At 37.7% G+C, this 138,661-nt stretch overlaps 19 protein-coding genes across 35 annotated transcripts in view; 8 read left to right on the top strand and 11 right to left on the bottom strand.

Moving 5' to 3' along the window:
- Positions 1-12,574: 12,574 nt before the first annotated feature.
- LOC110853612 (RNA polymerase-associated protein CTR9 homolog) lies at positions 12,575-17,725 on the bottom strand. The gene is made up of 10 exons (XM_022101903.2): positions 17,585-17,725; positions 17,292-17,445; positions 17,172-17,214; positions 16,681-17,089; positions 16,160-16,593; positions 15,711-16,092; positions 15,354-15,626; positions 15,118-15,261; positions 13,564-14,968; positions 12,575-13,448 (listed from the first exon to the last, which is right to left on the bottom strand). Exons 3-10 carry the CDS (start codon positions 17,193-17,195, stop codon positions 12,872-12,874), a joined length of 3,648 nt encoding a protein of 1,215 aa, XP_021957595.1. The 5' UTR covers positions 17,196-17,214; positions 17,292-17,445; positions 17,585-17,725; the 3' UTR covers positions 12,575-12,871.
- A 62-nt stretch (positions 17,726-17,787) lies between these two features.
- On the top strand, positions 17,788-24,293 carry LOC110843572 (probable ATP-dependent RNA helicase DHX34). Its single transcript, XM_035855243.1, has 24 exons — positions 17,788-17,943; positions 18,068-18,632; positions 18,756-18,912; positions 19,007-19,053; positions 19,177-19,248; positions 19,327-19,493; positions 19,577-19,627; positions 19,706-19,858; positions 20,044-20,176; positions 20,259-20,407; positions 20,495-20,590; positions 20,698-20,815; positions 20,982-21,187; positions 21,316-21,502; positions 21,638-21,837; positions 21,919-21,974; positions 22,196-22,394; positions 22,460-22,576; positions 22,699-22,874; positions 22,971-23,119; positions 23,229-23,315; positions 23,381-23,624; positions 23,708-23,829; positions 23,960-24,293. The coding sequence occupies exons 2-24, from the start codon at positions 18,077-18,079 to the stop codon at positions 24,097-24,099; spliced, it is 3,582 nt and encodes a 1,193-aa protein (XP_035711136.1). The 5' UTR covers positions 17,788-17,943; positions 18,068-18,076; the 3' UTR covers positions 24,100-24,293.
- On the bottom strand, positions 24,100-27,194 carry LOC110851307 (inactive serine/threonine-protein kinase TEX14). Of its 4 annotated transcripts, none has more exons than XM_035855274.1 (6): positions 26,964-27,194; positions 26,730-26,790; positions 26,540-26,608; positions 25,467-26,403; positions 25,191-25,303; positions 24,100-25,104 (listed from the first exon to the last, which is right to left on the bottom strand). In XM_035855274.1, exons 3-6 carry the CDS (start codon positions 26,543-26,545, stop codon positions 24,313-24,315), a joined length of 1,848 nt encoding a protein of 615 aa, XP_035711167.1. In that variant the 5' UTR covers positions 26,546-26,608; positions 26,730-26,790; positions 26,964-27,194; the 3' UTR covers positions 24,100-24,312. The 4 variants fall into 4 exon arrangements, with proteins under 4 accessions (XP_035711167.1, XP_021954726.1, XP_035711160.1 ...); XM_022099034.2 differs by having other exon boundaries at positions 26,540-26,613; positions 26,964-27,193; XM_035855267.1 differs by having other exon boundaries at positions 26,730-27,194.
- Positions 27,195-28,772: 1,578 nt separating this feature from the next.
- On the top strand, positions 28,773-31,535 carry LOC110863592 (polyubiquitin-C). Of its 7 annotated transcripts, XM_022112937.2 has the most exons (9): positions 28,775-29,026; positions 29,110-29,337; positions 29,422-29,649; positions 29,734-29,961; positions 30,047-30,274; positions 30,352-30,579; positions 30,662-30,889; positions 30,974-31,201; positions 31,279-31,535. In XM_022112937.2, the coding sequence occupies exons 1-9, from the start codon at positions 28,874-28,876 to the stop codon at positions 31,357-31,359; spliced, it is 1,830 nt and encodes a 609-aa protein (XP_021968629.1). In that variant the 5' UTR covers positions 28,775-28,873; the 3' UTR covers positions 31,360-31,535. The 7 variants fall into 7 exon arrangements, with proteins under 7 accessions (XP_035711199.1, XP_035711194.1, XP_035711190.1 ...); XM_035855306.1 differs by lacking the exon at positions 30,974-31,201 and having other exon boundaries at positions 28,773-29,026; XM_035855301.1 differs by lacking the exon at positions 30,662-30,889 and having other exon boundaries at positions 28,773-29,026.
- A 626-nt stretch (positions 31,536-32,161) lies between these two features.
- On the top strand, positions 32,162-80,015 carry LOC110843582 (uncharacterized protein DDB_G0283357). The gene is made up of 4 exons (XM_022089553.2): positions 32,162-35,185; positions 58,448-59,063; positions 73,639-74,032; positions 76,461-80,015. The coding sequence occupies exons 2-4, from the start codon at positions 58,608-58,610 to the stop codon at positions 78,782-78,784; spliced, it is 3,174 nt and encodes a 1,057-aa protein (XP_021945245.1). The 5' UTR covers positions 32,162-35,185; positions 58,448-58,607; the 3' UTR covers positions 78,785-80,015.
- LOC110859863 (glutamate-gated chloride channel alpha) lies at positions 62,393-63,823 on the bottom strand. Its single transcript, XM_035855315.1, has 5 exons — positions 63,359-63,823; positions 63,088-63,289; positions 62,895-62,999; positions 62,725-62,785; positions 62,393-62,657 (listed from the first exon to the last, which is right to left on the bottom strand). Exons 1-5 carry the CDS (start codon positions 63,714-63,716, stop codon positions 62,439-62,441), a joined length of 945 nt encoding a protein of 314 aa, XP_035711208.1. The 5' UTR covers positions 63,717-63,823; the 3' UTR covers positions 62,393-62,438.
- LOC118436740 lies at positions 64,246-65,635 on the bottom strand. The gene is made up of 3 exons (XM_035855326.1): positions 65,511-65,635; positions 64,901-65,441; positions 64,246-64,837 (listed from the first exon to the last, which is right to left on the bottom strand). The coding sequence occupies exons 1-3, from the start codon at positions 65,549-65,551 to the stop codon at positions 64,772-64,774; spliced, it is 648 nt and encodes a 215-aa protein (XP_035711219.1). The 5' UTR covers positions 65,552-65,635; the 3' UTR covers positions 64,246-64,771.
- LOC110859872 (endocuticle structural glycoprotein SgAbd-8) lies at positions 65,920-66,560 on the bottom strand. Its single transcript, XM_022108895.2, has 2 exons — positions 66,169-66,560; positions 65,920-66,103 (listed from the first exon to the last, which is right to left on the bottom strand). The coding sequence occupies exons 1-2, from the start codon at positions 66,500-66,502 to the stop codon at positions 66,066-66,068; spliced, it is 372 nt and encodes a 123-aa protein (XP_021964587.1). The 5' UTR covers positions 66,503-66,560; the 3' UTR covers positions 65,920-66,065.
- On the bottom strand, positions 74,089-76,327 carry LOC110859855. The gene is made up of 4 exons (XM_022108870.2): positions 75,428-76,327; positions 75,127-75,283; positions 74,621-75,031; positions 74,089-74,545 (listed from the first exon to the last, which is right to left on the bottom strand). Exons 3-4 carry the CDS (start codon positions 74,971-74,973, stop codon positions 74,212-74,214), a joined length of 687 nt encoding a protein of 228 aa, XP_021964562.1. The 5' UTR covers positions 74,974-75,031; positions 75,127-75,283; positions 75,428-76,327; the 3' UTR covers positions 74,089-74,211.
- Positions 79,692-81,124, bottom strand: LOC118436746 (UPF0691 protein C9orf116 homolog). Its single transcript, XM_035855332.1, has 2 exons — positions 80,698-81,124; positions 79,692-80,561 (listed from the first exon to the last, which is right to left on the bottom strand). The coding sequence occupies exons 1-2, from the start codon at positions 80,751-80,753 to the stop codon at positions 80,102-80,104; spliced, it is 516 nt and encodes a 171-aa protein (XP_035711225.1). The 5' UTR covers positions 80,754-81,124; the 3' UTR covers positions 79,692-80,101.
- A 5,087-nt stretch (positions 81,125-86,211) lies between these two features.
- Positions 86,212-91,231, bottom strand: LOC110860552. The gene is made up of 12 exons (XM_022109617.2): positions 91,054-91,231; positions 90,906-90,959; positions 90,773-90,841; positions 90,686-90,696; positions 90,421-90,604; positions 90,240-90,325; positions 89,951-90,175; positions 89,780-89,859; positions 89,388-89,483; positions 89,254-89,289; positions 89,156-89,181; positions 86,212-86,511 (listed from the first exon to the last, which is right to left on the bottom strand). The coding sequence occupies exons 1-12, from the start codon at positions 91,124-91,126 to the stop codon at positions 86,447-86,449; spliced, it is 1,005 nt and encodes a 334-aa protein (XP_021965309.1). The 5' UTR covers positions 91,127-91,231; the 3' UTR covers positions 86,212-86,446.
- Positions 91,232-95,210: 3,979 nt separating this feature from the next.
- LOC110861144 (G kinase-anchoring protein 1) lies at positions 95,211-97,511 on the bottom strand. The gene is made up of 8 exons (XM_022110255.2): positions 97,320-97,511; positions 97,038-97,216; positions 96,804-96,950; positions 96,525-96,698; positions 96,266-96,439; positions 96,011-96,191; positions 95,770-95,921; positions 95,211-95,674 (listed from the first exon to the last, which is right to left on the bottom strand). The coding sequence occupies exons 2-8, from the start codon at positions 97,209-97,211 to the stop codon at positions 95,636-95,638; spliced, it is 1,041 nt and encodes a 346-aa protein (XP_021965947.1). The 5' UTR covers positions 97,212-97,216; positions 97,320-97,511; the 3' UTR covers positions 95,211-95,635.
- A 303-nt stretch (positions 97,512-97,814) lies between these two features.
- Positions 97,815-99,799, top strand: LOC110862993 (probable transcriptional regulatory protein DICTH_1505). Its single transcript, XM_022112199.2, has 8 exons — positions 97,815-98,059; positions 98,145-98,171; positions 98,460-98,545; positions 98,619-98,637; positions 98,727-98,791; positions 98,853-98,903; positions 98,997-99,261; positions 99,454-99,799. Exons 1-8 carry the CDS (start codon positions 97,930-97,932, stop codon positions 99,705-99,707), a joined length of 897 nt encoding a protein of 298 aa, XP_021967891.1. The 5' UTR covers positions 97,815-97,929; the 3' UTR covers positions 99,708-99,799.
- A 2,344-nt stretch (positions 99,800-102,143) lies between these two features.
- Positions 102,144-103,404, top strand: LOC110842144 (superoxide dismutase [Cu-Zn]). Its single transcript, XM_022087856.2, has 4 exons — positions 102,144-102,469; positions 102,628-102,869; positions 102,935-103,102; positions 103,180-103,404. Exons 1-4 carry the CDS (start codon positions 102,275-102,277, stop codon positions 103,235-103,237), a joined length of 663 nt encoding a protein of 220 aa, XP_021943548.1. The 5' UTR covers positions 102,144-102,274; the 3' UTR covers positions 103,238-103,404.
- A 60-nt stretch (positions 103,405-103,464) lies between these two features.
- LOC110842142 (histone-lysine N-methyltransferase, H3 lysine-79 specific) lies at positions 103,465-118,779 on the bottom strand. 6 transcript variants are annotated; one of them, XM_035846681.1, is made up of 18 exons: positions 118,435-118,779; positions 117,383-117,775; positions 114,421-114,450; positions 112,574-113,088; positions 112,035-112,174; positions 111,818-111,922; positions 110,802-111,033; positions 110,648-110,716; positions 110,302-110,519; positions 110,062-110,221; positions 109,825-109,982; positions 109,562-109,717; positions 107,283-107,490; positions 107,038-107,151; positions 106,100-106,746; positions 105,549-106,004; positions 104,807-105,055; positions 103,465-104,736 (listed from the first exon to the last, which is right to left on the bottom strand). In XM_035846681.1, the coding sequence occupies exons 2-18, from the start codon at positions 117,397-117,399 to the stop codon at positions 104,596-104,598; spliced, it is 3,615 nt and encodes a 1,204-aa protein (XP_035702574.1). In that variant the 5' UTR covers positions 117,400-117,775; positions 118,435-118,779; the 3' UTR covers positions 103,465-104,595. The 6 variants fall into 6 exon arrangements, with proteins under 6 accessions (XP_035702574.1, XP_035702575.1, XP_035702578.1 ...); XM_035846682.1 differs by lacking the exon at positions 114,421-114,450 and having other exon boundaries at positions 118,435-118,778; XM_035846685.1 differs by lacking the exons at positions 117,383-117,775; positions 118,435-118,779 and adding an exon at positions 115,456-115,511 and having other exon boundaries at positions 105,870-106,004.
- Positions 118,780-122,748: 3,969 nt separating this feature from the next.
- Positions 122,749-128,767, top strand: LOC110847916 (MAU2 chromatid cohesion factor homolog). Its single transcript, XM_022094964.2, has 21 exons — positions 122,749-122,787; positions 122,880-123,065; positions 123,142-123,268; positions 123,537-123,593; positions 123,701-123,737; positions 123,835-123,860; positions 124,198-124,253; positions 124,330-124,458; positions 124,531-124,639; positions 124,727-124,891; positions 124,971-125,020; positions 125,156-125,191; positions 125,308-125,325; positions 125,400-125,448; positions 125,527-125,598; positions 125,675-125,700; positions 125,816-126,021; positions 126,084-126,215; positions 126,304-126,320; positions 126,399-126,452; positions 127,856-128,767. Exons 1-21 carry the CDS (start codon positions 122,749-122,751, stop codon positions 128,059-128,061), a joined length of 1,797 nt encoding a protein of 598 aa, XP_021950656.1. The 3' UTR covers positions 128,062-128,767.
- LOC110847935 (protein FAM177B) lies at positions 128,620-129,728 on the bottom strand. The gene is made up of 3 exons (XM_022094986.2): positions 129,573-129,728; positions 129,288-129,452; positions 128,620-129,217 (listed from the first exon to the last, which is right to left on the bottom strand). The coding sequence occupies exons 1-3, from the start codon at positions 129,594-129,596 to the stop codon at positions 128,900-128,902; spliced, it is 507 nt and encodes a 168-aa protein (XP_021950678.1). The 5' UTR covers positions 129,597-129,728; the 3' UTR covers positions 128,620-128,899.
- Positions 129,729-129,773: 45 nt separating this feature from the next.
- LOC110847924 (zinc finger and BTB domain-containing protein 17) lies at positions 129,774-133,913 on the top strand. The gene is made up of 9 exons (XM_022094976.2): positions 129,774-129,915; positions 130,507-130,936; positions 131,247-131,398; positions 131,491-131,875; positions 132,007-132,349; positions 132,437-132,558; positions 132,685-132,732; positions 132,821-133,066; positions 133,154-133,913. Exons 2-9 carry the CDS (start codon positions 130,582-130,584, stop codon positions 133,246-133,248), a joined length of 1,746 nt encoding a protein of 581 aa, XP_021950668.1. The 5' UTR covers positions 129,774-129,915; positions 130,507-130,581; the 3' UTR covers positions 133,249-133,913.
- Positions 133,914-134,740: 827 nt separating this feature from the next.
- Positions 134,741-138,661, top strand: part of LOC110853302 (troponin T) — a 5,732-nt gene continuing 1,811 nt past the window's right edge. Inside the window, exons 1-14 of one of the 3 annotated variants that reach the window (XM_022101557.2) lie at positions 134,741-134,884; positions 134,968-135,021; positions 135,893-135,922; positions 136,200-136,211; positions 136,304-136,306; positions 136,798-136,815; positions 137,184-137,211; positions 137,296-137,421; positions 137,494-137,589; positions 137,694-137,762; positions 137,880-137,969; positions 138,083-138,122; positions 138,186-138,271; positions 138,632-138,661. The exon at positions 138,632-138,661 is cut by the window's right edge and continues 16 nt beyond it. In XM_022101557.2, coding sequence (XP_021957249.1) covers positions 134,987-135,021; positions 135,893-135,922; positions 136,200-136,211; positions 136,304-136,306; positions 136,798-136,815; positions 137,184-137,211; positions 137,296-137,421; positions 137,494-137,589; positions 137,694-137,762; positions 137,880-137,969; positions 138,083-138,122; positions 138,186-138,271; positions 138,632-138,661 — 663 coding nt within the window. In that variant the 5' untranslated portion in view covers positions 134,741-134,884; positions 134,968-134,986. The remainder of the gene's footprint in view (positions 134,885-134,967; positions 135,022-135,892; positions 135,923-136,199; positions 136,212-136,303; positions 136,307-136,797; positions 136,816-137,183; positions 137,212-137,295; positions 137,422-137,493; positions 137,590-137,693; positions 137,763-137,879; positions 137,970-138,082; positions 138,123-138,185; positions 138,272-138,631) is intronic. The other 2 variants (XM_035856565.1, XM_022101564.2) reach the window with 2 other exon arrangements.

Here is a 138,661-nt window from a genome sequence, read left to right on the forward strand (position 1 = left end):
TTGTCACAGTGGACAATGAGATATGAAGCAAAACATTATTATTTTACTCAACTAGCTTCGCAAATTAAAAATTTTAAAAACATCTGTCTTTCTCTAGCTATGCGGCATCAACAATTCATGTCACATTGTTTACATTCCCGTGATAAAAGTCCCGATTTAAAAACAGATAATATTATTTCTGCTAAACTTTCGCAATTTCACGATTCATTTGACTTAATTGAGAATTTAAGACTTTACGAGGCTTATAAAAATTGTGATGCTAATACAATTTTATTTACTACAAATCAGATTTGGTTCCGCGAGTACAATTATAAACAGGGATATTTTGTTTGTTATGAAATAGGAAATGTCTTCCCAAAGTTTGGAATGATTTCAGAATTTATCATATCCAATGAAAATACTTGTCTTCTGCTCCTTAAAATATATGATGTAAAATATTTTGAGAGACATTACTTTGCATATAAATTAGAACCTAAAATTGATGTATATATTTTAGTTAACGTTAACGATTTAGTTATACACGAGTGTTTTGAAATACAAAGAAATTGTAAATCGGATTCTTTATATTTAGTGCTGAGACATCATTTGTAATTATTACATATATATTGTTGGTTTGTTTTATATTTTATTGTATATTTAACGTAAAACTGTAAAATTCAGTAAAAATGGTAATCTTTGTTAACATAACCTTGTGTAGAAATCAATTGAATTCAGAGTTAAATTCATTAAATTGTAGTGTTAATTCAGCACAATTTGGTAGCATGTTTATTCCGGGCCGGAATAAAATCTACACAACTTGGTGTTCATATTTTTCTAAAATAACAGTAGCTTTACTCCAAATAGAATTATTTCATCACTGTGCAGAGTTAAATACTTATATCCTTGCCGGTATACGTATTACACTGCATTGTGACAAATCAACACTGTCTGGGGAGCCTCTTGATTTTTACACAATATCGTGTTAAATCAATTCCAAATCCGGTTAAGTCATATATGCATTCCGGATTGTGTTGATTTGGTTTAAATTTTGCTAAGAGTGTAGATACATGACATGTATGTATGTACGTACATATTTTCATTAGCTTCTCAAGTGAACGGTTGGGTCTGTAAAACTAAGCTAGCTTGGTACCTGCCAGCTCACTCAATAATAAATATCTACAAAACATAAATCATGGTTGGTACAAAGAGAACTGCTCTACAAATTAAAAGCCCAGCAATTCCAAACCTCACAATAAAAAAACAAACTAAAACCAGAGCCACATCTGCAAAAAAGATAAAACTGGGAGAAATTACAAACTGTGGTTATAATATCGATATAATGAGCCAAACCCAAAATAATCAACCAGGAGGAAGTGGCAATAGGGGAAATACGCCCATTACATTCAATATTTTATCCAGTTTGCTGAAAGAGAGTACGGCCACCTTAGCTCAACAACTGAATCAGAGATTTGATTCTTTGGATCGATCTATCACTAACCAAAATATAAAAATAAATGAGTTGGAAAATGAAGTGCAAATCATGAAAAGTTCCTTTTCAAAAGTGAGCAATGAAAATGAAGCTCTGTGGCGTGAATTGAACAAAATCAATCTAGTTTTTAGTGGTATACCAGAAGGAGAAAATGAAACGCAGCAGGATTTATTCTTTAAAATTTCCAAAATTATACAACAAACAACGGGAAAAAACATCAGCTTTGACACCGGATACAGAGTTGGCAAGCCCCTAAGCCGTTCCTCAAGGCCAGTAAAAATTCGTTTCCGGTCAATAGCTGAGAGAAATGAAGTATATTCAAATAAATTGAAAGTTTTAAAACCTATCTACATCAACGAAGACTTACCCCACTCAACAAGAAAAGAACATGCCATTATGAGACAGAAAAGAAGCCAACTAATTGCAAATGGACAATCACCTAACGACATCAGAATGGATTGGAAGAAAAGACAAGTTATTACAAGAAACTCATCACAAACCCATCATATTCGTCCAACGCATCATAGTCAAAATTTGACCCGTGGTTCACAACTGTCGAGCACTCTTCACCAGAGGCCAAAAGCTCGAGGTGATAGAGTGCGAGATGACCACGAAAGTCAAACAACATCGGAATGGCAAAATGTTGACGACGAAGACAATATGAACTGGACCCCAACTTTTGTAAACCAACAATCCCATTCTGATGCATGGCAAGATGTAAGTGATTTTAGTGACAATCAAAATCAAAACCCACCTTTTTTAGAGAAGATAAATCTTTAAAGGTCGCACATCTCAACCTAAACTCAATCAACAAAAAATTCCACCATCTCTCTGCATTTCTGTCCCTAAAAGACATTGACCTACTTTGTATAAGCGAATCGAGATTAAAATCACAATATTTTAAGAAGCATTCCAGGATATCATATTTTTCGACAAGATTCAAATAATACCAGTGAACGTGGAGTGGCAATAATATCGAAATCTTACTTAAAAGTTAAACCCTTTAAAATCCCAAGTGATCTCACAACTCCACCTAATATTCAATTGCTATGCATAAATGTGCAAATAAACTTTAACAAATCATTCATTGTTGGATGTGTGTATCGACATCCCAACTACTTATTTGAAACACTCGAAAACAATAATATATTCTTTCATGAATTTTTTACGTATTTATCTATGAGTAACAAAAATGTATATATCTTGGGGGATTTCAACCTCCGGAATCAAAAATCAATCTCACCACTCATGAATATCTTAAATAACCTATCTATGTCCCAGTTGATTAATGAACCAACCTGTGGTGAGAATATGCTCGATTTAATAATTGTTAATAATACTGACACAGTCATAAGCATAAATGTATATAATCCACATTTATCAGACCACGCTTACACCGAGTGTGTTTTAAAACTATCCCGACCTATCCCAAAGAAAAGGAATTTCCAATTTAGAAATTATAAGAACATAGTCCCTGACGACGTTCACAGATTAATGAGTGATCTCAAAATTGAGAATAATGCATCACCTGAAGGAGCAACAACCATCGCTACATCCACCATTCTTAAAACATTTGACAAGCTGGCCCCAATTAAAAATAAAACGGTATACATCTATTCCTCGAAGAAATTTGTATCACAGGCTACAAAAAAGTTGATAAGAGAGAGAGATCAAACGTATAAATTACTCAAATTTAATCCAAGTACAATCAACCGTAGCAAACTTCTGGAGTTAAAAAAGAAGATGGATGCAGCCATTTACCGTGACACAAAAATGGAATTCTCTGAAAAAGTTGAAGCATTACATATGTGGGGTGCCCTTCACAAACTCTACCCACTACTTGACCCTGCCCCGGACATTGAGATGAGCCCTGATGACATCAATACATTTTTTGCAGCCGTATCCACCCGACCCGATACAACTCAAGTCCCACCTCTCCCAATACAACCGTTGTTTCCTTGGATCAACTCTGGGAAAACTTTCCAATTCCAAGAACTAACAACACAAGAAGTCACCTCATGTTGGAAGAAAATTAAAAACAAAACCTCCATTTCATGTGATACATTAGGTATGTGTAATAACATGATTAATTTGTGTATGGGTTCTTTAAAATTCAGAGAAGAGATAACGAACCTTTTCAACTGTTTTATCAAATCAAACAAAATCCCAAGTTCTCTGAAACTGTCAAAGGTTGTACCTATCCCGAAAACTAAGCAAGTTTTATCACCTAATGAACTACGTCCTATTTCTATTCAACCTATCTTAAGTAAAATTCTTGGTAAATATATGTTTGACAAATTGTATACATATTTAGATACAAACAATATGCTCTCTAAATTTCAATTTGGATGCAGGAAATTCCATTCAACAACACATGCACTAATAGCAATGACTGATTATATTTATGAAGCACTTGATAATAATTATGTATGTATACTAGTCAGCCTAGATGTAAGGCGTGCCTACGATCGAGCATGTAAAGAAGTGTTAATGCATAAATTATCATGGTATGGTATTGACTCAAAATTAATTGAATCTTTTGTAAGTGACAGGTCACAATACGTATGCACTAAATGTAAAAATGGGGTAAGAAACTCCCAAACATTATCCACAAACCTAGGTGTACCACAAGGTTTATGCCTAAGTTGCTTATTATTTTTAACCATGATGAATGACTTACCTTACCATATTAAATACAGTCTAAGTATATACTTTGCCGATGATACTGGACTGGTTATAGCTAGCAAACTTGAAGATATTCATACAGTGATACAAGAACTTGAATATGATTTAATCAAAGTTAGTGAATGGATGAGATCAAGTCGACAGGAGTTGAACGTTGATAAATGTCGAGTAATGATAATTAGTAATAAAAAGTCAAAAGCTTTGTTAGCTGATGCGATTGTAAAAATTGAAGGAGTGCCACTAGAAAAGGTGAGCGAAATCAAAATTCTTGGTATTATTATCGACGAAAACCTAAGTTTTATTGGACATAGTAAAATGGTAGCAAAAAAATGTTACTCATCTTTATGGACACTTCGTCCTCTCAAATATGTTTTAACCATAAAACAAAAATGTATGATTATGCAAGCTTTGGTGCACTCAATTTTCTCTTATGGATGTACTAGCGTATAGCCCGGCCAAGGCCGGGTTCTAGGGTTCCAGTGGGGGGTGTGCCCAAAGCGAAAAATTCGTCATACTATACTTTAAATAATTCCCACTGGAGACTTTGTCATACCACATGCATACATCAGAGTGAGGGTTTGCCCAAGTCATGCTGCATTTTAATTAATCTGGTCACAATACAATTTGATTTCCCCCTGTGGGAGTAGTTGAATAGCTAATTACTTAAATTCCCGTCGCGTGGGAGTAACTGCATAGCTAACTATTTAAATTCCCACGCTTCACGCTCCCGTTAAGTTCCATAAACCCCGTTAGCTTCTACAATTAACGCCAAGCTATTGACGGATTCGGATTCAGCGTCAAAAATACATTCGAATTGATATGCGACATCACGAATAAGCCATATTTACCCCCTACGGTCACAGGAAGGTCACGCGGGCCTCGGAGGTCAAAACCATTAACGGCGTTGGATTTAGCGTCAAAAATACATTCGAATTGATATGCCACTCGTTGCAGGTGGAGTGTCTCAAACTAAAATAATTAATTAATAGTGTTTATCAAGATCACTTATCGTGATAACCACTATTGATGAGTGATGTGATGTATGTATGTATACTGCACACTCAATTTACTTGCACACTGTGTTTATATATTAAAACATTTAATTTGAGTTTGATGGCAAGTGTACGTACGCGAAAGTCACGTGCAGGCGAAGTGAGACTCATGCAGAAAATTCATGCATGCAGTTTTTGCTCCGCTTTCCTCTTTGTCTCCTCTACGGGGCAACTTGCATTGAGAGCCACAGGGACTCAGTCAGCGACTTAACACTAACGCTTTATTAGAGTGGATTATTTGGTTGGTTGGAAAAGAAAGCAAAAATACAGTCAACAAAATTATTCGTGCATGTGCACGATTTGTTACATGTAAATCAAAATATGATACTATTAGTGACGATGTAAACGAATTTGGTTGGATGGTAGCAAAAAATATTGTTAGCTTTGAATTGGCCAAATTTACATACAAAATTATAAATGAATGTGCTCCAACATTTTTTATAAATTACCTAAACCTTGAAGGTCTTAACTTTAATACTAGAAATAATACTTATTGCAAGCCTTTGTCATGTCCAAAAACAACAATTGGAAAGAAATCTTTTCGATATCGTGCTATGCAAGCTTGGCTTAATTTACCAGAGAAAGTGCGATCTTCAGCGAAACATGTTAGCTTTGATGTATTTAAACTACAAACAAAACGTATACTTATTGAGAAACAATTATGTGAAAGAATGATTGAAATTTTTGATTTGATTGATGATTATGAATTTGAAAATATACTATTATAAATATTTAAATACTTATTTTATACTTTGTAATGTGAATGTATCCTTGAGGTGTAATGTCCTACATAGTAGGGTGCCTTATTGTATGAATAAATTAAATTAAATTAAATTACACATTGGCGTTCCTGCTGTTGGTTGGCTGAACATGTACCAGCATTGTATACTTATGCTTTCAACACCAATACGACGAGAATCTGGAAATGCTGAAGATTCTGCTAGTTTGAAAAATGTCAAGTCTTGAATGAAACAGTAAAGTTTAGTTTTGTTGGACACACACACATTTGAAAGTACTACAGGCGGCTATCAAAAATTCTCTCTTGGGTAGCGTAGAGCTGTACTCAAGTTCCTGATGGCCGTATCAGGAAAGAATTGTGACTAAAATCACTACATTTACTACCATCCCCACAGTCATATTATTATCCGCATCCTTCCTTTGTCCTCCTCTCCGTATTTATGTATGGAATGGAGTGGAGAAAGGGACCGAAAAGAAAAGTCGCAGATCTTGCTGGTGATGTGCTATAGTCACCGTCGTAGTAAAGAGACTGAAGGAAGAGATGTGTCCAATAAGAGTAGGAAGTAAAAAAAAAAGTAAAAAACGGTCCCATAAGGATGACACAGCACCTTCCTATGAAATCTGGAGTCTCCAAGTTTGGATTCTTTGTTGAGTGAGATCCTTATGTATTCCCATATCCACCCCAATATAAACCCAACCAAACGAAAAAGGAGACAAATGGATGCTCGTGAAATGGCTATGGAACCCATTTCATCTTAACACCGTAAAAAGTCGGAGATAGATAAATCACCTTTTTCCTTTAGATATTCTTGTCCCTTGTCTTTGAACACAAATGTCATACATCATATTCTGCCCCTGAAGAAAAATCTTCCATTTTATGCAGTCGCCACCTTCTTACCTTTGCTACCCAAGCGACACGAAAATAATTATCATCTCACCATGAGATCTGTAGAACTAACAACACATATGTACAGAAATATATGTCCAGGCACTGGACAAATCTCCCAGTCCAAATGCAGTAACCTAACATTAGACTAGCATACAAAAAATTGAATCCGCTGTTTCACTCTTAGGAACAGTACTGCATAAAATATAATACACATACATACATAGGAGACCCAAATTCATCCTTAATTGCATGATCTGATTCATTCTGTTTTAAAATGGGATGTTAAAACGTCCATAATACCCCCGAGACTCGCATGCTCCTGTTGAATCCTTGATTGAATCAAAGACTTGCAGTGAAGTTTCCCAAACACTGACTGACATGCAGGAGGATGTCCATTAGTAAACAGTCAACAGTAACTTGTCCTTGCATTATTTATCTCATACATGAACATTACATTCATGCAGCTTCAAACAGTCCATATGTGGATTTATGATGCCAATGTTTCCATTAATATGTTGATTTCGTTTCACTGCTGACTGCCAGGATCTCAAGCGAGGCTGTCTGATAAAACTGAAATGATGGAACAGACAACATGAGAGAAAAGTAAACGACTGCTAACAAAGGGAAAACAGTACTTATGAATCTCTGCCCTGTGCCACATGCATACCTAACCAACCATAACATATTCATTTCATAAATCTCAAAGTGAAATTCCTAAAAGCCAAAATGAGTATAGCAAGCACACAAATGCATGCACACATATGATTGAACCTGTATTCTTATCTCCGCTATGCATGTACCTGGTTCTCGCCATTTTCGATAGAAAGGCATCGGACCAACCAGAAATCCCTTTCAAGACCAATGAATATTTGATAAACCTCTGGCAACGGGTTTTCCTCTGCCAAAATGTAATGACGCATCTCTCGAATGAATTTCAATGTGTGCACTTTCTACAATTTTTCTGTATTTGATTTTCATAAAACTCAGCTAAACTGTGCAGGAGGAAATCACAAGAAATATCTATCTGCACATACATACATGTATACATCAAGTTACATACATTTAGTGAGAAAGGTGAAACTTTCAACATGCTCCGTACGTTTCTCAAACTGCCTCCACAAACTATTTAACACCTTTTCACCTTTCCAGAAAAAACTTGTTTCCTACTCAAGAGTTCAGATACAAATTGAATTTCACTTAAAATAGCGACATAAACTTTTCCTTGGGTGAGGTAGGAAATGCGTGTAAATTTATATACAAGACCAAAATATGTCGAGCTCTAAAAGTAACGTAATTCGATTTATTTGAGATTTGAAAGAGACCGTGTACTTGAGTGTTTCATTCAAGTGTAAGAATTCAGTGGCAAGAGTTGTCTTGCACCCGTAAAAGTTGTCCGTCTAATGTTTTACTCTTCTGACTATATTTATTTGTTTAAAAAAGTAGTCTCTCTCTTGTAGACATGTGACTTGGATTTACGATGGTCTAAAATCTATTAAAAGCATTCCTGATCTACCTCACGGAAATATTGTGTGATGAGGGTCCATCCAAATGCCTGGTGTGGCACCTCAATCTTAAAAGCATCTTAAACACCAATACTTTTTGTAATAAAAGCACTTGTTAATTAAAAGCACACTTGTTATTACTACGTCACTACAGATATCTACAAAAAAAGAGCATTAAGTAATTGGTAATCTGCGTTCATTTAATGCTGACCAAAAGGGGTCGGGGTGTTAGAGGGCGGATTTCATAACCATTCACAGATGTTAATGGATTAAGTTGGTTGACGTAAAGTTGTGAAAAGGTTTAATAAAAGGGGTGTTACAATGTATATCTCAATGCTGACGTATACACAAATTTCAACTTATTTCATCCATACATCTATTTACATGTATACATATGTACTTACTTATTTAACGTTATATTTCTGTATGAATTTAATGAAATAAATAAGTGCTTAATTACAAATGGACCGAGTTCAACTTATTACGCAAAGATTCGAATATGAATAAATATGGAAACTCAACTGCAAGCACATTCAACCTCCCACACATGGCAGTCCAAAAATATATTCAACGGATTATTAAAATTCATATCCATTCGGATTCTAATGGATACTTCCTGAAATACATGCATATTTTCCCATTTAAGTATTTACATGAGAATTGTGTCATTATTCAGCCCCGCGTCCCCTTTGCGCATCGTTCAAAGTCTTTTGTGCACACTTACATACAAAAGGCGTTAGGACATGGTTTTGACGAATTCATACCTTAATTGCGGGATGGTTTTTAGTCGTAGAGATTTCTAACTTTTTTTATTTGAAAGCCCATGTCTCAAACTATAGGTAAGCATATCTGGCTTCCGATTTTGTGTACTCTGCGAAATGAGGCAAGGTCAAATTTGGAGAGGTGTCCTTTTTTAGTTTTCCAAACCAGTGTTCTTATAAAATGGCGTTGAGCGATATATTTTTTTCTGAGGTCCTGATGCAAAAATCGTCTTTGCGACTATTATCAATGGACTTAGCATGCTTTTCACTATATAAAACCACTTTTGCCTTATGCTTATCTTTTAAGTCCGTTTTGCAGTCTAATTTCATACTTGTCCTAATGGAATGCGCTCTTTAACGCAACTCTTCCACTTTTAAGGCCCCCACATTTTACGACTTTGATGCTAAAAATCCCTAACGTGGTTTTTATCCAAGGTACATATAGTATATTGCACTGTAAGTACTTTTGACAAAATTTTGATAAGTGGTTATACCCCACGGACTGAGTTTTCATCAGACCTTATAAAATTTTTGGAAAAGTTCCCGTCGTTTTCGATGTCGAACTTCAGAAATAATTTAACTAACCAAAACGCAATAATTTTATTATTTTGGCACTTGTACCTTGTAGATAAAATAGTTTTGCAGTAGGGGACACAAAAAGATTATTAAAATTTATTTTCGAAAAAATTTTACCATTAATTTTCCAAATAAGTTCACGAGTTTTTTAGGATTCCGCGACAGCTGATTAACTCGGGTCCTTCTCTAAAACTGTTTATACAAAATCTTGACTGTTTGTTTTAATATTACTTAGGACACTTCCAGCTTTACCCTCAATCTTCATTTGACCCAGTCTGTCCGTTTTCAAGGTCAGCAGGTCAATTTCCCGGTGCACGGTCCGATTTATCACTTTTCATGGAAAAGTATCAGCGACGATGGAGGCACAACGTTATGTAATTCATTGTGGATTCTTTTATTATTTCATGCAATGATTATCTAGGGTTGTAATATTAACAATCATCCACCTCTGACCTCTTGGGTTATCATGCTATATGAGTAATTCAGTTTGGAAAGTGTTTTTTGGCTCCTTCCAACTCTGGGGGCACTGGAGGGGGCATTTTTGAAGCTATCGCCCTAAAATTTTAAACATATCTTTCTGAGACTATGATCTTACAGCCTACAAAAAATCAGTTCAAAATTCAACTCCCCGCCAGAGATATTCATCCGCGAATTCGTCAAAACCATGTCCTAACGCCTTTTGTATGTGTATATGAACCATACCTAAGCATTTTGGACTCCACCACAATAACAAAGAAAACTATCCATTTTTGTATCAACAATTCACTGATGAATCAGCTACGAATGAAATCAACAAACATTTTACCATTTCCTTCCTGAATGAAAGTATTCATAATAATATGGACGCATATGCACAACGCGAACCAACCACAACTTATTTTATTACTGAAGGCGATGAATGCCGCCTTATTATGAGAATTGCGATCATCCGCTTGGACGTCGTCCACAAGAGTAATAAACGCAGTAGAAATGACACGGGGGTGGCGATGTTTTTCCCTGTATATCGCTCCAACTCGATTAACTCTAATCCAGAGAAGAGCAATCGAAAGTAAGACTGAGCTTTGAATTCGTGGAATTCAACAAATGGGATGATTGTGCAATTGGGAGGACGGGCGACGGTCGTTCGGTGTCGCCGCAGCTTTACTGCAACCGAGTGGTGGTTAAAAAATTGAAGGGTTGTGTATGATGCTCGTGTCATGTCACGCACATGCAAGTTGAGCTATTCTAGTCGGTTTTAGGACTCAGGATTAGAGGAGCACGATGATACGAGTCGTGAAAGCACAAGTGGACGTCATATGTGGAACAATGAATGCGCCACGTCGACGCGTGCCTGCGCGGTCGAAAGTGTTAACCACTCTATCATTCCGTACAAAATATCAACTGATTCTGATACTGACGACGATTGTTTTGTGTTTATGCAGGGCTTGCAAAGATTGCAGACTTTTAAAGATATTGTGGTTAACGCATTAATTTTATACTGGTTTCAAACATAAGCAAAGATAGTATAGCCAAAAATCATGCAGTTTCAACTATGTGGGTATGTTGAGAGCATTATAAACTGTTTCTTGACGTAACAATATGACATTGATTGCAATGTATGATTGCATTCTGAACCGTCTGCCAAACAGACATTATGAGACAATGCAGGCCAAAATCGCAGGATGAGAAAATCTCAAACTAGCCCCTCACTAAACTTACCGATCCTCTTACTATTCTCTCATGAATTAATATCCCGCAAAACAACTCACATTCAATTGAACATTAAATATATTCAAAGTCTTATTTACACAAAAGATTTTATCCTTATGACCTGAATCATGATTTCACGCTCGGATTAACTTTTGACCCTTGTTGGCAGCAACTTTCAGCATATCAGAATTGCTACATCATATGGGATTAGAATCACAAATCGCATCGCATCAAGCCAATCTGCTGCTCTTCCACATAATAAGAATGAATAAGATATAAAAAGCCTAATATTCTATGGGGTATGAATTTATTTATAAAACAAAAGCATGTCATACCACTTTTACAATCCTTATGAAAATGGCGCATGTTCAGCAAATGCGAAAACCTAGAGTGCCCATTTAAGGTAAATGTATGGAGGACAAAGTGTATTCGTAAGATCCATCCTCAGCTAAAAATTAGAGAAACAGCTACCTATTTACATGAAGGTATACGCAGTACTTGTTCCTGCGAAGTCTTTGCTGTCATCACGATGTCAGTTAAGTGCTGATGGTGAGCACTTTATGTAGGAACATTTGTTGATTGCACACAATGATAATTAGTGTATGGTCTGGTGGTTGCAAAAAACGGATTATTTTAAAGTACCATAACATTTGCTGGCTGTTTGTCGACAACAGAGAGAGAGATGCAGCGTTAATCACGGGCAAGCAAATAATGGATTTGCCTGCCTCGTCGTTCCTTCAAGGAATCCATGGGCAAGTAAAACACTTTTGGATATTATGTAGTGAAGCATGATGATTTTAATGTTAATACTGATGCTGCTGAATGCAAATGGCCATTAAGAGCATTAGGATTGCCCTTTTCTGCCACAAATGTGGTCAATAATGGTCAATACAGGAGATGGGAGAAAGGAAAACATTGCTGGTCCTACTTTTGTTGTTTCGCTTTGAATGAGCGATAATCCCATCAGCCAACTAAACCGAAAAGTATTATTGCAAAGGGCAGCAAAAGCGCATATGTATGTACATCAGTACATCTCTTATTGCTTTGCTTGCGATGGAGTGTAATGTAATACAGGATGAAATGAGTCGTCTATAGAGCAATGTACGCACGCTATTGAAATTGTCTTCCAGAAGAAAATACGCTCAGAACCACTTATTAAGAGAGAGGTATATACATATACGTATTTATATAAAAAAAAACCATACGAAACAGTCTTTTCTAACACTAATAAAACTGTGATTTATTTTTCAAAAAAGTTAATAGATATTAAGGATTTTATGAAATTGACTAAAGCACTAAATTATCAAAGAATCAAATAAGGAGTACGCCACATTTACATACATATATATACAGTAGATAGTTAATAAAATATGGTTTCCACTTAAATAACATTAGTTTATGGTAAATATAATTATAGTTATGGTACAGAAATTTAGGAACCTATGTATGTACTATAATACAACTACACTCGGTAGAAATATACATTTTTACAGATTGATAAAAAAAATTATTTAGTCAGAAGCACTACCAGATGCAGCAGGGCTATGGCTTCGTGATCTTGATCCAGACTTTACAGATCCAGGGCGAGGACTCGCACTTTTTGATCTTGTTGGACTTGCGCTTCGCGAACGAGAACCTGACCTGCTACGCGACCGTGATTTAGAGTGAGCACGACTACCACTTCTGGATCTAGAACGGGATTTCGATTTGGCAGACCGAGTAGGGCTACCACTTTGACTTCTAGACCCGGACCTTGATCTTCTGGCAGGGCTTCCCGATCGAGACCGAGAACCAGAATGCTTGGATGTACGAGAGCCACTTCTTGACCGAGAACCAGAATGTTTGGATGTACGAGAGCCACTTCTTGACCGAGAACCAGAGTGCTTAGACGCACGAGAACCGCTTCTACTCCTTGAGCCAGATTTTCGCGAAGCAGGGGAACCACTTCGAGACCTGGATCCAGATCTGGAAGATCGCGATTGTGAACGAGATCTTGAACGGCCTTTACTTTTACCACCAGCATCTCCATCAGACTCTGACGACGAAGCAATACGTTTTCTTCCACCCTTCTGGTGCTTCCCACCATCCCTAAAATATATATGAATATATTAATACCATTAGTCACTAAAACTATTTCACACTGAAAACACCTAAAAGTGAAACATAAGAGCTATAAAAGGCTGTAAAAAAGGCTAAGGCTTACGATTCGCTTCCGCTGCGTTTTCCTTGATCTGATCCACTGCCACTACGGCTTCGGCTGCGACTATTTTTTCGGTTCTTTCGCTCGTTTTCAGAGTCGCTGTCATCAGACGAAGAGATTGTGGCTTTGGATTTAATTTTTCTTCTCTGTTTAGCGCTAAGACCATCATCTCTGTCAATTTTCTTGGGCTTACGACCTTTCCTTTCTCCAGTACCACCCTTACGACTTCGTCCACGTTCACGATCTCCCTCACGTTTTACTCTCTTCTTTTTGGGTCGAGACTCGCCATTGTTATCTCCACCAGATCCGGAACCATCCGAAATAATGTCACCATCGCCTTCTCGACGCCGTCCTCGTTTGGATCCTTTCGTTTCCGGTGGAGGTTCCATAAACATCATGGCATTCTTGGACTTTTCCTTAAACTCTTCTCGTTTACGAAGCATCTCTTCTTTCTGTTGGACCTTTTGCTCCTCATTACGCTTTAGCTCTTCCATTTGCTTAAATCTGAAAGCATCCCGCTCATCCTCTTGCTTTCTTCGGAGCATTTTTTCCTCTTCGTCCAACTTTCTTGCTCTTGCAACATGATATTGAGCTTGCGACAAAATATCTTGACATTGTTGAGCTTCAGCTGCGGCTTGTCCTAAATCATACTTGGTCCTGTCACCATTCATTGAAAGGTATTGAAAGTATTTGTGAGCCAGGCCTAGCTCATTAACTGCTGACAACACCATTTGTAAAACAGATTTTTCGTCACGGAGAATTTGAGTAGCCAATTTTTGAAGAACGAGGGCCAAATTATATAACAAAATCGTGTCATTTGGAGACACTCGTCTGGACCTCAATAAAGCTAGCTTTGCTTCTTTCAGTTTTCCGTTCTTGTAATAAGCTCGAGCAAGGTACTGGAGAATTTCGGTGTGATGATACTTGTAAAACTTTTTCATACAGTTTTCATACATTTGAACAGCGCTGACGTACAACTTTTGCTCAACATAGACATGGGCAATATTCAGCCAAACATCGCTGAATTCTGCTGTAGCTTCTCTCACTTGCGCAAAAATGTCTCGAGCTTCGTTAATACATCCCTTATGGGCTAGGATACTTCCAATTCCATTGGCTGCCCAAATATTTTTAGGATCACTACGTAACGCTTGTTTGTAGATTGCAAGTGCTCGTTCCTGGTGTCGAGCCTCTTTGTTCTTGTCCCGACTTGGAGTGTACAGGGTTTGTAACCACACATTTCCCAGCGCGATGCAAGAATATGCATCATTCTGAGTTGACGAGTTTTTCAAGATCCTCTCAAACTTCTTCTGACCAGGCCCCCACTCCATCTTGCTTAGATGCAAATTTCCAATCAAGGTCCATGCATCCGGGTGCTCATTACTCAGTTGAAGGGCTTCTTTGAACCAATCTGAAGCATACAACATAAACATAGTATGCGACGTGAATTTTAAATCGTGTTTACAAACAGACATTATTCCTAAACTTATTTCTTATTTCATAAACCTTTGTTACTCTTTAAATTAGAGAGAGGTACTTTCTTTTCCTTGCATTATTTACCTGAGGCATCGTAGATTTGCCCCTTGTCTCTGGACATACATCCCAGTCTCAGATAACAATCCACGTAATTCGGATGTTCCTTTAAAATGTCCTTGTATAATTTTTCGGCCTCGCCAAAGTTGCACATTGCTTCGTGAACACGAGCTGAAATTTAAGCAAAATACCTATACATATCCTTTAATTGATTACTTTAGAAAATATATGCATATTTAAATGTAGAAAAACTTGGAACTTACCCAAGTTGTATGAAATAGTAACGGAAATAGAATTGTAATAATGACTATCTCCTTTCTCTCCTTCAGCTTGTGATCGTTGTAAGGCTTTCTCAAAGCATTTTAGAGCTTCTTGGTAATTACCCAGCCTATAGTTGAGTGATCCCAAATTGCTATATATTTCCGGAGGTACAGAAACCTTAACTTTCTCCTGAAACAGTTTGATTGCAGTGTTGTAGCTTTTTTGACTTTCAAGTAAATCAGTTTGTTCGAGAATTTGAGCCAATTCAATCCATGCTACAAATAAATATGAACATTCTTATCGTTATATATATAAGTATTATATACATATTATATGCCTCTAATTATCTTGATCCTTACCTTCGACGTCATCAGGTTCCCTAGTTGTGACTTTCTTCAGGTAATCTTTAGCAATATCTCTTTTGGACTGACTGCTCGAGTTAGCGTAGAGAGAGCCTAAAATCTTCATTGTCTCGTAGTTCTCTGGTTCCACTTTCAAAACTTTTTCAAAACATTGGGCCGCATTCTCGCTATCACCCCTAGAAATGTACATCTGTCCCAATCCAAAGTTTGGTAAAACAAAGTTTGATCCTGCAAACTGGGTTGATTGGTAGTAGTACTGGAAGGCTTGGTCATAATCCCCCTGAATATGGAATGACCTCGCTAGTTGGTAGCAACTTTCAGCTCGCATCGCTTCATTCTCGGTATTGTGAAATGCATGTAGAGCCAAATGTTGAACTTTCTGAAATCATCAAACAGTAATATATGTATGTAAATCTTGATACATTACATTTAATGTTTCAATGTACCTGAAAGTCCCGCTTGAAGAAAAAATGATCGGCGAGATGATTAAGAACCATCGGATTTGTGGGGTCTACGCTGTAGGCTCTTGATAAAAGCTGAACTCCAAGCCGGATCGAGTCTTTTTCCCGAATGTTCATGTTGTGAATTGCCATCCCTACCAAGGCTCCTATACACTTTGGATTCAGTTCAATTGCTCGTTCATATGCTAATTCAGCCTTGTCCTTGTTGCCCAACTTCATAAAACAGTGACCAATTCCAACGCGCACGTCTGCAGGACACTGGGGATTGGTTCGAAGGGCTTTCTTGTAGAAAGCAAGAGATCCTCTAAAGTCCTTCTTGTTGAAGGCGATGCATGCTTTTCCAAGAAGGGCTGGAATGCTGGATGGAGACTGGCCAAGTACGAAATTAAATTGGGCATCAGCTTGCTCCATTTTGTCACCTATTCAAAAATGGCATGATTCAATGAACTTCTTAATAAGTGATAAAATCTAACAATAATTTTCCATATCAAGTTGAAGTTAGTCACCTTCAAGAAGACAAAAGAAAGCACGACCCAACAAGTGATTTTGATCATACATGATGATCTTATCGGCGGTAGTGTAGAGAACTGTAGCCTTGCTAAAGTAATCTTTTCGTTTGTCCTTGGTCCGTTCTTTGTTTGCCTTCTTAACATAATATGCTGCAAGACTATCAAGAATCTTCATTAAAGACTTGTCGCTGTCTTTGTAGTTGGTGTTGGCCTCTTTTCTCCCGATTTCAATAATTTTCAAGAATTCTTCATCTCGTCCTTCTCTGTAATATTCTAGCGCAAAACTGGACCACGTATTCAGAGGAGCATTTTCTTGACGCAAAATGTCAATTATTTCGCTAGCGTCTGGCAACTGAGTTACATCAATTTCTATCACCTCGTCCGAATCTCGGAGAGGGATTTCCAGCTAGAAAGCAAATACATTATTCATCAAAGGTAAAATATATTATTATTTCATTGCATTGTTTATTTCACAATCTCATTCTTACCAGTGTTCCACCAGCAGGACGCATTGTGCTTTTTCTATAAAAACTGAATATCGCATATTACAATATACATATTATTCCAAAGAATATTACAAGTTATCAGCTATTGAATTTTGAACTAACCTGTTTGGAAATTAAGAACTATCCAAAAATGTTTAATTCTTGTATTTTTTCTAAATTGTGAATCTGTGTGACATATTTACATATTTAGAAAATATGTCACAACGGTTTCCTCTTTCGTACGTCTGAGTCGTTTTGAGGGATATTCTGGAAAAACCTGAAATAATATAAATTATGAATTAGAATTACACCAATTAATCGTACGTTTGAAGTTTGGACAAATTTTATTGCACATGAAATGAAACTACTTTTATTTAATTCTACTTTTATTTTTGAATTAAAATAAAACCACTTACGCTATGTTCTGTTCACGTAGTTCAACTGTCACAGCACTAATTTCAATGCAATTTTCCAGATTTACAAAGCTTCCAGTTAAATTGTAGTTGAAAAGGCAACACGAAATGTTTTGCGGCTTTCGATTTCTTGTCGTCTCCTCGAGCTCGCTGGACCAGCGGGAGTAAACTCAATGCCATCGTATTCCTGTTCTGTAAATAAATGCATTCTTCACAGTTCACGGCACACACACAGCTGATATGAATTGACGATCGGTTTGTCGGTGCTTATCATGTCACTTGCAAGACATTTTTGTATACTACGTGTTTACATTTAACACTCTTTGTCACTCAATTGGCAATTGTTGGAGGGAGGAGTACATGTAAGAAAAGACTATGTTTCGCATTACTTGAACTTAACTCCAGTTGAGTACCTCAACTGAACTTCATATTATCGCGTATTGTATAAATACAAATTATAGTTCTTTCATATTTATAATCTCATAGAGTGTGGAAATGGAAAGGCGGAGTACACCACCAGATTACAGGGATGGATCCAATCATTGGCCACGTGCCTCCAAAAAACACAACAAGAAATCGCATAAGAAGAAGCGGTCAAGAGATGCAAGATCCAAATCTAGGTCGCGGTCCAAAGAGAGGAAAGGGGAGAAGGAGAAGCAGAGTGGGGGCAGTAGTGACAGACGAAGAGAACGCTCGCCAATGTCAAATTCACCACGTAGACGAAAGAAGGAAGAGAAACATCCTCCAGAAGACGCAACATTTGACTTGAAGAAATTCAAATATCTTTTGGATCGTATGTTTTTTCGAGACTCGGACATTATTCGAAAAGGTTCTGTGCAGTATGACGACTTTTGGAAGTTTCATGAAAAAATTCAAGCGATTCGAGGGAAAGGTTCGTCCACGTTGGGTGGTGATCTGGACGATTGCATAAAAAGTATACCCGTTGGTCACAAAAACATTGAAATTCCAAAAATATATTCCAAGAAACATACGGTCCCATTTTCCTTGCAGTACACGAACCTTAGCGATTACATTTATAAGCTAAATCCTGGTAAGTTTCATTAATATTACCCTGATATGGAAATTATATTATGGAGCAGTATTTAATTAAACTACACATAATTAATACACACCACACATACCAATTACACATAACGTTTTGTTCGTGTTTTAGAGGAACAAGATTTCGTCCGAGCAAGTATTCCAGAATCTATTCTAAAAGAGTTTTTGCAAACGGTACTATACTTTCTCGACTTTCTGCAAAAAGAAAGATTTTCTAAACTTCGCAAATTAAGAGAAGCACAAGCGGCCTTGCCAATTGCCAGTTTTCGGTAAACCAAGATAATCCATCTATACCGGTCATATTATGATGATTATTCGATTTGCGTGGAAGAAAGAAAATATTTTGTTTCACTTTCTTTACAGGGAAGAAATTGTAAACACCTTAGAGAAACACAATGTGTTGATCATTGGTAAGTTATTTTTTTAAATTATTATGACAAGTACAAAAATAAAATTATGTGAAAATTGAATGAATATGCAATAGATATCATCCTAAATAGATATTTAAATGCTGAATATTCAAATGTTTTTAGCTGGGGACACCGGGTGTGGAAAAAGTACACAAGTTCCACAGTTTTTGTTAAAAGCTGGATACACCAACATTGGTAATATGTTATTCCTGTATTATGTATTTTACTTTCAACTTTAGCATAATTATCAAATTTCTGTCCTACATTGTATAGCTTGTACACAACCAAGACGAATTGCTTGCATTTCCCTGTGTAAACGGGTTGCGTACGAAACATTAAATGAGTATGGAACAGAAGTGGGGTACCAAATTCGATTCGAGAAAAGTAAAACTCAACACACAAAGATTATTTTTGTGACCGAAGGGTTATTGCTACGTCAGGTAGGAAAGCTTTTAACATAATTTATCGCCTTCTTGATTTATTTACATGTAGGGTGCTATTACTTATCATTTATTTCATTTAGGTGAGCACTGACAGTATGCTGACTAACTATAATGTTATAGTACTTGATGAGGTAAGTAATATATTTTGAAAACTGCGACGGCTTTTGTTAACATCCGTAACACCTCAATTCTGAACTCATCGGTTCTAGGTCCACGAAAGACATCTTCATGGCGATTTTCTGCTTGGGATTGTAAAATGTCTGGTTTACCAGAGAGAAGATGTTAAAGTGATTCTAATGAGCGCGACAATAAATATCGAGCTATTTCAAGAGTACTTTCAAGGATTGGCACCTATTCTTCAGGTATTCTTATCACTATTTATTACTTTCCAGTAACAAATTTGTTTATCAAGTAAAATGTCCTCAAACACCAAAGTACATGATTATTATACTATTGATTATTAAATGTGTAATTACTCATCTCCACTTTGAATATTGTGTGCATCATGACAAATATATATAATCTGACATTACTTGTTTGTTTGTAGGTACCTGGTAGACTATATCCCATCAAAATGCAATATCGTCCAGTATCAGTTGAGGAAATAAACACGAGGAATGGGAAAATAAATCCTACGCCGTACGTTCGCATTTTACAATTGATTGACGACAAAGTACCACGTACGAAAACAACTCATTTTTTAAACCATTTTATTTTCTTATTGATATTTGTTAATATTGTATTTTTTGCAATTATCAATAGAGGATGAACGTGGAGATGTTTTGATATTTTTAAGTGGAATGAATGAAATATCGCTGGTTGTTGAAGCAGCTAAAACATATGCTGAAGTTACAAAGCGCTGGATAATTTTACCACTTCATAGCATGTTATCCATAGAAGATCAAGACAAGGTTTGAGTTTCATTAAATATAAAAATCAAGCTGTTCGTTATATGTATATGAGTCATTCCATGATCCTTCATGTCTATTATTGTCTAGGTTTTTGATTATCCTCCCGAAGGCGTACGTAAATGCATCATATGCACAAATATTGCAGAAACATCAATTACGATTGATGGTATCCGTTTCGTTGTGGTAAGGTTCCGTTGCGACCAAATATTTGAAACGTTTCGAGCTCAAACTCCTCCTGCCTCACTTATATACATTATAAACTAAACTGTTGCTACAATTTATATTTTTAGGATTCTGGGAAAGTGAAAGAAATGGCTTATGATGCAGCATGTAAAATGCAAAGACTGAAAGAGTTTTGGATCAGCAAGGCTAGTGCTGAACAACGGAAAGGTCGAGCTGGTCGGACTGGTAATAAATAAATGTAGAGTAGTATTCCCACAATCAAGTATAAGACATCGTATATTTGAAATTTTAAAATTACAAATAACACCAAAACTTGGAGCGCTTATTTTAGGGTTAATACGTAAAAAAGTTAATTTATAGATAATCTACTTGTTTTTTTCTGGTCGGACAGGGCCTGGTGTTTGCTACAGATTGTACTCAGAGTCAGAATACAATGAATTCCAGCCATTTTCCACTCCTGAAATCCAGCGTGTGCCCCTCGACTCCTTACTTTTGCAGATGATTTCGATTGGGATTACAGATTGTAGAAAATTTCCATTTATTGAGCCTCCTAGTTTGGACAGCATGGAATGTTCAATTACACGTCTGAAAGAACAGGTATGCACATTGTATAATTAAATGAGATTATAAACAGTTAAGTTAGACACGTTGTTTATCTAATACTTTACCAAGCCTTTTTACTAACAACTCATTATTGATTATTATTGTTCACTTTAATAATGAAGGAAGCTTTGACTGAAGACGAGCAGCTAACGCCAATAGGGAAAACTCTATCGCAGCTCCCTGTCGATATCTCAATTGGGAAGATGCTGATAAATGCAACAATATTTGAACAAGTTGATGCCGTCCTATCACTTGCAGCTGCGTTAAGTGTTCAGAGTCCATATACCAATTGGGCTCATCGAGATCAAGGTTTCTAAAATAATTATATTATGGACATACTATTATCCTATTATCCATGCCTGTACCAATAACGGTCAGCTTTGTTAATCCTCTATTCTCCTTGCATAATTTCTTGCTTACACAATTTCCTCATCGATGCTGCAGATGCTGTTGCGGCGAGGAAATCTTTGGAATCGGATCATGGAGATCCTCTAACTTTACTGAATGCGTATCGGGCCTGGTTAGAAGAGAAGACTTGTGGTAGCAGTCGAAACACAAAAACGTGGTGCAAAAAGAGAGGATTGGAGGAACAAAGATTTTATGAAATGACTAAATTACGGCAGCAGTTCAGGTCATTGCTAAAGGTATGAAAATATGAATGCAGCTTAACTTACATAGTTTGGAGTAATTTCCTATATTAAACGAAACATTACATAATTTTGTAGGATGCCAACTTAATTAAAGATCAGGATACGTCTCTTCCCTTAAGCAGTTCTGACAGGCAAGTTGTAAGAGGTTGATTACTTTCCCTTTGGATAAATATTTGTGAAACTATGTATGTTATAGAATGATGCATACAATTGTTATTCGCTGATAAATGATTAGATAATTAAAATATCCTTGTCATTACTAGAATTATCCATCGGCACCCTTAAATTGAATTGGTACTTTAATATGCACAGACTGACTTATATAATAATATACTTATTTATAAATAAACAGGGCCATGCGACATGGCGAAGTAAAGCAACTTCGATCGATCAAAAGAGATTTCCACATGAGTGCTCCAAGGAAAAAGAAATTTCTGAAGCTAGAACATAGTGATTATGCAATTGATGATGATGATGCTGAGGCTGATGATGGTCCTCTGGATATTCGAGATGTCGAATTTCGTCTTCGCCACGATGCACATCAAGTTAAGGTAATTTGATTTATCATTCAATTATCTTATAGTTTTTTTCATGTGTTAAATTTGTTTCCAAACAGGACCTTTTGCATAAAAGCACTCCATTCGGATATGAAGATATTTCAATGCTAAAGCTAATTCTTTGTAGTGGATTGTATCCACAAATAGCCATTGCCGACGACTTCAACAAATACAAGGTTCTTATAGTTTATTATTACAAATATAATGTACATACATATATGTACATTACAATGTATACATACTTAAAGCTTTTATACATAAAGAAACAAGACTATAACGGTTGATGCATTTTTTTCAGAACGATGCTGATCAAGTGTTTCACACGAGAGGCAAAGGGTTTACTTTGATCCATCCTACTGGAGTTTTCTCTAATCAAAGCGATGTTCTAAAATTAACTGATAGTGACATTATCGTCGTCCCAAATTTTATTTCTAAACTAAGTGTCAGCAATAAACATCAGCTCTTGGTGTACTTGTAAGTTTCCTCACATCTTCTATTAATAGCCATAGAGCATCTTGTAATCCAACGGTCAACACTTTTACCCAAAAATTAACCTTTATTCCATTGTAGAACATTGCTGGAAACAAACAAGCCTTACTTGATGAATTGTGTTCGGATGCCAGCAATACAAACATTGCTATTATTTGCTCATACAATCGATGTGGATTCTACTTTCAATAGATTTGTTATAGACTCGTGGTTAGAAGTTATTTGTTGTGGTAAGTTACAAGTTATTAAATGAATTAATCTAGATTTACAATTTTTATTATTTGTTTTCTTTGCTGACTGTACAACTAAACAACGATTACTTGAACTTACTGTTCGTAGATCCAGGCGTTGCAAGGCTCATGATCATTACTTCAACCCGTTTACGAGATTCTTGGACACAACTCATTGCTCAACGATTATCCGAAAGTATGAAAATTACTGCTATTAAAAACATGATTTTATATAATGTTGAATATTGTCTTTTAATTCAGAGGATGTAATATCACGTTCCGATTTGAAAAAGTCAAGAGAACTGGCAAGTAAACTTGTTTCATTTCTAAGAACTGAAACTTTTTATACGTTGAGACGGTTATTGGCTGCTGATCAAAAGGATATGTACGACCAAATGTTTACTTGTGAATTTCCTCACGATGTAACATTTGAGACAAATTGGAAAATACAACCTAATGCAAAGAAAGGAGGACTTTCACTAACTTCTTATTTGACTTATGGATGGTAATCGAGCTAAAATTATTGCCAACTTCTCTTTTAAGCTAAGCTGCTAATTTATAACTATCTTGATATTCTCGTTATTGTAGTCTACACAGTGAAATCCCTGATCCTCAGGAATGGACGTGCCCAATTTGCCAATCTAATTTGATGTCACTTCCCTTTGAGCTCTTGATTCATCAATTGGAATGCTCCCGTAAACACCAACTTGGTACATACACATATAAATACATGGCCATATTAAATCATTACATACATTTGTTAGTAAAAAAATCCCATAGATCCAATTATTGTTTGTTAATAAAAGGTTGATGATTGAATGATATGATGAATTATTACAGATGTGGATGCCGAATTAGCAGCAGAAGAAGAAGATGTAAAAGCAAGACCATTTGCACGTGGATATTATTGTTCTGAATGTAAACTTCAATTGAACTTGACCTCCTTAGAAATTCTTCGTCATAACAAAATGCATGCTTAATATAGTTGAATCAATATTTATATTTAAATTATTTTAGTTATAATTTTTCTTACAATGTCTGTGATATTTCAATTCCTCATCTAGAGATATTTGTACTCTATACTACTATATAGTTAGTTATGTATGTACTCGTCTAAAATTGCATGTAACTAAGTAAAATGCATTATTCAATATAATATACCGGTAAAATTTGACATTTAAGTGTATGTATACTCAAACTTGCAAAAATGCTTCAGTTTTAAATGATCTGCAAATGGAAGTATTAGAACGTTCTCCCTTGTTGCTGCTTCCGAAATGTACAATAGAGTCAATTTGATCGTCGTCATCTTCATCCACATTAATAGTTTCAACCAAAATTGGTCTACTACTTATTCGATCTCCTTGTCCATCGGGTGATACAATATTTGGATTCATAGACCTCAAGGAAACTCTACTCACACTCTTCTTCTCCCCTGTTCCACTAGTTCCTGCTGCTGACCCTTCACAAGAAGCTCGTTCCTTGGCTAAGGTCATCATGAACCTGACTTCTTTAAAGTCCAAATCTCTTTCTTCTCGCTTTCGCTTCAAACCAACTTGTAACACGCTCAGCCATAGTGGGGGAATGACATCTTTTCGCAGCTGAAGTTGTAAACCCGGACTTTCTTTTAAAAGTATTCGCAATTTTGCCAAGTCATGATCTTTCCATGGCACATCTCCAACAACCAGCTCCCACATGACGGAACAAAGTGAGTAGACGTCACTGGCCTGCGAATGAGGATGAGTTCCAATCAAGACTTCGGGTGCTAGCCAATGTCGGAGAACAGACAAGTGAGAGTCTGTTTCCAACCATGGGTGTCGAGATGATAGGAACGATTCCGCTGCGTTTTTCTCTTCCGGCATGGCATACTCTAAGCATCCCAGTTTGGCATGATTGTCACCAACAAGCATTACGGCATGCGAAGAAATTCCACAATGAAGAAAACCACTTCCGTGAATATAATCCAGTGCTTCAGAGATTTGAATTATCTAAACAAAATTCCATACTATATACATGATTTCAAATTTATATGGCATTATACAATATGCACATGCATCGATGATAACCAACTTACGATATCTGTTGCAAATGTGGATTTCATACGAAGATTTTGTTGATGTAGGAAGAAATACAAAGACCCGAGTGCAATTTTTTCAAAAATCAGGGATAAAGAATCAAAGTTTTCTTCTTCATAAATAAATAAAAACAAACAAATAAGAATCCAATAATTCATGACAGGATAGCATGGTTTGAGTTGATTGAATTGCATCAATTACATAATTTTTTCCGACGATTAAAAAATATCAATCACTCAAAAAAACTTAATACCAACATTAATATTGTATCATACCTTGACAAATTGCTAAAATCATCAGAATTTGAGGGTGTTGCAGTCTCACCAACAGGGCTAGCTCACTAATGAGAATGTCAGGAACCGCTTCTTGTACGCTTTTTCGACGTAAAACTTTGCTTGTAACAGCCGTCTTTCGTTGATTCCAAAACATGGGGATGAATGTACTGAATTTTCCGCAGATCCATGATGGTGCTTTTGGATTACTGTCCAATTTAAAATCCAAAGCTTCTGTGACACAAGGTATTCCAATGACTTGGGCACATTTTGTTCCGGTTCCAAAATACACCTTCCCAAAACCTGTGGAGACAGGGTTGCTGTGACGTAGCTCTGTTGTAATTTTGCTGCTCCTACCACTCCCAAAATCTAGCATCTTGCCAATCCTTCTCATCATCTTCCATATTGTACTTCTGACCGGGACTCGAAGATTTTCGACTTTGTCATGTAGCTCAGTCTTCATTTCATTCAAATCTTTCTTCATAATGCAAAACCGTATTCGTTCAATAAAGTCCCTGGTCGTTTTTCGTGTAAATACACACTGTTGAAACTCAATCCAGTCCTCTGGTCGCCGTCGATTCGAATCAGATAATCGCAGATCTCCTCCCTCGATCAAAAGCCTTCTTAAAATATATAAACTTCCAATGAAACAAGCTCCATGAAGAGCGGTGAAACCTTCTGGTCGACAACGGGCATTTGGATTCGCTCCAAGACGTAAGAGTGTGTTAACCACATCCTTCTTCCCTAACGTTGCTGCTACAAATAGGGCTGTTAGTCCATCCTGGTTACGACTGTCCACTGGAACATTGGCAGAAGACACCAATTTCCGAATTTTTCTTGGCCGACCCATCAAAACAGCCAAGTGGAGCTTGTCAGTTCCAGATTTTGAGGGTACTGAAGGCCATCGAATCTGGGTTGGAAGGCCAGACAAATGTTTCATCTGTAAGTAATGCATTGAGGTGATTAAGATTGAGGTGAGATGATTAAGGTGATAAAGTTATAATACAATTTTGGTTAGTCAAAACGTGGAAATTCCAGTTTGAAATATATCGTAATCAATCTTGGATTTTACTTACATCCATTTCGAACTATTTTGTGTTGGTAGTATTGTCACTGGCATATAGTGTTGGGAGATGTCAGTCAGTCTGCACTGCAATTAAAAATGCAAGAGTCCAACACAATAATTACTAATTAAATTACACAACACGAACGAAAGTATATTCAGTTCAATTCAGTAGTAAGGCATGAATGCATGGCATAAATTACCTGTTACAGATCTCTTCAACTTGGTATTATCCAAAAACAATCGAATAAGGATGACCTAAATCTGCAATTGTTAAATTTGAAATTGAAGTCAATTACTCCCACTTACTGTCCGTCCATCTTAACAAATATGAAATAATTTAAATAACAACTGGGTTTTAACTATAACGAAAGTTATCGCCAAGTGGGTTGGATTAAATCAGGAGCAAAGGTTTCATAAAATTATCGGTTTCTTACTTTCACAAGATTTTGCGGTGAATGGGAGAATTTGAGACGAACTCTGCAGAATCTCACATACTCTCAAATGCACTAGCATGAGAAGGCAAGGACTTGATAAATGACTGAGGAGATGTATTTAATATAATGTCAATAGTGTTATTATAAGTATTCCAAAAGCTAGTGTTACATTGACAATAAATATCATGCATGTCCTCAGAATTCACATATTCTTCTTCAAATTAAACTAACATGTCAGTTCATTTGCATGAAAACCCGACTTAGGGATTGTGATATTTATGCAAATGAGCTGCAGGCTACACTATTCATAAAGCTATTCATTTTTATGCAAAATCAAATTGAATCGGTTTGATGCTATTTGATTTGGTTTTCATATGCTGGAAACTTCCCGAGTAATCCCCACGTAATGGCATTGGCTTGATGACATCATCAGTGTCATGTGTGGATGAATGTGTCCGATAGCAAGAAGAGTACAGTTTGGCTTGCAATCGTCAATAGTGCTATGCCATGCCAAGTTTATCTTCGTTGAACTGACTTTTCTACGAACAACGTATACACGTTGTGTATACGTTGCAGAATGAATTTTTGGCGTACATAATGCGTGTCATGTTATCAACCTACTGCGTACATGTTGTTCGTAGAAAAGTCAGTTCAACGAAGATAAACTTGGCATGGCATAGCACTATTGACGATTGCAAGCCAAACTGTACTCTTCTTGCTATCGGACACATTCATCCACACATGACACTGATGATGTGTTTTATGCTTGCTTCCGTTCGATAAGCCTATAATTCGTCTTGTTCGTCGCTGCAATTTTGCTTAGGATTTTTAGATTAACTAGAATTTACTAGATATCAAAATCAAAAGTCTGAAAGCGAGATATGTTAAACAGCATAAGTCTGCCAATGTCACCATTGGTATTTGGCTTTCCTTGTCACCAAGCTATGCAAATCGTTACAAATAAATAAGGGCTCATCTATTTTGTTCAACAGCACAAAGGGAAAAATAAGCCAGAGAAACTCAAATCTACAAAACATGAAAGGTTATTATGCTCTCATCGCCGAAAATGTAAATTGTATTGTTATTAAACTTATTCCATTCGTACTCGTAAATAATCAACTCGATGATAAAGTTCAAAACTGTTAGAGACTGAACCGATCCAAAAATTAGTCTAATTTTATTATGCACTTTTCCATTTATCCATATATGCAAACGAATGCGAATGTCTTCCTGAGCACGAAATGAGTTTGTATGAGAATAGAACGACAAGCTCACATAAGAAATATAAATACAAAATTTGCCATCGTTTTCATGAACAAACAGTCTACGTCGAATTTGCCAAATCATCATGCAATCCACCCAGTCGTTTTATGCAACGAAAAACTGTGCAATAAACTGACTCAACCAGAAGTCCAATCGCAAAACGTTGTTCGATTTTGCATCAGCATTCTGCACATTGTCCTCATGCATTACGTCGTCAGATAGAAAATTGATTGCGGAGCACAGTATCGAAAAAGTACGTGTTTAATTTCTTGTCCAATTATTTGAACTTTTATAATGCTGGTTGCATAGTAATTAATGTAGGCGTGAAAATTTTCAAAGTTGGTGGACGACCCACCGTCACTTTGTTCTGGCAAGTTCTTTGTTCGTCAGTTTGTAGACGTCAGCAGGTCGGTCCAAAATTCCCTTCGCATATTCTCAGTGGGAGAAGGGAGCTAGAGGGAAGAGACTTGTGGGCCAGCCGCACCTGCGCAGTGCGGGACGAGGAGAAGAAGACGAGAGAGAGTCACCACAGCAGCCATTGACTCAAAGTTCAGCTCAGTCGTTCGTTCTACTTGCTATTGTTCGCACACAATTAAAAAGGATCTCTCAATAATTTCCAAAAAAACGAGTAATTTCTCAAATTCAGTATGCAGATTTTCGTTAAGACACTCACTGGGAAGACCATTACCCTCGAGGTCGAGCCTTCTGACACGATTGAAAATGTCAAGGCGAAAATCCAGGACAAGGAGGGGATTCCACCAGACCAGCAGAGACTGATTTTTGCTGGAAAACAACTTGAGGTGAGTTTTTTTTGTATTAATAATTATAATTGCCACTTGAAAATTTTCGAGGGAGTTTAATATTCAAATATTCATTATTTTAGGATGGACGGACATTGTCCGACTACAACATCCAAAAGGAATCCACCCTTCATCTCGTCCTTCGTCTCCGTGGTGGTATGCAGATCTTCGTAAAGACACTCACGGGAAAGACCATCACGCTCGAAGTTGAGCCTTCTGACACAATTGAAAACGTCAAGGCCAAAATCCAGGACAAGGAGGGGATTCCACCAGACCAGCAGCGATTAATTTTTGCTGGAAAACAACTTGAGGTGAGTTTTTTTACTCAAAATTATGAATTGCGATTTGAAAATTTAAGGAGAGATGTTTAATGTTTCAAATGCTTATTATCCTAGGACGGACGAACATTGTCCGACTACAACATCCAAAAGGAATCCACACTCCATTTGGTCCTTCGTCTCCGTGGTGGTATGCAGATCTTCGTAAAGACACTCACGGGGAAAACCATCACGCTCGAGGTTGAGCCCTCCGACACTATCGAAAATGTCAAGGCTAAAATTCAGGACAAGGAGGGGATCCCACCAGACCAGCAGCGATTAATTTTTGCTGGAAAACAACTTGAGGTGAGTTTTTTTTAAATAAAAATTACCATTGCCACTTGATAATTTTCAAGTCCAAATTTAATGTTCAAATGTTATTTTTTTCAGGACGGGCGAACATTGTCCGACTACAATATCCAAAAGGAATCTACCCTTCATCTAGTCCTTCGACTCCGTGGTGGTATGCAGATCTTCGTCAAGACACTCACGGGGAAGACCATCACGCTCGAGGTTGAGCCTTCCGACACAATCGAAAATGTCAAGGCGAAAATCCAGGACAAGGAGGGGATCCCACCAGACCAGCAACGGCTGATTTTTGCAGGAAAACAACTCGAGGTAAGTTGGTGGTGCTCAAAGTTATGAATTACGATTTGAAAATTTAAGGAGAGATGTTTAATGTTTCAAATGCTTATTATGTTAGGACGGACGAACCTTGTCCGATTATAACATCCAAAAAGAGTCGACACTCCATTTGGTCCTTCGTCTGCGTGGAGGAATGCAGATTTTTGTTAAGACACTCACGGGGAAGACCATTACTCTCGAAGTCGAGCCTTCTGACACCATTGAAAATGTCAAGGCGAAAATCCAGGACAAGGAGGGGATCCCACCAGACCAGCAGCGACTGATTTTTGCTGGAAAACAACTCGAGGTGAGGTTCTTGTGTAATAATTGCCACTCGAAAATTTTTTTAAGGCAAAATTTAATATTTAAATATTCGGTTTTTAGGATGGACGAACATTGTCCGACTACAACATCCAAAAAGAATCCACACTCCATCTCGTCCTTCGTCTTCGTGGTGGTATGCAGATCTTCGTAAAAACACTCACGGGGAAGACCATTACGCTTGAGGTTGAGCCCTCCGACACAATCGAAAATGTCAAGGCAAAAATCCAGGACAAGGAGGGGATCCCCCCAGACCAGCAGCGACTGATTTTTGCTGGAAAGCAACTCGAGGTGAGTTTTTTTGTATTAAAAGTTATAATTACCAATTGAAAATTTTTAAGGAGAAATTTAATATTTAAATGTTCTTTTTTAGGATGGACGAACATTGTCCGACTACAACATCCAAAAGGAATCCACCCTCCATCTCGTCCTTCGTCTCCGTGGTGGTATGCAAATCTTCGTAAAGACACTCACGGGTAAGACTATTACCCTCGAAGTCGAGCCCTCTGATACAATCGAAAACGTCAAGGCCAAAATTCAGGACAAGGAGGGGATCCCACCAGACCAGCAGCGACTGATTTTTGCTGGAAAGCAACTCGAGGTGAGTTTTTTTGTATTAAAAGTTATAATTGCCAATTGAAAATTTTTAAGGCCAAATTTAACATTCTAATGTTCTTTATTTTAGGACGGGCGAACCTTGTCCGATTATAATATCCAAAAAGAGTCAACACTCCATCTGGTCCTTCGTCTCCGTGGTGGCATGCAGATTTTTGTAAAGACTTTGACGGGGAAGACCATCACGCTCGAAGTTGAGCCTTCTGACACGATTGAAAATGTCAAGGCGAAAATCCAGGACAAGGAGGGGATTCCACCAGACCAGCAGCGACTGATTTTTGCTGGGAAACAACTTGAGGTGAGTTTGCTTTTGTGATAATCTTATAATTGTCATTTTAAAATTTTGGATGTCAATTGTAATGTTCATTTTTTTAGGACGGACGAACCTTGTCCGACTACAACATTCAAAAAGAATCTACACTCCATCTGGTCCTTCGTCTCCGCGGTGGTCAATAATCCTCCTTTATAACTGTCAATTTTATAGTTTTCATATGTTGTTGAACGAATCAAAATTTTGATGAAATTTCGTATATCTCATTCCGTGATTTAACATCATTCTTTCTAAATTCCGTGTAAAATTTTATGCAAACAATTGGTCTAACAATCTGAAGTAAAGTACTCAATTGCAATAATTTTGTGTATGTATGTATTTATTACGATGCATGATTTGCACAGGTTGGTAGCGCAAATGGTTTGCTAAGTGACTCCTGCTTCTGCTGGAAAGAGTAGTCTTTGGGGCTTTGGCTTCCCAGCAGGGTTAGGGCACGAAAGATATATCTTCATACCCTCAGCACCCCCTCATCATCATCATCATCCTCTCCCACCAATGCAATGTGCTCTTGTGGTTGGAGAAGAAAGCGGGCATTACCAGAACCACCACCAACCAACCAACCAACCGAGTCGAGTAGAGTTCATATTAGGTGATGTGATGGTTGGTGATAGGATGAGACCTTTCCGGGAACATTTACCAATGGTGTTATTTCTGCTCTCACTTTCTCCCACTCCTTTCCTTCCTCGAGTAGTTTGGACAGTCATCAATGTTGACACATATCACAAATATCAAAGAATATTCATCCTCGTCGTGCATTGCTAATTAAGGTGACGTCGGCCTCTGCTTTCTGATACAATGAATTTCTTAGAACAAAGTAATGTTGACATAATCCTAATTACATCCGTCTCTTTGCATGGATTATGCAAAAAGCTAAAGAATCTGAGAGAGATTCAAATCATCGTCGGCTACAAGAGCGTTGAGGTGAGCCCTGAATGAAGGGCATTGCCATACTTCCCGACATAATACAATGTGCAAACCCAAAGCCCTTAAAGGTTCCCTTGGTACACGGGGCTCACCACACCACCGTCACGACGCACCCTCTCTTCGCCCCCAGCCCGGGTTGTCTCTCCTGGTTGAGAGAGAGAGAGAGAGAGAGAAGTTCTCAAAAATCGATATGATTAACGCTAGTTTAGCATGATATCGTTCTGCAGGAAGAGTAAAATGCGTCAGTTGTGAGCTGAAGTGAGACTCGTTGACGTCCCTCGTAACTGCTCTCTCGCTCTCCGAATTTCAACATTGGATTCTCCAACAACCCCGTGTGTCCTGTTTACTAATACAACCACCACCACCACCGCCGGTCTCCCGTGCTCCCTTCTCTCTCACTCACTCACTTTCTCCGGGCATCTACTACTCCGCTCTCGGTGAGCACACTGCACCACTTCCCCAAAGAAGTTACTTACTCGTCTTGAGGAGGAAGGAATTGAGGAAATACCAACACGCCGTCCCCAGTCGCAATCTCAATCTCATCTCAATACTCGTCTCTCTCCTCTTTAAGACCCATTACTCCGCTCCAGACGCTGCAGCCGAGATAGAGAGAGAGCATTAGTGTGAAGGAGTCAACACGACCCTCAACCACGTACATCAGTTAGTATTGGCATGTATATTCAGCCCAAATCCAAGCGAGGATCCCGTTTGGGTGAAAGTTGGAATTGATTTGATTTGATATTCTTCCTCCTCCACGAATACTACGAAGCCGACCAAACTCACCACACCACCACCGCCACCACTAACTGCTAATACACTTTGGAAGGAACTGCATAGATCCAACTTTTACCCACCCTCCAACAAATTCGGCAAGCATTGCATTCCCTTCGCACCCAGAGAGTACAAGTCACAAGAGCTCTGTCGTGCGACAAGTTTTCTCCTTCATTCCGCCTCGAGAACCTCTTCTCCCGTTTGTGTGCATACCAGGTCCTGCTGGCTGGCTCACTTTCACCAGACGACGACCATAAGATGGTCACATTTGTTTGCACTCGAAAGTTTGAATTAGTTGAAAATCTTCTCTAAAGAACAAAACTCAAAACTTGCACCCTCCGCGCACAGTTACTTTCCCACTGAAATATAGCTTTAAGTATGCTGTAGAGACTTCGTTTCGTGGCTGAAGTCTCATTCTCAAGAAAAGGTTTATTGATTGCTCCTGCTTCGAATCCAAGTATAAACCATACATTTATATTATTCATTGCAATCAATCATCGAGACGAGGCAGTTGACAGGACATAAGTACATGTAGTGAAATGTTGGTTCTGAATGAGGGAATAAAAATAAATCTACAATTAATACGAGATTTTGCGAGACTCTGCCTCTCTTTGCAGTTTAAATTAAACTAAGACTGTGATAAATCAAGGGGAAAGTGGATAAGAAGATGGAGTAAACCAACTGAAGGAATCTCATCTCTGTCTCATCGATAGGAGATGGATAATAGATCGTTTTCTTTGTGAGAGGGAAAGGAACAAGAAAAAATCCCTGGTGGAGGAGACGGCTCAGTCAGTATCAGCTCATAAGAAGGAAAGGAAGGGAAAGAAAGTGGTCCGGAGGATTGGATCTGCCGTCTTGTCCGTGTAAAAACATCTTGGTTTGAGACGATCCAAAGGAAGCAAAGTCGTGGAAAGTTGACTTGTGCGGTTTCCTTTGGTTGGTTGGTTAGACTTCCCACTTAAGGCTTGAACTCAGCCCTCTCATCTCATCCTTCTAACCGACACTAACACAACGACTTATACTTTCTCCGTCTCCTTCTGCCTCTAACTGGGCATAATAGTTGCTACTTGATACCCAACTCACCCACACACTCATACCTCGTCGACTACTTCTTCTTCTCCTCTGCGAGACTCCTCCATCGGAAGGTTGCCAGCAGAGCGGACTGAATTTGACCAAGAATTGAGCGACTTTCACTTCACTCTCTCTCTCTTTTACCCGAATACATACCATCACCACCACCACCACCACTACCAGTACGGACCCGTTCTGTAGAAACTTGGTTATTGTGGGTATAATCTCATCCTCCTTTCTTCACACAAGTCCTTCTCTCCCTTCCACTGAATTTGAAGACGATCTAATCCGCAGATCCATCTATATCCATCTCCCTGTGCTTAGAGGGGCATAGGAGGAGAGCAGCTATCTCTATGGTCTTCACGGCCCTGGCCTGATCTCGTCCAGCTTTCCCAGAACCTCTCAACTCACAAAAACTTGTCATCCTTGCCACTTAAAGTGAAACTAAAACGAGGAGAGCTGTCTTCAACGTCAACTCTGAATCTGAGAAGGAAGGGATGATGTACCCATTCTTTCTCTTTTTCTAAATTTAGCTCTCTCTTTTTCCACTACAAGAACCACACTACTAAATAATCTCGAGCCAATAGAGCCGAGCCAATAGAACCTTTATTATTTTGTGTGGTTTGGCAGAGGAGTCAAATCTTGTGAAGGAGAAAGTCAAAAGTCCGAGAGTTGAGGAAATTGAGGACCATTGGTTTCTAGTCGACATTGACACGATAGGAAATTGTGGTGGAAAGTGAATGTGGCTGTCAAATTGCCAAAAACTACAAAAATATTTTGAGAGACAAGGGAAGGAGAGGTTGCAAAGAGTGTTTTGCTTTTCTAGTGTGCATGCCCCAGTGTTTCCTCTCCTTTCTTTTGAGCAGTGACCTGGAAAATAACAAAAAGTTTGCTGAATCATTCAATTTCATTGTGAAGAATGAAATAAATCATGTCTCAAACATTTGCACATGGTGATGATAACCTTTTAACATGCGGGTGGGTGGATGAAGAGCAAAAAATGGAATACATCGGCTACTGCTTTGTGGATTAATAAACCTGAACCGACGACGGCAGAGTAATAATAATACAGGTTGCATAGCCATACTTTGGTCAGTATCGACTTTCTCCCTCCCTCTCATCCCGTCCTGCAGTAATTGACGTACACAATCGTTCAGCGGTCCCTGCCAGCCGGACAACATAAAGGTAAGAGAAAGTACCTAGTGTAGCACGTAAGTAGGATGGGTTATTTTATACACAGGTTTGTCTTATCTTTGTTCAGCCGGTGAGTTTTTTGACGGGAAAATAGCTGTTAACGTCAAGTCATTCATATAATGATGGAGTGAGCCCTCCTGCAAAAATAAATGTAGTCTTACAAAGTTACATTGACTCGGACAGTTTGAATTTGTATATTTCCATCCATCCTATTAATGAGTTGGCAGGTCTTGTCGCATGTGCTTGATTAAATAAAGCATAAAGAATGAAACATCAATACTACTTTGAAAATGAACCAAGAATGAATATTTTATTTTTATCGCTACTGAAACTTGTATGACATCGATATTAGTTGAGATCCAACATATAAATATAAATAAATTAGTTATTACGCTGGTAAAGTACGCCAGCTAATTTGTGGACATGTTTCGATAAACATGGCCAGACCTCCTCGAATATCTTCGATTTATTCATTTTCAACAAAGCAATTGTACGGTGTTGTTTTCCTTTCGTTGTTTGTGAGGTGTTGTCTGAAATTGCATTAACAAGACAGACACTGTGCATGATGGATTTGGTTATCATACATGAAATGTAATTTCGTCATATTTGTTATCACATCACGCAACCCATGAATATTGAGACAGGTGGAAAATAAGGTAGGGACCGTGAGAATGCGATATGTATGTCCTTAAATAGACCCACTGTCTGGAGTGACAAATATAATAATATAATTTTTCTTGGTACAAAGGGTCCCTTCCAGCGCATTACCCTAAATTTCATTATTAAGGTGGTAAGAGTAGAAAGTAACCAGCCAGATGATAAGGTAAAGTTTACTCGGGCATTTATTTTTGTGAAGGTGTGGCGTAATGGGTTGGTTGGAAATGGAATTGCACTCATTCACTTTCTTTCTTTCTTTGGTTTAACTGTCATCGTCGCCTTCGCCTTTAAGATATTATCTTTTATGCACATAATGGAAGCTGGCTATTGTTATGTTACAGTCTTTATGTTCTTGACTGCCTGTAGTTAAATATGCATTTGGGTAATTGAATTTGTTTTCTTTTTCTCCACTCACGCGCTCCACTTTTGTTCAAGACAACTTCTCGTGCCTCCCAACGTTCCTCCTCGACTTGAATACACTTCTCCAAAGAAAAGGTGGTGGTGCCAAGAGTGGGGAGGGGATGAGTGTGTGTGTGGCGTTGTTGAGACTTTTTTTTCACTTGCCACCATGTATGTATACCCTTTAGAGAACGGAATGGACGCGAGTTGTGCGACGAGTGAGGATGCAGTGGGCTTTCCTTTACGTTGAGACTCTTGTTCATCATATGTATTTAGTTCTCGTTTTGTTCTGTTCTTGTGGTTCGATCAGTTTTCAACAGAGTAGTCACTTGAAACTACTCGAAAGTGAAAATGTATTTTATTACCAAATTATGCATACTGTTTGAGGGTTTGACTGGTTGTTCTTATTGTTTGATTATAATTCTTCAAAGAACTGAAAGGGAATGAAGGATCAAAGTACAATAAGCCTCGTTTTCTTAAATATTTCTGTTCAATTATTTTCATACATATTCGCTAAAACTTGCAAGAATTTAAGGAAGACCAGCCAAGGCCAAAGTTATAGGATGTCGAGGTATAAATTAATGCTTACTTATTATTTTGTTAGACGTTTCCGCACGCCTGATTGGTGCCCTTTCTCCATATCATCAAAGAAATTGGATTGGTCTACTGACAGCACGACGCCGCCATTCATTCCATCCATTTATAAATTTATTGATTATGGATGCCATTGAATTGTCATTTGTGATTTAGCATGTAGTTAGCGGCATACGACACAAATTCTAAATATAAGTAGCACCGTGTTTAAAACTGTGTCATGCCATATATCATTTCATTAGTTACACAGGCGAAAGATTTCTGTCCTCCTGTCAAAAAAACCTGCAAAGTTCTAAATCTATGTATACCCAACCTCTATACAATGTAGAAAGACGATACAATGTAGTGTAAATTGCGTGCTCTCAACGACTGGAAGTGTAATTCCGCTAGAAACTACAGATTGCAAAAAAGTGGTGTGCCATTGATGGTGCAATGTTAGTAAAAGTCGTTATTTTGCACCAACAAGCAACCCTCCTCCTGTGAGTGCGATAAACCGTTGAATTGGCCATCCATAATTGGTAATGGCTTATTCATGAAGTTTGTGCTTCATGAAGGCTGGTTGGGAGCAGGGCACACCGGCGGCAGTCCATTCTGAGCGAGAGAAAGTTGTCGATCGCGACATGGCCTGGACAAACACGACAGGTATTGTTGTGTAACGAACGATTGTGAACAATCCCATTTACTTATTTTCCTACACTCCAGCTCAAGCAATTACTCACTTAGCAAATAACACGGAAAGGAGCCGACGAAGGAGGACGACGACGACGACATGTGTTCTTAAGCCACCGAAGCAAATGACGGGTGAACTTTAGAGTTGCGAGAGTGAGCAAACTTTAAAGCCACTCCTTTCTGATTGCTTAATCTACTTTGCTTCCAAGTAAAATGGACGAAATATTTCACTTGGAACTTTCTCCGAGAAAGTTCCTCCGTCTCCAAATGAGTAAATTACACAGAACTTTTTGTACCAATCATAACAACTCTTTCTCTCTTTAATTGATGTCTGCATCAACTTGAAACTTTTATATATTTGAAAATACATTGGGTCATAAAGAGAAACATTAGTTTTCGTAGTTTTCCTCTTAAAAATATAATTTTTGCATTATTATATGGCATTGGAACAAGCTCGTAGTTAAATATGCACACGTCTATATAATGTATCGTACGAATAACAAGTCTAATGCACGTATTTATGTACATATGTACAAGTACATGGACGATACTAACATGGTCAGCATGAGTTGGCTGACGGCACCCATTTCACGTAAATATTTAAACGGCTTACTCTGCAACTTTCGAGCAAATCCATACATGAAGCCTCCCATCCGTCCATTTCAGCGGTTGCAATAAAAAACACATGTGTGCGTTTTATCCTACATCCTCAAGCGATAAATGATAACCTGCCAGCGCCATATAATCAGCCCCATTTGTTTTAGCACTGGTAATAATGGCCGTTGTGAAATGCAAGGGGAATTTCCGCTTTGTGTGTATGAACTCCCTCCTTGGGCTAGCTTTTCACTTTCCCAGTGCACCACCGCCACCCAAGTTCCACCTAATTTGCTCTTTCCTCCTCAAAAACTTGCGTCTTTCTCCTCTATTTTCTCCCACCGCACAACATGTCCACTCTCATAACCATAACAAACAACGCGTCCTCCTTCATGTTCTTTCGCAATGAAACAAATTAGCCATGTGCACAAACTGTATAAATAAACACATCAAACCACCGCTGCAACACACAACAGGACGAAATTTTACACTATCAGAGATATCATGCGGGTAATTCCTTAATAAATCTTAATGATTTATTATTAAGAATCGTGCATTAATTGCCTGGTAATCATAGGTCTGGATAATTGGTTCTAGTGAACTTTTAAATTTCAGTCTATTTGTTTCAGTCTATTCTATATGTTGATTGTTAATCTGTATTTTTATCAAAAGTATCACCTGTTTGATTGCCATACTTGAATTAAATATAAAATGCTACATATTTAGTAGAAAATTATGATGAAAATCATATATATGGATATGTACGTACGTGGGTGATGGTGGAAATTGAAATTAATGAACAATGCATGTTTGACGAAGTGAAAATTATAAAGCAATTCTCGTGCAGCATTCAGTCCGCAAAAGCAGGCGAAATCTGACATCCGTCCGTTCTCTCTCACATCGACAGCTTTCACCAACCAAGCCGAAGTTATTATCTCCCTCTTCTCCCCCTGAATGTACACGTTGCCCGACTTGATCGCAAACACACATTGCAAACATACCAAAGACTGAACTCGAGCAAATCCTAAGTGAATTAAACGTTAACGAGATCCGGGAAAGGATACAGAGAATTTCAGACTGATTTCCCACAGGTTTCTTACTCCTTCCATATCCCAAGTTCCGTGGTGGCAGGGAGAACCGAACCAACGTAGGCATACCATGATGTTCATAGCATTTCCCATCGCATTATAAACATGTTTTACATTTTTACAAGTACAAAGCAAATCTAGTTGTAATGTGCGTACACATGTTTAGAGATTTGGAAAACTGCTATGTATAATTAGTAAATATCTGTATAATTTAACATCTGCAACCGCAACTGGAACAAATAAGTTGAGCAGACTCTGCAGCTCCTCTTCCGTTGTGATTTGAGTTTCATTAGCTCCATTGAATTGAATTCAACCACAAAACATGAGCTCATGTAAGGGATCCCATCGGACCCAAGTTTTCCCCTACAGCGAAGGCAGTCCAAAACGGCAAGGTCATAATGTCATTGTGATGTTATACTCATTACAGCAGTTCTACCAATGATCTTCACAACGCGTGGTCTGCTCTGTTGTGCCATGAGGACATATTACATACAAACTCGGTTACTTATTATTATTCGGTTCAGATGCGTATTATGGCCTAATGTCATTTTGTTTGTCGTCATTAATAAAGCAGAAGCAACCAAAACCTCTGTCGACTTTCCAATCATAACACTAACGTTTTGTAATAGGATCTAGGATCTATTTAATGATATGTATAATACAACACACAGCAGCACGTTTCGCAGTGAAATGGATATTAAAAACCGTGAAATGAGAGTTAATTCCCTTGCGGCTAAGACCAACTTGCTCCGTTTTTAACCATCCACTCTGTTCATTTTCATTTGTTGTATTGGGTATAATTCGACAGAGTTTTTACATTTGACATAATGTTTGGACATTTATTGAAACAAAACAGAAACGCAGCCCAACACACATTGATGAAATTTGTTTTAGCTGAACTGCTGGTTTACTGGAAGCGTTGCTATTAGTTGACCCTACATCAGCACCCACAAACTCACTTATTGATTAGTTACACTGCATATCTATTTATACCACTCTGCTTTATAAATAAAGTCAATCAGGAAATGACGAAGAATTGCATTTCTTATATAACTTTAAATATTATATGTAATTACATTTCTATTAAATAATTCTATATTTATTTTCCGCAACTTTCACTATAACAGGGCTGGGACTTATAAGACAGACTCCATAATGTTCAAAATAAGGGTTTAGCTCATCTGCTCAACGAGTACATTTAGCGACTACTTTATTTAAGATCAAGTCATGTCGTATATAAGCAAGTACAATTAATGCATTCATAATGCATGCATAACCTAGCAGGTTAATAAACTGATGCAAATCCACCCATAATAGTTGGTGGTCTAATATTTGATGCTATGCACATAATTGACATACATCATTGGCAGATCATATCATGATTATTTTTAACACTCCCTTTAAACATATATGATCTAATTAAATATTATTCTCCGGGTCGTTCCATCACCAAGCTCCATAGTAGGGTAGGCTGCTCCTTGAACTGCTGCTGCTCCTCAACATATTCATTGCTGCTGAGAACGAGCACCAAAATAATAAAACTCCACAAAAGGTTTTCCCTTTTTAGTTCACATTTTTGGACAAAACTTTTCAGTTTTATCAGTTTGAATAGGCCAATCCCATAAATAATGCTCACAGATTTTCTCCTTTTTAAATATTGGGAAATTATTAGGGATTTTTTAGTATCATCTCGTCGTGTGACAGGTATAACTGTTTGTTCAGGTGGGGCTTCCTCAGTACTTTTCGTACGATGAGGTCTGTGCAGAATATCAGTGTTTATTGCATATTTCAAAGCTCGATGACTCGTATGCAATTCATTCAGCCAAAACATATTTTCTTTCTCCGGGGCAAATGAGATTAACCTTTGACTCTGATAATCTTTTCCATTCTTATATCTCGGTATTTTAACATTGTTTTCTGTAATGTTGGTGGCAATAATTTCATCTTTCACATTCATTACTGGTTTACAGAATGAGGGCGTTTCATTAGTCACAACAAAACAATTCAAATCCTCAATTTCTGAGATTTTTGTTAATTCTCCGGTTCCGAATATCACAGTTTTTTCAACTACGATCTCAGAATTGAATTTCATGCATTCATCAACCTTGAACTTGGTACTTTTCATTGCTTCTGGTCCATATACATCTTTCGTATCTGCAGTTTTGTTTAAAAACTCAGAGTTATGGTGAGCCATCATGCAAATCATTTCCCTGTTGATTATCGGCTTAAATTTCATAACTTGAAGCCCATCTCTTCTTTCAGCTTCAATGTCTCGCTTACCATTTCGGTAATAAACGATTGTATCATTTCCTTTCTTTTTGACTTCAAATCCTTTGTCAAGTAAAACATTTTCAGAGAGCAGGTTGGCACCTCCAGGCACATATTTAACATTGTGAATTTCAATTTCTTTCCACTTCTTGTTAACGAGTGCATTCACTCTCACCTTTCCCGTGCCTTTTACAGACATATAGGAATTATCTGCCAGACTGACAGATATTGGTTGCGAATATTTTTCATACTCATAAAACCAATCTAGTCGACCACAGTAATGTCGATCAGCACCAGAGTCATTAATCCAAACATTTTGGGTAGATCCAATTGCACAATTACTGAACGGTTTCTTGACACTAAAAGCTCTCTCACTTTCATCTTCAAAATACGACTGATTAGCTTTGCTTTTATCTGACTCTTCGTCTTCAAGCTCCAAAGTTTTTAGTCGTGATAAAAGTAGACCAGTACTTTGTTTACTTATGTCCACCGATCTCCAGGCTTCCCTGAATTGTCTATATTTATCTCCCGCTAAGCTTGAGATTACTCTGGCCACTTCAGCTACGTCATCAATTACTATTCCTAAGCTTCTGAGCTGTGAAGCAATATTCTGTATCTGAATCATGGTTTTAACTGGCGATTTTTCATCAGCCATAATCAAGTAAAACTTTTGCCACAAGGCTTGTTTATTTTCTCCGCTTGTGCTTTGATATATGGAACTCAATTTATCCCACATTTCTGGTGCAGTTTTGCAACCAAATACCCCTTCTACTTGTTCATCTGTCATAGTAAATAACATGACCGTTAAGGCTTCGTTGTTGCCTTCGTCCCAATTTTCTTGGTCAGGTCCTGATGCGGCTGGGCGTATTTGTGTCCCGTCAACAATTTCCATTAATTGATGAGTTTTAAAGAAACACACTAACCTTATCCTCCAAACCGTGTAATTTTCTCCGTTTAACTTGGAGATGGATGAAGTATCAAATCTCCTCATGGAAATTTTTGTAGTCGAAGTCATTTTCTGACTTACTATTAGAACAACTTAACAATGTTGAATTAGTCACAAGTCTTTTTCAGATCTTGGTCTCAGTTTCACTTTTTTATATAGTAGAACTTTTCACATTTTAATCTTTTCAGATTAAGTTGAGCAGTAACTAGAGCCGTGCTGATAACGTGTTCAAAATAAGGGTTTAGCTCATCTGCTCAACGAGTACATTTAGCGACTACTTTATTTAAGATCAAGTCATGTCGTATATAAGCAAGTACAATTAATGCATTCATAATGCATGCATAACCTAGCAGGTTAATAAACTGATGCAAATCCACCCATAATAGTTGGTGGTCTAATATTTGATGCTATGCACATAATTGACATACATCATTGGCAGATCATATCATGATTATTTTTAACACATAATTGCTACCATCCCAATCTCAATGAGATTGACGGAGATCAAGAGAAGAGAATAATAAATTGTGAATCAAACTAATGTATGGTTGGGAGCAAATAGATTTATTTAGATTGGTGCCTTAGTATTTTAATCCTTGGCATGTCACAACTAAATAAAATTGAGAATCACCAACACAGTTTTCGTTTGTGGTTTCAATTTTCTGGCAATTTTGTGACCCTATAAAATTGTACATAGATTTACGTTGTAAATTTTAAATAAGTACTTAGGTTTCTTATTTAAATTTTTCGTGACAACAAAAGTTTTTGGCTTAAGCAATTCCTAATAATATAATTAAGAGTATGAACGTGGACACATATTTGCGCACCGTGTGCGGATGGGTAACAATGGGATTGAGGGGAGGAAGACGTGTGTGGCGGAGCTTTGCGGCGGCCCCATCTTGGAGATGGAATTAGAATTTGAACTCATAATCCATCTATTATCCTTAATGCCTTTGTCTTCCAACTTAACTCGCGTCCCCATTCTGTTTGTCTTTGTTTCAGAAATTAGAATTAGTAGCGGGGAGACAGGCAGTCATAGGCAGCCAGCCACTCCTTCCTTCTCCTTCCACTTCCAGGCATTGTCAGTGGGAGAAAGTCTGAAGGACAATCTGGGTCCTCGAACATATGTCAGGCTGTAATTAATGCTTGTGAAAGACAGGGAGCCCCTCCAGACCACATGGGCTTCACTGCCACCACGAACGAACCTCCACTCCCGACGACGCCGATGTGCCCACACGTGCAAAGAGTCTCAGCCTACGAGCCCATTGTGGGCTCCTTTGTCTGAGGTTGTTTTATGCAACCAAGCCGTGTAATTCTCCTATCCTTCCTTTCGTGTCACACTTTCAAGAGTGAGAAGGGATGAAGACGAGAGAGCGCTTATTAATCGATTTTTTGAGAACACCAAACTCACCACAATCAGGTTGCTCATCGTGCATACATAAGTTGTACCCATATACATGCATGCAATTAATTTCGTAAATATGAAAAATTAAACAAATTCAAAAATGTTTCATGGTATAAATTAAGTAGGAATGATGAGGGCATCGTGTGTGCGATTTTCTTAAATCGTTTCACATTTTTCTCTAAAAAGAGCATTTAATATTGTACAAATTGACATTAGTTCACGATACAAGTGTTATGCATGAAGAAAACCTATTTGCTTATATTTCTACTTGCAGTTTGATCAATGTTTTCTCGGGCAATTCGACGCTCATTTAATCGTGTCAAATAAATACGTGTACATGTAACCCTTCCTTCAAACCTAAAAAGTATGTAGTGAAGAAAGTGGTCATAAATCATTCAGGGGAGCACTACTGCATAACCACAGATATTTTTATTTGATACCACATGAGCACGGAGCAACCAATTGTTATTTTATGAAGAATGCACCACTGCCATATGCGCATAGACACCAAATGTGATTACTTTTGTGCCATTCCGTGTTCATTTTATTTGTTCCAAGCTATTTTACTCGTCTTCTTTGCTTTCCAATGTGTTTTCCCTGTCGGCAAGAATATTAGGTACTTGGATTATGTATAGAAAACAGCTCGTGGTTCCTCCCCAACTCGTGTTTGTTGCAACATGTAAAACTATGGTTCTATATATTTAGGAGCTGATCGACTGATGGCTGACGACTTTCACCACACTGCGTAATCCAATTTCGTATATATACATGTAATCGATTGCGTCAACTGTAGTAAACTTGCAACTTTCCCTGTCAAAGTTGGATTTTATTGCAGCTAAAATTACACAAACTGGTAAATTAGCTTAATAAAATGCAACATGGACACACGTCTATCATATCGAATGGAAAAGCGTAATTTCCAAAGGGGTTGACACGCAAATTAACGTCAAGATCAGATCATGTCAAAATTTGGATGGCATCAATATTGAACTAATTTGTTTTAGGGCTACAAATACCATTTAACTTTCGTCGACTAACTAGTCATAAATCATGCATCAGATGTATCAATAGGCTATCATATAAATATACACTTATGTATAATTTTATAGAGCTGATTTATAGAGCTGATTTATATAGCTTGTTAGGCCTAAATTCCATGCCCATACCCTGTCTATACTTATCTCTTGTAAGTATATGTATTAGCTCAATATACTAGAGTACTGAGGACTATTCGTTGAGGAAATAAAAGTGAGCTTAGAAAATAAAGCCAAACTAATCGACCAAATTTTAATTCAGCCAATTAATTAAGCATGTAAAATATAGGAAATATAGGAAAATTATACAACCCATTTTAGGCAGCAAACCAACGCCGAGGGATTTAGGAAAGTGAGGGTAAAAATAAATCAATGCAAATTTAATTCTTGCCAACATTACGTGCTTCTAGTTCTAACGGATACATGAATTGATTCAATTGGAATTTGGTGATCCTGCATAACGTGCGTGAGAATACGCCCGTAACAGACTTGACGTATTTCTGATCTTGTGACGAGAATTGGATTATCATCTTCGCCTTGTTTTACTTATTATGTTGCTCAAATTACAAATTAACCAAGTTTGAACATAACAAGCAATTACAAAGCTATTAAGCAATATTTATTTATTGTATGCAAAATGTTGCAAGCAGCGAGAGCGTTTGCCCCCTCGAAAAAAAAAAACCCAAAAACGATTGCCATATTGTGTAAGGGTTTGGCAAGGTTGTTGGTTTGCTGGGTGGTTTTGCGTTCTGGTTCCCGAATTCAATTTGGCTAACAAAGCAGTGATCAAGTGATCAAGGCGGAGAGGGAGAGAGTAAAGTGATCGTGGAAGGAGTCGACATGCAGGCAGGCGGAGGACAAAAAAGGCAATCTGTCTTCCACAGTGTCACCGACGGTCGTGGCTTTCTTTTGTCTGACGACTCCACTCTGCTGCTGCTCAACAACTTTCTCTCCCGACTCCACCACGAAACATGGTGCAAACCAGATCGAGCCAAATGGCCTGGTCAAAGAACAACACTGTCTCTTCGTGGACAACACTTGGACACACTTTTTATGTCGTCTTTGGAGAAAGTATGCATGTACGAATGTTCAAATTGTAAGGCTTGCAGGATAGTTGCATTTTTGATGTCACAATTATTTCCTTGAACTTTGGCGTGAATAAATTGACTACATATTACATCTTACCGTTCTGCAACAATTAGGAATTGGCAATAAGCTACACACATTTTATTTTACTGTGCTACATATCATAGCAAATAGAGTTCAACGATATTAATCTCTACTTGTTAATAAGTACTTGGATCATTTTTTTTTCGCTTGACTGGAAAGTTGAATTAGTTGTACAGATAGTTTTTTGGTAGATAACCTGATTACTGTTCGCAGGGAAGAAGGGGAAGGAAATGATAATGAAATGGAGCTGATGTATTTTTCAGTCAATTTATTCCCTCCTTGTTTGTGCTTTGGTGAAAGCAGTCGTTACTTTAATAATCGCTGACAGCCACTTACTTTCTTTAGTGGAGCACTTCATCTTCGCTTTCGTCTTGAAATTAAACCCCGCAGAGCAGCGTTGTACATAGTGTCGGTGGTGATGGTGTAATGAAGGTTGTGAGTATATGGTTGTAGATGCATATGCGAAGGGGATTGCTTATACTTTCACTGCTGGGTCGGCTGTTTGGGTGGCTGGTGGTGCGAGCTGGTTGCTGTAAAAAAGACACGTATCAACTTTTCTAAGTACACATTATGTATTCTGGAGGAGGAGGATGGAGGAAGAGAGCCATTATTAATTCTGGCTGAACTATGCCATGAATGCAAATAAAACATGGGCCTTGTCACAGCACAGCAGCAGCAATCGCTGAATGTCGTGTCAGTAGTATGCAGCTGGTAGTTGGTTGGTTGGTATGTGCGTATGCATGTAAAGCAAACTAAGCTCAAACTGGCTGTAAACCAAAGAATGAAGAAGTGAAGACGAGGAAGTTAAAGTTGAGAGGAAATGAAAAAGGAAAAATATTATGGAGAGAGTGGGAAAAGTTTGCTCTATTCTATAAAATGCTGCTTCTCCACATAAAGGGAATTCTTTCAGGGATTCTGGAACGAATATGGCTTTCTTCTCGACAAAGATCAGTAAAAGTTTACAGCCCTTCTGTGGTTTCGTTTTGTGAGGACAAAAAGTGGGACGTAAGACATACATAAGTATGTGAAGTAAGAGTTGAGTTGCTGCTTTTCCATCGTATGCACGTATATATTTGTATGCATGTTGTATATGATACATTAGTTCTGGGTGTACTATCCCCTGCACAGTTGTGTCATCTTCTTCTGTGTTTTCTTATGCCTAACTTGCATAACTTTTTCTTTTCCTTGGTCTTCTTCCAAACGTAAATTTTGGATAAATTGTGTGGTGAAAGCTGGGCCAAGCCAAGGTCTCTGAACGTGTTTTCATACTTGATTAGTTTGTTCAAACTCAAAAGTATGTACATTTATTTGGAATTTTTATTAACATATTAGCCAACAAGGAGATTTCTAAATATAAATCGAAAGCAGTCACAATCTTAATTATAAATACGGCACTGAAGAAAGTCGTAATAGGAAAGTCCAACGATAGTTCTTTGCACTCGCACATTTTGGAAGGAGTATTTTCAGTTATTATGATTGTGATTTTCTATTTTGGAGCAACTGATCAATTTCTGGTTGAAGTGGAGAACTGAATTCCACCAAGTGAGTTTTTAAGGTAATGGAGTCTTGGAAAGAGAAAAGTTGTTGTGTTGTTGCCTGGCTGGCTTGCTTTCACTTTAGAATTGGTTTTCGTCTTGGTTCGTTGAGTTAGATGAAGATGAAGAAGAAGGAGCTGATTCTTGGAGAGAGAACAAAGGACTTGGTTCTTCTTGTCCTCGAGCTCAGTCCCGTTGTTGTGTGTGCACTGACTAAGCCTCACCCTCCCTCTTGCTGACTTACTTGCATACCACTCATTGCATAAAGATTTATGGTCCGTGTATGTATGTACGTACTTTGAGCCACATAGTTTCATGCATTTACACGACTGCCTGGTTGCAAAGTAGTGATACAATTTTACTAGCGAGTTGGTGGGAGGCGCATCATCATGAAATACTATTTGTCTGAATCCAATTTCAACCAGACTTTTTGCATTCCCAAGTTAAAATAGCTAAATAGATGGGTATGAGCTAAAAAGAGTGCATGTTAGACATGATGGGATCTGCTTAATATTGGATAAGAGGAAAATACGAAAGAATTCATCCAAGTCTGCATTGAACTTGCTGTCTAACCTAAATTTCACAAAAATCAAAAGAACGCGATGCACAAAAACAACAAGTAAATATGTAGTCATATAAAAAAATAGTCTGTTGTAGCGAGTATCCAATTAAGCTTCCAGCAGACTTGACTTGTTTTCTCTTTTGACCTTCCTTCCATTGAGCAGAGGATGAGGGATGCCATTGTGTGTTCCTCGTTGTGTTGCTTACACAATGACAATAGTTACGAAAGTAAGGAACGAGCTGCTTTTGTTTAGAAAGAGATTTTGAAGATGCGAGGAAAGGCGGATGGACGAATCGTTCCAAAGAAGATATTTTGGTCAACAATGTTTCGCGGAGGAGGAATGGCGAGCAGAGGAAATAATGCTCGGCTACTCACAACATGAGACAAAGTTGGAAGATAGGGGCAAAACTTTGACTTTTGTGTACGAAAGAAGCACACAGAACGTGTTTAAACTGCAACTTGGTTTCTCGAGATGGAAAAGAATGATTTCCGGGTTAGAGGGTGATGGCATATCATCTTGACGGCGACAGATAACTCGAGATATTTATGTATACGAACGTACATACATGCACACAGGCGGCGTTCTCATATGTAAAGTAATGCCACATGAATACATACGCATATTTTCAATATTTCGTGAATAACGCCACTCACTATGCTAACTACACATGTATTCATTACAATATTGGTCGGATGGGAAGAGATAGGAGCAACGTGTGGAAGCTCCATTCCGTATGGATGCAAGTTGGGTTTGGCGAATACTAATATTGGAGCGAGTAGTCGGATCCGCCCAATTGTGCTGATGGTCTCCTTTTGTCCTCTCCATTCCACTTCTTTCCTACTTAAGTAAGGAGAGATTACCCTTTTGTTTTTCTTCGTCTTGCTCTCTCCTTCTTCTTTCCCCGCACTTCTTACATAGTTTGTTGTACTTTGGCCCGTGCCATACGCCTTCCTGCTCTCTCTCTCTCTCGCTACCCGTATCGACGACTCTGGGCAGGTCACCCGGGTCAAATTCCCAACTCCCTCCTCATCTCTCTCTCCCTCACCACCACCACCGCTTTCTCCGCTTTCTCTCCCCTCCTGGAAACAATATGTGAGGAAAAGGAGCGTGGAATATTGTTTGCGAGACATGATGACTCTCTTTCTCTTTCTCTCCGAGTGATGGAAATGAAGACATGACACTTTCCCACCAACTCGCTTCCGGGTCTTTATTCTACTCTGTAAATGTATCAAATTCAACAGCGACGCTAATTTATTTACAATAACGTGATCCGCTAAATATTGAAAACCAACCTTCTAACCACGTATTAAAAATCACTTTGTGTTCAAAATGTTATTTAACAATCCTGTTTTATTTATCTAGAAAAAAATAATTCAGGGACTAGTAATTGCATGTGCAGAGACACTTGTCAACAAAGATACAGGTTGTTCAGTGATGCCAATATATTATTTACGTGTCAGTATGTACGTACCATTTTCGTCCTATCTTAGAACCAATTTAATTAACCTCACATACATCACGGGGACCAGATAGTCCCGACTGACTGTAATATGCGGTATGATAAATCAAGAATTACGACAGATGAGACTCGCCATGACACACACGCAATACTTAATCCAGGATTTTGTCCTGTATTGCACACGCAGCGTAAGGCCCTCCTGACTAGACTACTTCATCACTGGAAGATTATCGGCTTTGCGGCTCACTCTCGGTGGTTTGGTGATGCCATGTTTATATATAACATGCAGTCCCCAACAAACTACTTATTAGAACCTCTGCACCCTAGAACCTGATACAGGCTGCTTTCCCAACCAAAACTCTGAAAGGTAGACGGCCGACTCTGTGAGCATACCAAGTTCAGACTGCTCTTTCAGATGGCTCTTATCTGAAACCGTACGGAAGGAATGGAGTGTTGAGCTGGAGAAAGTAGATCGAGATACACGGAGAGAGAGAGAGAAACTGGCTTAACCTTGGTTGGCAGCATCATATTAACCGTCCGCGGTGGTTTTGGTGGTGATGTAGAAACAACGAACAGCCCATCACAAGCTAGCAACGATTTCTATTCCGCTCACACCAAAGACCTGAAAAAGCTGTCACGGAAGTATTAAAGGGAAGAGAGATAAAGAAGACCGTCAACAAAATTACGTGATCTTCATTTCTCTGCGTTCTCCCAGTAGGCTAAACGGGTAATTCTGACATATTGTACCGTGAAGAGGTGCCCATGCATTCATAGATGCGTCGTCTATACAAGCTGACCCGTAAGAAAAAAAATTAATTTGGAAAATCCAATGAAAGAAAGTGGAACCAAATTTTTTCATCTCCGCACACTCTGCACCATCGCGCTTACTTATTTGGAAACGAGTAAACCCATGCGGGCAGTTTCCCATTACTACAGCATAAGGGAGAAAGTAAATAAAATCACAAATGCTCAAGTGGAGATGAAACGAGTGTGTGGTGTGAAGTAATATTCAGCTCATTTCATTACATTGATTCGCTACTGGGTGTCCAGATTTGCTTTTGGATTGCAATTTGTTTTCCACTAGCGCACTCGTTATACCGCATAACCAGATTGGTACAAGAAAAATCACAGTTCATCAATTTACAAGTTTGATTTTATTTTAGTTCTCTGATCCCTGATGTAATTCGCCGTTGAAATATCTTGATGGCTCTCTGTGAGAGCATTTGAATGGAAAGTAGCTGTTCCACTTTGATATCAAAGATTATACTCGTCAAGTAAGGAAAGTTGAGTTGTTGGTCACACTGCAATGTCCAGCAACCTAGATAATCCTAGCGCTTGGACTACCTTACCACTGCCACAAAGCCCGACTCCGTTCAATTGGCCCATAATAAAGTATAAGTTAGTTTGGATAGTTCAATTGAGTTTAGTTGGAGAGGATTCAGCCGACCGTGTGGAGTATAATCGCATCAAACACTCCCTCAACATGGTCCACTGAACTAAACACGCAGTTTTCGGTGAATTTCCAATTGTTCTCTCAGCCAACCGACCAATCTTCCACTGTTCATGGCATCATGCTTCCCCACATATATTTATTTATCCTCCTCTTATTTGCGGCCTAAAAGGACTGTGCAACACTTCATCGAATTTTCCAATTCACTTTTCCATATCTCTGTCTCACCACCCAAACAAGTTTATGGCTCGTTTGCCCAATAATAATTCAAACAGCCAGATCGCAGTGGACCGGACCATCATCGTCGTCATTTCGATATGCCTCCGCGATTCCTCACACTCGAATTGTTCTGTTGATACAACCAACAACCCGTTTATTCCCACCACTTGCACAACTACTCTATTTTTATTCCATTCCGTCGGCCAATTTGCTGTTCCGACGAGTTTTATTAGTTCATGCAATTTTTATATGTCGTACTTTGACGACGGCGAAATTATTGTATACATAAATAAGTACTTGATAAACTATTATTGCGCTTTCTCTTTTACTCCCTTCTCTCGTTGCATAATGAAAGGACGTAAATTGCAATTAAGTAAATTTCACTTCTGCCTCCAAATCCGTCAAGCGTCCTGCCTTTCTCCAAATTCAGATTTATTGCTTCCATTTTCTAATTCAATTAGTTCCTCCTTTCTCATACCAACTCATTTGGTCGGACCACACGCCATGAGCATGACCCACAGCCAAACTGTGTAACGAGCAAGCAGCTCATAATTTCATTCCAAGCCCGTGAATGATGTCATCACATCACAAGTATCGCGCAACTATCAGAAATCGCATGAGAGTTCACCCTCCTTGATGATACAGAATATTGCAACAGCCGTAGACGTGGATGGTTTAGGTTGCCTGGTGTGAGAGATTCGGATGAAGGGAACCCCAGAGAGATGGACGAGGTTTTAACAGTGTCATGTAATGAGCCAAATTTACATATTATTAGGTTTAGGTTAGGCTGAGCTCGAAATCGGATGAGGACTTGTGTGTATCACATTCAATGGATGAATAGTTGACTGACTGCTTTGCAGTATTATTTGTTTCCTCCTCTCCCTCCTCTCCTCGCTGCGTGACGTAATACCCGACCAACAACCCTTATGCATGATTTCTTTACTTATCATCATCTCCACAATGGACAAAGTTTTGTCCTTTGCTTTATACTTGAACACACCCGTTCCTCTGTTCTCGCATTTTGTACAATGAAATTGTATGCTGCTTTGGGTTTCTTTCTCTTTTGATACCAAATAACTATGCCCAGGTTTTACTCGGGTTGAAAGCAATATGAATGGGAAATGCTACTTTTGTTGTTGTTGTAGTTTTATTGTTTGGCCCTGTGTTTGTCTGTCCATAAAATTAATAATGATATACCTTCATAGTGAATGGTCGGTTAAGGGGCGAACAGAGCAGTATCGTCCTCGGTTTGCTTGGGTGAAAGCGAGAAAGTGCACTAGTGACAACGTAATTGCTAAGCAGTGGATTTAATAATGAGTTCACTCACTCCAGCCAAAATAGGCCCTGTTGCCTCCCATAATAATGGATTATGATTCACGAGAAGATCAGCAAGCGTTGTTGCTGTGCGAGTATAACTAAGTATGCAGCAGTTGTACATCCGTAGTGATGGCTGTCGTGTGAGCTTGTTTGTTATTTATAAGCAACATCAGCCAACCAGTCAAGCTCATTGATTTGCAGGGGGATATTACAATGCATCCTGCACAATGGGAGCAAAAGAAGGTTGCAGAGAGGACTTGGGGTTGATAATGAAGGCCTCCATTCAGTCGATGTTAATGTGGCATTAATGAAGAAAGGTTGTAGAACTTTTCTCGGGGAGGCAAAGGTCACTCGTGCTAGAAAGACAATGGTGGTGCCAAAGGCTCCCATCTAATTTTTTCGGGGATGTAATACAGTGGGAGAACATGAAACTCTCGACACTCGTCGGGAAAGCATGGGATTGTGACATTTTATTTTTATGTGGATTTGAAATTCTAGTCATCGCTAAATATCTACGTATAGTTTGCATTGTATTCAAAAACATTAAAATGTCACTTGGTGTTTCAATATTATCTGCTGCTCCCTGTTTGCTTTGTCATTATTTGCTACAAAACCATTATTATTTTGCTGAAAAACAAAGTGATTTTCATTTATTGGGCACTAGACGTGCACACTCTAGATTTATTAATAAAGGGTTGAACGAACGAACTGGTGTGATGTTCACACCAGTTTCGTCCGACGCCGACGACCATCATCAAGCCTCCCTTCCTGTTAATCCTAGTTCAACATTAACCTGATTGGTCCGAGCCTACTTGGCCCAATTAAGGAAATCAAGGGGTGAGAATTCACCCAACCATTCATTCATTTGAATACAAATCCTTATCCCAATTTGCCAGATGTGTCCTCTCATAACACAAATTTAGGCAACCCGTTAGGTTGGTAAATAACGCAATATTCAGTGATCGAGACTTTGGGATAAATGAAAATGCTTCACTTGGCACGTTAGTTATTATTCAGTAATATTCTTATCATCATCACGTCATCCAACTCCCACCAACCAAACCTCCCTGCCTGCATAAGCCAAGCTTAACTGTAAATGTGTGTGTGATTGCGAACACCGGTGTCATTGATAAAGAAATGAGTGGCAAACATGGCTATCGTAGCGTAACAATGAATCAGGTTAGACCCGTGAGCCACTGTTGCGTAAAAGCAAAGTGTGCATGGTGAACTTGTCACAAAGATCTGGCATAACTACGGTTCATGCACATACTCTCAATAATTTGCGTCTACTTCTTTTTCATACGCATTTTGAGTACCCCTTGTACTTGGAATAATTTAATAAAAAGGAGCATTTGTCTATTAATCACCGTAAGATGCAAAACTATTTGCATAAGTAAAGCGTCTACTTTTTTAAACTTTCATCGTATGTATACCGTGCTCAAATTGATACAACTCTTTTTTTAGCCATCTACTTACTTCAAAGATTGGATGTGATGCTTTTCCCGAAAAATTCTCCCTCGTTATTAAACTGCATGAGATGAGTGGGGAGCGAGAGTGTCGGTGGTAGTGCTCGTTGACGATTGTCGTGTTGCTTGTTATCTGATGGATGATGATGATTAGGTGGGTGGTAAGGATGCCGTGTGCAACGGGCTGCCTAATCCTCCTTCTCCCTCTTCGTCTTGTGTAGATTTTAAGTGAAAGTTGCTCATAAAGAACTTTTGACATTCTCAACTTTACTTTACTCACTCGAGTTGGTTAATAAGTCTCAAGTTCTTTTTAATGTTGCGTTGAGTGAGGACGTGTACAAAATAGCTCCGTCGAGAAGGAGAGAGAGAAAATAGATTGTGGTCGTCTTTGAGAACTTTGCTTTGTCCTATAGCGACGTATAAATTGGGAAAATTTGATACGAAAGCCATGAAGCACCTCTTTTGCTTCCTCCTGCGGAAGCGGATTAGTAGGTTTACAACGTGGGTATTTTTATACTCGACGAGGAAGAGAGGGATAAAAAATTGGTCCCTGGGTTGAATTATGGGAGAGAGATCCTCCTGCAGAGCAACTCCATTGTCGTTGTCGTCTGCTGCTGAGTGAAAGTAATTCGGCTGCCCCTTGTCTTTGTCTGCGTTCATTGGAATGAGATAATAAAAGTTGGTTCATTAAGCAGCCCTCTTGGAGTGTCGTGGAAATTTTTTTAATTGAAATTTACAACTCGCGCTCCAATGACTTTTGTTACCAGATTTCCAGGAAAGTTGTGTATATTTATTAGTACATGCTCCTCAAGAGAGTTGTGATCTGAGACGAATTTATGCTCGTCAATTACCAAATTCTAGATTTTTGTTTATCGTCCTATTAACTATTACATGATTGGGCCTGACTTTAACTGTAGCAAACAATAAAGCATAAAATTAAGCTTGATAATTTCCTGCAGTCTTTTCTGTACACATGAATAGTGCATTTTCTTGGAGCGTTAAGATTACCAGAATTGAATTAAAGCTAAACCCTAGATACTTTTTAAAATCTACTTCATTCAGCCCATCGTCTTTTGTCATTTATCATCCACATCAAATAACTTTTCTATTTGACAAAGATTATGTGCATGCATATTCATGGGAAATAAATGTATGATGGATGCAAATACTGCATAACGTAAGGAAAAAAAACTATTTTTAATTAAACCTTTTACTTCAAAAAGTCAAAAGAGTATTTTTGAAAGAAACCTAAATCCTTACTAAATTTGCATAATTGTATGAATAGTTATTATTCTAATATTTCCAGAATCGTATAAATCATAAAACTCAGATAAGACGCAGATGTTTTAGAAAGACTGATCTTGCAGGAACATTAGACAAAAGGGTGGGGGAGACATTAACATATTTAAAACGTTTTATCTGTCTGAAGAATAAAAATTTATGTGGTTATGATTTTTCATCCGTCTTAAGTCAACGGAAGGAATTTGAATTAAAACGTAAGACAAAGTAAAAAGGGAAATCTTGTGGCAGCAATAATTCTGGGTTACTTGAAAATAATGCTTTACTATTTTACGAGACGTTTATTTTCCCTTGGAGAATATTTCGTCAAAGCGAATGGTACAATTTATTTTCTGGTCTTGAACATGACTCGCCATGCGATTCTGTACTTGGTCAATTAAAGTCTTGGTCTGGCGTGATATTGGTTACAACACTTTGATAAGAGTGAAGTTAGTGGTTGGAGCAAACTTCAAGTGTCAAAATTCATTACCCGGCTGGGTGTGGAAACGGAGGGATACACGGCTGCTGGAAAAGAGAAAGTCATCCGGGAAAGCACACATTTCAGGAAATTTATATCGAGTGACTCAAAGTGGAGGAAGCGTGATCATATAAATTTTAGTTAGTCCACAAAAACCAGCTGTGACCAATTCTTTTTTCTCACGATTAAAATCCTACCTCCCACCGCCGAAATTATGTTAAAGCCTGGCTCTAAGGGTATTTTCTCCCTGATATATCCGCTAAATATCCCGTGATGCTATATCACTCAAACTATCACTTTGAATGGTTTTATACGTTGAGACGTATAATTTTTGGATTCTCCTCTCCTCGTTCTCAAATGGGAAAACTGTCTGTGACCATCCTTGCTCTGACTCATGCTCAAGATTATTATTCTACTCGCATCTCACGACCAAGCAAGTCAAGACATTTTTTTACACAGGTCCGATTTCTGTGGAAAGAGGAGCCATTCTAAAAAAACCTAATTACTCTGCGGAAATGAATTTCTTGTTCAATATCCTTCCTATGAAATGGAAAGATTTCATTTTTTGATAATACGTAATAAAAATAAAGGCGAACAATCAATATCAATGCTAACTCATGTATGTACTTTTTTACATGCATGCGAATTTCGTTATTATATTGATTCTGGGATATGTGTATATTTAATGTGTAATAATAATGATGTACGTTGTTTATTGATTACATACGCCTATTTTCTGTTGTAATGAATAGTCTGCATTTCACAATAGTGACAGTGTGTGTAGTACATGCATTATTACATGTGTACATTATTACAATGCCTCAGAGTGAGTTTAGGAGAGATAAAAGTACTGCAGACTCCCACCACCCCCTACTCGGTGGGTTGGTGGTTATCGATTTGATCTCTTTTTACCAAAGTGAAGGCTCCATTTAAAAGCCATCAATGGATAAAAAATGTAAAATACATGTTCTGCTGCTTGCAAAATGAAAGACATGAATTGATGGTATCGACGACTCTGGAGAGGAGAGAGAGGGAGGGAAGGGGTAACAAATGCAATATTCGACTACATGTACGCCTGCCTCTCTTTTCTCTCTTTTCTCCCTCACTTTTCATATTGCAGCATCAAATTGGATGAGCACAGCGGGTGTCATGTTATACACGTCTAGCCACGGATCCACATCCCATCAGAAATCAGAGCTGGTGGGGTGGTTGGTGGGGAGTCATTCATATGAAAAAAAGAATCAAGGACATAACGGGAGTTAAGATGAATTGAACTGTACTCACTCCTGCCTGCGTACACATGCACACACCAGAAAGTAAAAGTGGTGTGCAGCTTTCTACCACCATTTCATCACACACAATAAAATGTATCCTTTTGCAACGGGCTATCGCGGACAACAATTGGTATTCATGTAAATCGTGAAGCTAGCTTGTGGAGTTCTACTCACTTTTTGGGGAAAGTACGAGGAGGGCAAAGACTCTGCATTATGCATTACTTCATATGCATGTAGAATACCTTTGCTAGTGGAAATGCTGTTTAGATACTTTGAAATCATCAAAAATAAAAAGTACAAGATATGTTCCTCATCTTAATTCTTTGGTGTATAGACTCTAATTTGACAATCACAAAGTCTGTGCGGTTGACATTAACAAAAATGTGAGCATTGAGCAATATTAATTTGTATAAACTGTTATGAAGAATGAGGAGCAAGCTGGAAAACTCATGGCTTCTTACTTTGAATTTAAGTCATAGCTTGACTGCTTCAATTTGGGATTGAAATGTTGGGAGGAATTCTACGGATTTGTCCTTCGACTTCCTCCTCGTCCTCGGAGCCACTCAATTCTCGGTGGAATGAAGTTTAGGACGAGAAGTAGAAAGGAGTTCACTCGTGAAGACACTGAGCTCGAGCTGTCATCATAATAACGGAAAATTCTGGCTGGGCTCCTTTTTTACCCATCCCATCACCCCATCAACCATACTTTACTTATCCGGCACTGCCTCCTTAGAAGGATAGCATTACCCCAGCAGACATTATTGTGTCTGACAGCTCTGTTGTCATTGTCACCCAACCCAATCATACAAATCCTATTTTCAATTCTCTCCGTTCCCACACCCGCGTCTGATTTCTAGCAATATGACGAACTATGTATATGCATGTATCCAACCCTCTTTCTGCAATAAAGGATATACGACGACAAAAAGTATAGAGAAGGAAATGTTAAACGATGAATTTTATTCAGCGACGTTGATCGAGACAGTCCTGGTCCTGACTTGTTCTTATCCTTAGTTGATTTTTACTCGTAGTCGCATCGTACACATTTGGTGAATTCGATACTACTTGTAACAGTACTGAGGGCTCATTTTGCAATTAACTTAAAATTGAGACTTAAAGAAGGATGGACCAGAACACACTATTCACCACGTTTCATATTTGAAGCCATAAATAAGCCATCTCGTTTTATACGCAAGATACGTTCTTATGTATGTACATGTATTGCGTAAATTGTCTGCGCAATATACATATGCAGCCAGGGCGCAAAAATATTTTGGCAAGATATGAATAAAAATTATTGAGATTGTGGATCGAGACATTTCTTGATTTTGCTCAGTCAGAGTGAAGAAAGATGACTCTGACAGTTTGATGATTCGTTTTCCTTTTTTAGTTTCCAGGAACTGGTGACGAGCAGCAACGGAAGTGAGTGGGCGTGTACACATACACAAACACAACATCAACTGCAACAACCGAATGCTAAAGAGTAAATCCCAATAGAACCACTGAGACACGGAACTTTGAAGTAGAATTACTACAATCAAGGCCACACGATGAGGGGGATGAACGGTTCTTCTGGAGCATCGCCCGAGAGGGGGTATTCTGGGATTCCAGCCCAAGTGGGTCCTCCGATGGGGGGAGGACCTGGTGGAAACGCAGCTGCTCCCAGCCTTCACAGTCAGGCAGCCGCTGCTGCTGCCGGTCTCGGTGGTCCCGAATTAAAGCACCACGCCGACTTCTTGTCCCGACTCTTGGCAGCCACACCCTCCTATTTGAGCGAGATGGGGAACCCACCTCCAGGATTTTTCTCCGACTGGCTCCGCAGACTGGTTTCCAAACCTGGCGGAACTTCACAAAGTTCTCTGTTGACCTTTCCTGGACAGCCCCCGGAAGCAGAGAACAGCGGCAGATCCGCCGCGCCTTCGAATCCTCCTGACACTCAGCAGGTCTCATCCAAACGCAGGAAACGCTCTCGTCTGAATGATCGCCACGCAGAACATCCGAACTTGGTAACTAACTATCTATCTTCTCAATCCTTCCTTTCCGAGTGTCGACCAGGCTCAGTCTTTTTCTACATACAACTGTGTCATACAGATTTAGTTTGCAGTTGGTTAGGAAAAAATGAGTACGAAGGATTTGTATGTTCTTTGTTAGTATTTCAAAGATATCAATAATATTTGCAATATTTTCATGTTTTCTTTTGCAAATGACTCACTCGTCGGAAACTGACGGAAATGATAATAACCAACCAATTTGAGCTGAGACCGAGTAATTGTTGAGTCATGAGGGAAAAATTGAGTGGGCTTGTGAGTCTCATCCTTATAACTTTGGCACTCTGTGACAGGGTTTCAAGATTAAGCGGAGAAAGTTTGCTCCCAAAAATGTGACCCGGTTATTGATCACTCTGCAATATCTTTTCCCTCTCGACTTTATATGACGCACTTATTATTTACTACGACACAGTAGGGAGAATATCAGGAGGAGATAAAAAATACATACCCATTTATTCACCCTCCGCCAATACATAATATCTCATATGTCGAGAAGATGGATGTTATACGTATGGATTTATATAAAGTGTGGAATATTTGTAGTCTGAGGTGCTGCTGGTGGTTGATATTACATTATATTTGAAGTGCTGGTTGTTGGAGTAGAAGAAGAGATCCACTCTCGTCGTCGTCCTCGTCGTTATATGTATTTGATACCAGGGCATACACTCCAATCTCCAAAACTCCGCACTCAAAGACTACTTTTCTTTGGTCCAAAAGAGCCCTCATTACTTGCTTACTCTGCCATCATGGCTTCAATTTCTGTCCAACTACCCATTCAATTTTATCCAATTCATTTCAAATCCGTCTGATGAGCAGATTTGTCCTCATCCTTCCTTCTTCTTCACAAATCTTCAAATCGCTACCAATTCACGGGCTTGGAGTCAACAATAATACACTTTTCCCATGGTTGGAGGTCCTCTCGGCCAGACCCACTCTTCTTGAAATGTGTATCCATACAAAGGTCAAGTTATAATAGTCTCGATGGACACGAGATTCGTGAAAATCTTGGAAAGTGTATCTCTACAGACTGTAAAATTTTTTAACATAACTTATTCAGACTTGTGTGTGCCATTTAGATCACAGTGTGAAGATTTGAAATTCACGTCACGTAAAATAAAATTCCAATCAATCGAAAAGCATTACACAAAAGGCATAATCATCATCATCGTCCAATTCTCCTGGGTATTAAATTACTGAAAGAAAAGAAAACGAAAAGATCATTCTTGGTTTAGCCCTGATTTTTATAGATACGGGCAAACACTTTTGTGGCATGCATTCTAAACACGAGGACTAGATTATGTAATACGTATACCACAGTGGTGGTGGTCTGGTTAGATATTGTCATTCTCAAGTTGAAGTTGTTCATGCACAAAAAGACCCCTCTGGTCCGGACTTTCCTTTTCACTGCACTTTATCCACGATCGTCTCTAGAGAAATTACAGCTTCTTTCCACTTGTATTCATTGAATAAATGATGTCACTACGCCCAGAAATTCTGCGTTTCAGCGTTCATCTACCAAGCACCAGATGCACAGATATTTACATTACATGAAACTGCTCCTCCCACTAAAAACATTTCGTTCAATCAAGTAAAATTACTTAATCCAGCCAGAATATTGAGACATGAACGTCTAGATTCCTTCAGTAATCTTTTGGCTATTTGTAATTTATAAAAAAGACTCGGGAATCTAAATATGAACTCTGCTGCGGATTGAGTAATTGCATGCATGGCCAGCGTATTATAGGTTAAAGAATGTACATACGTAGATGGTGCCAGGCAGAAATACTTGGGTAGGAATATTTGGAGACAAAGTGCCCGTTGCCATTGCCATTACCCGGGTCTCCTCAGAGCAGAGAAACTTACTTGTGTCTCAAGTTAAGAACTTTGGTTCTGGTCAGAAGGGAGGAAAGGTCACCGATTTGTATTAGGGGCACACAAACCAGCCATACGTGTACATTTTGGGGGATGGCATGGAAAGCAAATGTGAGCTATTTTGCGTCCACTTTTTATATTTTATTCAATTGGGGATAATATAGTGGAGGGAGCGAGTGGGTCTCAATCCTCAATGGACCGTAACAAACTGCAAGTCTAAAGAATTTGGTGATCCAATTCTACCCAACAACCACGCTTCTGCTCACTCGGTTTACCAAATTGAACACAGTCCACGTCCGCCACGACATTTCGGAACACACATTGAATGACATTACATAAAATTACATGAAATCATATGGTCTGGAATCTGAATTGGGTTATTGAAAAAATACGTCCTTCTGAGGGCTTCATACGTAGAGTCAGGAAAGCTTCTTATCTTAAAGCACAGGATCCATATTTATATTCAAACAGGATTTCGTGGAGAAGTTGGAATTTTTTCTAATTCGACAATCAAATTTTGGACATCTGTCTCATGATTCAAACATTGATACCACACAAGTTGACCAGTCTTTGACCCGTGTCTGTTTATCATGGTGTTTATTCGGGAACATTAATCTTACTGGTCAATTTTTTCATCAGATTGTCATATTATCGTACTACAAAATAACATGTTAGGAATCTTAGTTTTACTTCAAACTATAAGCAAAACTGTTTGTGAGTGCAAAAAAAAACTGAATCGCAAAGCATTATATGTGGTGAAAGTCATTTAATACTGCAGTAAACGCAGTAAATACATAATCCTGATGATGGGGATTTTATGGCAGATTGACTAATGTAATTTCACCAGGGGACAAATTAGACAGAGAAACATGGAGCAGAACGCAGCCGGGTAGAAAATGATACGGAGGTTATGTGTCATACTGGAGACTTGAGTTGTGTGTGAGGGGGTGAAATGGTGATGATAATGAACATTATGATAAAGATGTGGCCATATAGTTTATGTTTCATAAGGGAAAAGCCTTTCAGTTGTGATCATTGAATTGAGCAGCTGAATCATCCTTTTTTCTGTGTCGGTCGGCTAGGATTTTAATTGGATCTCATCTCCGGAAATAATCATCTGTCGGGGCGTAAATAAAACGCTTTCTCTCAAATTTTTATGCAAGGAGAGAAAATGCGACTCTGGGGAGATTGGTGTTGAGATGATGCACGTACGGCATCGGTGTGCGAAGATCGTGTCGGCTGCAGTCACCGAGAGACAGTAGCGTTGTATGTAATTACATTTCCGCTTTTCATCTGACACCCAAACAAGCTCTCTCTGTTTGATGCGACTAATACAACGAATTTTAGTAGTGTGATTTTTCTAGGCTCATTCTGTTCCAAATAATGGAAATAATGTGTGTATACTCAAATCTGAATGTGATTTATCCGATTTACACAGTTGCTGAATTGCACATTGTGAAATTATTCATTTATTTTGTTAAACGTGGAATTCACGCTCCACTGCAAATAATTGGACTCCTTCATTAACCAGGTCCAGTAGATTATGTTGAAAATTACATATGCCAACGAGAGAATGTACAGGCCATACTGTTCAATGACGATGGCGACTCGGCGATACTTTCGCAAAATCTTCTTGGTTTGCATGTCAGTGAGAGGTCGTCGTTTCTTGTAGTCCAAAATCTTTGAAATAAAATGAAATGATAATTTTTTACAATCGGTTGCACCATGAATATAATACAATTCTAACCTCTAAACTGAGCTTGTCATCATCTTTGGGAGCTTGCATTCGCTCTAAACCTCGCTTAATCCTTCAATGTAATAATCAAATATTTATTTTGAATACGCATTTACGTAATTAAGCCAAATATCTATAAATCTAGTCAGACGTTCACGTATATTTTTTTATATTTTTCTTACCATGCCGTGATTGTGAACCCACCTAGTGCAGTAAAAATGAAAATGATGCTTGACACCATCCATATATCTATTGCTTTAACGTACGACACTTTGGGGGTCTCGTCTCTTGAATATACAACAAACCATTTATACGTGTACTTATATTAGGGTTCAAATTGTTTAAGATTGAAATTATGTATTAGGGATTAAGTACCTCACTGAAGCAAACATAGCCGTTAGAGTTAATAAAGTACTCATTGCAATGCCAACCCGAACTTCAAACATATCCGGTGAAATAAGGAAACAGAGCCAAGTTACAAGTACAAAAAAGACGCTGGCAAAATAAGTTTGCACCAACTGATAGGTCATTTTCCTTCGAGCCAATATAGTAAATTGCAAATTTGAGTAGAGTGAACCTGACGAGAAGAACTTGAAATTAGCCGTCACCTGAATTTAGCATTTATTTTTTTGTAAATGTAGCTTGCCTGGGTCGGATGCAGGTCCAATGTCTAAAAATGTATCATTTGAGGTGAAAGATTGTATCTGATAGTCAAAATTAGGGTCCGAGATCTGATGAAGATAAACTCCTGTCCCCCCTTGAAGAATCCAATTCAATGCTAGTCTTTCTGTTGTGTAAGAAACTACGTACATAAAAAATTGCATCATAAATTTATCCACACTGAATACGTAGTCATAAATATTTAACCAAAAATCAGTATGTAAATGTACTAATTTACAGCTTTTTAAAGTAAATGAGCAAGTCTGCGTATCGGCAGGGTAATAATACTGGGGAAGCATAACCTCCATCATCCCGCGCTCGTATCCTTCCCATACTATTAGCATGGTAGGGATACGAACGCGGGAGCCAAATTTTGATGGAAGTTATGCTTCCCCTACTATACTTAAAATTTAGTTCACAGCTCAGTTTGGCCAAAACCCTACCAAACAACAAGTGCAATATTTATATAAAGAGATCGGAAAGTATTTGAATGATTTAATATTTACCTTGAACGATATACTACAAACCCTGTCTTCGGATGGAGGACAACGGTAATCGAATTACCCATGAAGGTTGGTTGGGAAAGTGACATTACTTCCTCGATATAAATATCTGGAGTCCATAACTTTTTCAAAAATGTTGGACTTAAAACGACTGCTTCGTCTTCAAAGTCTGCATATTGATACTTGTTTAAAATATTTCCATCGGTCCAAAGCAGTATTACGTCCATGTCAAGAGTGTAGGAGAGAATAGTGGAATTTGGTGGTTGCAAAAGAGAGCAAGGATAGGAAGCAGGGCGGTTAGCCTAGTGGTAAGGTGTTCTCCCGGCATGAGAAAGACACGAGGTTCGATTCCTCGTACCACACTTCCTTCTTATTTTTGCTCTCAACGCGTATGCAATCCTCCGAAAATCCCACATGTGGTAGACCAGCTGTTCGATCTCAACCCTTTCACTGTCCAACGAGCAACGATCATGGTATCCTATAGTGATCTGTATTCGCTGTCCAACGAGTACACGGGGTTCCCCACCCGTTTCCCCCCCGTCCCAAGAATAACACATGCTATCTCAGCATCGTTACTTCGCGAGAATAGTGTGGCTATTCAGGCCAACAGAGCCCCCTCCAAATATTCCTCCCCTTAAACGTCAAGCCTATCTCATCCTCAGTGTAAGCCGCACAGTTCGCATCATGAGAAGGAGTGACATCATATCTCTCTCCGTTCATTAGTACTGGGTGGAGACCACCCAAAAATTTCTCGGGACAACTGTGAGAGAATAAATACGAAGTGGGATAGAGAGAAGGTGGATTGTGGGTAGAAATTGCCAATGCCTTCGTAGTGTAATGGTAAGCACGCCTGACATGTAATCGGGAAGTCCGGTAGTCGAAACCCGGCAGGGGCATTACAATTTTTGCCAAATCCACCTCTCACTATGACTTGGAAAGTCGTTCCCCACAAGAGTCACAAGCTACATTTAAGTAAAATTTAGGAAAGTAATTAAAAACATAAAATAGTTTTTGTGTTTGCCAACCTCATCCTCCTCATTGAAGTCCACAATTCCTCTCACATTTAGAAAAACTTCACAAGAAACAGGTTTTTCAATCGTGATCACTTTCTTGTTCCGAAGTGTGAGATTGTACTTTGCCTTTGGAGCCTCAAACTTATTATAATCCTCCGGAAGGTATTGATCCCCACCGGATTTTGATTTCACTTGCGACCCAGTATTCAATTTCGATAGCTTTTTTAGAAGCTGACAAAAAAGTTTTTCCCTTACAGTCATCGAAACTTTGTTGGAATTATTTGCTAGGACATCGCTGTTGCAAATTTCATCTATTATCATAGTTGTTTCAATGTCATTCGATCCAGAACTTTTTTTAAAGTCGTCGGAACTGTTGTCATCGTCATCACTAGAATGCGCAGAGTTGGAGTCATCCTTTTTTTGACTTGACCGTATGAATCTTTTCTCATCTTTCAAATTACTTTGCAAGTAGTCTCCCTCAAGGAGTTGATTCAACGAAAAATCCTCTCCTTCATACCAAGGTAATTCTTGTCCTTTGATTAGAATAATAATCCTGAAAACAAAAAATTGTAAATCTCACCTATAAAATTACCTCAAAGGATTTCAAAAATATCGCACTTACAAGCAAAATGCAACGGTGCTAAAACTTACGTATTTGCCCATAGCAAAGATGATAAGGGTTTAGAAAATGCTGTTGGAGTCAGTCTAGAAAACAAGGATAATTTTGTGGTAAAATTATTCCCATGATTCGTCCTAGAAATTTCTATACAAGCAGATCTCCAGTTTTATTTTTAAGATTATCATAATCAGGTAATTTCAATTTCGTATTGGTTTAAAATGTAGTTCATGTGTGCAGTTTTATGCATTGCAGATTTATATTTAGTATGCACGATTATCACTAAAACAATAAGCTAAGACAGTTTTTTATAGAGTTTCGCGAGTACAGTTTTTCATTAAGCTCTGCATATTCTCCCAGCTCATGATCATTATATTTCACAAAGGGTAATAATTAATGTGCATTTACATTCAGATGGAGAGTTGTGTAAGTGTAACGTTTTAATTAAGCAATATGATTAAATTACAAGAAACGCTTGGTAGAAAAATTCAAAAGTAATACAAAGTAGTGCAAAATTAATAATAAGTAAATATGTAAATAAGTATGTCTGCAGCTTCACATCTATGTGGCATGCGAATCACTTATTGGCCTGAAACCGTCTTTAAAGAAACACGAAATATCAGAAATGAGTTAAATTTTATTTTGTTGTAAATTGAAAGCATACCTTTGTCAGCAGTGTACGAAACATGGACAGGTGTTCCGTCTGGTGAGTTATAAGAGTAGCTGCCCTTCACGACCAGTGACCCTTCAGTTTCCCCTGGGCCTGGGGGGTCAGTTCTTCCTTCTTGAGCCAACTTGGTCCCGTCGGATAATTCAATGTCGTACTTGTAGTTTCCTTTCGCATCCAATGGTTCTCGGTGGTCTTTCAAAACGGAAACTTCCTTCGCCTTCCCCCCTGACAATGCGGCCCCCAGTGAGGGTTGTGGGCGGCCAGAAACCACTTCTAGCAGCACAATGGTGACAACAAGAGAAATTTGCGCAATTTTCAACATTTTCATGCTTGGTTTCTTGGTTGCTCGATAAGACCTGAAGCTATGAAGCTGTGATAATGATGGCTGAAGATAATTTGACACAAGCAGGATCTCCTATTTATACAGATCATGAAAGGGAATGTCCAATTCTTAATTGTTTTAGGAGTCACTTAAGGGACATTTTAATCGGAATCTTAAACAGATTGTGCAAAGTTTGTCACATCATATGCATAGTTAATCTATTTTTAAAGGTTACCCAAAAAATATCAATATGCAATATGACTACTTAAGCTCTATTAATTATACAAACCAAGTCCTACAAGCTCAAATATGAGCCACAAATGTTGTATACGAAGGTCACTATTGTAAATGTATATACAAGCATTTGGCTCAACTCATACATATTGGAGATAAAAAACCAAAAGTTTCATAATATGTCTAGATTTAAGATGCAGAATGTAGATTAAATGTGCAATGCAATGTGATTAAATTTGTATTCTTGAAATGTGTACATGGACACACATTTGCTACTGAGCTACAATCATCTAAGTGACATTTTGTGTCTTTCAAAAATATTTAAATTTTGTGTCTTCAAAATATTCCGCCTGGTTTATGCTCGCCAAGACCACGACAAGAATATACACTTAATTATCCCAAAAATGGGGAAAGAATCAATTTCGCACTACTGATGGAGTTGGTGCTTGGCGGAAGAAGAAGACCATGCGTTGCATAGGCAATTACGGATTCATGAGCGTGTTGAGGGAGGCAGGTGATGGAGTCAGCGTTGTTGGTGGGTGAGGGGAGTTGGCGTGGCGTGAAAGTTTTTAAACTAATGAATGTCACATCGTGTTCCCCTTGATTCATTTCATTCCCGTTTCCGCTCCTCCGAATGCCCAAGTTAACAGGATGTTTATCATTTAATAAGTGCAGCCTTGTATATGCAGATAGATAGCTGCCAGCAAGGGCCCACTAACAATATGAAAACTTGGCTGGCTGCAGAGTTGACAGAGTGAGAGCGAGACCAGAGACCACCCATCCCGGCTAAAAGGAAGTCGAGTCAATCTCGTGATTAAGAAGACTGATAATTAATTAATTTAGTGAATAATTAACTGACAGCCTGAGGTGGGTAAGCAAAGCCGTAGCTGCGACTATTATTGGTGAGAGAGAAAGAGAGTGCGAGACCCCATTTCCACGTTTTGTACTTCACGGTCCTTGTCAATGACGTTTTGTTTCTGTCATCCTGTCAACTCTCCCGTTCGTGGTCTATCTTATACATACGTACGTAAGCCATATATGTAGATAGCACAATCCCCAGCGTTTATCAATTTACGGTTACCACCAATTTAAGCCTTCCATTCCATAAATCTTCGATATACGTATTTATTACCCAACTTCTAATTACAAACTTTCAAACCTTTCAAACAAAAACTTTCTGTGTAGCCACATCGTAAATACATATTTACATGCATGAATCGTACATGCTGTACTTACAAATTTCATGCAGTACGTATTATACGTTACAACGTATGGATGGATGCAAAATAATCAAGTTTCCCACATACTACAGGATATCTAATTAGCAAAGTTTTGTGAGAGAACTTGTAGGACATGCCAGACTTTTATCCTATTATGGATCGCATGGTGTAATTTGTAAAGTGCCTTAATTGGGTTCGGAATCGCATATTCGTATCGCATGTTGCACCGTGTTTTACAGCTTTTTTCCAGATTATTATTTTCGTAGGTGAACTCAATAGGCGAAAAGGTATTATGTACGTACTGGATCTATGTATCTACGTATGTATGTAGCATAGCGGAAACAAAATAATATTACATTGCGAAACATTTCAAATCGATAACTTTCAATTCTGTGCTATTCAGTAATTCAGCTCCTCAGTTCAGTTACGATTTAGGCAGTCGTTTAAAAGTCGTTTTGGCTGAGTGTACACTATCATTCAGAACATAACAATTTATAGTCAAAACATTTCTTAGAAGTGGGAATTATCCTAAAACTAGTTGAAATTGTAGTGTAAGCAAATGGGACGAAATTGCTCAAACTTTAAGGGTGGGAGATGAAAGGATCGTTTCCAGAGTTAATTACCACCTTCAGTTACTACATAAATGAAGGAAATTGTAAACAATTTCGCTGTCTCAGAAATGAATGCGATGAAATTATTCTACAAGGACGAGAATGTTAATGAATATTGTACAGTTAAATTCACTATCAGAGAAAGAAGTAGTTTCATGCGTGTTATGCTGTCTGCTACGAATTTGCAAATAGTTTAAATACTCGATTCCAATTTCTTCTATTTTTGTATTTAAATTGGTACAAGACAATGGCGACGAAATATACAGATAAATCCATGAAATTGGTGTTATGGTCTAATTAGTCCTTCTTTCTAATATCTATGTAAATACGTTTGTATCAGCTACATACATAATTAACTTTTAAAAACGATTCCAATTTACCAGACGCTCAACCAAAACTCACAGCTCAACCATAAACCCCAACCAAACAAAGCAAAAATAAATAGGTTTAATCCAACAAAAGGTCTAAATTCAATCTGATCTGTTGCTGATGATGGTGCCGCTTGGTAGTTGCCCTCCCTGCTGAATCATACATAACGAACAATTTCATTCCCATATTTTTGGATGGTGTCAGCTTGAGGCAATTTTGTTTGAAATTGAAATCCTTTGCGGTTTATGGTCCTTTCAACAATATAAATGAGATGTGTAATGTAACAGTTGACAGTTATTGTTGTTTGCCCTTCATCCGTATACTCAGAAACGTACACATAGCGGTTAAGTGAAATGACATCTCGTAAAACAGGATGTGGGTGGATGAAAGTTGATGTTAATGCCTGAGCAGTTAAATGAAATGAAATCATTATGAAAGTGATCTCAGTTTGTTGATCGTACATGCATGATTTTTGAACAACTGCTATTCGGCTCCCTTTTCGGAAAATGATTTTTCGTGATGATCAAAGTAATTGTGATTTTTGGGAATTACAAATAATAGTTTGTGCAGACTGAAGGCCTTACAGAAAAACAAGGAAAGATACATGTTTGCTTGTTTTTAACCAACTTTCACCTCCATTAAATGGAAATTGTTACAACGCCGTTGCATGCACACTACTTGCATAATATCTGAAAACGCTTTACGCAATCATGCATCGCCGACAGTTACAAATTAAACGATTACTTATCGCTTGCTTATATCCCATCGTTTAATATAAAAAAATTTGGGAATTGAAAGCTTTCCCTCGAATTGTACTCAATATCAGTTTCTTCTTGTTTTTAGTTCATCAGCTCACGAAAATTACATGAACACATATTGAGAAGAATTTATCTACTACGAGCATCAAGAATGTGACCATTAAACTGTTTGTGTCGTTTCATGTCACCCTCGCATAAAGCCACAGAATGAGCCAACTTCTCCTTCGCTGATGGGGAAGTTAATGGGCATGATTCATCATAAAATAACAGTCGGGAGCAAAAGAGATATCCTCTGCATGACAGCAGTCGAAACCCGGAGAAGAATAATGCTAGTGCACAGAGGTCACAAGTCCAACTCTTATTCCGAGCCAACTCTCTGTGTCGTTGTCGTTCGTAATAGCTTATCAGTCTAATTTTCGAGCAACATTAGTCCTCCTTAAAAGAGTGAAACGTTGGTGCTTTCGTTGGTCCCACCACTGTTTATCAGCGTCCAGACACATCCATGGACGGCATATTTTATTCTCATTGCATGTGAAGGAAACCGAGGATGACTGACACGACAAAGTGGACCGAGTGTTGTTGTGGGTTGGTTGTGGTGGGTAGGATTGCATGCCAAATTCAAATTTCATTTGAACCCATCACTGCTCCCATTTCACCCAACACAAGAGACAAGGAACGATTGATTTACTGTGGCGATAACACCACAACAGCCTGAAACATTAAAAGTTGAATGGATACATAATGACTGGGGAGATAGCAGTTTGTAGTTTCCTTTAATAATCCCACTGAATCGGGAGTGAGCAGTAGTGGGAGAGTGCACGGATGGATGGTTGGAGTGCTCATAACCCGCACACCCGGGTATTAGGTCGGAAATCAACTACTAAGGAAATAATCGGGGCATCGGGCAGTCACTGGTGGTGGTGGTGGTGGCAAGTGCAGAAACATTACGTGAGACGATGACGATGCCACTTTCTCTGCTAGTTGATCGGGATGGTCCTTGGTTTTCTCACCCGTTCTACATTTGCTGATAAATAATCCCAAAAATTTCTCAATCGTCACTCAACAAAGTCACACAATTTCTACAAAAATGCACGTGCATCAAATACTGACCCGTGTAAAGTATCAAAATGATACGCTATTTCGAAAATATGATGTATTAGTCGTATTTGCTCAAATAAATATGTACGCCATACATATGGATATTGACAAATGTGTTGTTGTATGTGTTTGAGCTGAGCTTTTCAACTTAACCTAAATTCAAGGGGGAAAACAATAATAATTTCATTTTTCAGTAGCGTAAGCAATTTCGACATATGTCTCTGAGGGTAAAATAAGGAGGTAAAAGTTTGAAAGCTTTGAAGGTCTGTCAACTCGTACATTTTCTCTTTTCTTCTATTATCTGTCATCCTGAGGTTGAGTTTGGGTTTGGTCCATGTCCTCTCTCTCATTCTTGCCGTTTTAGTGACAAACAGACAGCCGCACCAGCAGAACCGAGCTTGAGTTGAGCCACTTCATTTCATTTTATAAGATGGCCTGCCATCGTCATTCTATATTACGACTACTGCTGGAGAGAAATAGAGATGGGATCAGTATCTTTGGGACAAGTTCGGAACTGTAAAGTGAATAGGAGAGGACAGCAATCGTGAGGATTATTGCGTGTGAAATGGGCCATTCTTCGCTGACATTGCCTTAACTCGGCTTTCCCTTTAACTTTTACTTGCCCTTAATATCATCTCAAAGTTTACTGTTCTTTTCTCCCATGCTTCCGCTCTAAAAATCGGTTGTGGTAAGTGTGTACTATACGCTCCTCGTGGAATGGATGGGTGGATGGATGATGACGGCAAATTTGTGTGGGTTTCATACTCAAAAAGGAAAGAAAATCCTCCGTCATAGTCAAGACCATCTAGCGCTCATGCCAATCTCGCCTTATTATTTGATAGAGCATCATCATCATTTTGTGATGCAGGCTCGTGACGAAAACGAAAATACAATAGAACTCTGCAAGTACGAGCTCGTATATATGTAGCAAAACTCATTCTGCTAAGAAATAATCCATTCCCAATTAATTGCCATTCTTCTTCATTGATGGGACAAAAAACGGCTAACGTACCAAGTTTTACATAATTGAGGACATTGGAACAGCATTTGCCCATTATTTGACCAAGAGGAGAGAAAGTAAATGTAATGTTGGCAGTTAACGAGTAAGCGGTATTTGCTGCAATGAACCAGGAATGGTTATGTCAAGATAGTGCAAATGTTAGATTTTGATAATGATCGGAGGGGGAGACAGATTCAAAAAGTTCCCCAGTTGCTGGCTGACACATTACTTTTATGGCGTGTTAGATTGCCCATATTATCCATCCCTGTCGACTCATTCACCAACCAACGTGAGGAGGAAAGGTATCTATCCTCCCGACTAATGGAGCATTTATTTAAACGTGGGCACACACTTTTTCCTTCCCATTTGCTCCTCAACTGACAGATAACAGGAAAGAATAGACGGCGCAAGAATAGTGCTAGTTTACTAATACCAACTCCGGCTTCATCCGTCGGGCCTTGATCCATAATATGAATATGGTCACGGGTGAACAATAGCAAGTCATGTCTTACTTTCACCCACATAGGCTTCCATTGCTGTGAAGAGGCTTCACCAACTGGCACGAAGACGGCGTCGAAATCAATCGACCTCCCCGAAAAAAATGAGAGAAAGCAATTAACCAGAACTTTTATTCTGTGATAGCAAAATCAGCCAACACCATCTTCACAAGTCCTCACGTCAATTATTCGCGTTCTAATTTTGCACTTTTAAAATGATTACATAATTGAGTTGCATTACTACAGAATTCACTAGTTAATACTTGTTTGCACCCTGTGCACGAGACAAACTTAAAATAAAATCTCATCCTCAGTAGATTTTGTACAAAAGTACACGACAGTAACCAGAATTAAATTGGATACTGTATAAAAAATATTTCAGTTTCTTGCAAAAAACATTGTAGATAAATGAGCCGTGATAATAAACGGCTGTTAGCTAAAAAACGACTCCGAGAACTTTGTAGATTTAAGCACAGCATGGCGACGAATCGAGAAATATCCAAGTAATAGAGGTGAAAGGAATTGGTACATTCTTTGGAACTTTATTCCCATTCTGCACGATGAGTCAATGTGATGATGCGATTCAATATCTGAGAAAGTTTATTATCTTCTTTACATCACATTAAGTAACCCAAGTTTGAACATTAAGTTTGTTCAGCTTCACTCCAACAAAATAAACTAAAATGGGATAGGCTGGTACGGCTTCACGACGCAAGTACGTTGCATTCTTGGTGATCATGATAATGATACACTCGACAAAAAGTTGATGGGTGCATCATAAAGAAAGATACACAAAATTCTGAAACGAGATATGTCTATACAAGTAAAAGCTAAAATTGACTTTGTCTTCATTTCTCTCCGCTGATGCCGTGTTGTGTTAAAGTTGGTTCAGTCAGAGCTGACAATGATGACGGATTGCGTTCCAAGCAGTGATTGTGGTTCACACAGGAAGATTAAAAATATCTTAAAGATAGCATTTCTTCGACGACGTAAACATATTCTGCAAAAAGTCTGTCGACAATTTTAAAGGTAGAACTATTAAATATTCTGAAATAAGTTGTTTTTAACGTAAATCTTTCCTGAGAATAACGAATGAATGACGTGGGTTCAGATTATGTACACACATACGTACATCTCAAAGAGCTAACTAAAACCACGTCGTCAGGCATTTTCCTTGCTAAAGTTTGCACGAAAGCTCAAAGCCCAAGAGAAAGTCCCTTCTTTACTTTTTCTCAACTTACTTTCATGGAAAAAGACTTTGCCTGTTGACACAGACGGAACTAAAACCAAGTGGAGCTTAAAATTTTAATGAAACTACCACTACAACTTCTTTTCTTTGTGCTTGTGTTGTACAGGGATCCTCCACTGTGAGCGTATCAGGAACTTCTGCTGGTGGTGGAGCGGACCCCCCTGATCGACCCACCTCTGGACCCGGCCACCATCACCATCATCATCACCACCCCCAACTACACTCATCCTCTAGTTCCCTCGTTTCAGGGGGGCCCATGACCTCGTCGGCCTCTTCGCCCCCCTCGTCCGCAGCAGCAGCAGTTGCAGCACACCAACAACAACAACAACAACAGGCCGCGGCGGCTGCGGCGGCATCGTTCCCTTCTTTAGGTGCATACCCATTTTGGTTCTTCCCTCCCTTCCTCCCAAATCCCTATGGGATGAACATGGGGATAAACTTTCCCAGTCACCCACCAACAGCGTCTTCTTCTTCCGGTGGACTATCTGCGGCAGCTCAAGGTAAGCGAAAGTATATGGCTAGATGAGCTGGTTAAGTACAAAAATATTAACCGTAGTTATATATCATAAATCAATCAATGCTTGTTTTATTTTGACAACAAATTCATAAATTTATAATATTTGGATAATAATAGCACCGTAACAAGTTCATTTAATAATATATAAAAAATGACAAATAGTTAATCACATAGTTTAACGACGAACACTTTCCGGTTAAGTTTAGTCTTTTCATCACATTGGTCAGTCTTTTGATTTGGATTAGCACCATTACGACTAGTTTCGGTAGAGGATTCAGAACGGTCAAGCGATTTCGTGACAACGCTGATGAGATCTGAAACTGATGGGACTCTTGCATACTCGACGCCATCGTCGTCATCATCACTGCTCGACTCTTCTTCTTGTGCTGATTTCTCACTGAATATGTCGAAGTTGGGTTCACTTTCTTGATCCAAGTTTACGTCCCCATTCACTTTAAAAGTCACAGGAATAAAGCACGGAATGTCTCCAGTTGAACTGCAAATTACACATAATTATATTACACACTGTTATATCACATATGGAAGGAACCTTTATAAAATGTATTCATACCTTTGTCGCCCTCTCTGCACCAGAAGTAATCGGTTAACGTTTTTGGCCTGTTGTCTCTTCTTCTTCCATGATTGCAAACGAGAGATCTTCGCCGCCAGGTTAGAATTTTCCGCCATGAGGATTGAAATCTTATCTTGTCTAGCCTGGAGTAGCTCCTCTTTGTCGTCTAATTGAACAGTGGCGGCTGGGTCGAGCCAAAGGTCATTAACTGATCGTAAGGCAGCTCGGAGTTGTTCCAAATATTTAGCGAGCCAGACGTAGCACTCCTTTGGTTTGACAGAACAGATCGATCCAGTTTCGTTACGCGTGAACCACTTTAGCTGCCCCGCGACCCACTTCGATGTTGCCACCATCCCTGTGACCTCAAACGCCTCCTCTGAATCGAAGAAATACCCGTTCTTGAACAGAGTCCTGTGGAATAGAAACATAATTATTTAGATTTAGAGAAGTAAAATATGACAGTTGACTCTCCAGAATATTAGTACAATAATTAATAATACACTCACCTATCTGTACAACCCTTCTCTTTGTTTTGGATAAGTAGTTTCCACTTATTTACTGCTGCTACTTTGGAATCTTCCTCGCTCAGGCCAAAGTAGACATCCACGATCTCAAAAGTCACTCCATCTCGCCATATGTATCCAAATATCTTCTTACAAGTCACTAAAAACCGATAAAAGCAGATTAAAAAATAAATTAGTTCATTTCATCATATTATTTTGCGTACATCATTTCGTGGGAATATTGTAATACAAATAAGACATCACATAGTTCTCATCATCATATGTAAGTATTATTGTTACTCACCTTGTTCCTCTTGTGTGAGTTGGACATAGGAAATATCTGAGTCCTTCCCCTTAGACGTATACCCCCACCCTGGCGAATGGCGTTGTCCACCCACTTCATCAAAAACGACTGGCGTCTCACGCCGAACAAGTTCAAGATTTTTGAACTGTTGTTTAATCAACTTCAAATAGTAATCACTTTTTATTATGGCACATGAAACAATTTTATCACCGGGATTTGCTTTGTATTGACGGTATTTTTCGAGATTTATCTGTGCAGGTGAAAGTTGCTTCTTCCTCTCTTCCGCTTCTTTGGTGACTTTCTTTGAATGTATGTTGGCAATATGTTTCCTCAAGTTACAGATGTTTACAGTAGAAAATGGACAATGTGGGCAATTTTTTTCCCAGTCAAAGTGTGATAAGTATTGTTATGTGTCCTTAAACCAGCCTGATTGGGGAATTTTTTGTCACAATTAGGACACTTTATCTTATATACGGCGTCATAATGTTCACGTCTTGAATGTAGAGTTAGAGCAGTCTGTTTTTCGAAAGTCACAGCGCAGAACTTACATTTTATTTTCCGTTTACCTTTTGAATTTTCATTCTGACTACTGACACAATTTTTTGTTTTCATGTGTTGCGTTAATAAAAATTTCGTGTCGAACTTATTGTTGCACATGCTACACACAAACTTTCCCCCATTTTCATGGCTTTTGTTCATGTGGTCCTTTAATGACTTTGTCGTTTTGTACTCCCTGTCACATAGACTACACTTTAGTTCTCTCCTATTAGAATTATTATTTTTCAAAGCGTTATCCATTTTCTGACTATTTTTGTTACAACTAATTAAAACTAAAGTGGAGCTACATTGGTAAAAGAGGGAGAGGAAAGACAAGGGATGAGTAAAGAATGGTTGGATTTTAGTTTCCCTCAATTTCTTCTTACCCCATTTAATGAAATGTTCACTGGATTTAGTTTCAAATTAAAACTTTTAATATAACTTGCTTTAATTCGAAATTACCCTATAACTAATTCCACGGTTGTTTTGCTAACAGCTCAAGCGGCCGCAATCTCTTCGTATCTCGGTGGTGCATCTCCCTCGGATCTCTTTCGAACAGACAATCTCAATCTACTCAGTGGGAGCATCACGTCCGCCGGTGGTGGGCGAGGTGGAGGGTCAGCACACAGTCCCCACTCCATGTCACACCCCTTTCCACCACCTCCTCCGCTGGGGGCAATGGATCATCACCATCATGCACAACACCACCTCGGATCCAAACTTTCAAATTCCTCTTCAGGGAACAAGCAAGGGAAGGAGTCCTCGTCTGCCCGGTCACCTTCTGGTGGTGGATTGAAGGACAATTCGACGTCATCATCATTTCTGGCGGCGGCTGCAGCGGCAGCATCCGCTTCTTTCTTGTTGGGTGGGAATGGTGGGTCAGCGTCACTTGGGAACCTGCCCTCCGCCAAACAGCACAATAACCAGCTCCCTTCACCCTCCTCCTCGTCCTCCTCTCATTACAACGTGAGCAGTAATAATCATAATGGGGTGCATCACAAGATGACGACGAAATCTCCTCCAGGAGGTAGCCACCATAGCACAAAGGGTAATAACAATAAGTCTAGTTTCTCCATTTCGAGGCTTACGTCTCCTTCTCCGTCGAGCAACAGCAGTGGAGGAAGTTGTAGTGGGAGCAATGTGGGCAATTCCAAGTTCCACGGGGGACATCACCAGTCACATCGGAGCAGTTCGTCGTCATACGAAGACGTAAAACCTCATGGACCGCAACAACAACAGATCCCATTCAGTGTTTACAACAGCAGCAAACCGGAGGAAAGTAGTGTCCTCAAATCTAATCTAAATTCTGGGCCAAAAATGCACAAAGACTTGCCCAACCCAAATAGCTCCTCCTCAAATGATGCTGGGCTCTGTGTTGATTTACGAGTTGTTCCACCGCCTCGGTCGATGTACACACAATTGTCAGCTTTTCGTGACCCTGCTGAAAATCTCTACAATTCATCTCAAGCTCCGAGGTATCATCAGACAACAACTGGTGTGATTTCCGACACTTTCCCTACACCATCCTCACAACCCCAGCCGAATCTTCCCTCACATCCACTCGGACTTTTACATCACAAGACACAGCAGCTACAACAACATGGTGGATATTCTGGAGTCCCTTTGCCACATTCTGCGTCGTCTACTGCTGCAAATGCCCTTTTGCTAAATGCAATGGTTGCAGCCAACAACAACAACTCTTCAACTGGAAAAAACTTAACTTCCACAAAATATGTCCTCAGAAATATCCAGCACATTTATCAACGCCTTCGTTCTTCTTCTCCGGCTTCCACCAAAGCCAGCACCACCACGACGAGTCCAAACCCCAACCAAATTACTACTACAAGTCATCCCATTAATAATCATCACTCTCCTCCAGCCAGCAACATCAAATCCAGGTCTCCGCCGTCTGGACAAAGCGCTATCAATCATCATCATCATCAGCCTCTGCATTCTGATAACAAAAACAACACTTTGCACCACAATAAGTCCAAGAAAACAAATAGAGATTCTCCCATCTCGGAGCAGAATAATGCCACCACTAACACCCCCATCATCACAAACACCACCAGCAATGGCAATACTCGGGCGGATTCCGAGAGCGAGGATAATAATATTATCCCAGACTCACGACCTCATTCTTCTTCATCTTCCACTCTGGATGACGATGACTTCAAGCCTGAGGCAGAACTTAAAATGGCAATGAAGGATAATACGCTTAACCTAACGCTAAACAATAATGTGGAGAAAGGAAATGAAATCGACGTCGAACTTTCCCCAAAACCAAGACCGGTCAAGCACAAACCAACGGAGGATTCTTCTCCTCTGGACAAGAAGAAAGCCAAGAGAAAGTCGTCGGAATTCACCACAACTGGCATTCGACTGCCCTCAACCAAAAAGAGAAAGTCGAGCTTCTCCAGTGGAAGCAGCATAAGTGGCAGTGAAAAGCCGCAGCAGGATGAAGAGGAGGAGGACGAGGACGATGCGAAGGATGTGGAGAAGAAAAATAAAGAGCCGATGCAAGTGGACAATCCGTACATTTTTATTGATAGCGAGGATCCAAAGGACACATCTGCCGTTAGTAAACCACCAAAGTCAAAGAAAATCAAGAAGGAAAACAACAATGAGATTGAGACGGGTGAGCAACTATCCGCCCAGCAGAGCAAAAAGCAGATTAAAACCTCAATTGCTAAAGTAAAAAGTGAGACTAATAATTATGAGGAAAGGGAGAACATGGTCGAGGAGGAGGACGATGAAGGCAGTGAAATGCTGAACGTTGTGTCTGAACCAGACACCGAAGAGCAGGCACAAGAGTGCTAATTAATTTTTATTCCAAGGATCCCATTCTCATTTTTCCAATTTGTAAGTTATATAGGCGTTACAGTCGTCGAGGGGAAAATTTTCCAGATTTTAATTACACGGAAACCATCCAGTGTACTGTGCATGCTGATTTTTACGTATGCATAATAACTATACAAATAATTAAAGATTGGAGGAATTTTTATTAAGGTTTATTTGTGAAAAAATTTGTATACATGCGTACAAAACATAAATGCAGACACCAATAATGCAAGTAATAACCATAAATATTGCTAAGTATAAACTCTTTTTGGTCAGATACAAATATATGACTCATAATAATAATCAGTATTATTAGATCAATATCAAACGGAGAGCCAAAATGGCAGCTATTGTGTTTTACTACAAATACAAACAATCTCGTGTCCTGCAAGTATTTAAGCTAATTTTTCTCATGCTAATGCCATGAGATAAATATTCAACCACAAATCACACTAAATACTTATGTATCAACATGGGATTAATACAAAGAATTCATTTTTGTGAAATGATAACAGCTAAACCAACCTAACAGTATGTAGATTAGAATGTGACAAACTTCTTTACATATAAAAAATACATAATAAACTCAATCTAATCATAGAGCTAGTCAAAATAAAGTTCAATTATAAAAATTGTGTATGTATTACTCACATTTGCATTCCTTTAATGAATAAATATGTATGAAATAATGTCAAATAATAATTTATGTAATGTAGCAAATGCGTCATGTACAACATACATAACTTTGCATGTGGTTTTACATAAATAAAAGATAAGTCTGCAAGTTATACAACATGTCATACACACAAAGGACAAGTTCCCGTATTACATAATTATGTAAGCTTAAAGTTCCAAACCGAATCATTCAATGTAAATATACTTACATGTATAAATATGTATTACAACATTTTTTAATTCCCAAGTCAGATACCTCAACATTCTTGTGCACATGCAAAGTCACCAGGAAAATAAATTAACTGGTAAAAATAATTGTATATACTAAATACGTGTTTTATGATTGGTCAAGTATGTTTGGATATGCTGGTAAATTAGTCGCTAGAAATATAGTTCTAATGCAGTCTAGTCTTTAAGTAAATTTGAAACATATGAAAAACATGCAGCCGTAAGAGTTACTGTACATCCTTGAATCATTAAATTGTAAATGTGAAGTAAAACAACAATAAAACTTCTGAATATATGTGATAATCAACACCTGGAGCTCCTTCGTCCTTTCTTTACGTAGAAATTAGACATATTACAGACATACCGAAAATAGGATCATATCAGTTGTACGACCTACTTAATATTGAGGGACCGATTCCTTTCAATCCCTGTCGACATTAAATGTTCAGAAAAATCATTTTTCATCGGGGTATACATTGCAGGCATGGTGTGCACATTTGGCGGAAATTTTCCGTAAAGAGATGAAGTTGTAGCATAAAATGGGTGTTGCTTTCTCTCACAACCATAACCTTTAAACCACGAAGGGTTGTCGAATCTATCGGGCAGCTTGGCTCCAAACTCTTTATTTTCAGGATAAACTTGTGTCGTCCGTCTTGAATCATTCCAGTCGGGCATTGGCGACTGTTCCAACAATTGATTATGTTGAGGACACAATGCAGAATTACACTGATCAGAGGCACCCTCCAAATCCAACTTTCTCCGTCGTGGGTCAACCAATTTGGTGGCAGTTGCAGTATAAGAATTAGGGTTGCGATGAAGTGATCCTAAGTCCAACCACCCCGGCGGTGCTGACCTGTTGGAGAATAATGTACGCATGTATGTATGTATATAATAATGTATGTATAAACAATGTATGCAAAACCAAAAAAAATCAGGCCCCTAATAATATTTGGACACTTTCAGACTTTAGTTTTAAGCACAAAAAGTACCCAATAATTCCGTGCGTTGGAAATGATTTTTCCGGTTTTAGGATACCATCGTCCATGATTTTGATTTAAAACTTGTTAATTATTATGATTACTATTCATTACCACAAAGTTAAGGTACAAAAAGTTTACAATTAATTTTTGCTTTTGCCGGAAAAGACGTAAGCTTGGGTCGGTATAAATACGTAATGACAAATATGTCTTCGGACTTTATTGACTAAACATCCCGATCAACCAAACTTCTATATATGCTTTACTATAGCTTATAAGTAAGAACGTTAACCTGCTTGTACTTATATTTAATGATGTTTAATACGCTTGTTATATTGAAGAAAGTGGCTAGAACGTAAAGAATTTCATGTTTTATAGTTTGGTATGGAAGAAACTAATCTAAATGCATAGTACTTATTAATTTGCGACAAACTGCATGAAAATTTTGTTAGGTTTCCTTCCACCCAAGTGGAAGGAATTGTAAGTGAAGATGATATAATGTGATAGTCAAATACGATTATGGATATTATGCAGTCGGGCTGTTTCGTGTATGGAAAGTTTAGCATCGCCCATATCATCCCTTTCTCCTTTCTCTTTGAAGGGATATTATATTAAATCCTGATATCTTCATCCGGCTCATTCAACCAAATTTTAACAGCCAAAATCATTTTTGAGAAGACTCTGGAATATCTCGGATGTAAATCAGGGGTGGGTGAAATTCTCATCCAACGTTCGGAACGTGAATACTGATACAAAGCTGCAGACTCGAATACATAAGATGATGACAATAACTCTCTCCTCCAGCCCCGAGAGAGAGGAGGAGGAAGGCATCACCATAATGTGTCACATCGTGGGTATAAAAAATAAAAGATACATTTTTCCGGCTTTAGCTTCACTACTAATTGCTATGTTATCTCAAAGGGCGATGAACAACATGAAGTGAAATGAGACGCTTAAATGAAGATTATAATAATAAGAATATGTTGAGAAAAGTTTTATTTTACAATTTTTATAATTTTGCGTGTGATAATTTTATGAGCTTGCTTGCAGTGGATGCTTCCAATCCTGCAAGTTGTTACGACCTCGTTGTTCTCGATTTCAAGGATTCTACATAAGTAGAAGACGAAGTGGAAATTCTAAACCCTTTTATGCCTTTTAAAAGCTTGTGGCGACGGAGAAAGCGAGGAAGGAGCAGCAGCGTGTGTGATGTGACGCGTGATGTGATACTTCTAGATTTTTAACCCGTGGATAGGAAGGCATTAGATGCAAAGCCACTGCTGCTGCTTTGCCACCACTGACGCGACGACTACTATCACGATTCAAATTTAAGATTCAACTCCCTCACCCAGATCCGACATCGACATTGCTTGCATTCTAACCAATTCTAATCCACCCTTCCATCCTCCTCCAGCCAGGAGTCGTTGTACTCGTGGTGTTGGTGGGCCATCAGATTGGAATCCTTGAGATTTGACGACGTGATGTGAAGATTCGATGTCGCTTTGCTATTCCACACAAGCTACTCTACATACATTTACAAATGCTCAACACTCTTCTCAAAAATGTTTCATGGTGGTGATGCTGGGTGGCCAAGTCGCAACGCTATTTTTTGGGCTGGGCTGCAGCTATTTCTTTCTCCTCTCTCGGAGGAGAAAGTCAAATCATGCAGATTTCCTCCTAGTTGGTCCTTGGTGTTACGGTGCTAAGTTAAAGATTTAGATCGCATCCTGCGCTACTCCTCCGTCTTCTCCCAAGAGTAGATTGTGGTAGAGATGCCATTTTTAAATTCTATTCACTTTCCTTTTCTCAGGATGGATGGAGCATGTCAGATGTTGCGCTGTGTATTATTTCATCTGCACTACGTACGCGGAGAGGGTTACGCCATCCTGTCCGTTTTAAAGGACTTTCTACGTATATTGTTTTATAATTTGGCCTTTTATTAATCTCTCACAAGGCCTGCTTGCATTATCACTTATGCAAATGCACAATGCCCCAATACAGGCTTGTCTACGTTTAGGTGTATTCACGTATGTAAATATTGCAAGCGAGAAGGATAAAAGTTTTAAACAACCAATGTTCGGGGTCATCTTTATCAGTAGTTATTGGAATAGTTGTAGTATTAAAATATAAATGAGTATCGAATTTTTTAAAGGAATATTAACTCAAAATCAATACTTGATTAAAATGTAGTTTGTCTTAATTGGTGAAATTTAAGATTTTTATTGCATGGATTGAGCAACAGGATAAAGATATGTGTACATGTGCATTAAATGATATGCTAAGAATTTATGCCAATTTAAGTACTATTTTCAATACTTAAATTCATCACTCCGCTTGTCTTTGCATGTCTCCTAAAATTTAAATTAGTATATAGACCGAATTAGGAGTAGTAATATAAAGTCGTACGTGTACATTGTTAAATTTATGCCACACTAGTAAAATGGAGAAATGGGGAGAAAGCGGCAGTGTATTTATGAATGTACCTTGTACGTACCTTCATAAAATCATTTTGTATTCTCATTTTTCCTCTCTTCTTCACTTCGCCCCTGGCTTTCTCATAATTTCTTTTCGGCTTTGTGCATGCACACACCACGCTCCAAAGTACTGCATACTTTTGGTAAGTCTTTCAGGCTATTTCGCCTTTCTTGTCCAATTTATTCCACGTGAAAGCGTTTTTTTAACTCGCATGCACATAATGCGATTCCTTTTGAATCTCTAAAAGTCTCGAATGAATATATTAACATTTAGCGGAAGATCTTACTTACCTTGGAATGGTAAGTAAGGTGTTTAGGTTTTAGTTTCCACGAAAAGTGGCGTTTCACAAAATTACACAGCTTCACACTTACACATGAAAATAGAAAGCATATTTTAGCATACATTTCTACAGTTGGACTCGGGATGTAAAGGAAAAATGGCACCACATATACTAGCAGATGGACGATCTTATTGCTTCATTTGAATAAAACTTGACTGGGTTCCTTATACTGTGAGATAATTCATTGCATTTTGGAAGATTCAAGAAATTTGCAATCACTTTTTCTTAATTTTATACATACTTAAATGAAGTATGAATAATAATACGTATTAGACCCCCGACGACTAGTAAGTACCTGCTACGAATGAATATTGACTCGCATATATAAATTTTAAAAAATAATTTAATTCGGGTTGTCGAGCTCCAAGAGAGAAAATAGCTTCCTTTTGATTAGTGGAAAATTATGTTAGCGTTCAGATTTGAGAATCTGAGACATTTTCGCCTCCGATCCCCACTCCTGATCTAATTATCGCTAGTTGGGGATGCTGTGTCAGTCAGACCGATTACGTGGTTGTCTGATAAAAATTAAATCCCAAGTATCCGAAATTGCTTCGCCAGGAAGTCATGATCATCAAAAATTGTTGGGATTAAATCCAGGTGAGCGAAGAGCGGCACCAAAATCTGATGAGCATGACAGGGTTGATGGTAGGCCTCCCGTCGTGTGGAGTGTAATGCACACCTTTCTCCGAGGAAGAAAAGTGGATGAGGAATTTCGTAAGAATGCGAGCACAGGTTTTCCTCGCCGTGCTTTCCCTGGCAGTTAGCTTCGTTTGTCCCATTTATTTTTTGTGAGACGTTGAGCACTTCACCACAGCCAGCAGCAGCACGACGACCATTGCTACATGCATACGCTCCCCTAGTGCTTCTCTATTATCCCTAATGGAGAACGGGGATAATTAGTGATTATTTTAACTTGGCGGCTGTGCAAAGTAAGTGGAATGGTGAAAATTGTCTTCATTTCTTCCATTTCTTTCATCTTCTCTTTTTTCCTCTTCCACTAATTGCACTCTCTCGGCTCATCTTCCACTTCTTACAAAGAAAACTCGCCTGCTTTCTCCCTTTCTCCCCCCGTTCCACAGCCAGCTACACAGAGCTTCCCGGATAATGAAGGTGGTGTAGGACAGCCAGGATAAGGAGGGTTTAGCCTCGTTTCATGATCAACCTTCTCCTGTTGCAGATAGATGCGAGCAAAAATCATTCCAAAGCTTTTAATCAACAGCATTAACTTCTTTCATCGTAACCAATGTAGGGTTTGAGTATCTATATTCTCACTCCTATGAAATCCAAATGTATAACGCGGCTGTAAGAAGTTCAATATCTTTGATGGAAACCTGAATTGTAAAGAGATTAATCATGAAATGAAATTTATCCATCACTTGTTAAGGTTATGAAAGTACGGAAATTATAGATATGAAAAATTAAGATTTCTGTTATAACATGCTTCGACAAAATATATTCTTCCTACATTTGCATTTAATGGACATTTAATCTCTCAAGGAAACTTTCCCTAATTTAGGTACTTTGGAGAATATCCGGGCTTAGAATCCGATTGTTGACACTAAAATCAAGGACAGACAACGTCCTGGAACTAACCCAGAATATATCAAAACCAATGAAGTTAGCCTTAGCTATTGAACTAGCATTATTAGCTGTATTGTTAATAATCTCCAGTACTTATGGTTAATTAGTATTAAACCTCTCAACTTTAATGACACGTGTGATAAAAATTTTGCCGCGGTATAGTTTTAATTGCTTGATCTATGTATTTATAATTATAAATTAATAAGTGATCGTGTATTCTTGGAAAGTTATAGAGGACACGCACGGGTAAAACTCTGAAATTCTTTTCCATGTTACATTCTACTAGCGAAACTACTTGCGTATGTACATAGTTGAAAAGAAGTGTGTACAATGAAACCATCACAATAAGGTTTGTTATTCTTCTCTTAAAGTTTCTGGTAGGTTGGTTGGTGCAAAATTAGAAAAGTCTTGATGTTTTTCCCCTTTATTTCCACTGACTAAAGTCGGTGAAATTTTGATAAAATGATAAATCTCTATCATGATTGCGGGGCATTTAGCTTGATTTAGGAATTTGATTATTATGACGGATACTTGCACAATAGACCCAAAACCTACACAATCCTTTTAATCAATCTCCCTCAATCCAATTTAATTCAGTTTAATTCAACCGTCCCATTTTAATTCTTTCTCCTTCATTCAACATTCCACCAACTTCCCACTTTTTTTCCTCGTGCTTTCTTTTTTTCTTTCTTTCTTTCACTCGCTCGCTCTCTCGTCTCATCTCACTCGATCCTCTCCCCTCAAGTCCTCAGCCAGCCAGTCTCAACCAGCGGATGGAATTGCAGATTCCAAGAAACTTTTCGATTTGATCGCCTCGCTCTCTTTCTCTCTTTCTCTCTTGGGTCTTTCAATGCAAACCAAATAAAGCCGAGAGATGGGCGGTTTTGATTGAGGATTTTACGAACGCGTAAATTCTGAGAAATGTGTAATGAGGCTTCCTTTTTTATTGTGGTTAAAATTAAGCTGGCATTCGGATGACAAAAAATAAATAAATACATTTCAATTTACTCGAGAAAGTCAAATTGATTAAAAATATGTTGGTGCATGTATCAAAGTACAATTGCTCGAGTTCAATTTCTTGATTAATTTTCTAACTGTGTATGTAATTCATCGACAAAAAGTGTTCATACATATAATTCAAGGCATTTGTAATGAGTATATTTACTTTATTTTTGTATATGCGTACAAGGAAAGGAAATGAAATAGAGAGTATATAGACAAAGATGCGGAAATAATATATATTTTTGGCATGTTCATTCCAGATAAAAAATGTCGAGACGAGTGAAAAGCAAGAGAGGATTTTTTTCCACAATGCAGAGACTTCATTTTTGGTGCTCTTCCATTTGTGTCGATTTGAATTAAGTTTGTTCATCCATTGATGATTCTGTTCATCATTCGGTAGGTAGCAAGCACCTGGTTGCCCTCCCTGGCCGCTATACAAAGAGAATAAACAAAAATTGAACGAATGATACATTTTCATCACAAACCATGTTTAGTAAAACCCAGTTTAAACTGTAAGTATTCACATCGTAGATAGTCAGCACACGAAAGCTTTAATGTCAACATAATTAAGCCTCATCCAATTAACTGTTCATAGCCTTTACATATTTTGCACCCAGAATCCATTCTTTGCGGGCCAAAATTCTATAGTCAATCTATGTACGCAAAGTATTAAGATGCTAATCAAAAATAAATACTTAAGAAATTTAAAATCAAATTCCATTCCAAAAGTCTAGTGGAAAGCCATGCATGTAAAAATACTAACTGAATGTACACAAGCCACAAGTAACTCATCATCAAGTGATTCGCGTTATCTCACCCTATGCGTGCAGTCTTAAATTGTTTTTTGTAGCAGGCGAAGAGAGAGAGACAAGTGACTCCTGAGCAAATAAATGGAATAGAACAAAAAGAAAGACAAGCAGCCAAAAACGTTAGTTAAACCTTTTTAGAATCGTGGCAGCAGCAGCAGCAGTGGGAGAAATAAAGAGAGAAAGAAAGAAGGAAAGAAAGAAACTGTGAACAGTTGAGCACACAAAATTGACAATTTCTCTCTCGAGATAATGGCTTCAGGAAGTTAAGTGGAGAAAGCAAGAAAATTCATGCCAAGTTTTTTTGCTTAATGAACTAAAGAAAGTGAGGGATTGAAGGCAGCAGCAGCGGACTGGAAGAAGTGGAGGGAGCCAGAATAAAGAAAAAGAGATTCTTTTTAATAATATAATATAAGGTTGAGTCGCATATTTTCTTAAATCATTTTAAATGTGGGCTAGTTATGACGCCATAAAATTTTGTCTACTACTGCGACTTCAAATGCACTTGTATTTCCCATCCCCATTAATGTCAAGATCCTTTGAAGCCAATCTATCCAAGGCTTGGCTGATGTATTTCTGGCAACACCTTATAAATACATTCCTGTGATCGCTCTGTGGTGTTATGAAATACATTTTATCACCAATGCTGAGCCGCATTTAAAATTTAGTTTACGCTCCTCGTGCTCTGATTTTTCATAGAAATTATGGGAACATTCCCGTCCGTAAGCCTACATACTTACATGCTAGAAGTTATTATAGAATGAATAACTGTTTGCCGGTCTCGTGTTCGAGCTGCTTTTTATTCTAATGCATGCATTTTTATCAACCGTTACTTATTCGTCGAAACTAATTCATGTTTGCATCTAAAGTTTGCACTTGAGTGGGGCATTTAGAATCATAGTCATAACAATAAACATAATATCCACCTTTATGGGTAAGTACTCAGGAGTGCGCGGAGAAAGCCTTGCTGGCTTTTATAGTTCTTACGATTTATGGTATACTCCTTGTACACACTTGGGGAGGAAGAGCCTTAAAAAACCGGCGAACTATATCGGACATGGACTTTCTTAAATGATAACAACTGGAGTGGAATAAACTGGGCGTGTAGAAAATGGTACAATTGAAATGACTGAAGTTTAGGCTTGAGCAGCACTTTCATACGTATACAAAGTGAGATTGAAGCAGCACATTGAAAGTCTTTCTCACTTTTAAAATTTTTCTCAAAATAGAAAATGTTCATTCTCCGAGTGCAGAGTCAAGTTGTTTCGAACCATGAATTTTCCTGGTGGGTAGAAATTTGAATACGGATTTTGAGTATCCCACTTGGACAGCTCATTTCTTCCAATCCTTGTCTATGCAAATGGGAAAAGAAAATCCCTACGGCCAGGCGTCAGTTAAAGCAAGCAATGCAAACCTCTAACTAAAATATTGAGGTGAGATTCAGAATTCCTTGGACAGAAAAGCTTTTCCTTCCATGTATTTTCCCTTTTGCATTGCATCGTAAACAGCCATAAACCTTCACGGAGAGCCACAGAGACAAAACCCCAAAGTCCAAAAATATGTATGGTGGGCTCAGCGGTGGGACGAGGGAAAAAACCAGAAGATGTGAAATGTCAAATATTTTGTCGCTCGAGTCGGTCCCATGTTGTTGTCGAGGAGGGCGAAGGAAAACGCAATGAAGAGTTCAATTTATTCGTGGCAAGAAAGAAATGCATGCAGTAGAAGGAGAAAGTAGAAGGAAAACGCGTTCATGGAAAGTGGGCGACCGACTATCAATGGGCTTCCAACGAGAGAATGAATGCAAACCTGGATCCACAAATAAAGCCCCCGTTTCATATTTATCTATCTCGAAGCCAGAACGCAATGGTAGTACAAAAGTCAAAGTCAAGCTGTTTTATCTTTCGATTGATTTGATTCACAAAGAGCGTCAATCTGAGATTTTATACTTTCACAATTTCCTTTGTACCCTTTCTCGATTGATGCATGGAGAAAGTAGGAGCTTCATACAACCCAAACTGTTTGTATGTATATATGTACGTGCAAAGCGGCCATACCACATAAAGTAAGTACATCCGCATAAACAAGGGTATCTCTTAAATCTTGGGACCAGACAAAAATTACTTATGCACATACATACAACAAGAGTTAAATATCTTATATGGAAGCTTTCATTGCAACAGTCGATAGACAAATATGTAAAATCACATAATTTTGCCCTCAATGTCTTTCTCTGAAGATAAAAATAGTAAATGCGGAAGAATGCACTCACAGTAGAGCTGATTTAAGTAACCCCACCTTTAAAAAAGAAAAAAATCAGTTGCTTAAAAAGTTGTCAAATTCTGGTTTGATAACTAATTTTTTTAGTACCAGTCCCAACACCCATTTGGATTCCCAAGTAGAGTACTGCAGAATAAAAAGTTAAGTAAGGCATAATTCATTACACATGGAGAAAGTCCAGAGGAATATGATGCATAGTTCTAAAGTTATATTTCTGTGTCTACCTGGCAATGGTCTGTGGAAATAATACCACAATGTTGTTCAATTCAGCAACCTCCAAGTATCCAGCTCTTCTAGCGTAAACGTCCCCAACAGCAGCCCTGTGGTTTAAAAGAAAAATTAATTGAGCCAAATATGACCAAGCATGGAAGTTTAAAAGTGCAGAAGCTTAAAAATTATTTTTCTATCCCTATCGTCTCATTTGTTCAGCTTATTTTGACACCCGTTCCTTAACAGGTCTACTCAATACTCATTCTCGAAGGTGAGACTCTTTCAATAACTCCAATCGTATGAATGCGCAACGAATGGCAACGATGGTAAAATGTTGTTCAGTCATTATACATATATGTAATGACCATTTATATATCTAAAATTTAGTAAGTAATTTGTGGCTCACCTATTTTGAACACATCCGTGGAAAGCGATGTGCAATGCACATGGGGTCGTCTTGTCAATACAACCAGTGGGGACGTAGACCTACATACATGCAATTATTATTACACGATTAATACTACAATAAAACACGTTTCAAAGTGTAGTGATGTAGATATAAAATATGTACACGTACATAACCTGCAGTATCCATGCTCGATAAGCTTGGTGCGAAATTAAAAAATTCTGATTGGCTAAACAAAATAAAGTCGCCGTTCGCCACCGTGTTTCCATCTGGCCGTCGCAGCGACCCCCCGTAAAGGTGGTTCAACATTTCGAAAGCCCCCTGATAATTGCAATTGCTTATCCATGCAGTATTCTCTGCAGAACTACCACAGGCACTACCGTAGTTATTTGTTGGCTATGCAATATAATCATGCAATGTTTAGACCATAGTTTGATTACAGTAATGCAAATGCACATACCTGGGCATGATCACTGGCAATATCAAATTTTGATACAATTCTAGCTCCGAAATGTTGGTACACTTCACGAACATTAGGGCCCGATCCTGCAACAAGGCAGTAAATAACAAAATAAAAACTGAACAAACCGAAAGGCGATTTTGCAAATTTTTTCATCGCAGTCTCAAAATATTTATCTTACCAGGACGAACGACTGAGTCCTGTGATCCATGATAAATGTAAACCGGATCCCCTTGCACGTTATTGGGGTTATCAATATAGCCTTGACTCGCCATTGCATTAGCCTCACTAATCAGGAATGGTATATTCACCAGATTTGGCGTTGACATGCAAGTGGTTGCGGCCGCAACCCCCCCAAAGCCACACTGAATTTTTATTTATTTCATATCGTTTTAGTCATTTCAATTTTGTAAGTTATATTTTGTTTAGCTTAAACTAAATTTTACCATGTACGGCACTATAAAATGTGAAAGAAAATTTGTTAAGATCCGGTTAACCACATATTTATGCTCGAAACTGAAAGTTATTTATACCCGTTGCGTACACTCCAGCCCCGTGCACTCTTGTCGAATGAGCAAAATGGTACTGAATAGCCATGATGCCTAATACACAGCAGATCTATATAATACCTTGTAGTTTCTTTATATAGTTAAGTCTTTGCCATACCACCAGAAGATATCCCCGAAACTGTAGTCTTCGACGGGTCAATATTGTACCTTTCTGCAAAAAAAATTAATTTAAAAATTGTTCCTGAAAATAATTACGTAGCATTTTCTTGTAGGGAAAACTTGGTTTGGTCTCGGTATTTACTTACGAAGCTGTTGTTGAGCGTTGGTTTGAGAAAGTGAGAGCACCAGAAACAGTGCGAGTAAGCCTCGGCGTGCCATAATTGCGATGCGATCAGTGTTCGACTGGGGTGTGGTGCGGTGTCACAAGGAGTGGATCGAGGTGTGTCTGGTGGCGAGGTTATCCACACGCCTGCTTAAATACTTTGGTGGACACATGGAATGATCTTGGCATTGCTGGTCACGGCGTGATAAGTATCTTTGTTATCTATGTGTCATTGGATAAGTGCGTGTGTATCAGTGCAGCATTATCGAGTAATTTATTTTTAAACATCTCTCCCATCCCTGCTTTTGTAATTCAGGAAGGTGTGCTAGGGCTGGAACAAAATGTTCAGCATGTCACAGAAAAAAATGTCACTGATAAAACATCAGATTTAATCTGCATCGACATTACGTATGCTGTGGAAAGCCCTACTACTGCCGATGATACCTATTGTACATTTACATAATAATATATACATAAGAATCACGAGGACTAGAAATGAGTCTTTATCACATTCACCTGTTGTAGTAATTGTTGTAGTTTACAAGCCATCGTATTTGTGGAATGCGATATATTACTTACGACTTGTACCAATATATGGTTTGGTTATATAAACGATTAACCAGCAATAAGTCTTAAATATGCATATGATTCATTCTGAAATACCAATTGTATATACAATTCAGAATAAACATCAAAGTGCTAATGATGTGCTGTAAACTAATTAAAATAAGTATACATATTTTATCCAATTACTTTTAATTCACTTTCCCTCTCGGTTTCAAAGGGTCTTTTTGTTTATTTATGTGACTTGTGCCTTTGCACGTCGTGCATATTATTCTCTCATACATAATCTCATCCCTTTGGTGTTTGCGCTGTAAATTATTTTGATACGTATGTTCACACTAAAAAGGTCTCTCTTTCCTTGGTTAGCTTAGTTATCCGACATTCCCAACACTTCAAACTCCACATGTATCCTAGATTTTGGAACTATACGCATACATAACGGGCACCACGCCACGTCCGCGTCCACATCAGCGTCTGTACATATATAGCAACAACAAAAGTAATTCTTTATCACGGTTGGTTGGCGTGGTTGGTGCGTAAAGTTGTTGGGCTGCTGCTCTGAAGTCTGAAGAATGATGATGATGACTTGAGCTGAGCTGCTTTGACTTGGTTTTCAGTCGCTGGTGGAGAGAGAAGCAATATTTACCCAGTTTGCATAAAAAGTAATCCGAGCCGACTTCAAAATTGGAAAAACAAACTTTCATCTTTTCAATTTATTTTGTGCAAGAGGAGCGAGGTCGTTTCACTTCCTTTGATTTCCAGACTCCTCCTTCGCTCCCTCTCCGTTGTTATTTGTCCTCCAAACCAAACCAACAACCACGGAACGAGGAGCGTTTAGACTGAAACGTCGTCGTCGCCCCTGTCTCATCCTTCCTTCCTCTCTCACAATTAGTTTGGATCACTAGAATACAAACATGTTTTAATGCGCTACTAACACTACTTAAGTATAAGCAGAACCGATGTCGTAACGTGTAAAATATGCCAATATTTATTTGTATTGCCGACTATCACGAATTATGACGCATGGGGAATTATTAATCACAAAGTACTTGGATCATGTCACATGAACCATTCATTCCTGTTCAATTCGACATGAGATTCGTCAAGTGAGGTTTTCATTTATGTAGTAGCACCTCTTGGCAAGGAGGAAAGTATGAGAATAAGCAAGCGAATATGTAAGTTGATCAATCCGATTTCAAGGAGAAAACTCAAACACTCAAATGTCAATTGTCTAGCACTTACTTACTTGCGTCTCGCTTTGGTGATACATACGCATACTTAACTGCACTAACCTCAGCACAAATCTCCACTAACAAACCCGATTTCAATTATTGCGAAATTAAAATGTCTAGTGCAACAGGTTTTTTTCCAATGTAAAATATTTGCTAGAGGCGATATTTTGCATATTATTATACTAATTATTATATGTAATAAGTTGTGACAACTGGCACGGGTGACAAGGGTTCCAGTGCAAAAGCCGAAGAGGAAGGACTAGTGTTTGACAAGGGAACCTGAAGTACTGTCGCATCTCGATTTCCTTTCGGATAGTCTTAATTGGTAGATATTTTAATGTAACTAAAACTGTCATAGGACATACGGTGCAAAATCAGGTTTTTGAGAAATATTTGGGGAAAGCTGCATCAAAACGTGCAATTTTTCCAATGCTTTTACCATATATAACAACCCTCGGAATAATGAAATGAAGTTTATAAATTATATACCTGTCCGCAATTTCATGCTGATCACCAATATGCAAAAACATGCAAATATTGGTCAATTTCTTTCTCAAATTGCGAAAATCTGCAAAAGTTTCTAAATTTGAATTTCGTCGTTTTTTGAAATTTCAACAAAGTGTAAGTGTTAAACACCTTTTATTTAAGCATTGCAAAATATATTTCAAAACCGAAATTTTTTCTTATTACAACAAAATGGGCGAAAATTTTCAAAATTGAAAATCTCCATTTTTCACAAAATAGGATATAATGACCAATGCCAGTCTATCTTACTTGTTTTTTCAAAATTGTTGGGTATATTTATTTTTGCAACTTGCTAAAAATTTTGGAGATTTGTACCGTCAGTTTTTAACATATTCAACAAAATAACTGTTCCATACCCCGTTCGAGATTTTTAATTTTTTTGGAAAACTGGAAAAAATTGCATCTGTGGCATATATATAGGACGTCCAATGTTGGATATAAGAAAACAACTATCTGGGAGCATAATGGTGAAATAAATTTCAGAATAAGAGTAAAATTGGATTTTTGGCGTGGATTTGAGTGAGTGAAAGCTTTTTTTGGGCACATTTGAGTGAGTGTGGTGGGCGCAAATGTGACCATGGAGTCAAACCACTTCAGGGTTCTTGTTCATACAACATATCCAAAGGACATCAAGATCCGTGAGTTGATAGTACACAACCTCTCCTCCTAAGTTATTTTTTAGTAGAGAAAGCTTTTCTCCTCCTTCTCTCAGTCATCCTCATTCTTTATTCAACATATCGTGTGGCGTCATTATTGTCATCACGAGCTGAGAATTAACCATGCAATTTAAAAACAACAATAGTAGTAATATGAGCATAGTGAAAATTATATCACCTCGAATCAATATTTATGCATGTATTTATATTGTATTTATTTATGAACAGAATTTTTTCCTGTAGTTTTAGGCATGAGAACGTGGCAAATAATTAATTACTTTGTTCCACTTGAGAGCGACTTGAAGTAATACACTGTCTATGCTAATTTATGCCACTAGTCATAATAAACTAGAAGCAGCACTTTAGCTCGAATTTTAATTAATCTTTCACCCTTTTCAACTATGCAGTAGCGTTAAGCATTTCCGTTTGATGTTGTTTGCTCTCAAATTGCATGCACTTACTTATGGCATCAAATCAGAGCGAAATTGTACAGACTCCATGGATTATGGTCTCATTGGAATTGTTGTTGTTGCCTTGTTGTCGTCTGATTCTTCATTCTTTTTTTCATGAATTTCAATAAAAACGGAAGATGAAACGAAACTTGAAGCCACTCAACTCACTCAACAACTAACTTCAAAGACCTCAATCTGTCTTCTCTATGCGAAGGATTGGAAAGTTTAAATACAATAAAAATTGGTCCAGGAATTTGTTTTTTAAAAGAAGAGAGGCTTCCGAGGAGTCCTTGTAGTCGTTCCCTCTCCACTTTCACTTGTCACTTGACGAGATGACGAGGACGACTTTCATTTCAACCTCCGACGTCGGATCTATCTATGCATGCTTTTTACGTGATTTTATGCAAGAAAGAACGAGTATAATTCAGCCAGGAGTGAGTAGTAAATACAACAAAACACACTTATTATGAAGCCCAGGGAAATTGTCGTCCTTTTTATCGTATCTCATTTGACCCTACTTTGAAGAAGTAAGTGGGGAAAACAGGGCTTGGGATTCCACAAAGGAAATTCTTTTTTCCCATTGTGTGGGCAGCAGATGCAATCAAACTCTTTTACTCTCTTTGGATCTGGCTTCACTTTGATTTAACAGATTGATTAGACTCTCTCTGGTCACATTGTTCAAAAGGACAAAAGATTAAATCACAAATTTTCTTTTAACTTGATTTTTGATGATGTCCACGCTTGGGAAATTACTTGATTGTAATGCATGTATTAAATTAAATTTCACATTTTAAATTATTTTATAATGGATAAGATTGACTTATGACTGCCCCATTGACAAAATGGTACATAAAGATTTTTAAAAAAATGTAAATGTTTTACACAAATCGTATTTGATAAACGACTACCTATATAAGCTACAAACTTCATATTTGGCCAACAAAGATAATACCTTAAAACATAATTGCTTGCAACAAGATTGAAATACAAAATCCGAATGGAAATTAAACAAAAAATTGTAACTTTAATATATGTATATTATATAGAAAAATATGTCAGTATTCATTTAGCCTGGTGATATTCCTTCACAGCACAGCAGCAGAAGTCGGTGGTACTTTAGTCGATACTTTAGAGGTTCAAGCACTCACTTCAGTATTGGTCCGACGACGAGATTGCTGTAAATGTGATAATTTTTGTTAAAATTAAAGTTTAAATTAAATGGATCGGGAATGAGATGTCGTATTTTAAAATATTTCAAATCGTTTATTACCTCCATCAGTCGGCGCTGTTCATTAATAGCTGCATGTGATTTTGACCTCTCTTGCTCTAATTGAGAATGCAACACTTGAATTTGCTCCTGCAAGTCTTCTTGAAATTTCGTGAGGGTTTCAACTTGAAAAATTATTTTCGCCTTATCCTTTACTATATACACAAAAAAACCATCCATTTAAAAAATGAAGCCAGACGGAATGAATTTAATTATCTACAAATTTGTCGTTTTTGAGCCTTACATTCTTGGGCACCTTGGAATATCTCATGAACTTTCTTCAACCGAGCTTTGTAAGATTCCAGTTCACGATTCGAATTTTCCAATTCGCTTTTAAGTAGTTCATTTTCAGCTCTTAGATTTTCGATCGTTCTGTTTTGTTCGTCATATTCCGACTCCCTTGCTCGCTCTTTAGAATGAGGGTGCTGCAAAAAAGTTATTAAAATAATATTAGAATAATATCACATAGAAATGTTGCAGAATTTATATTATTTTATGCCTTATAGACCCCTTCAGAAGAGGTACGCTTTGTTGATGCATCTCGTTGTTGTTCCCTTTGTTTCTCACGCTCAAGTTGCAACCGAGCTTGATTTCTATAACTTTCAATTAGTTCTTCATCAGGCTCATCGGCATACGGATTAGCAAGCTGCTTAGCAGCATCCTGCTTTGGGTTCTATATGAAGGTTGATGAGAATGGCATTTAAATACAAATAATTTTGTACAAGTGATTGGACTGTTAGTATTACATATTTGCTTACATTCAACAACAAGGCATTGAACTCAGTTAATGGCACAGTAATCCCCTTCTTCTTGACTTTGCTGGACTTTGCTGCAGCCTTTTCTGATTCTTGTCGAGACAACTCTTTTTGAAAATCTAGCTGGGATTGGAACAAGGCTGCCTCCAAATCAGTCTCATACTCCTCGTCAACAAGCTAAATGCAATGGTAGATGGAATAGTTATAGAAGAGTACTCGAGAAGATGTAAGCTTAATCGGCTTAGTCACAGCATTATTTAGATAAGCTAAACAAGTTTTTACATCAGTGTCCCGTCGTTGCCAGTCTTCCCACTGAGCTGAAGTTTTCTTAGCACCGTTAACAAGTGGTTTAGGCTGAGGGGCAGGAGGGATCATGGCCTTCTTTTTCCCATTTTCGGAGGCACTTCCAAAGGCTAAACTTCTGAGGGACTGTAATAATATCAAAGGAATTAGTTATATACACACCCAATGTAATAAATGGTCAATGATAAATACTGAATTATTGTTTAATAATACCTTTCCTTTGGCTGCCGATCCCTTCTTTTTTGCTGCGTCTCCTACAGGTCCAACCTTAGCTTTTTGGTCAGCTGGCTTCTTCTTTCTCGGCTTGTCCCCCGAACTTTTTGCGATAGGTTCGGGTACGTCATCCGGAAGGACAGCAAAGCGAGACATTTTCGGTTCGAAAGTCATGTTTTCTGAAAGTACAAAGTAGCAAGTATTATAATCCGTCCAGTAAAACATTGCAAAGTTGAAAGTACAGAATTTAATGAAAACAAACACACAGTTCATTAAACTAACCTCTTTTTGAACTGCTTAGATATTGACCAACGTTATTTTAGTTGAGCTGAATTAGGCCTTTTGAAGGTACAAGATGCGTGAAATGTAATTATTTAAAAAATGGAAAACAGGAAGAAATGGTGAGAAATGTAGGAATCAACAGCGAACGGCAAACACGAGTCACACAAAACACGAGTGAAGTTTTTGAATGAGGAGGAGTGATCCACACTGAACCAAAGAACCCGGTTTTTCGTTGACACAATCTCAATGCGAGGTTTGATATGAAAGCTATCCTCTACAGAATTATTTATTTCACATCATGATAAAAAGGTCACATTGAATAAAATTACTCAACAAAATAACATGTCAACAATCCAAAACATGATTCGGCCCATTAAATTAAATCCGCATGAAATAGATAATTAATTTAGGTAAAAAAATGTCGAAATATCTCTCGGTCTCATCATTCCCAACAATTCTCAATCTAATCCTAAGTTTGGTCGCCGGGAATGGATTTTTCCACACACTTTTAGCTTGTCTACAAAAGTTTCTTGTTCTTTTACACCGTCATGAGCTTTCCTTTTCTATAAGTTTTGTTGGTAATTTTTAGATTGAAATTAGGAGATACATTATGAATCTATTTGGAGAGATTGGACACCTCATCACTAAAATTGTCCGCAGAACAGGAACGCCGACATCGTCCCCGGCTTTACTTGAAAACTTATTTAACTCCGGGAGATCATTGGTCTCATGTCCACAATGTGAGGCTATAAAAATAATTGTGTGCAATCCGGTTGCAGGTTCAAATTACTATTTTTATAATACTGATTTCATTGATTTATGTAGATTTTTATCAGCCTTCAAGAAATGCAGGTTAATATAATAGTTTCTCATATATATTAATATATTATCAAATTATCAGAGGTGGGCAAGATCTTGATATCTTGCCACTTGGAGGATGTTGATAACTTCAGTTTTTATAAAATACAAATTTTTGGTCATATGATCTTCAAGCTAAATAGCATGGAATAAGATGTACTAAATAGTATTGATTTGTAAGAATACATTTTTGAGGATCTTGCCCATCCCTACAAAATACTACAAATAATTAATTACTAATCATCATGTTTTGAGCTGTCCACTAAAATTAGTCTTACGTAGGTCACAGTAAATGGGCAAATATTAAGCATACAAAAATGGCGAAAGATATGGAAAAATCTAGTCTAACAGTTAGATTTGTGAATATGGTAAGCATATTATATCACGTTTTATTTATTAATTATGCATTAGTGACTTTATTTTCGTTTTTCATAAATTCAGATCAAGATTGCTATCCGAGGTAAATCATCCTGTTTAATGGTCTAATGCAATTTAATCTGATCGCCGCAATGAATTGAAATTAACATATCGCCACACTCATCTTTTTAGAAGGAGGTGGGAGCACAGACCCAAAACTAAATTCTAAACTGGCACAAGTTATATCGCAAATTAAGGTTAAAAATTAATATGATAGAAATAAATAAAGCATAAAATAAATTACACACAAATAACTAGGATAAAAAGCTACCAATGGCTCCGTATGAGAAAACATTGGAGAGAGAAGCGGTATGGATTATATATTTGTAATACGCGATTATCTATAATCTATACAAATTGATTACGACTCTTAACTGTAATAATATATCCGATTTATAACAGAACCGAACCAATGAGAAACGACAGACACTCGTATTTAGGGGACCTGGAAATTGTGCTGTACTTGCAGACATCAGTTCTGACAGTCTAAATAAAACTAAGCAAGAGATCAACACAATTTTGAGGAAAAATAGGGCTGTTATTGGTGAAGATTCTATACTTCATCTATTTCTCCATAAAGGGATTATTCTCTGCAACGAGCTCAATGGCAAACCTGCCCACCCAGATAACTTGGATGAAGTTATAGAGGACGCAATCAAAGCTGAAGGCAAGAGCATATAATCATATTACACATATTCAAAGGATATTCCCCTTTAGTAATTAAAAAATTATCTTAAAAAATAATAACGTAAATACTTGTCCAATACTTTATATTTCTTCCTTGTCAATATTCTGACCATATTCTCATCAACTTTGCGATTATGAGAAAATAACTAATAACAATGACTTTATATTGCAGCTGACGATGTTACATTTCAAACAGGACATCCAGATTTTGGTGAAGTATACGAATTTTCGACTTCCCCAGATATATTCTTTAAAGTCAAGCATGCTCTAGAAAAGCTAAACTATACTGTTGTCTACGGCGATATTGATTATGTTCCCATTAATCCCATAGAATTGGATGAAACAGTTATCCAAGATGTTCATAAATTGTATCAAAAGTTGAGTGACCATCCAAACGTGGTCAAAGTCACAACCAATCTAGCCTAGCATGATTGACAATGATTTAATAGATTCATTGAGATTCATTGTTTTGACCACTCTACCAAAGAATAAACAACGCAGTGCGCAAAAGAGTTTTATAGCGATTTCCATAACATAACCTTCAATTGTAATCAAAGTCAAGTGAAACTTATCCTATGCGTAAATATTCCCATGAATGTTGTATTGTTCATTGTATTGTTTTAGGTGACAGTTGAATAATGAACGATCATCCTCTAATTATGCATATCATATACCATGCATGCATGAATACATATAAACATGCAAATGGAATTGAGAAGAAGAACTTGACATTCACCTTTTAATGAACAATCATACATCCAGGGTCTTCCCTGTCGTATGGCTTGACTGAGTACCAATGCATGATCATCATATCATCTTATAATACTATATGTACGTGGGTGTTTTATTATTGATTTTCAAAAGGTATGTTCCGCACTGTTTCTGACCAAAATTTTGATGAAATAACAAACTTGAAATACATTTAGGAAGTCGTGATTTTTTTCAGCCCAATCGGTTAAAAGGAACACCCGCAATAAATCATCCAAATTTACCTCGAAAATATGCAAAAATTTACGACTTGATTCCATTATCATCCCAAAATCGTTTCCCCTTCATGCTTTTATTCAACGTTTGAAACGGATAATAATCACTAAGGGTCAAGGCTGGACTGTACGGGGGGTGGTTTATGACGGTGAAGCGTTTTTCGTCTGCAGCAGCCCTCGAAACCAGCGAGGTATTTGTTGGCGCGTTGTCGTCTAAAAAAAGGCCAACTCTTTATTTTGACCTCACGTTTCTCTTCAACCGCAGCACGCAGCTCCGTCGGGGTTCCTGCATAGGCTGCCCCAAGCAAGAAATTATGTAAGAAGGGGACCTTTTGTATCATTGTAAATAGTCATAATCAATTTTTTGGCAGATTTTTACGCTTTTGCTTTCATGGGCGGTGGCAACCCCCCGTGCTCCCATTGCATGAAGTATTGTTTAGTCTGCAGGTCATAATAGTAAACCCAAGTATCATATGCAACTACTAAAATATGAAGCAGGTTCCAGTTTTCATTTAATAGGTTAAAATTGGCATTGCAAAGGTCAACTCGATCTTGTTGTTGAGATGCCGAAAGCAATTTTGGTACCCAACGGGCGGAAGCCATTTTCATACCTAAGTCTTCAGTTAACGTGGAACAAATTGTTGGTTTTAGAACACCCATCTTATCTGCTAAATAGGACAGTTTCAATCGTGGATCTCTAATTATTGGTTCCTCTAGTTTCTGGAGCCTTTCTGTGGAAGAAACTGATTTTGGGCGTCCTGGCGACTTTTTGTCCGAGACCACTTTTCGCCATCATTTGAAGTTACTGACCCAATTTATATTGTGCTTTGTGTTGGGCAGTTTTCATCGTAAACTTTAAGCATGCGATCATAAATCTGCGACACCGATTGCCCTTCCAGCGTTAAAAGTTAAATCACACTACGATATTTAATTTGCAAATCTGACATTTTTTCCGTCGAGGTAAAGTTTGCTGATTTATTGCTAGTGGTGATGTTAACCTAAAGAGCTGAAAAAAATCACAGCATCCTAAATGTATCTGAAGTTTGTTATTTCATCAAAATTTTGGTCAGAAACAATGCGGAACATACGTTTTGAAAATCAATAATAAAACACCTACGTATATTAATACATAATGGCGTCAGCCAACGAGAATAAACAATTTTAAATATGCCGACAAAAAAATTCGTTTTTGTGTAACAAATTATACTTACCATTAGTTGTTACCTGATTTGTGTGAGTTTTGTGTGATGGAAGCATTTAAAACAATCTTATAGTTCAGAAATTTATTAAACAGGCTTTGCATCAGTAAATCTGATGCATTCCTATACATCCATGATCTGATGTATGTTTATCCTTTCTGTAAGTAACTCCTAAATGACCCTCACTTGACTGATTTTTATTTTATCCAACGCAGTGTGCTTTGTAGTCCCGTGCGTAGATAAAGCTAATTTTTACGAAAATGAAAATCATAGACCAGAGAGATTCACTGGGGCATACAAAAGTCGTGCAGGAACCAGCAGGAACCGAATTATATATTATTTACTACTTTGGATCATCCGTATAATACATATAAGATTTCAATAAAAGAAAATCGTGCGAATGATGGGGTTTGTTACACCTGCATAGTTCAAAAGGATGTCCATAAACACGATGAGAAGTAAGAGAGGTGCATCATGGAAATTATGCAAGCAGGATCCCTGTGCAGTGTGTTGGATGAAGATGAGACCTGCCAACCTTGACGATGTTTACTGAATGCGGATGACCTCACCTTCCAACAATGATGGGGCAAGAGTAAGAACCCATGCCTTCGGACCATGTATACGGACATAATACATATTATTATCCACATCGTGTCTATTTTTATATTTACCAAAATATAGACGCTCACCAACATTTCTTGTTGATCACTTGCATTACAACCACCTTCAACTCTGTCACTTTGAGATTCCGTCTCAAGTTTTCCTACACAAAAAAATCTCATTTTCGCTACTATATTTTTTTCTAAAAATCATGGGAAACTTTTTGGGATTACTGGTAATTATGACCATATTATTGGCAAGCTCTGGTTCTGCTTGGAGACATAAGCGTCAGGTCGTCATCCAGCAGAGACAACCAGTATCCGACAGATCTGTGTATGCTAGAAGAAATTTTGCCCAACCGGACGTGGTTAGCGATATTTATGAAGTCTACGTGGGGTCGTCCAAGGTAATCGAATGCTTAATTTTGCTACATTTACATATGTATGTATATATATCATAATTTACGTTCTGATTAATTCCTCGAGTGGATCCGTGATAATATGTAGTCTCTTTTCTTTGATTTACAAATGAACCAATTCATCATATATATATGTTCATTTACAGGTTCCAGCCGTTATGCGTTCGGCAGTGGCAATCCTCAAAGGGGACAAAGGGGTTGAGGGGCTAATTGTCTTGACGCAAGAAAGACCCGACACTCCCGTCTTACTGAATGGAACCGTAACAGGTCTGACCACGGGACTACACGGATTCCACATTCATCAAACTGGAAATTTAACAAATGGTTGTATTTCGACTGGTCCACATTTCAACCCTTATATGCAACCACACGGTTCACCAAGTGACAGGTGAATGATAAGTTGATAAGAAATAAAAGCTTGAGTTTTTGATGATTATTTCATGTCAATTTCAGAAATCGACACATTGGAGATCTTGGTAACATTGAAGCTATGAATGGGGTAGCTAATGTCAGAGTTATGGATCCACTGATTTCATTGACGGGTGTGAATTCAATCATTGGGAGGGCTATAGTTGTCCATGAAAAGGAGGACGACCTAGGACGAGGGTCAGTAGATGACAGGTACACTTAAATAATATTTTTAGTTAATAATTACACATGAACGACATAAAAAATAATTTTTAATTATGTATCGCAAGTCTTAAAACTGGCAATGCTGGTGGGAGGTTGGCATGTGGTATCATCGGATTGGCCTGATAACCTGATATTATTCTCTCAAAGTCGTTACGGACATATGTACGTATGTAATGGTACTTGCCTCCGACGTGTAAGCATAATTTAAACCTTTTTACCATCATTATGTAATAACTTGCAACTGATCTGAACTCTGAAAATGATAAAATAAAGAAGATTTTTGAAGAGTTCATTTTTTCGTGTGAATTTATTTTATAATATTGAAATTTGATTTTACATTGAAGATTGCAATTATTCATATTAATAGTCAAATATAAATATACACCAAATTTAATGTAAATTCAATAACTCGTATAACATTTCTTCTGCATTCAACAACATGGGTTTCACGTTCAAGGGTTTTTATAATGAGCGAGTCTAGGAAATATAGAGACGAGGGTTTTCATATTAAAAGTCAAGTACATACTATATACGATATAGTACGACCCAAGGTATGGTATGAAGTAAAGGGTAGCGTAGATCAGCCATATTTTAGTATACAAAATTCCATTGAAGGAACAACGATACGGAACAATTCAAAACTATCGTCAGATCGTCACCCACGCTAACAAATGTAAAGCAATGTTGTTGAATGGTTTGACGATAGTATGCTAGTGAACATTCGTTCCATCAAAGGAAAGTGGTAATAGGATTAGAATAAGCACAGTTAGAGATAAAACAGTCTTTTGAGCCAATAATTTAACAGCATGAGACAGGACGCTATTCTTATATGTAATATGTGTGTTATTATACCTACTAGGTATAGAATGTATACTACGAAAATGAAGAATATTAATACCATATTGTGAGACTAATTTGAACTTGGTACACAATGGACATTATTATTGCTCATGCTCTTAAGTGCCCTTCTCCATTAGAATAATAATATAGCCTACTAACTCACGCTTGTGGTGTTCTAGATTCTCACAACAACTCTTTTATGTAACACTACTTTCTTAACTAGGAACAAAAATTGTTATCATTGATAATTGGTACAAAATATACTGTAAATACAGAAACGTAAAAATGATTTATTTTTAAAGCATTCGAAAGACACTGCATTCATAGTTTGGCAGTAATAAAAATATTTAAAAACAGGATCGTTATAAAAAGTTGCAAGAATTTAACGCGATATATTAACAAATGGAAACAACATTTTGGTGAGTTAATTAAATAACTTCGTGCATGATCATGTACAAAGACACTGATTTTGATTTTGGCGCAATCGCAATACCATAAATTTCCGAGGCTATACTACATCTTAATCACACTAGGGAAATACATACATTCATGCAACTACGTTTACACTATAGTAATAAAAATTGACAAACGTTAACATTTTCAAATTACTTCTACAGTAGGTGACTTAATATCCACATTCATTATGTTTTCCAGTTTTGGGGCATATTCCGAGAGTTAGGAATCATATCTAAAAGATATGATCGTTGAAGTTGTTGCAAATTTTCGGCTTGTCGTTGAATTTCTGCCATCGATTGAGGGTTCATTTGTTTACCACTTGCTGCCTGCAGACGAAAGAGAAAATGTCAAATTTACCAAGAAATACTATAATAATAATAATGTTTTGCTTCATACTTGTGCCATGGCTATCTGGTATGGGTAAAGTAAAGGAGAAAATGGTAACAAATGGGCAGGTAGTTGTTGAGCCTGTCCTGATGGTAATCGAAGCATTTGCTGGTGTGCAGCTTGAAGTGCTGCTGCAGTGGCTAATGCTGTGTTCGACAGCGTCTGATTCCCTGCAGATCCCATTCCCATTGCGCTCATAAACTTGGCTGCAGCCTCGCTGTCCATTCGCTGCTGTTTCGACAACTGCTTCAGCAGGTCCTGTGCAGATACATAAAAAATATTCATTTTTGGTGTGAATTTTAATTTGTTGTGATAATGGTACTGATAATAGCATGTTGAAGGAATGCGTGCGTGTCATAATCAATAATTTTAAATGAAAAGTGTATAAAACAAGTGCCACAACCAATTTTCTACAAAAAAAACATAACTGCACAACACAAATATTGCTGGCAGTATAACCAACATATATTATTACTACTATAAAAGGCTTTCCAATAGGAATGTCCATGAAGTAAGCACTAAAAGAGAAGAGTTAAGGAAAAGGGCGAAGGGGGTAACTGAGGGGTAAGTCAAACTAGGTAACAAAACATTTGGAAAATGGAGAAATGGGGAGAGACAATCTTTCTAATAATCCCACAAGACGAAAATGACGAAACAATCACCAGCACAAACTAGAGTGAGGAGGAGGAATAATGATACACGATACAACAGCTACAATACAATATCATAATGTAATTCCCTTCCCACATACGTTTTGTTTCAATTGTTGGTTATATTGCTCAAGAATTGACGATTGATTCTGACTCTGAGATTGACCCTGATTTTGACCTCGGGATGACGATGATGAAGTTGCAGAACTACCAACAGCCGCTTCGGCCGACTGACGACTTCGACGGCTGCTGTTGTGCGAATGCGATTGATGCTGATTTTGATGATTAGAACTTGAAACTGACACGGGCACAGTAGCATTTTGACTCAAAATAGCATTTAGAGTAGAAAATGGGGATTGGGGGTCTCTAAAGAATAGGTGGGATGCGGATACAGACGGGGAAACGCCTGGTAAATAGTTTACCTTCGAACTTCCTTTCGGTCTACCACCACCACTATTACTACTACCACCGCCCCCACCACTTTCTCTGTGTTGTTGTTGTTGTTGAGCTTGAGCTTGGACTGCTGCAGCCATGGCCGCCTCTTCCGCATGTCGTTGCTGAAAAAACACACCATTATTATTATTAGATCCTAGCTAGCACATGTGTGATATAACACCACAGTATCGGTGCAGCAATTAAATAGATTACTCACAACTTGCTGAAGAGCTTGCAATGCCTGTTGGCTCTCATGCAGTTGTCGTGTCAAGTTATGAGCGTGCGATGATCTAGTGTCTCGAACTTGTGGCGCCCTGTGAGATTCTCTTTCATTTCGGTCGCGTTCACGATGCTGCTCGCGTTCCATTTCTCTTTGTTCGCGTTGTTCTCTATCTCTTTGTTCGCGAACGAGTTGTCTCTGTAACTCTCGTGAATTTTCTCTTTCTCGCTGCATAATTTCTCGTTCCCTTTCACGATCCCTATGTTCACGCTCCCGTTCTCGTTGTGAGGGTTCCCGGTGAGGTGTTATTTCAGTTTCACGAGGCAAAGTTAAGGGCAGGGGTAAGTTAGGGAGGGAAAGACCAGTAAGCCCGGGGGATTGGGTTGGGGTACGATTTCTTGATGAGGATGAAACCTGTGGAGAACTCCTATCGGCCACACCTGTTGGAGATGGTGTGCTTCCGTTTCTTCCATTCGTGTTGCTCATGACGAGATCATTTAAAGACCCTCCCTGTGCTAATCGCTGCTCTATTTCTTGCTCTTGTTGCAATGCTTTAACGAATGCAGTTTTCAACCGATTCGTGTGTTCAGCCTTCAAACCTTTTTTCACATTTGTCGTAACGCACTGATCACATATAACTTTTCCTACAATAAATCAAATGTTCAAAATTAATTGTTAGTAACACAATAATAAATAATACACATTTGCGTACGCGTGTAATTAAAAAACGTGTTGGTTGCATTATTCTGACGCATGACATTAATATAGTCAAATGCGCCCAAACTTTAGCAACCTTTAATTTACCACAAGTCGTCAACTCGGTCAAAACCCGTTGAAAACCAACTAATTTGTCAAGTTAATTTCTTGTGGATCTGGGTAATATTTACTAAGCAAAATAAAATCTGCACTAGTTTGTAGCAATAAAATTCATTTACCTTTATTCGCCTTGTCCCATTTCCATATAGAAGAAAAGTCAGTATTGCACTGACTACAAGTAAATGGATCAAGAGATAAAAGTGTTTCGTTGGGGTCTTTGGTAATGTAGTCCACTAAAAATACAAATACAAATTAGATTATTTTTGTAGTCTAAAGTTCATTCAAGTTGAAAGCTAGTACAAATATCTGATATTTCTTGGACACTTTTACGAAAACTGTTTGGGAATCAAAGTCATTCACTAACCTACAAATTCTAGTCCAATTAATGCCAAGAATTCAAAGTTATTAGGGTTCGGCAAGTAGTTCATTTCTGGTGGAGGAGGTTTAGGTGGTGGGATTTGCAGCAATGTCTTTTCTAGTTGCTTTCTTAAAGCCACCTTAGCAGCAGCTTGGCGTTGAGCAGGAGTCTCATTTTCTTCAGGCCCAGTAGCTAACCTGTGCCGTCTCTCAGCCTAAAAAATTCATAAAAAACAACAATAAAAATGCATGAATCAAATAAAAATGAGAAATGGGCACAGACAACATGCCACCAGTAGTAATGATTAACCAACGAGTACATCTAAGAATTTAGAAAAATTATAAGGCGAATTCAGTCCAAATTAAGTAATAATGTAGCACAAACAAGATGCAACGCTACATACAATACATATAAATATATACGAAACAACAATATTAAAAACTACAAATCAAGGTATTAGAAACATTCACATATGCGAACAACAAGAAGGAAGAAGAACAACACTATTAATGACTGGTATGAATAAAACCAGGGAAATCCTCCAAGGAAACGGGAAAAGGGAAAGGCATTTGCCTGAGGGAAAGTCTCACAGGTCAAGGCTATTGCCCCTTTTCGTATGAATAAACTTTTGCCTTTCTCGCCAGGCAAATCCCCCTGGTTTCGGGCAATTCCCCTAACTTTAATTACATGTAATTAAAATAATACCATCGCAACTAAAGTGGTGTTTATGCTTCACGTCACCGTCACGTCCTCCTCCAAATCCGATTTTTTGATTGGTTAAAATTTTTAATTGTCGTAGTGATAATTTCAATCAGCCAATCAAAAAATCGGATTTGGAGGAGGACGGGACGGTGACGTGAAGCATAAACGCACCTTAAGACAAATGCATTTTCCAAAATTTCTGACCATGTTTTTGATCAAATTCTTAAAGAAATGTACCCCTAGTGACCCCCACTGGTTTGTGATGTTGGTTAAAAAAGCTGAAATTCGGTATGGTACAGGCTAATCTCAGAATTGCAAAAATTAAATAAATTTCAGTGTTGTATATGAATGTAGGTATTTGATTTCATGTGTTTGAAAATGTATTTGATTTTTTGAACACCCTCCAAACTCAATCAGAGTAATCCGAAAAAACCATCTTCAAATACTAGCCAAAAAATCCAGTTTCCTCGGAATTTACAAACTCTTGTACGATTTTACTCCCAGTTGTCGTACAGTTGACAGTTGTTTTATAATATCTAACATCAAACTTATTTTTGAATTTTTATAGATTTTCGAAATTTTCCTAACCACTAAAAAAATTTAAACTCTAACCTCCTAACTTTGTATAGACCTAAAAATCATCTAATTTTTGTAAGAAAAACCTACGGCGATGAACAGGTTTCAAAATCGCCTTTAAATGGAAGAAGGGAAAGTTGAGACACGAAAATTCGAGTTTAAAACCCGCACGCAATAGACCCTTAAAAGATTAATAAATGAGCGAAAGCGGAATTTTTCCAAAAAAAAATTTTGGAAAATTTTCAACATTTGCAATTACATAAGTGCATTTAATATGCAATTTGGGAGATACCGGTAGCTTGACCCGTTGGATATCGAGCCCGAAATTTGAATTTAAAAAAGTTTCAGAAAACATTTTCAGGTTTTTAATGAAAATATAAAGTACATTTTTTCGATGTCGATAGCAAATAAAAATCTGCATATTTTTGTCGATAAATCTTGTTTTGTAAGTTTTAAGGCCCTAACATGTCCAACTAGTGTCCAACGTTCATAAAAGGTGCAGCAGATGCTTAAAAACTAAGTTTTACTGGTAATTCCGTTAGTTAGGGTCAGCATAATAGCTGATCGGTAATTTTTGGGGAGATTGCCTGAAGGAAAGGCTTTCACCTTGGTTTTATTCATACAAAAGTCCCCGTCTCCAGGGAAAATCTTGAGGTTGAGGGAAAGGCTATTCCCTTTTTCCTTTCCCTCGGGGAAAAGCAAATGCCTAAATTTTTATTCATATAATTACGGGCATTTCCCCGATTTTTTCCGGAAAAAGGATTTCCCTGGTTTTATTCATATCACCCAATGAAATTAAACTACTACTAGACTGAGGTTCCCCTAAAAATAATCATACAAAAAAATTACTGGCACTGTGATCGTAATTAATAAAAAAAAACTAAAATTGAAAAAAGTACTATAAAAAAGTCAGTAAATTTTAGTAAACAGTAAACACATTGATACAAAGAGTTGAACAAATACGGGAACACGCTTAAAAACAGCAGGGTTTAATCCTGTCTGCGTACCTGCTCCAGCGTGGAAGTGATAGAAACTCCTGAATTATTACTGCTACTTAAAGTGCCACCACTAATATTTGTAGCGTTTGCAGATGCCAAACTAACTATGTTGCCCGAATTAGAATTCGCCTTCGTATCCATTATAGCACCCGACGCAACAAGTGACTGGTCGATAAGAGCAGGAAAAATATTTCAATAGTAAAATATTATAAAACCCTCTTCATCAATGAAAATGACAACATTTCAGAATGTTTAAAGATTGATTGATCTACCTGCTGCAAAGAATTGTTGGATGACGAATGGGCTTCTTTTGGACGATCATACTTTTCAGAGGCTGACGCAGGTGAGATGCTCGGTGGCGGTATTGCACCAGGAGGATTGTTTGCAAACCCTAGCATCATGTTTGCAGTTAAATTGTTTCCTCTCGAGTCTACAAGTAAGTGTACAGTTGAGCATGAATTATACATGTAGGCCAAATTCATTAGTAAGAATTATAATTATCAACATACTTCGAAGTAGGGATTGTTGAGCCTGAGCCAACAAATGGGCTGGAATTGCACCGCTTGAAGATTTCTGTTGTGATAACATAAGAGGAGAAGAAGATTGAACATTCTGAGAGTTTGAATTCCTTGATGGTTGTTGTTGTTGTTGTTGTTGCTGTTGTTGTTGCTGTAAGTACGGACAGAATATGCCATGAGTCATAATCACAAATTACAATAAATTTTAATGTTGAATCAAATGTTTAGTACCTTTAATAATGTTGAAACTTTTGCACTGGATGATTTGTGAGAATTATTCTGATGATTCCTTCCTCCAGAATGCGCAGGAGGGATTAGTCCAGGAATTGAAAGATTCCCAAGATTCCCAAGACCAGGAATGTGACTGTGACCAAATAATCCGGGTATTCCCAAATGAGCCAAATTTAGTCCTAAATCGCGGTCCTTGTCCCTATTCGCACTTGTAATGCCTACAAACACATGTCATAAATTCTCAAATAACTAAATCAATCAATTGTATTAAGTTGTAAACTTGATTATCAATTTTTTTGTATATGATGCTGAATTAGCTTGTAAGCACATTTATTTATCAACTTACTGAGGTTGCTTGTACCAGGTTGCAATTTTGGAGAGGACCTGCCCTTCACGCCTGAAATTGTCAGACCAGCTGGGTGCAAGAAAAAAAACAAGGTCATTCACCTGTTATTTAATATTCATTGATTACTAAATGTATTAATACGGTTGATACTAACCTGCGTGCAATTTGTGTAAATTTTGTAGCTCGTGAAGCTGATTGTTGTGAGTGGGTTGTTGATGGTTATTATTGTGTGCATGGTGCGACGATGAATTGTTATTATTGGTAGCACCCGGAGATGTATTATTCGTAGAATGAATAGATGCACCAGGAGCCATATACACATTTTCCTTCATTTGCTGAGATTGAAGCTTTTTAAGCAAATCCGAGTTGGAATTGAAATGTGACTGCTGCAAATAAGAAATTAAAATCAAGTAAGTGAACAGTGTTGAGACATACACAGAGTATCAATTTGACCTTAAGTAGCTAAAGCTGTAGTCCGTGATTTGTTTATGTTACGGTATGAGTACATCCGTTCATAATTTTCTAACTACAAATTGTATTTCAATTTTCTGATTGGTTAATTTACCACGAATATGAAGGTAGTTTTTTTTGCACTGCACACTGTTGATTTTGTCATTGTCATGGTGATTAATACCCACCCACCAACATCGGATCTTTCCTCTACTCCTAAAGCCAACTATTAAAGTAAGGGTGCGAGCACCACTGCATGCACTGACACACACAGATTTTGATACCCTTCAGATATGTTGAACTGAACTACTAGGTGAAGAAAGCTGTTTTATTCCATGTCCCCATTTGCGCTCGCCATGCCCCTTCAAAGAGAGGCTCCATGGTCATATTTTTATAAATCGCCACAAATCCTATTTTACTTGAGTTTTCAAAATTTTCGTGACCCTAGATAGCTGTGGTACCAACCCACCAACATTGAGTTTTCTTTGTACAACTATTTTGTTGAACCACACATTTTATACGTAAACAATGATAGGTCATTTTTACACAAATCGTGTAAGAGGCCGAATGGTGATCTCGGACGCCTATCCGGATCAAGTAAAGGTTTTCTCAACCCACCAACATCGGGTTTTTCCTCTACTCCCCAAGCCAACTAAGTGTATTTCATAGTTTATCAATGTGTTCAAATAAATTATGGATTCTAAATAATCAATGTATTACCTTGAGCTTTTTAAGCAGGACTAGTTTCATCTCTTCATTTCTTAGTTGCTCTTTCAGTTTACGAAGGGTCCGTTCACGTTCTTTCACTTCTTCTTCTGTCAATTCCTACAGTGGCACAATAGGTAAAAAATTTAGTAAATGTTAAAAGATTGGCTCTTAATACTATGTAAAATATGTACATATACAAGTAACATTTATACCAACTTTGTTGACTTACCTTCATTGCCGGCAAGGGGGGCATCTCTCCAGGATCACTATCTGACTCGTCTTCGTCATCAACGCATCCGTTGGCGATAATTGCTCCATTGACTTTCACCGGCTCCTCTTCAAATTCGACAACAATATCCGGACTCTCAGCTGGAAAGGAAAGGACACACTCTTTGAGATTGTTGAAAAAGACACGAGATTTCACAAAGGATAACAATGTGCCAGGACATTAGTTAGGTTGACGTCGCTGTCGGAAGTAATTATGCAGGTGGAAACTAATCGTCGTGATACAACATAGTGTAGTTTGTAGGTTGTATTATTTGTGGTAATTAACTAATTGTCAACTGGTATAGTTTTCCAATGGTTCAAATAAAGGTTTGCATTATATATTACAATTAAGAATATTTGAAATACACTGAATTACAGGGAGTTGTTCTTTACCAAAAATCAAAGAGAATGAACCAGCTTATCGTGTCGTGTCGTGTCGCAATTTCTATCAGGAGTCAATGAATACAACAACAAAAAATATATTAAGGGTTTTCAGCTTACCGTAGCTCCTTTCAATTCTCGGTCTTAAACTTCGGCGAGTTGGAATATTTGAATAGTCCGAGTCTTCTTTCTTTCTCTTTATTCCAGCGGTTACTTTAGCGAGACTCCTTGCTGAACTTCCACGGTTGTGGTTTAGGTGGAAAGCGTGGTTATGGTTGTGATGATTTTGAGAATGAGATATATGTTGTTGGGCAAGCCCTCCTGTTGAGCTGCTACGACTACTGCCAGAGGAATCCTCTTTCGATTCGGGCTTTGCAAAATTGTTAACACTAACTCCACTCAACATGCTTACAAATCGGGAGAGGTCATTGTGTGGAACTGGCAATTGCGACAGTCCAGGTACTGGTAGCGATAAAGGGAGAGGTAGATTTCCCAGGGATGGCAAATTCAGTGGAAAGTTAATTGGAAGATTGGGTAGACCCAAGCCGAGAGGCAACTGTAGTTGTTGTCCAGTAATGTTTGCCTCGGGTGAAACGGCGTTGGGTTTGTGGGACGAGCCTGATGAACTTTCTTTCCTGGAAATTTAAAAAATACATATTATTTATCATGAAATATCATGTACTAAGGAATTCAATACGTACTAAACCTAAGTAATAACAATATTTAATATATATGTACATCTGAAATGACAAACATATATGTCGATTTCCGTATTCTGACTCAAACCACAAAGAATAAGAGCCCAAACTTCAGAAAACTCTTACTTTACCACAACATTCTTATCCCGAAAGCTATGAATTCAGCTTACGTGATAATTTATAATTAATTGGTTATGGCCTAAAACAGATTACCTTACATTTTATCCTATTTCAACATTAAGCAAACTAGCAAAAAAATGAGTGCAATAATTGCAATTACGCTTATTCCTTAAAGTATTCTTTAAATTATGAATTCTTTGAACAAATAAGAACCGTTTTTATGACTGTCCACATATTGTTCAGCTAATAATAAATAATATTAATAGTACATTCAAAATCATAGAGCTATGTAATAATCGTTCAAAATTCGAGTAGTTTTGATTATGTACACACTATTAAATAGGTACGATTGTTAAATAGCCAATTAAAAAACAATCCAAATTTAAAAAATATTTATATCTGTCTCGTGTTACCAGTCAATCATTCCGTGTCTCTGCTTTAAAAGTCACAATATTTATGCGTCTTCAATTCGTTTATAAATGCAAAGCGCTTAAACAAAGTACAGGACTATTCTAAGAAAAAAATCTAGGAAATAAAGAGTAAAATCGGGTAGAAAGGGCAATAGTTGATTATTCTGTAATACATGAGCAATGAATCGATATCCACTAAAAATCTACTAAATAATAAATACAACAGATACGTATGGAATCGAATAAATGATTCAGCAGCACCGGAGCTCATTCACTGCTCTCTTTCAATGCATTATCCATTATACGTTATGTCCTGTTTATATGTAATCCATAGCCTTTGCAACCGGCTCTAGAGTATGTTAATATTTAAATAACATTAATGTAGATTCGCAATATTTATTTAACTTCGTATTTCTAAAATTTCCGAGCAAGTTAGTGAGATGAGAATTTTTGTTGTTCTCTAATAATACTTGTTGGGCAAAATAATATGAACGATCGAAGCACTGTATGCAGGCTATACAATATATACCTATGATATACCGAGAAAATCACAATTGGTCAACAGTACGAACTGGAACAATCCATGCACAGCTGATTCTATATTGATATCCCACAGTGACATTACTAATGGCAATTTTTAAATACTTTGAATGCGGCAATTGTAGCAATACTTTAACAGAATAATGCAGTAATAGAATAGAGTTTTTTTTGGGGGGGAGAGGAAGGGGGTGTTACTTACTTGACACTTAAATCCACAACGTCCTCCATCCTGAAAAATTGAAAAATGACACGTAAGTCAAAAAGTAAAGTAAAGAAGAATATATAGCAACGGCATCACATTTGTTGATAGCATGGCGGATGATAATAATTAGCAATTTAATGCACTAAGCATGACCATCAGAAAGCAAGCATATATATATACGCACATATATACATATAGATAGAAGCAACATGCACCTCCCATTTAACTTCCCTTTGATCCAATACTTATTAAGTAGACTATACATCATGCTTTAGCTTTTTCCCATTTCGTCTCCCAATGTATCTTTAATCACAAGAGGATAGACCTCTTAAAACGCAATGCCAACGATGATGCCAAGTGACGACGGTTACTGCTAAATAAAAAGCTCTGTATAAGCCGAGTATTAGCATATTATCTGTCACGTTCATTCACATTCATGCATCACATAATTCATCGTCATCATCATCATCAACTACAGCTACATGCATACAGCACTCTTTTGACAATAGTTAGCTGATAAGACAAACAAATGCTTATTGTAAAAATAGTAGAGATGAAAATGTAATAAAGAGTATGTCCTCATTTAAATTTAAATTTTGTAGTATGTACCACCACAAGTCTACAAACACTGGCTATTTTGACTGATCCTCGTCACTAGTCGTCACCAAACAAAAAGCTGGGTTCAGTAAATAAAGTAATGAATGGCGGAGACAACGAAGATGTGAGAAATTCAGAAATCGAAAGAAATGCGCAGAAAGGAAGGGAAGCGCAGGAAAGCCAACCACCAATCAAATCATTCAACTCATTCGGTATTACGATAATGAACCCCGGCCGTCATTTTGAGGGGAAATGTATGTAGTTCTCAAATATAACAACATTTATACATTACATCATACCAATAAGCGAAGGTTGACGGTAGAGACATTACTAATATGCATATTGTATGTATGTATGTTTAGTATGCGGGTGTGAAAATGGCATGTCAAAACGTGACATCAAAAAATCCAAACGCATTATTTGAAAGCAACATACCTAACAAAATAGCAATGCTCATCTCGGAATGGATGGTACATAGAAAGTAATGTGTGAATAATACAATTAATACAATTTATTATCCTTATAAATATATATATATACATTTGGGTATATATAATTGCTACAAGAAATACAAAGAAATTATACCAAGAAGGAGGCAGGCAAACGCATATAGAAGCTCAATAGACAGACAAGCAGCATAACGTCGTTGAATATGTATTCGAATTATTTGATTGAACACATCTCTAATGCTAAGGCATTGGAGTTGTGTCCGAATGCAATGCACAGGATTTGAGGATGTATCAATTTTCATATTCAACGAGAATGTTTGTTTGAGAACGATATGTTTGACCAGTTCCAAAGGCATTAATGACGATAAGAAATCTGACAAGGATTGGGGGGGGGGGAGGACGTTCTCAGAGTTCCGGATTCGAATAATCCGGAAACAATTTATGGTAAAAGTACAAAGAGCTGAAGAGCTGAGCTATGCATTTTGAAAAAGTATTCCTTTTAATTATGAAGAGGTACTTAATTTTAATGTAATTCCTTCATCCATGCAACCAAAATGTCAAATATCACTTACTCGTAAGTAATAAGTTACTAGTAGTGCCAATTTATGTTCTATGCATTCTGATAAAATTATTTGTGAATGTCAAATGACATCAGACTGGCCATGACACAGAGTATTACACACACACGTACAACGTACATACAGTAGTACGCAAAAATTCCATGTCCCATGATGCTGCTGATGATGATTTTACCCATTAGGAGCAGAGGGACTGAATTGTATTACATTACGCCAGGAGTGGTAGTTTTTGAGGAGGAAAACAAAATGCCTTCTTTATCGATTAAGCAACTCCCTAAAATTCAACCTCCTCGCTCTCCTAGTCTCTCCACTTAAAATCTATATAAAATACATATCACCTTCCTTCCTTCCCTCGTCGACACACCAAAACCACTCTTAGCCCAACACCGACCGACCCAAGCGATGCCACCCTGATGCTGCTGCAGTCTATTTATTATGCAATTTCACACGAACCAACGGATCCATTACTCTTTTTCCAATTCCAATTCCAACCAACTCACTGCTAGCCACTACGCATGCTGAACCATTAATGACATCAATGACATGATATGCAAATCAAGATACTCGAGGAATTTTATTTTTTACCCAAATTATTATTTTTTTTAATCAATCATAATTCAGATCACAACTGACGAATTACGTTTAGCGTTACGTTGGTTTGAGTGACGATATATTTTTTTTTTGGATACAAGCAACTGAAGCAACAACCCGAGTTCCTTGTACAATTTCTATTTTTATTTCCCTAAATTAAATATAGTTAAGTCTGGCCCTATGACTGACAGTTTTACTTTTATATAGAATTGATATAATTACTCGACAAGCATTTAACATATGTACATATGTCTTGCTTTGACCAAGTAAAAAAATCATATTGCATAACAGAACACTAATGTCCATGGATAAGGCACGGGCAAAAAAAGTAAAGTTATTTTGGGTCAGCAAGTAATGTTATAAATATAAATGTAGTGTTTTGCAAACATCTAATGTTACACCGAAAAACAAGGTTACAAAGAACAACTGCATAATTTAACCGGTATAAAATCAGGTTGAATATATCATAGACTTATCACATTTAGTCATGCTTTTTTCTATTACAAACAGTCCTTACTGTTCGTATTTTAATTCTTATCCGACACTTGTATGAAATTGAATTGCAACCCAGTAAATTTTTGACACCTGATACACCATAAACCAACGACAATTAAAGCTGCTCCCGGCTCCCATAAGAAAATGCAACCACAAATGCCAATCATATACATACCAAATTTGCCCCAACCACCCCCCAAATCATAGTTACGTTGATTTTTAAAATGTGATAAAATTATGCTGGCTTACTTTGATCGTGAGCTCATTTTCCGTTTCTGATTCCTTCTGGATGATTGGTTAACAAATCGTTAACTTAATCGGCACTCCAAATCCTTTGCCTCATCACTGATTTATTTTGTTCACACACACACATTTAACATTCAACATTGTACACTACACTAAACTTTTATTGTCAGCTCGATGGTTGATACTTGACAAGTGATGACGCTGATGATGTAGTCCTACAATTTTGCTTAGAAAATAAACGACGAAAACGCATTTCCCAGAATCTACCACTTCATCATTAACCCACAATTATAATCCATTTTATAGATCGCCAATAGGTTGAGCTAAGTGTGTGAAGTGTCGAGACAGAAGGCTCCGAGATGGTACGATAGTGGTTGAGATTATTGCAGAACAAGCCTGAAACGTCAACAAAAGTACAAAATTAAAGGGTAAAGAGGGCATCATCTAAAGTTGAAAAGCGATATAACCACAAATGGGAGGCATATACCAATGTAATAGTTAGTTTGATAGATAATTGCCGACATGTTAAATACATTTAAAGTTGAAATTCAATCAACATGTGACACGTTTGTTTACCATTCATATTATACAGTAATAATCTTATACACCGATCTTGATGATAATTAGAATCAATCAACCTAATTATAATTAAGCCATACAAATGATGAGCCTCCTCATTTGTATAACAAAACAAAAATGCTGATAGTTATATCGATGTGTGAGTAATTCCAGAAATTGAAAGCTGGACTTTCCTTTCCCTGACTTGTACATAGCTTCCAATTTGAGTTTAAATATATGAGTGCGAAGCCTCCAAACCAAACTACAAAATATATTATCAATTCACTCTGCTACAGCTGACTTTGTCCCTCGAAAACCATAAGTCTTGGCAGTTTAAAATTGTAGCAGTGCAATGGAGAATAATTGGATTTAAAACCCGTGCTATGCCCAACACAATGTTGGAGCAAGTCGGCGGCCACAAACGGATTTAGGATTAATTAGTGGCTTAATTAAGGGGAGGCTACTGCCAGGTGGGTGACAGACGTGGGGAATCTCACCCGGTGGGAGGAGCGGACCGTGTTCCGGAGAACTTTTGTCCTGGTCGTGGCCGGCGGCTGATGACCCCGGAGGAACAGGAGGAGAGCAGGTTTGAAATCGAGCCCTTGACAATTTTGGAAGGAAGAGGAGCTCAATATGGCGAGTCAATGGGAAATGGCTCTCTCATCACACACGGCGTCGTCTTCCCTAAACAGCCTTTTCACTAAAAACTCACTCACACCACCAGCCAAGTCAATTCTCTCTCCCTCTGTCTCCGAAAACCATCCGTGAGTAGTGCCACCACCACGGCCGCTATATAGCTCTACACACTCCATTCTGCTCCGGTGCATACTTACACACAACAGGACACTCATTAGAAACAGGACCGGCGCCACCGCTTTGCAAACTCATCACATCCATAAATTGCACCATTCCATTAACCCTGCCCCATAGAATAGAAAGAAAAAGCTCTGCCCTCAACTCAATGTAAACTCACATTTCTATTGCTATTTTAACCAATGAACCAAGTGTGAACAATTGCTCATGAAAATGAATAATGATGTAGTCATTTTTAAAAAGCTCATTTGGGGTGCGAATGAAGCGCGAGGATTGCGATGGGCAAAATGGCTAGAGGGAAGTAGGGAAGCATAGTTGTGCAACTTTGCAAATTGAAGTAAGCAGGAGACCGGAGACCGAAACCGTAAGACTGCAGTATCTTACAGGTCAAATTTTTGAAACATGTCGGAAGTTGAAAGCCGAAGATAAGTATGGGTGCGTCATAAGTGAGACTTGCTGGAAAAATTTACGGGTTTTAGCGGGGCGGGTAGGCCGTGAGTTTCATTCACCAATCGGGTTTCAATCCACCCGAATTTGCGAATACTGAGTGTACTAGTGAATATCACTGCTATACTAATACTCATATGCATAGCTCTGATAAATATTTTTGTATCAATCCCTAATCGGGATTCCGATACGTATTCGTGTTGAGCTACAACATGAGTGGGTATTGATAAAAAAATATTTGCCGGGGGTATGCTGATATACTAATACTCTAATTCTGTGATCCATTGTTACATTTAAAAGCAGCCATTAGTATCACTACTTTAAGCATACCCCGGTTCGACCAAGATTGCGAGCCTTGTACAATTATTAAGTATTTGTTTATACAGTGTTTAGGATTAGTGAGATGAGAGTTATGATATTGGGAGCAGGATTTTAGCACCGGTGCAAAAAAAATGAGATTCCGCCGCCCCTGTTGATTTGTAGTATTTCCATCTTTGTTGCGTGTAATGATAATTAGAGTTTAGCTCTGGGAGTTAACAACCCGAGTATGTTGGTGAGGTTTGTTCGGGTGGATTTCAGTGGGGAAGGAAGGATGATGAAGTTGGACTGTGTATCAATTGTTCTATTGCACAATCACAGGCACATAACGAGAAGGAAAGAAACAGCCCCCACCGCTGCACACAAACTTGCCTCTCCCCTCTCTGCTTCCACTAATTAATACCCAAAACCTCTTGATCGGCATCAAAAACGTACTGTCAACCAAAAAATAAGTCCATCTCTCTCTGAAAACTCTGCTGCTTAAAGCCAATATCAGGAACAGACGCAGTTATAAATAGCTTGAAGAACTTGCAAACTAAAAACTCAACGAGAGATTTAAAAGTACACAAATATGTAATATGTATTAGTCTCATTTTACCATCATGGATGATTGCACCGTACTTATTAGTATTCACGTAACCATCCTATGGTTAAGATTATATAAATATGCCATTTTACAAAAAGGTCCGGCAACGGCAGCAATATAATTTTATAACAAAAACCACACCTCGCATGCATGCATTTCTCCTTGGTCATCCAAAGAAGTGAAGCCCCTTTATAAAATCGTTATGTCTGTCTGTCCGTCCGTTCGGGCTTTAACTTGTGAACGGTCAGACGTGAAATTAGAAACTAACTTATTTAGGTCAAGGCACAGATCAAATTCGAAGATGGGCACTGTAGCTCACAAGGTCACGGCGCCAGGTCACAGGTCATGACTTTATCTTTATAACTAAGGTCTCAAAAACAACTTTCTTTTAAGTATCTTCTACTTACGAACTAAAATTCACCGTATATTTATGTAACATCACAAGTATAACCAAACAATTCTTATGAATTTAAAAGTGAATTTTTTGCATTATTTTTATTGCTAGAAAGGATCATTCCTGTGAAATGGAAAAATGGATATCATTGAAGAGCAGTAGTAGCATCAAACCCAAGAACATGACCACATTTGGGACACTGTACCAACTCCGTCCTGTATTTCGGCCTTTCTTTCTTTTGTCGCTGCTGCTGCTGCGTCTTGTTTGATTGTCTACAAGTACATGAAGGGCGTAAGAAGAAGATGCTCGTTTCACTTGCTTGCATGGTTTGGTTGGTGCTTTGCTGGTTTCCTTAAAATCATTGATTTCTCATAAAATGGCAGGGATCCTCCCCTCCGAGCATCTCCTGTCAACTTGAAGCACCAATATTAGCCTCTCCGTGACACTGCTTGTACAACAGCATTGCGTAGATGGATACACGAAAATTGAAGCACTTGCCCTGCTTTCCCCAGTTTCCCCTCATTTCATTATACATGTACGGTAGTGGGCATGATATGCAGCCCATTACTGCTATACACACATGATATGCACTTATACGGCGAGTTTATGTGTATCATTTCTCCCCATTTTATTCTTTTCTCTACTTTCACTTTGCATTCTATGTACACCATTTTTAAAGAAATGGATTAATGGTCAAACTGCTTTCTCCAAACAAACCTCACGCGCATGAGTTTAATATCTAATGCCGATATTAATATGCGCACTTGTCCATTATGATTGCCCATTGTACTTGTTTCATTTGTATAAGCAAATATTTTTTGGAGAGGAAGTGAGTGAGGAAATTTGACGGAAAGACTCGGAGCTCGAGTGCGAAGCATCGGGAGCTAGCAGCAGCATCATGCATTTTCCAATCATAATGAGAACGAACAAATGAATGTGTCCTTTTGGTATGGGAGATGAGATCGAGATGATGATGATTCGCCCAACCATGGCGATGGGGTTCATGGACAAAGAATGCTTCTCGTCGGGTACCATTTCAACTGAGGTCTTTCCTTCATCTCCCACTCGAGGTGCTCCCAGGCAAATCTTCTAATATGCACAACCTCTGCATTATACACAATATTATGTAAAAGTTCACAACAATTGGATAATACGATGAATTGCGATGGGTAATGACAAGCACCTTCAAATCAAGCACTACATAACACTGCATAAGTACAGTTACAGGGCATGAAAAAATGAGACAAACCAAAACCAAGCATTTTCAACGACAAGGATCACTTTACCCCAAATCTGTACTCTATATATTTGCGTGAGAGGCGATGTGAGATTCTGAAAGTGAAACGAGAAATCCAACGACAACGAGCATGGCAAATCGGAGGAGTTGAGGCAATTTGAGACAATTGGTTCTATTGTTCTATACATGGTATTTGTTTCTTGTGAACATATCTTAAATTTATTATATTCATATAATATTATCATGAGACTCCTGATTTGTAAAATTGTAAAATTGAGAAAGCGATATCTTATACACAAATCAATAGACGAAGCTTTCCGTTCCTGCCACCACCTAGCGTGCGAGGGAAGAACACACGTTGTCGCTTCGCGAGTTTCAAACCAGTAAAGTTTCGACAAAATTTTCCAAAACATTGAACTGATGATTCAATTTTGACATTTTCGACCTCCTCGGCGACTAGTGGAGTCTCCGTCCACACCCCACCCAAAACTGCCCCCCATCACGGGTTAAACAAATAAAAACTGCTACACAAAGCTCTTTAAAACATGTGTAAAATTATTGTTAAAGTTGTTTGTTGTGGTAATTTGTAATATTTACTGTTGTTGCAGTTTCGATTTTTGATGGCTAATGCTAAGATTCAATTTTAATTGCAAATTAAATATATCTTCTGTGTAATTTTCAAACAGTTGAATCAACAGTATATAGAACTATTCATGTTTAGATGGCTTTAATGATTGTGAGTGAAACTAATGTTTACATTTATTTGTTGCTGAAGAGGAACTTAAGAAAATACAAATATTAGCAATGTAGTGTTATATGCCTGACACGTAATGTTGTAATACATTACATTTCAGTACATTTTAGAGTAAGAAACCAAAAGTTGTGACCTAAAACAGAAGCAGCATAGTTGATAAATATTTGTAATTATAAGCTACAAAGTGTATGTATGTAATACGAAAATAGAGCGAGATTAACGTCGTAGATTATTGTTGCCAGTTTGGTCAACTTTAGAAGCAATGGCTTCGAGTCAGGATGCCTGGTACCTGTCGCTCCTAGTAAGAAATAAATAAACTTTAATCACCTTCATTATTATTTATTATTTATTGCCGTATTGAAATGTGAAATAAACAAACTCTCTTTTTCATAGGGAATGGCTGAGTATTTCCGCACCTCAAATCCTCCAAACATTAAGTGTTGCATTCAGTGTCTTCAAGCAGTTTTCAATTTTAAGCCACCTCTCAGAGTTGAAGCTAGGACACATTTACAACTGGGAAACATACTCCTAATTCATACAAAAAATGTGGACCTTGCCAGAAATCATTTGGAGCAAGCCGTGAGTTATTTTACATATTGCATATTTAGAAAACTGAGGATGATGATATGATCCCTTTGTAATCTGTAATTTGTAGTGGTTTTTGTCTCAAACGATAAGCAATTTTGATGATGTTAAGTTCGAGGCGGCCAGTTTACTTTCTAACTTATACGGAGAACAGAACCAATATAATTTAGCCAAACCTATTTTACGGAAAGCAGTAGGTAAGTAATTTTTTATGGTTCACATTTTTTATTATTATAGGCTGGTAGTATGCAACATTGGTTTGACGCCGTTATAAATATATTTCGATATTTGCAAAAAGGTGATCATGTTCTAATGAAAGAGAATCTCAAATCTCCTTCTACCACGAATCGTTGTAAAACATTCTTTCTGAATACAATACAAGTATACATCAGTCTTGAGTCAACCAATGCGTTGCATAGCATATACTTTGACAGCATGATTTTTGACATTTTTGGTATATTTTAGAGTTGTCGAACGCTAACGTGTATTGGCACTGTAGGCTGATTTTCCAGTTAGCTTCAGGTGAGTTTCCGGTTAATTTTTTTACTAATTGAAATCAACGCGTCACATTTCTCTATCTTTACTGTGTGCTTGTACTAAATTTAAAATAATTTATTTTCCCTGGAAAGTCCATGCAATGGAGAAGGACTATCAATCTGCATGCAGGTAGGTATCGAAGTAACTTATTAATGAATAAAAATATAATCGTAACACCGAATCAACAATTACTAAATAACTAAGAGAATTTTTCTTACTGTCGCAGTCTCTTGGGATTTGGTGTCGACTATGGTAAGTTTTCGAGAAATATAGGAAATACTAAGAGATTTTGGAAATGTGATAAAAATAGAAACTATTAAATGTAATGAATCATTGAAAGATTAATTCTTATCCGAAGAGTAGGATAAAAATTTTGACAAGGGCAATGTAATCATGATATCGAGAAAACTTGGTTCGATTTGTGGTGAAAATGTTGAAACGTGCAAATGTTGCCTGGAAAGCGGGGGGCGAAAACCGAATTTTCAAGGATTTTCTTCTACCCGTTTTCCAAAAAAAATAGAAATTGAGCCTACACTAGAAAATACAATTCGTAAACCGAAATGTAATTTGCCCTATTCCAATTTTATAGCCGAGTATTCGTCAGCCAATTATACCCGTGTCTTGTTTCTCCTAAGTAAAGGAATGGTAAGAATAATCACAAATGCATTAAGCCTTTTTGTAGTGTTCATTATGTAATAAAAATACATGCATTTTGATGTAGCTTCTACTTATTGCCAAACGGTATCAAGAAGTTCATCCATTACTTCAACAAGCTTCATTACTTGTGGAACAGTGGACGGGAAATCAACACCAGAAGGAGTACCTTAAAGTTTTTTTTCTTGTCCTCCAGGTAGAGTCATATATGATCTTATAATTCTCGTGTTTATAGATAATCTTATTCATTTACGTAATTTTTTTGAAGGTTTGCCACTATCTTATGGCAGGACAAATTAAAAGTGTAAAACCAAGTCTTAAACAATTACAACAAAGTATTCAAACAATTACTCAACCTTCGTGGCCATCGGACGAAGGTACACATTAATTTTATCTGCATCAGGCAGGGTTCTGCACCAAAACAAATCGAGTAGACTATCATGGACATTATTAATATTTTGTAGAACTTGTCACGGAAAATATTGGTGACATGTTTATGTGGATGCCCAAGGAGCACCTGTATGTCCTAGTTTATCTCATAACTGCAATGCATTCCATGCAAGGTGGATACCTGGATAAAGCACAAAAATATACGGACAAGGCCTTGATGCAGATTGAAAAACTAAAAAGTAAGCTCATACACATGAATGCAACACAATGAGATATTACCACTACCTGTAGTCTAAGGATTTGTCTTGTATTTCGTAGATGCTGATCAGAAACCATTCATATTACATACATTTCATATGCTTCTGTTGGTAAGTTTCGAAAACTAGGAAATACAGAAGAGTGTAAAAATCAAAATACTGCATGCTTTTTACTACCCTATATTCATCTATTGCTGTATAAATGTTTGTGGTCTAATTTTTGGTCTAATCTTCATCCAAATATAGGAACAAATAATTATGTGCAGACTCGTTATGGGAAAGGTATGAAATATCAGTAAATTTCTATACATGTATCAATTATCCAAATTTTAAAATTAGGTTCATTGAATGAACATAACTAAATTTTAATTATTGCAATACCTTTTTTTGGGTTTCAGAAAACGCTGGCGTTGCAAGTAATTTTAAACCGACATATCAACTATAAATATATCTAATCATATTTTAAACTTGTTCATAATGCTATTTTCAGGAAATTTCACATGCGTGTGCACTGTGTCAACAGCATCCTAAATTGCTTGGTGAGAGATCATATTACTTGTATAAATGTGTAGTGCTTAGTTTCGACATTATATGGGTATTTTTTCTAATTCATAAAGCTACTCATAAAGCTCCACTTAACACCTTACTCGGCTTGTATGCCATGTCCATGAATTGTATGGAGGCCGCAGGTAACTAAAATTATTCATATCATTTATTCATATAATTGATTATTATTGAAATTACAACTATTCTACTTATTTATAGAGGTTCAATTTACAACAGCCCTGCGGGTATGTTTGTTTGTATGACAATATTTTTAATTTAAACTTGCAAGTTGCAAGAAAGACTATGACACACGATAAATACAAATATACTTATAAATACTTTTACATACTATATATGCAGACATCCCAAGAACGTGAATTGTGGACTTTTGTGCACTTAAATCTCGGAATTGTTTACCTTCGGACGAAACGGGAAACCGAATTTCAGACAATTTTGGAAAGGATAAATCCAGAAACCTTGCCTTCCGCTTCACACTCTTTACGTGCTGCCGCGTATTATGTTCAAGGGCTCCAGTCATTTTTTCAGCAACGCTACAACGATGCCAAGTACATATAATTTTATAAAACTTACTTTTATTGTTGTATTTTCATTATTTCTTATCTTGTAGGAGATATTTGAGGGAAAGTTTGAAAATGGCAAATGCTGAAGATTTGAATAGACTAACGTCATGTTCTCTTGTACTTCTGGGTCATATCTTCCTATCTCTTGGAAATAGCAGAGAAAGTATGAACATGGTTACGTAAGTCCTTTTTGCGAAATATGATAAATATGAACAGAGAGGGATGCCTATGTAATTTTTGTAATAATCTTTTTGTACGCGTTTCCAGCCCCGCCATGCAGTTAGGTTGGTTAATAATATTCATATGGAATTGTTGAGAAAATTGTAACTGACTTTAATTCATTCGTTTGGAAATTTCTTTAGCCTCAAAAATCCCTGATGTGCATGTTCAATTATGGGCAACTGCAATATTAAGAGGTTCGCACCCTCGTACATACCTACTACTGCCATAAGTTTTGACCACTACACAAATTAATGTAGCGGACTCAGTTTATTGAATTTTGAAAAAATAGCGATATCACGAGAAAGCCCATTAAATTTCCTACAAATTATACCAGGCACTTTTCAAAATTTCCTCCATTCGAAGCTACAAGAGCCCAAAGTCTAGGTATCCACATCCCACTCGCAGTACGCACTCATTACAAGAAATATTAGTCTCATTTCTAAGCGACAGATTTTTTCTCGGATTTCAAACTTGTATGTCGTTTAGCACAAGTATCTAGCTTCAGTTTGGACCACATGTCATATTCCAGAAGGTTGAAGTTCGACGGCAGTGAATTTTATTCTCGGTCCGAAATGGAGTCAGAAATTTTGGATTTCAACCAGCCATTTAGAATTTTGGTCTCATGAGCAGGACCCGAGCCTTGCTTGAATGTCCAGTAACTATTTTTAATTGAGTGTGGTCCAGTGGTTCTCCTATTAGCTCGATAACATCAAAAAAATTTTTTTGACAAGAAATTTCACCCCCAGAGGAATAAAATTCACTTTTTTCACCAAATCCAATCCACGACGAATAAAAAATCTCAGAATCTGGATGGTGGGTCCGATTACAATTTTTAAAATTTTTATGAATAATATGGACCGGTGGGGTGTGGACACAGTGCCTTTAATAATTTTATATGGCCTCAATTGTGAAAGTTTACTTATCCTTCAAAAATACTTATTTCCATTTTTCAAGCGCGTACCGCATGATCAGGGCCCGGCTTTTGAGGATCCTATTTTTACTTGGCGTGAAGTTAGCAAGTGTTTCTTTTCACATCTTAAAGACATAAGTCCAAGGTCGAGTTTAGAGGCCTGGGACGTAGTTTTACTTCGCCCGTTCATTTGTAGCGAAATTTTTCTTTGGGTCCGGCATGAATTCGGCCGAAATCAGGTTTTGCGCGCCTTGGTGATTTTTTGTGACCTTTTTGACCGTTCCCTTCAACTCGATTTTCGGTTATCAACACCCCCAATGTTAGTGAATCATTTTATGGTACGGTCGACTATCTTGCGATTAGTTCCGATTTTTAATAAGCTATTGAAAAATGGCGGATTTTTATGTTTACCAAAATGTTTCTGAAAAATTGCAACACGTCGATTTGTCCGGTCTGTCATTTTAGCACCTTGTATCACGAAAAATTTCAGAACATGGTTTCTGCTAGACAATTGCATGGGGAATTCAATAGAAAATAGTACAACTGGCTAACATAACTGCTACTGCTGTTTTTGGCGTGCGGAATGCGTGAGACAGAATATATGGCAGTAGTAGGTAGTATGGTGTAAAACATATCGTATCAAGCATATAATTTTTAATCCACTTGTTTTTAATTATCGTGTTTCAGATCTCTACCGATTATGCAGTGAAACAGGACGTGAAACGGAGAGCATGCAAATGCACTGCAATTTCTCTCAGATGCTTCTCAAAGACCATTTTGCGGCTTCTCAGCTACCCGAACACAGTTTGATAAACTGGTCCGAAGGAGATTTCCCTGTTCCAGTTGGTCTTCCTACTGGTCCAATGCCATCATCATCTAGCGTTGTGCTGTGACGTACATCGTAAATTTTGTCTACCACCCCCAAGGGCTCAAGCAATATTGCAACATCGAGACGAAATATGCAAAATCATTTTTCATTTTTCAACAAATGTACTGTAAAGTGGATGAGAAGACGGACGACAACAGACCTGTTCCACTAACAAAGCAGAACAGAACCCGTACTAAACTCTAAAAAATAGTCTTTCTAACAAAGTTTACCTTCACTATACTACTAGAACTACTACTACTTCGTTGCGTCCACTTGTTAAATTACTCAAAAAAGTCGACCAACAAAGTTGTTGGCGAGTTTTTACTTCATTGACAAAATATTATGAAAGTTGCATTAAATCGTCAAGATCAATACCTTTAACACTTTTTAATATGGCAGCTACAATAATCAAGACTTCCGATTACTACGGAATGTTTTTCATGATTTGTACAACAAAAATGTGAAAAACATTACTAGTTTTGAAAAACGTATCTCAACTTTGGACATGAAAATTATCATTGTGAAGTAGGTTAAGCTTATTTATTACTATAATTGCAAAGAAAATAGCCGACAAAGACGTAAGTTTATATTCCTTATACGCAACAACATCGATCGACGATAATTTATTTGTATCTTTTGTTTCTTACAATTTATCACTGAAATTATAACCATTAGACTGTTAGAATGTATGTGCAATAAATATTGGACAAACATCATATTATACATCAAGAACAAAACTTTAATGAGATTAAATTTTAATTGTAGTTGCATATACTTATCCTTACTATAATGAATGGATAGTCATTCTGTTGCATTGGTCCAAATCTCAAATATTAACATATAATTATAATGATCATATCTTCTCAAACTTTATGGTCATCAAGTCCACTGTCCCCTTTAGACTTTCTTGACCCGACACCGTTTCCTGAGCTAACCTGTTCCATGACAATGGGGATATGGGGGGAAGTTGGATCTGTTGAGGCCCATGATTTTGCTTCCGATTCATGAGCCATCTTTTTGGCCACCATTCGATTATACTCATCAATTTCTTGCTGATATTTTGGTGAAGTAATTCCCAAATAATACGCAAGTGTCTCGCCAGAGTATTCCATCCCACCCATGACGGAAGAAGCTCCCTTATGGGAATAATATTTTAACCATTCTGGCCACGACAAACTCTTCTGAAATGATAAAGGTAGAAGGACTTCTTGGGTAAATATATATGCATTTGATCAATGATGGAAGGCTTACGGGATCCTGCCCATTGTGCTTTTGGTCTTCCACCTGTTCTTCTACAAACTTGGTATTATCTGATGCAGTATCAATTTCATCCTCAACCTCCATGGTCGATCCATCACTGAAATGTATCAACTTTTTGGGCTTCTTTGTTGATGTAGTGGCATTGGAATGTGGAATCTGCAAGTTCAACATAACATTTATTACACATACATACAACTTCACATTACGAATCGTAATAATTTACGAAAACATTACAGCTACACAAACACAAGTTCGAAAAACTTGAACTTATCTCACCTCGTAATTATCTATTGCTGACATTGTTTAGAATCTGCATAAATGTTACACAAAGAGGAAATTGAGAAAAGATGAGACTGGGTGAGAATTTGAGAATTTTCGACGGCTTGTTGTTGTTGTTGTTGGGTTTTATGTGGTGCCGCTAGACTCGAGGATTGTGAGAACAGGGAGCCCCAGCCAGAGAGAGAGCGAGGAGGTAGGAAATCTGAATCCGGCTTCCTTTCTCTAGACTCGCCACCACCATCTCCGTCGCCACCGAGGACTGCCTGCCTCCCAGCAGAACTTTCTCCACTTTCTCTCCAACCACGCCCCTTCTCTCAAGTGACCGTCGCTACTGTCACGGGTAAGAAGTCACCTCTGTCCCGTCCTTCCTGTCAACCATCCCATAAGCGTGGCATTATATTACTTGTTTTTAGTAAAATAGTATGGCTTGGGTTTCAAAAACTCTTGCTCCTTCTTTATCAAGCACCAGCAAAAGACACCCCACATTAGACTTGCTTAAACCTTAAAAAAGCTAAAACAAGTGGTTACTTTGCATACACAAAATATTTTGTAGGAAAGAATCTGATTTTCAAGCAGAAACATTGTTTAAATATATATGCTTTTAGTGTGGCTGGTCAAATATGATAATATTGCATAAAATAATAAGTCGTAAACGTCCAGAAGAAACAAGGGAACATGGTCGTTGAAAGTAGTAGGTTTCGTCCAGCTCTTTTCTGACATCCTAAAATTGCATAAATATCTCATTTGCTACGATTTCATCGATGAGCTGCTTCTCCGCTTTTCACTTGTCATTGGCGAAAAAAGAAACCAACCTTTAAAAATTTTGAGCTTTATCTCATGTATTGTGTGGTACATAACACATAATGCATGACCTGCGTTAGTATGATTATTATTTTGAATCCCCATTTTACATATTACGCGTTTATTATAGGTCTGCCGGCGCTTTGCGTGAGAATTACATTAACTTTTCAACTGTAGACGTGGACTTAACCAGTCGGCAACAAAAATGCTAATCAGCTTAAAACTGACTACACCCATTCCCATAAAAACGGAATCAACGGATGAAACTCCGGATTCCGAGGAAAGTACAGCGGTTCCTGTATTCCATGAGGATGACTTCGATTTTTGTGCTGGGTGTAAGACTCCATTTAGGGGAGCCAAGATATTTAACGTCCCTGCAACCAGTTCTGCACAAGTTGCCGAAGAAAGATCAACTGAAAGCGTTGGTGGAGACGTACCCTCTCAACCAAGACGAGGACAACAACAAGCAGCTCTCGACGAGGGGGAGGAACGGAAAGTGAACGAATTTTACTCGTTCAACGTTGTCACTGGGGAATTACTCCACGTCACTGCCCTGCAAGGTTACAAATATTTTAGTTATACCCCACAATATTACAAATAAATAATTGTAGAATTCACTGATAAAATATTAATCGAAATTCGTATCACCAATATGAGCAACGGTAATAGTAAGCATAATCTCCTGTTAAATATTTAAATACATTTTGGAAATAATCTAAACCTCAACTTCAGTATTAATATGTATGTATACTGAAATCGGTTGTTGTGGCTAACAATAAGGATTTCATTGCTAGATTATCCAACGTCTCATTCATATCTCATATCTTACATGATTACATTGAATGATAAAGGTATGACTTTTTTATTTAGCTCTTCTCTCTGTATTCGAACTCCGGCTTACCAAAACGGCTCCGGGACTCAATTTGCAAGATGTGAACGATAATCTTGGTTTTTGTCAAAATTGTGGGACTCTCATCTCCCAGTTGTACAAGTTGCACCAAGAAGTTGCAGGATTAATTCAGGTAAACCACATGAATTAATCAACTTAATAATTCTCCCCCTGTGCTTGAGTCAAATTGTGATGTATTATACATGCATTGATTCATTAATGTAGGATGGGTCTGTGGTGTCTAAGCTGCTGCAGTATGAAGACCTGTTAACCGATAATCAAGAAACGGACTTTACTGCACCTAAAAAACGCAGAAAAAATACAAATAAAGCGTCAAATAAGGTTAATGGCATAATGGGTGGTATGATGAGTGATATGGATCACGATGGAAGTTCGTCGTGGAATGATGATGCTGACGAACAACATGACCCTTCGTGGACTAATGATGATTATGATATGGGTAACAATGAGGATAACTCGTATGAAAATGCTAATCACGAAGAGAGTGAAGTCAATATCAAACCTCGATTAACCCCAAGATCCGTGGGGATCAAAATAACGAGTGTTGCCAGCACGAAATCTGTAGTAGTGGATGACCTCAGCGACAGTGGTATGTCCAATTTAAAACGACAAATATTTTCACTCGTGTACTAATATCCTTATAAATTAGTGGTTTGCTTCGCATGCACGATACATTCAAATAAACTAAATGTTGTATTTTTTAATTCTCTTTGGCTGTAGGAGACAGTGGATCACGCAGACGACGGAGTTCAACGAAAAACGTGGATTACAGAAAAGTCTTGGAAGGTCAACATATTGATGGTGTTGACGACGACGATGACGATGAATGGAATGGAGACCGTCGTCGTAAATCTAGTAAGACTACAGCTAGGAAAAAGACTGGAGGAGTGGCACCACCTACTCCATCGAAAAAAGGCCGCGGTCGACCTTCAAAAGCAAATTCCCGTGCAAAAGTTGTAGTCCCCCCTCCAAACGCCAGACATAAGGACTCAACTTTTAAATCACCTGCCGATAAGGCACGTGAATCAACTTGTACCATTTGTCACAAGTTGTTTCCAGCCAGGTATGATGGGTCATGTTAGATGAAATAAAGTAGCAGTAAAGTTAGTGCAAAAATAACACATGACAGTTTTTTTTTCTTTTGTCACAGTTACTTGACGGAACACATGAACGTGGCTCATAATGCAGTAGCAGGCCAACCTTGCTTAATTTGTGGCAAAGTGTTTGAGAATAGCTATAAGGCGATTAAACATCTTTTAACTCATGTACCAGGTGAGCCAAACTTGATTAAACTATTCAACTGCTTTTTAGTGTGGGCGAATGTGAACGAATATATGTTCATGAAGATGATGTATCTAATTAGACGAACCAAATTTTAATTACTCGCTGATATTTCAGAAAAAGCATTCGGATGTTCTCGATGCCATGATACTTTCAAAACTGCTGGTAATGTGTCAGCAATTATATGGATTAGTACTTTAACTTCAAAATTACCTTGAACTAATTCTAATAAGTCTACAATTATGTCTTGCAGAGGAACGAAATTTACACACTAGTACCCATCTCGATTCGGACAAGAAACTGGAATGTCCAAAGTGTCCAAATTCTTTTACATCCCTATTGCTTTTGAATAAACACGAAGCACAAAAACATCGCCAAACAAAAAGCTTTCTTTGCTCAATTTGTGCTAAACTTTTAACTGGAAAGGATGAGTGGATCCAGCACATTTTGAGCCATGGGCCATTCTGTTGTTATTACTGTAAAGTGTTTCTACGCCCAGGTAATAAGCCAGTGTGTAAACAGGAAACACGTTTTCATTCAGCATTTGATTTTGTTTCACTAAACGACATTATTTTGTTATATACAGGTGAGTACAAGAAGCACGTTCAAACTGTGCACATCAGCAGACCTAAGTTGACTGCTTCTTCAACTGGCCCAATTGCGGAAGTAACATTGGACTGATTGCATTCGAAATGATGCAACGAATGTATAAGGGAAAGGATGAATGTAATATAATACTATATTAAGTACTTTTGCAGCGATTCAATTTAATCCTATTTCCGTCACTATACTACGTATCACATAATACTATTAATAGCTAGTATATTTCCAATAGAGGGTTCAAGTTATTTTCTTATCATATTGTACTTTTTATAAATTTCATACCTATATTTTCAACTCAGTTGACCTTGATTCTTATTATTCCTATTAGGCGCTCTTTGATAATAAATGTATACAACTTTACATAGAGTCACATTTGTTAAAAATCCATTTGTATGTCGAAATACAATTAAACAATTAAATATGCATTTATCCTATATTTGAAGGTGATCAATATAATAGTGTGTTACTTGTGTCTGGAGATAATATTTTAATTTATAATTTAATATTTTAAAAATACTTAATACTATGGTCTTAATTTTATAGGTTAGACTATTGATAGTTAATACAGATATAGACAGATATTTGTAGACTAATAAAAACATGATAAAGTGACCACTATTGTGCATCAGGTTTTCTGAACTGTAAATATAATATACCTTAGTTGGTTACTCATACTGTGTTACATAATTTGCATTGTAATTTAAAGATCCTTTAACTTGCATAAATTACAAATTATCTATATATATTGTGCTCTGGTCAAATACCGTCTGATTAATACTTTATAAAACTAGCATCGTTATTCTCCACAAATTTCTTAATGTCTTCGCCGTTCAAACTTTCAGCTGTCTCGGCTTGAATTATTTGAATGAATGACATCATCTTGCTTTTAAACTACTCTTCATTCATCACTCCAAAATGAAGGATATATGCATCGTTTATGTATATTTGTTTTGGTCAATATGCAGCGGTACGTCGTCCTCTTCTTGTTCATATACTCGTAGATTCCAACCTCCCTTGAAAATTCTCTTCAAGTTAAGTCCTTATGCAAAATATACATTTCAATTTAATCCTAATTTTAATTTGAAGAAGCATAATTTTGTTAAATTTTGGAGCATATTGACTAAAACAATTTTTTGCTCAAATACGAAGCGGTCGAGTCTCATCATGCGAGTAAATGCTTGATCCTTATAAACACAGTTTTATAAATATATTCACACAAATCCTTCTACTTGTGGATAGCTAAATAGCGTTGTTTTAGTGTAGGGTGTAGCATGTCGTTTAAGAATGGAGTTTCTGTTAAATGGGAATCTGAGATTTTTAGGCAAGTAAATAAGTACATACAATATAGAGCTATTCTGTAGACATACATACATATACACGCCTGCATAGCTCTGCACCACCATGATCATTGACTATCTTTTTAGACTACGTTTGGCGATACCATCCCACCGATAATTTGCATGTGGTGCGGATACTGTTTGTGAATAGTTGAATGAGGATGATATGGGGGCAGACTTGGTCTTGTTTTGGGACTCGGGATAACTATACTAACTGTGTATGAATGCAAAGAATCTATTAATAGTAGAAACAACCCGGGGAAAATCTTCAGATCGGAGAAATTCACATCTTTCTTCTTCCTAGTCTGAGTGCCGCAATTCGTGGTTCAGACAAAGTCTCATTTCCAGAGTTCAATCTCTTTTTCGTCGGGGGTTTTGTGAGTACCAATTCGAAAATTTTAAAACAGTGAAGTTCAAGTGGGTGAAAGTTGTTGCTCTACATAATTTTCAATATTTCCAGATTTCCCTAATTGTTCATCATGTCCGACGAAGAATACGAAGAAGAGGTTGAAGAGTAAGTACATATACATTAAATAATTAATCGCCAGCTAATCAATGCTCCAATGTACAAGTAGCACAGACGTAATATTACATGAGATAAACGTGATGGTGGCATTTCTTTACAAAGTACAAAGCAATGGAAACTTTCCGCTTTCTCCACACCGCACATTGTCAAGTATAGCTTTTGAAATTGTCAAGAGGAAAAGTGGCAATATTTACGGAAAGATTCCTCCGGAAACACTTTACGACATTTGGAGCATCTCCTTTCATGGTCATGTATCTTGGTTTGCTGGTCGGATTGCGAGTGATGCACTGATTCGGACTGAAATTCACCACCGTTCTGCTTCCACCACAGATCTTTGCTTCCATAGGACAGCATTGGGTTTCATGCATTTTAGCGTTACACATGTTGCAGCAGAAGTTCAGTAGAGCACAGTACACGATTTTTACCATCGGAAATGCTCCGGGAATGGATGTGCTAGGGCATTTTTAGGAATAGAATCATCGCCGAAAAAACTCTTGGCATCCGATGCATAGTTTTATCCGTACGTCGACTCCCGAAGTTCCAACAGCCGTTTATCCTAACTTATTAATCACAGTTCATATGTATAAAAATATGGCATCGGCTCATTACATAAAACTGTATGTAAGTAGCTTTATTTCACAAAAAATAATCACAAAATCCCCAAAACCATACAGTAACGATCAAACCAGGATTTAATGTTATTTGCCGACTATGAAACGATGAATGAATGAACGTGTAAAATATTGAAGTTTGTATTTGTAAATAAATGCATGCAAACACTTGTAATATACGTGACAAATTTTCTAAATCTCTGAATGTCATAACAGTATTTAATGATATTCTTATAATTGTGATTTAGGGAAGAGGCCGAGGCGGAAGCCGAACCAGTGTAAGTTTCTAAATAAGTATATTTACATGCTTACATAATATGTAATTAGTTTACCATTAGTAATATTGTTACTATTATTACTCTACATTTTCAAACTTTTTAGAATTTATTTGAGCACAAACTGCTTTCATTTAGTACAAGCTAGATTTTTAGGATGGCATTTACTTACATATTTGCATTGATATCTATACGATTTTTACAGCTAAGGCAATACAATACATAAATGCTTCTAGCTGTCACGTCCTAAGTTTTGTACTCTCTGTTTCGGTAATTACAGGGATGAAGCACCGTAAGCAGCTTTTAAGTTTTTGTCATTAAACCATAGTCAATTTGAAAACTGACCAATTTTGCTGATTTTTCTTCGTTTGCATATTTTTGCAGAAAGTAAGTTCGACTGAGCTGCTTAAATGCTCACGTATAATACATATATACTTGTGTTTTACCATTTTTTATACAATTTTTGTACTCTTTCTGCTTTTTGCAATGCTATTTTCGTTCGTAAACTTTTTGTTGGGAACTATATTGTGAGAGACGTTGTTGTTGTTTATGAGGGTGTGATGTATATGTATTTCTGTCAATTACATGTTGGTAGAATATATGTATGTATGTAGCAGTATTTGTTCACGCAGTATATGTGTATCAATAAGTGCAAGCATCAGAACCTGTTACACTAATTTACTCTGACTGATGAGTGAAACATGATTGACAATATATGTAACTGTGAAATCTGTATGTATTTATGTGGTCATTGTAATGAAGCTTCAGAGCTGCACTTTCCTATCTCCTACGTGTACTTTCTTCTCCCGTATTTTTTACCATCTCAAAAAGAAGTTAACATTTCCAGATCTAATGTAATGTCATTTTCTATTTCGCAGGACTCCAGCAGCAGCAAAGTACGTTTTCACCTCTGACGAATCCGATTATTTAACACTTTCCACAATCCCATTTTTAGAACTTTTTCTGATCTCAGTAACAATTTCTGTCCTGTTTGTTAATTGGCTAATATTTTCGTACGTCTGAAGGCACAATTTTAAGCCTTATGTCCAATTCACTCATGCAACAGGACAATGTGACCATACTGAAAAATATATTTGTCATTTGGAATAAAATTCTCTAATAATAATGTCCTCATATAAACGTGATTACATTTGCCTTGGCTGTGCGTATCAGCACTTATGGAATACAGTTTTACATATACACATATTCACAAGTAAAAAAAACTAATTTTTCTAATATCTACTTTGCACCCATTGCTCTAAAGGGAGGATGATAAGCCAGATTTTGTGAAGGTAATCAATTATTAGCAACACATTCTGCCCTGATACCGAAGGCTCAAGTTGTTTGACCTTTGCACGTGGTCTATCTCTCTACAGAGGAAGGAACAGAAGCATTCTGAGCTCGACGAGCAGTTGCAGGGCTACATCAACGAGTGGAGAAAGCAGAAGCAGAGGGAAGAGGATGAGTTGGTTGCCCTCAAGGAGCGTCAAGTCAAGCGACGCGTAAGTTGTGAGGAACAGAATCGACGTACAAATTGAGAAATTTAATGATACAAAAGTAACCTCATTTCTCAGGGGCTTCGAGTCCAACAGGAGCAGGCTCTAACTCTCAAGAAGAAGAAGGAGGAGCAGGAACGCCAAAAGGTTATCCAAGATGCCAAGAAGAAGGAGGTACGTAAGAGATAAAATGACAAGTAGTTTTTAAACAATGTTCGTCCAAATTATCCAATTTTTTTTATATTTGCACTTTTATAATTTAACGAATGTTGTATCAGGCCGAAGAGAAGCGTAAGAAGGTGGAAGAAGCCGAAAAACTTCGCCAACTTATCTTGAAGGGAGAACAAGTGAGTTTGAAAATGCGCATGCGAGCAGTACATGCATGAATTAACATTCCTTGTTGATAATTAATTTTATATTCAAGATATAGTTGTGCCTACATTTATCTCTAAATTAATTAATAGGAAAAGCGACGCAGAATGGATGAGGATAGAAAGAAGCGAGCTCAAGAGGAGCAGATGAAGAGGTTAAGGGAAGCAGAGAGCCGAAAAGCCGTACGTCCATATTTACTTGCATAGCTCACATACAAATTAATAGAAATTATATGGAACCAAACACGGTTATCTGGAAAATAATGCATTTCATAATGTAATACTTTTGAATAAAGATGGGTGGACCTAAAGGCTACGGTTCTGGAGCTGCCCCTGGTTCGTGTTGTAATTTTATCATGATTAATTACTTTCATTACAAAATTATTCCCATCTGATTAGGCCAGGAAGGAGCTGCCGAAGCGTTGACAAAGACCAAGGAGCAGTTGGCTGAAGAGAAAGCCATTTGCTTGTCCATTCGTATCAAGGTATAGAATTTTTAAGTTCAGTTGCATACAATATAATTTATTCAAGGTCAAAATAGTCAAACTGTGTATTAAAAAATATGTAAGTTCGGAATTAACAATAGTAAACCTCTTATAACGGATTATGCAAAGATCCATTGTCCAAGTGTAAAAGTTTGACGGACGATTGAAGAACACGTCTTAAGGCATACATATGTAAAACACTAACTAATAAACTCAGATACCAGTCTTGTTCAGTATTGTTAAAATTAGAAATTGGGAGAAATTTATACAAAAACACAGTAAAATATTTGAATACTTGGATATATTGCTAAAAATCAATTATGAATCTCATGGATCGTGTTTTTTTGTGTTCATGTGAAGCCTTTGGAAATTGACAGCTTGAGTAAAGAC

The sequence above is a fragment of the Folsomia candida genome, unplaced genomic scaffold (genome assembly GCF_002217175.1).
Source record: "Folsomia candida strain VU population unplaced genomic scaffold, ASM221717v1 Fcan01_Sc001, whole genome shotgun sequence".
NCBI classification, from domain to species: domain Eukaryota; kingdom Metazoa; phylum Arthropoda; class Collembola; order Entomobryomorpha; family Isotomidae; genus Folsomia; species Folsomia candida.

Coding starts and splice junctions, on each gene's coding strand:
- LOC110853612 (XM_022101903.2), bottom strand. CDS start 17,195: ATGCGTCCTGCTGGTGGAACACTG. Junction 16,093..16,159: donor TCTTCAAGCGGGACTTTCAG/GTACATTGAAAC, acceptor TGATGATTTCAG/AAAGTTCAACATTTGGCTCT. Junction 13,449..13,563: donor AAACGCAGCGGAAGCGAATC/GTAAGCCTTAGC, acceptor TATATATTTTAG/GGATGGTGGGAAGCACCAGA.
- LOC110843572 (XM_035855243.1), top strand. CDS start 18,077: ATGGAAAGGCGGAGTACACCACCAGATTACAGGGATGGATCCAATCAT. Junction 19,859..20,043: donor GATTGGCACCTATTCTTCAG/GTATTCTTATCA, acceptor GTTTGTTTGTAG/GTACCTGGTAGACTATATCC. Junction 21,188..21,315: donor TTACACGTCTGAAAGAACAG/GTATGCACATTG, acceptor TTAATAATGAAG/GAAGCTTTGACTGAAGACGA.
- LOC110851307 (XM_035855274.1), bottom strand. Junction 25,304..25,466: donor GATTTTAGCAATTTGTCAAG/GTATGATACAAT, acceptor TTATTTATGAAG/AAGAAAACTTTGATTCTTTA. Junction 25,105..25,190: donor CCACATTTGCAACAGATATC/GTAAGTTGGTTA, acceptor AATTTTGTTTAG/ATAATTCAAATCTCTGAAGC.
- LOC110863592 (XM_022112937.2), top strand. CDS start 28,874: ATGCAGATTTTCGTTAAGACACTCACTGGGAAGACCATTACCCTCGAG. Junction 29,027..29,109: donor TTGCTGGAAAACAACTTGAG/GTGAGTTTTTTT, acceptor TCATTATTTTAG/GATGGACGGACATTGTCCGA. Junction 30,275..30,351: donor TTGCTGGAAAACAACTCGAG/GTGAGGTTCTTG, acceptor TTCGGTTTTTAG/GATGGACGAACATTGTCCGA.
- LOC110843582 (XM_022089553.2), top strand. CDS start 58,608: ATGAGGGGGATGAACGGTTCTTCTGGAGCATCGCCCGAGAGGGGGTAT. Junction 59,064..73,638: donor ACGCAGAACATCCGAACTTG/GTAACTAACTAT, acceptor TGTGTTGTACAG/GGATCCTCCACTGTGAGCGT. Junction 74,033..76,460: donor ACTATCTGCGGCAGCTCAAG/GTAAGCGAAAGT, acceptor TTTTGCTAACAG/CTCAAGCGGCCGCAATCTCT.
- LOC110859863 (XM_035855315.1), bottom strand. CDS start 63,716: ATGCTAATAGTATGGGAAGGATACGAGCGCGGGATGATGGAGGTTATG. Junction 63,000..63,087: donor GCTATGTTTGCTTCAGTGAG/GTACTTAATCCC, acceptor TGTATATTCAAG/AGACGAGACCCCCAAAGTGT. Junction 62,786..62,894: donor GGGTTCACAATCACGGCATG/GTAAGAAAAATA, acceptor ATTACATTGAAG/GATTAAGCGAGGTTTAGAGC.
- LOC118436740 (XM_035855326.1), bottom strand. CDS start 65,551: ATGGGCAAATACGTAAGTTTTAGCACCGTTGCATTTTGCTT. Junction 65,442..65,510: donor AGCACCGTTGCATTTTGCTT/GTAAGTGCGATA, acceptor TTTTGTTTTCAG/GATTATTATTCTAATCAAAG. Junction 64,838..64,900: donor ACTTCAATGAGGAGGATGAG/GTTGGCAAACAC, acceptor ACTTAAATGTAG/CTTGTGACTCTTGTGGGGAA.
- LOC110859872 (XM_022108895.2), bottom strand. CDS start 66,502: ATGAAAATGTTGAAAATTGCGCAAATTTCTCTTGTTGTCACCATTGTG. Junction 66,104..66,168: donor TTCGTACACTGCTGACAAAG/GTATGCTTTCAA, acceptor GTTTCTTTAAAG/ACGGTTTCAGGCCAATAAGT.
- LOC110859855 (XM_022108870.2), bottom strand. CDS start 74,973: ATGGTGGCAACATCGAAGTGGGTCGCGGGGCAGCTAAAGTGGTTCACG. Junction 74,546..74,620: donor GTGCAGAGAGGGCGACAAAG/GTATGAATACAT, acceptor TGTAATTTGCAG/TTCAACTGGAGACATTCCGT.
- LOC118436746 (XM_035855332.1), bottom strand. CDS start 80,753: ATGGACGATGGTATCCTAAAACCGGAAAAATCATTTCCAACGCACGGA. Junction 80,562..80,697: donor CCAACGCACGGAATTATTGG/GTACTTTTTGTG, acceptor ATTCTCCAACAG/GTCAGCACCGCCGGGGTGGT.
- LOC110860552 (XM_022109617.2), bottom strand. CDS start 91,126: ATGGCACGCCGAGGCTTACTCGCACTGTTTCTGGTGCTCTCACTTTCT. Junction 90,960..91,053: donor CAACGCTCAACAACAGCTTC/GTAAGTAAATAC, acceptor TTTTTTTTGCAG/AAAGGTACAATATTGACCCG. Junction 86,512..89,155: donor TTACTTAAATCAGCTCTACT/GTGAGTGCATTC, acceptor CTCTTTGTATAG/CGGCCAGGGAGGGCAACCAG.
- LOC110861144 (XM_022110255.2), bottom strand. CDS start 97,211: ATGACTTTCGAACCGAAAATGTCTCGCTTTGCTGTCCTTCCGGATGAC. Junction 96,699..96,803: donor GGCAACGACGGGACACTGAT/GTAAAAACTTGT, acceptor CATTGCATTTAG/CTTGTTGACGAGGAGTATGA. Junction 96,440..96,524: donor TCAATGCCTTGTTGTTGAAT/GTAAGCAAATAT, acceptor ACCTTCATATAG/AACCCAAAGCAGGATGCTGC.
- LOC110862993 (XM_022112199.2), top strand. CDS start 97,930: ATGAATCTATTTGGAGAGATTGGACACCTCATCACTAAAATTGTCCGC. Junction 98,060..98,144: donor ATTGGTCTCATGTCCACAAT/GTGAGGCTATAA, acceptor TGATTTATGTAG/ATTTTTATCAGCCTTCAAGA. Junction 99,262..99,453: donor GGACGCAATCAAAGCTGAAG/GCAAGAGCATAT, acceptor TTTATATTGCAG/CTGACGATGTTACATTTCAA.
- LOC110842144 (XM_022087856.2), top strand. CDS start 102,275: ATGGGAAACTTTTTGGGATTACTGGTAATTATGACCATATTATTGGCA. Junction 102,870..102,934: donor CACGGTTCACCAAGTGACAG/GTGAATGATAAG, acceptor TGTCAATTTCAG/AAATCGACACATTGGAGATC. Junction 103,103..103,179: donor CGAGGGTCAGTAGATGACAG/GTACACTTAAAT, acceptor ATGTATCGCAAG/TCTTAAAACTGGCAATGCTG.
- LOC110842142 (XM_035846680.1), bottom strand. CDS start 115,496: ATGTACCATCCATTCCGAGATGAGCATTGCTATTTTGTTAG. Junction 110,222..110,301: donor AAGTTTCAACATTATTAAAG/GTACTAAACATT, acceptor CCGTACTTACAG/CAACAACAACAGCAACAACA. Junction 106,747..107,037: donor ATGGGACAAGGCGAATAAAG/GTAAATGAATTT, acceptor GATTTATTGTAG/GAAAAGTTATATGTGATCAG.
- LOC110847916 (XM_022094964.2), top strand. CDS start 122,749: ATGGCTTCGAGTCAGGATGCCTGGTACCTGTCGCTCCTA. Junction 125,701..125,815: donor AATTTACAACAGCCCTGCGG/GTATGTTTGTTT, acceptor CTATATATGCAG/ACATCCCAAGAACGTGAATT. Junction 126,453..127,855: donor GGCAACTGCAATATTAAGAG/GTTCGCACCCTC, acceptor ATCGTGTTTCAG/ATCTCTACCGATTATGCAGT.
- LOC110847935 (XM_022094986.2), bottom strand. CDS start 129,596: ATGTCAGCAATAGATAATTACGAG. Junction 129,453..129,572: donor CAGCAATAGATAATTACGAG/GTGAGATAAGTT, acceptor TTGAACTTGCAG/ATTCCACATTCCAATGCCAC. Junction 129,218..129,287: donor AGCACAATGGGCAGGATCCC/GTAAGCCTTCCA, acceptor TTATCATTTCAG/AAGAGTTTGTCGTGGCCAGA.
- LOC110847924 (XM_022094976.2), top strand. CDS start 130,582: ATGCTAATCAGCTTAAAACTGACTACACCCATTCCCATAAAAACGGAA. Junction 130,937..131,246: donor CCACGTCACTGCCCTGCAAG/GTTACAAATATT, acceptor TTTTTTATTTAG/CTCTTCTCTCTGTATTCGAA. Junction 131,399..131,490: donor AAGTTGCAGGATTAATTCAG/GTAAACCACATG, acceptor TCATTAATGTAG/GATGGGTCTGTGGTGTCTAA.